Source organism: Dermacentor variabilis, chromosome 1 (assembly GCF_050947875.1).
Source record: "Dermacentor variabilis isolate Ectoservices chromosome 1, ASM5094787v1, whole genome shotgun sequence".
Taxonomy (NCBI): Eukaryota; Metazoa; Arthropoda; class Arachnida; order Ixodida; family Ixodidae; genus Dermacentor; species Dermacentor variabilis.
This window is the reverse complement of record NC_134568.1, coordinates 283,560,859-283,705,037: the sequence shown is the minus strand read 5'-3', so window position 1 is coordinate 283,705,037 and position 144,179 is coordinate 283,560,859. Positions and strand designations below refer to the sequence as shown.

Sequence of the window (144,179 nt, the reverse complement as noted above, 5' to 3'; positions counted from 1 at the left end):
GATAGGCGCACTCGAAAAGAAAGCACGCAGGGAAACCCTGCCAGGACGCGGCCAGCGCGCGAGGCTCAACGCAGGCCGCGCTCGTTACCTGCGCCCGACGGCCCAGCCGCCGTGGGTTCCCCGGGGAGCTCGTTCCTGGCTCCGGCAACGGGCGGCCGCCGGCGACGCCACGCGGCCCTCGGGCCGCCTGCGGAACAGGGCATCGACGGAGCCGCAGCGCACGGCCGCGCGACCCACGCCGTCCACCAAGTGCGTGGCGATGGCTACGCGACCACGGTGCTGCTGTCGCCGCAGAATGGGCATGACGGGGGGCCGCCGCCCGAAGTCGGCACGCGCGCGCCTCGTCGGCTCGGCCATTGCGTCTTTGTTGATCCCGCAACCGACCGACAGAGCGCAGTTTATTCTTGGGGCCCGCGCGCCGGCCGACCGCAGCCCACGGGCCAGAACGGGGGTGAGCGAAGGTACACGCACTGCGAGGCCGGCGCGCGCGCTTTCTTAAGTCCTTGGTGACCTACGCGGGAAGGCTGCGCCCCTGACTGCATGAAATATCAACGAACGACGCCTTTCCGGTTGCCGCGATGAGAGAGAGAAACCGCCTTCGAAAGACATGCAACTTTGGAGCTAGGCGACTCGGCAGCGAATTCACTGCCGCAATATGGGGGCAACAACAAACAAATAAAGCTCCGAACGCCGACGATCTCGTTATTGACAAAGCGCACGGCAACATAAGAGAAAATACGCGAGGACAGGAAGGGAAGGGGGCAACAAGCGCGAACAACACGGTTTCGCTTTTTAACACGCTTATAACCCGCAGTTTTGGAAAGCAATGCATGCCACTAAACGCGATTACTTCTCCTCGACGACTCGCAGTATATACCCGAAGTGCAGTGAAATAGTGTTCACGTCAGTTGAAGTGTCGCGTATACTTTGCGCACTGCGACCGCGCTCGCCATGCCTGCACCACACTAGCAGGACAGCTCAGCTCCTAAAAGAAGTGTCGTGCCAGTACAGATGTTCACATCCACTGAAGACACGGCCCCCGGACGACACCCAGGCTTAGAGGTTTTAAAAGAGGCAGCTGCAGTGGAAGAATCAAGAGAGGCAGAGACGCGGTTTCAAGGACTCCCAGGCACTCCCACTCAGTTTAGAGCGAGGACCAGGGCCGTAGGCAAAAAAAAGGGGGTGACACGTTACGTATGTAGGTTGCGGCATTGCGTGCATTATGCATGGCTAAGCAGGCGGCTCGAAAGGCGATCCTAGGGGCACGCACTTGCATCACACGCGCGACGGGGCGCCCGCAGCGCACGCGGCATTTAAGATTCATTCTCCAGCGTACTGCCTAATGATGCCTTGCAAGCCATATGCTTCCGCTCTAACGATTGAGAAGCTTGGAGCACACAAAGATGAGTCCATGGCCCATTTAAAACTTCACACACTGATGGAGCATGAACGTACTACTGCACCTAATCACCCGAAGACCGACTATTACATGAGGATTGCTACGTTGCGGCATTTTCTTTTTTTTTCTTTTGCAACCCAGTGGTTGGTGCCGAAAACTCAAAAACATTGTGCGCTTTATGATGCATGTGCTGAAATGCGCCAAACATTCGCCCGTAAAAATGTTACGGGTGCGGATTAATTGCAGAATTTCAGAACTCCGGTGTGCATACAGACCGGCCTGTATGCCTACACTTCACCGGGACCAGATAATCCATAACAGATAATTTGCAGATAATCCACAAAAGCATAAACAATGAAAACAGAGGCAACACCTATTCGCGCCCGTTCATGACATTAACAATGAAACAGAAAAGTGTGGCCGAAGGGTCGGTTTACGTGCGGCTCATCTATTGATATAAATAAGTCTGCGCTGCAATACTAGAAATGCTTGTTTTCGACTAATACAAATACACCCCTTTGCAGGTTATTGCCGCCCCAGTTTGAAACCTGCCAAGGCCGGAATCACCATGACCGTGTTGTCTTCCAAAATTAGAAGCAGCTTTAGATCGATTTTGTCTCTTCAAGGAGTCCTCATGCGTTTTTCCGAGGCAAGATTTACCTAAAGGCTTGTAAAGCTAACGACGACAATGTTCCAAAAAATACTTAACTTCCTTAACTGCTAAAACAGTTCAGAAAAAGACTTTTCTTTTTTTTTCGCGTATAACTTCGAAATGCACTCGCCGATTTAGATGTGAAACAGCGAAAATGTAGAGCCCTAACGCACAACAGATGGTCAGGTACCTGTCACAGCTTTTACCTTATACTGCAATCATTTCACGCGTTGTACTAAAACAAAAACAAAATTCAGTGGAGACCTAGTGGTGTATGCGAGAGAAATGCGTTAGCATTACGTCGCATCTCCGAGATCCCGGGTCCATGATTCAAACCACGTTCACCACATTGCTCAGTGCTGTTCAGGGGCTCGCGATCGACACATGTTCCGACTCTTCGAGGAGTGAAGTGCACCCGGCGGCGGTCCGGAGCTTACCACTGTGAGTTGCACTAACATATATACAGTGTGTCATACGTAACTTTAGCCAAACTTTAAAAAATATGCAAGTGCCACGTAGCTGAACAGAACCAAGGTGATGTTTGCCGTCGCTTGTAGACACTCAGTTCATTTATTTTTTTTCATTCCGCCTAATTACATAATTTGTCTTAATTAATCGTCTTCTCTAATACTATAATTAGATTAAACGTGTCAACGAGAAAATTGTAGAGCAACACGAAAAACTCCCAGTACAGCTTTCTGTTGCCCAATACGTGCTACATAAGAGTGTTTTTCCGAGCGTGAAAGAAGCCCACGAATGCACGCAAAATTGCCATGCGACAGGGTGCCCCAGCTAACTTTAGCCAGAGTTTAAAAATATGCCGGTGCACTCTAAGACGACGCCACCAAATGCATGTTGTCGGCTATTGTGTGGAGTAAGTCATACCATGTTTTGTATTCTGCTTAAGAGGAAGCTTTAGCTCAAGTGCTCCTATCTAAATACATGTAAAAGGAGAATTCGTTTTTCTCGGCAACCACTGCACCAAATTTGACGAGGTTTGTTGCATTTAAAAGACAAACTTAAAATCTAGTGACTGTTGGTTTCGAATTTTTGAGTTAGATTGTCAATTTTTCGTTAAAAATTGGCAAAAATCGAAAAATTTCAAAAAACGAAGCTATCAAGTTTACAACTCTGTAACTCAGCAATGAAAGATGATAGCACAATTCTGTGAATCGCATCTAATATTACATCTAATGCGGACAAAATTGGTATGTTACACATGAACATAAAAAAATTTAATCATAGGGACATACAAGGTTTGCAAAACCGTTGTAACCAACGTAACAAATTCACGTAAGATGTAAACTGACATATTGAATTTCTCCGCTTTCAATGATCTAATGGATTCCGTTTACAGAACCACGATATCAGTTCTTGATGCAGAGCTATGAATTTGTAAACTTCGTGCTTCTATTTTTTTTCAAACGGTCAAATATTTGAAAATCGTGTTAAGAAAATTTAAGCCCTAAATCGAAATTCCGCTTCCAACAGTCACTAGAATTTAACTTTCTCTTTCAAATGCGACAAATTTCATCAAAATCGGTCCAGGGGTTATCTCATAAAAACGTTTTTGCGTTTTACATGTATTTGAATAGGCCACGTCGGAGTTGGGCCCGAGCTAAAGCTTCCTCTTAATAGCATAATTAGTCAAGATTAATTAACCAACTTCGAAAGCAACGAAGGTGGGCAAAAAATTCAAATTAGAAAGTTGTAGAGCACTTTGCAAAACGTCCGGTTAAACAGTTTCCTACTTTCCATCTATTAGGCATTAGTGTTTTTCCGCTTAGTGTAGACGCCCGCGAAATTTTAAAAAATACAACGTGACATGTCCGCTTGCGCGCCGTGATTTCAGAGCTCCCAAACGCTCCGCGTACAAACGAACATAGCATTTAGCCGCGTGTGCTGCCACTGCACCTGCTTATCGCTATTATGAACCGCCGCCAGAGAAGCACATCGGTGGCGTAAATCGCACGGCCAACGCCTGCGTCACTGCCCTGTCGCCTCTCAAGCGGCCAGCACACCCTACTTGAAAAACACTAATACCCAACAGACAGAAAGTTATAAACTGTTTAATCGGACGTTTTGCAAAGCGCTCTACAACTTTATAATTTGAATTTTTTGCTTAACTTCGTTGCTTCAGAAGTTGGTTAATTAATCTTGAATAATTATGCAATTACGCAGAATACAAAAATAGTTTAATAGCCAGCAACATGCATTTGTTCGCGTCGTCTTACTGTGCATCGGCATATTTTTAAACTCTGGCTAAAGTTAGCTGGGACATCCTGTGTGTGTGTGTGTGTGTGTGTGTGTGTGTGTGTGTGTGTGTGTGTGTGTGTGTGTGTGTGTGTGTGTGTGTGTGTGTGTTTGTGTGTGTGTGTTTGTGTGTGTGTGTGTGTGTGTGTGTGTGTGTGTGTGTGTGTGTGTGTGTGTGTGTGTGTGTGTGTGTGTGTGTGTGTGTGTGTGTGTGTGTGTGTGTGTGTGTGTGTGTACACACACACACACATACACACAGAGACCGCGTGACAGGCTTCCCACACTTGACACATGTACTCTTTTTTTTTCACTTTGACACTCCTAATGCTAACGCAGTAACATTAAAAAACAAACACACACACGCGCGCGCAGTTGACCAGCAACGGGGAAACCACACGCGCCGCAGCAAGAGCGGGAAGTATACCCTATAACGAGTGATTTAGGTGGCAAAGTCAGCGCTTCCTCGTACCGCTCTCTCTCTGATCGTCTCGCAAGTGCATGTGACGCTCTTCGCCGGGCTGCCGACTTCCCGGGGCCAAGCTCACATGATTCCCGACCTCCAATTTCGCTCCAGGCCTATCGACTTGCCGGCCGCGGGTTTCCGCCTTTCCAACTGGGTCTATCTCGCGCACACGGCGTCCTCACCCGACAAGCCCAGACGGGCTCTCTTCTTTCTCCCACACGTCTACATCTTCGCGCATTCGCCGCATCCGCGATGTCACAGGCGTGGCGGGAACCCCAACGGCTCGCACATACTTGTGGTCCTGCACTCCTCCCCAACCAAACCCCATCCATACGGACGCTTGGTTGACTCGCAACATAACTGCAGGCTCAGCAGTACCTGATGGCCTTCGTCGCTGAAGCGAAGAAAGGCGGGAACCTGAACTGAGGGACGCTCCCCACGTGGAACTGCTTGTCTTTTATGTCTTTTATGAGATGTCATTATGTCTTTTATAATGTCATCTCATAATCATCATCTTCCTAATCTCGGTACGTCGGGAAAGCACCGCGTAAAATATAGGGGGAAATCCGGGCGCGATCCGTTTTCAAGTGGGGAAAAACAACCCTGACGCAGTGGGGAACATGGGCTGAATGAATCCGCCATGACACCACCGAAACGGCCGTGCACGCTCGCCGCGCAAACGTGGTCAAGCGCTGCATGCACTTTGACGATGATGATTTAGTGGCAACTCCTTCGAAACGGGGCGGCGACAGTCACCTAGCCTGTGTGAGATAATCAATTATTCTATACATTTTTTGATTGCACGGACGCACACAACGCCGCCTACCGAAGTAGACTCAAATGCCTCCTTCATAAATGTGACAAATCATTGCACGGACAGCCGCCGTCATAAATCATCACCGGTAAATGTCAGACATCGTGCGTCCTCTTAACATATGCAGGGAGTCCCACGTAACTTTAGCCAAACATTAAAAATATGCGAATGCCGCGTGGCTGAACAGAACCAAGGTAATGTTTGCCGTCGCTTGGAGATAAACCATATTTTCTTTTTCATTACGCCTAATCGAATAATTAGTGTTAATTAACCAACTTCGCAATTATAATTAGACGAAAAGTGTCAATGAGAAAATTGTACAGCGACATCAAAAACTCCCGATGCAGCTTTCTGTTCCTCAATACGTGCTACATAAAAGTATTTTTCCGAGCGTGAAAGAAGCCCGCGAATACACGCTAAGTGCCCCGAGTGGCCAGTCGCGCGGCAATTTTTTGTGCATTCGCGGGCTCCTTTCACGCTCGGAAAAACACTTATGTAGCACGTATTGAGGAACAGAAGCCTGTATCGGGAGTTTTTCATGTTCTTCTACAATTTTCTCATTGACATTTCATATAATCATAATAGTTGAGAACTTGGTTAATTAAGACTAATTATCTAATTAGGCTGAATTAACAACATAATTTGAGTATCTCCAAGCGACGGCAAACAACATTAACTTTGTTCTGTCCAGGTATACGTGGTATTTGCACGTTTTTAATGTTTGGCTAAAGTTACGTGGGACGCCCTGCATACTTGCTGCTGAAGTCGGCGCGACTATGCGAACACCATGAGGGAAAACATGCAACGCAGTGAATGTGGGCCTTCCTTTGAATGTCGAGCACTCAACGCCGTGCTAGGATAGCTACGGGTCCCGTCAGAAGCGGCGGGCGGCTGACGAGCCTGAGACATTGGGTAGAGGTGAAGGAGTGTGACTCTCGAATGAGTTGGCCTCACTGACGAGAACAGACGATCAAACTATAGGTGCGAGACACACTCCTCTTGGCGCTGTTTTCTTCAGAAGGGCGACAAGCTGGGCTATACCAGAGTCCTTCCAGGACTCTGGCTATACTTAGTCCCGAGTGAGACCGCAATGAAATGCGGACACAGCCAAAAATCTAGCGCGTCGGTTGTGTTTTCTCGTCCACTAACGTTGGTTTGCTATGGTAAAATGTACTACTGCAAGCGAATATTTGGAGACCACTCTCTTCTAGCGCAGCCGTGCAGCCTGGAATCAGGACATGGCCCGATTTGTACCACTCGCGATGCAAAACTTATTCAAACGAAATCGGCCAGAACTTCGAAAAACGATCGATGTTCGAATACCATGAGGATTCATCGTGGTTCATGCTATTCGATCATTGCACGCGGTACATTGAATAGCATTGCTCACGCCATTATTTGCGCACAATTTCACGCGCTTCAGTCTTGAGAATAAATGGAGTGTCTATATTCAAGGAAATGTGACGGCTGCCTACGAAGCACTCATTGTCCGAAGAGAGGCTGATTTGTGCCCTTTCGCTAGCCCTGTGGCATCTGCTTGAATGGACACCCATAGAGAAATATGCATGCGCTTAATATTCAAGCGTGCTACTATTATGACAAAGCAGTTAGGTAGTGACCCTTAGCCGTTCAAGCGCTATTACATTACTGCCCCCTACCCTATCTACCGCACCCTCGGCAGGTGTCGAGTTACGGACTCGTTTGTACGAGCTGCGAAGACCTACACACTTTCCTAGCCCCCCCCCCCCTTTTTTTTTTCTTTCTTTCGTAAAGGCCAGTTCGTGTGAAGGAGTGTAGTATTCTAGCTCTCGCCAGAACGCGCGCTCCGCACGAAGTACGTGTGGTACGTACACAATAACGCGCTTATTAGCGAAAGTATAAAGACCAGAGATTCCGTGACAAAGCCGATTCCAGTCTCCGTCTATGCACGTGATGTGCAATTGAGGACTGCAGTGCGAGCTTGGCATTGCGAACTTTCCAGTGCACTCCTCGATTTCTGTTTGTGCGTCTGAATTACAAATACAGTATTCTATCTTTCGGCAAGCCTGTATACTTTTGCTCACGGGTGTACTACGTACAGTGTTCGGCGACTGAAACGCGATTCTTGAACCGCATGGCGGCCGGCACTTGGCACTTTTTTTTGCGCCACCGGTGAAGGACTTAATGCAGCCACAATGCATCACAAGGCATCACAAGGCTATCGCTTTCATGTGGTACAAAAATGAAACAGCTCGGTGTCCCCAGCACCCACCGTGGTGGTGCAATGATAGCATTCTTCAGGTAGCACGCGAAGAGCATTCTCTTCCCGATTTAACGCCAGAGAATAATTATTTACTTTTGCAACAGCAATAATAACCGTGCATGTACTTATATAAAAATACTCATCAAATATTTATCAAATAAAAATGTATTGTGAGAAAGTGTTGCGCCCTTGAGAGTAATGCTATAAGTGTCGTCTGCTACGACGCCTGCTTGCTGCAAACGCAAGACTTTCTCGCAGACGACAGGCACTTGCGAACTCTCTCGCTCTTTCGAAAGGCTGCGTCGGCTGTCACGATTGCTGAACGTCTTCAAGTACTTTTAAGCACATCTGCTACAGTGCTATCTAGGACGCTAGTGGCCTCCTACGAGTATGCTTCATCATATTTTATATTGACGTACCGCTTCCGAAGCATTATGGCGTGGCTTTGCACTTACCCATTTTGCGACACTAGACTGCAGCCAGGAAGCAGCAACCTTTCCTACCACAAGTGAGTTTGTGTTCTCAAAGTCCTAAAACACGCATTTCAATGAGCACATAAACGAGCAAAAAATAATGGAGCCCTCAATAAAATTTGATTGTCAAGCCACTAGAAGTACAACTGTCTATGTCTTGTATCAGTAGTGCCTTCTTTTTCCTATTCTGTTTCATAAAGCACGTAACGCTACAGCGCCAAACTAACGCACTTAACAAACCAAGGTCCAAACGGTCAAAACATGTTCGTTCAACGTTTACGACGCTGTCGCTTTCTCGTCAGGGCTTCGACACCACACCGCGACACAAACATCGTCCTAGCCGCTGGCCCAGCGCGCTATCGTCACTTCAGCATTCCTCTTGCTTCGGTCTGTGAATACAAATACTTAGGAATATTACTAACCTCTAACCTCAGATGGGATGCTCACGCTAACAAAGTCACGGCAACCGCACTGAAACAGTTATTTTTCATTAATAGACGCCTCAGACTAGCACCACCTGATATAAAGCTACTAGCACACAAAACATTTGTCAGGTCGGTACTAGAGTATGCAAATGTCGTTTGGTTTTCTTTCACTAACAAGCTGATTAAAAAACTTGGTGTTCAGAGAAAGGCGCTCAGATACATTTTTAACAAACATAGGCTAACATACTCACCGATAGAACTACTCAAACAAGCCGGGATGCTAACTCTTCAGAACAGAGCAAAACTAGCACGCCTTAAAACCATTTACCAACTCAAACAATCAATTAAATCTGGATACCTCACGATACACAACGAAATCTCAAACAAGGAAAACACGTCATAACCCCTCCCACACACTCAACGAGTATTCATTCCGTACTGACGCTTTTAGGTATTCTTTCTTTCCACAGACTATACGCGATTGGAACGCTTTAAACGTGAGCTCTGTTAATAGTTCATCACTAACCGCCTTTATCACACTTGTTGAAAACGATCTGCTTACATCTCAGTAATTACTTTTGCTTATTGTCAGTATCACTTTGTTACTACCTTTGTTTTGCATTTTGTGGCACAATTATTTCTGTCGAACCCAAATCCTGCAGCATGAACCTCATTATATATTTTTTTACTCGTGCTGATGTATAAGTTTATTCTATGTATTAATGTGTATTTCTAAACCGTTTTACATTGTCATGTTTGTATGTCAATGTACTTTTTGAATGCCCTTTCTGTTACGATCCCTGACGGGATAGACAGTATTGTATAAATAAATAAATAAATAAACAACAAAGGCAGAGAGCTTTGCGTTTCACTGCCCCACTGCAGGTTATAGCAAGTGCGCTTGGAGCGAAACCAAAACTGCAAAAAAAAAATACTTGTAGACTAGTTCGCCAGTCAACAGAATGCCAATCCAAAGCCTGTACTTCCCATCATTCCCATAATGATGATGATGATGATGATGATTTAATGGCATCCCCTTTGAAACGGGGCGATGACAAATGGTCACCTAGCCTGCTTCATTTAATCAGGTATACTAACACGTTTTTTATCTAGCATTTTTGCTACATCTCCTTAAAGTCTTTTACCCTTAAAAATCTACCTTGTACCACTATGGCTGTCAGAGATCAGGTCGCATCAATCTCTTTGCTTTTTTTTCCACCGATACTTGAACGTCTCTTGCTTATCTCGAACGCTGACCAGTTGACACTTCCGTCCACTTTAAACCCAAACACTTCTGCAATGTGTATGTTACCTACGGTTCTCATTGGGTGAATCCTTTCGCATTCCATTATTAGGATAAGCTGAGTGGTCTCCGGATTTTTGCTGCAGCATACACATGCCTCATCTAGTTCCGAATATTTGCTCCAATATGTTTTGTCCTTAGGCAACTGGCTCGAGCCTCAAATAGCAAAACACTGCTCTTTGCGTTATCGAACAGATTTTTCCTTCTAATTTCTTTCATATTCTTGTCAATATCCATGGTCCTTTTTGGTTCTCTTATTTGCATCCAGTTAACTGTCCCCGTTTCTGTCACTTTCTTTCTAATGACTCCTGGCTGTACAGTTACAGTTTTAATTACCCTGTAGTTGGTTGCCAACTTTCTTGACCGCTCCCTCCATTCTGTGTCCACGCTTTTCAAGTAGATACTTGTACACTTTAGCTGCCCATTTATTTTCATCCATGTTCCTGAGTCTTTCTTCAAAACTAAGTTTGTTCTGTGCTTCTCCGACTTCAAAGGAGGACCAACCCCATGCCACCCTGCACTGCCTCATTTGTGGTTTTACCGTGGGCTCCTAAAGCCAGCCAGCCTACCGATCGTAGGTTAACTTTCAACGCTGACAAGATATCCGATGTTAAGCATGGAATGGCATTTGCAAACGTTTGCGCTGGCACCATCACTCCTTTTCAGATTCCATGTACCACCTGATACCTATTGTGGCCCCACAGTGCTCCGTGTTTTAATATTGCAGCATTCCGCTTCCCCTTTATTTTCAGATTCTCTTGGTGGGTGCTTGAGTAAGTCTTTCCTTCATTTATGTATATGTTGAGGTATTTATATTGCTTAACTATGGGTATGACTTGCTGTTCAATTGACACCACGTATTACTTGCCTCTTCCTTAAAGATCACAATTCCAGATTGCTCTGTGCTAAACTTGAGTCCTAGATTTGTCACTGCACTGCCACAGATATTTGCAAGTGCCTGTAAACCTTTTATTGTCCACTATGTAGTAGCACTATGTCGTCCGCATACATCAGTCCAGGGAGCTTCCGTTGCCCCATTTGGCCATTGCGCAAGTGGGATAAATCAAACCCTAATTCACTGTTTTCTAGTAGTCCTTCTATGCCCTTAACATAAAGCATGAACAACAATGGAGACAGACGACATCCTCGTTTCAGTCCTTGGTGAATTCCCACTACTTCATTACCTTTTTGACACAAGTAATTTTTGTGGCACAGGTAATTAGCGGCATCCATTAGCAGGACGCAAAAGCAACTCCGCTGCCCTCCTGCCCTTCCTCACAACTCATTATTTTTTTCGCAACACTTATCTTATCTTCGCTTATCTTCGCTTTGCTTATCTTATCTTCGCTTTGCTTATCTTATCTTCGCTTTGCTTATCTTCGCAGACGCCCCACCGGCAGGCCGGTGCCTGCTTTTAAGTCGAGAAGTTTCATTTTCTGGCCGTTAATGAAAAGCAGGCGTTGGCCAGTGTGGGCAGACGCGCAATCTTCGCTCACTGTGTACTTTGTGCACAGCAGTCCCCTTGGTTTTGTGTGCGTCCTACTGTGTGGCACGAGATGCAACCGAAGAGAGAAGGAAAGAAACCTTAAATTGGCACAGGCCAGTGTCAATTGTTGCCTGCTTCTGTTCGAAAGAATGTATGGTTTCGACGGTATTTTGCATGTTAATTATCAGCATACCAAGAAAGTGCCGGTTACATTCAACATGCAATGCACGCTGGAAGGGTGAGCCGGCGATATCACACAACCAAAGGCTTTACGCCGGTTCAATGTAGAAATATACTTTTTTTGCAGCCCTTGCTTATGCTACAGGTTAACGAGTGGCCACTGCTTGTCTGAAGAATCCCGATTTTCAAGGAATACAAGGAACACTGCTCTGCTGAAGGAGTCTTGATGAATTGCATTCTTCAAAATCCCAGGTGTTGAAGGTTTTCAAAGGGCTGTACGAACGCTGAAGTCGATACGCAGGCTATTTTCCAGATAGACACACTCGTTTGTGGTGGGAGCCAGTGATAGAGTGCATACAAACCTATCGCCCGCTGTTTTTATACTAAACGGTTCGGATATCTTCCTACCAGCCTGCCTCTGGAAGCACGAGTGTCGTGAAACTGTGGGGCGCACGAGCACCCATGGCAATGGTCAGCCAGGTGGCGCCCCACTACTGGATGCTGGAATATGGAGGAAAGTAAATGGGCTGGGAGAGTATCAGGTATCTGTACAGGCAAAACATTGATTCACAGTGGAGGAAAAGAACTAGGAAGCTTACCAGCAAGTATGCGGCCTGTGGGGTGGGCAACACAGCAACAAAGAAGGTCAAGCGGAAAGTCAGAGAGGCTGAATTAATCTCATGGGTGGCGGCAATGGAAAAGAAACCTGCCATGAGCAACTACTTAAGGGGAAAAAACGAAATTAGGAAAGAAACCATTTATGATAACTCAAAGGGAAGCTCATTACTTTTCGAAGCGAGATCGGGATGCCTTAGAACACGCACCTATAAAGCGAGATATAAGAAGGAAGAAGAAGCATGTGCTTGCTGCGGTAAAGCTAGGGAAACGACGGAGCATATTTTATTAGAATGTGAAGACGTCTATCCAGCGGTCGATTTAGGCACCACTGGCCTCCTTGAAGCCCTTGGGTTCAGCGGGAGCAATGGTAAAGCAAACAGGTCCGCAATAGACATCAGTAAGAGGCGATTGGAGGATTGGTGGAAGAAAAGTAGGGAAACGACAAAAGACGGAGACATACAAAAGCACAGTTCGCAATAGGGTATCAGAAAATTTGGACGTGGTAGTTCATAGTGTCTTTTTTTTGTTTCTCATTGGTTAACCTAGGTAGGATATTAGGCAGCATAGTAGCAAGAGCTTGGTGGCGCAAGCCACCGCCCCGTTCCAAAGGGGACGCTCATAACATCCATCCATCCATCCATCCTGCACGGTAACTCTGTACCTGGCTGATGGTACCCCTCAAGCCATAATTCAAACAATGACCATTTTGACCAATGTGGCACTTGGACAGGGGAATCATGCAAACCATAGCCACATGACGGCAAAGCACATGGCATGATTTTTCAGGCAAGCTTCCATAAAGGCTTCCACCATGTGGCACATCCTTTATAGTTTTTGTGGAACTGAGAATTTTGAAGATACATTGCTGTAGTTCCTGCATGATTAAACATAAAAAATTTGCGATGATTAAGCAGATGAGCAGAGGCTAATTGTGTTGCTAAGTTTAGAAAACTTGGAAAGATTAAATGTAATAACTACACAATAACATCTGAAACAATGAGATTGTAGTGGCGCTACTATTGCCTCTAAAGCAGGCGAAGAAGAAGATGGGCTCGCGTGCAGGTCGCGTGAAAATAGAACACGCTAGTGCACTCGACCTGAGTGTCCGTGGTGTTGGCCGCTCCCGAGATCCCGCTGCACCATGGCTGGCCAGCCTAATTAAATCGTGGCTACGGCGGCTACCTCTTCGTGCCACTTCCCACAAGATTAGACAAATCCATCACTTAAAATCCAAACCACCATTCCCATGGTACTACAATGCCAGAGTTCCTGCTAGTAATTTTTGTAAGAAAAAGTATACCTTAATGTCTTGTGACCTATCCTGGTGCACATACATCACTGACATCATTTGCCATTACATCTGTTGGTTTTTAACCTAGTCACACAAGGCATTTGCAAACTTCTCAATCAAAAGTGCGCTGTGTGATAATGGTATTGTGCACCTCCAAATCCGCTAGCTTAAGCATCAATTATTAGGCCTAAACTAAAACATGCATCTACCTTACCATGCCACAAGATTAAGCCATTTCAAGTATTCATTAGGTGCGAGCAAGTCATCCCTGAAAAAAGAATTGGCCTTCCATTCTGTACGCATTAAAACATTGCAACCCCATGATTTTTCTGCAAGTGTTACCCCACCTCGCTCTGTCCCCCCCCCCACCATACATCCTCCCCACATCATACATTAAACACTATCCAAGTGGGCCATCATCACCAAACACACTTTTTCTGTCTTGTTCTCCTATGTTGCTACAGAGTGGAACAATCTGCCTTGCTATAGAAAGCGTTACTGCTCATTTTTCACAAAGCTTTTTTTTAAGGTACTTATCAGCTCCCCTATTTCTAGTTGATATAATTTGGATTCATGGTAAGGGTTGTAACAGCACACCCAAGACAAGGACAACAGAAGGAATAAAACGACGACACAGCGCCGACCCCCAACTGATTTCTATTGAAAGAATGTCCAACACATATATATATATATATATATATATATATATATATATATATATATATATATATATATATACACATACAGGAGCCATTTGATAACCATGACATGCACAAGATACAGATATGCGCAACTGTGACAAACTGACACATAATCAAAATTGACATAGGTAATGCAGTAATGGTAATGTAATGGTTGAACGATCGCAGCGCCAGATTTCCCTCTAGGTATACTAATACGAAACTGTACGATATATATACCGTGGCCTCCGCGATCAGCTGATCGCGGAGGCCACGATATATACAGACACGCGATCTTCTAAGCTCTCCCATCCCCTCTCTACCACGTGACCAGCTTCCCTCACACTGACACTCCTGAAACGTGCGTCGATCGACGACCATCCACCGGTCAACTAACTACCCGAGCTAAAACACCTCGACTTACAAGGATAAACAGGGCTATAGCTACAACACACAGTTATGCGCTGCAACTTATTTTCCCTCCCGTTCTCGAACAGTGTCTGTTAGCATGAAGCAACTAATCCCACTCGCTTTACCTTAAGTACGCTTTTAGCAACTGCTGGCGTGTTGCCGAGTTTCGGCACAACAAAGCAGAATAAATAGGCACGGGGGTTAAATTACGTGTTTTAATAAGTACTCCCCCCCCCCCCCCACGCCCCGTACCTTATACATTACACTTCCTTACGGGATATTCGGATGGTCGTTCGAGAGTGCCCTGGCCGTGCTAGGAAGGTATTGAAAAACAGCTTTAAATCTCTAGTACGAGAACAAACTATGGAAGCAATGAACCTGCTTTTTTTTTTATTGTCAGTTGAGCACGCCTATGCTACCAGTAATGCTTACTTGTTCTTTTACATGAAGTTGTGTCGCTGAGCGGAATAAGGGCAGAAGGAAACGATGTGGACAGGAAGACGCTGAACGAGACATGATTCACCAACTGGCCCAACAGTCAATGATTATTTTACATGAACTTTGCAGCGCTGCCAGAGCGTCCTGAAACGACTACTCCAATATGCCATCAGAATGAAGCAATTCCCAACAAGTTAGTTTGAGCTAGTAGCTGACCCCTTTTCACTGACCACGATCAGATTACGAGGCACGCCGCAGTGGGTGACTGCAGCGTAATTTTGACCACCTGGGGTTCCTTAACACGGGTGTCACGCGAAGCACTTTCGATTGCGATCGAATTTCTCAGTCGCGATTGGCTCCTTAGAGCAAGCTGCGGGAAATAGCCGATTAGGGTCGAGAATTTCGATCTGTATCGGGCTCCATCGCCATCGAGAGTCGCCGTGTGACACCGGTACTACATGCACCTAATGCAATCACAGTACACGAGTGTTTTTAACCAGTGACCCGTGCTCAGAACGACGGAAAGCTGAGCTAGTTGGTAAGGATTCATAATGCAAAAAAGAGGTGAGGCGTGCAGACAGGACAGAAGAGTAGAGAAGTGGACAACACGAACGCCGGCGTTCGTATTGTCCGGCGTTCGTTGTTCGGCGAACCCGGCGTTCGTGTCCTGTCTGCACGCCTCACCTCTTTTTTGCATTATGACCCGTGCTCATCATGAATGAGCTACCGCAGCGGGTGGCCACTTTTTTAAAGCAGTGTGCAGCGATATTAGTAAAGTTCAGCGGCATGCAATCCGAAATTGATGCAGTCGAAAAGAAAACCAGCTTTGATAAACTACAGGGAATCAAAACGGGACGTGACTACCGAAAATTCATAAACAAATTAATAGCCACAAGCAGCAATAACATTTGCTATGTATGATGAAATGTGCCGTGCTCTACGATCGACAATGAGGAAGCAAACGAAGGACTACCACAGCGATAACACGAGAAGCCAGGCGCACCACGAACGCGCCGCGGATAGTCGACAGCAGACAGATTACAGGAAACTTAAGAAACTGAAAACATGCGCCGCACTTACGCCCGTACACATTAGATGTAATGAGCGCCATCAACACACCGAGTGCAACAACCGCGAGTTCGAAGCACCGTTCGTTGACAGCGTTTCGTACACTCCCGTATCACGAAACAACCTTATGCATACCCACCTCCCAAGGGGCAAGGCCTAGACAGACCTGTATGTCTGCAGGCATTCGAGGACGGAATATACCCACTGAACACGCCACTAGTTCAAGGCAGTATTGCACACAAGTTGGCACTTACCTTTCTTTGGTAGGTGGCGGATTGACGAGCTTTTCCGCGATAATTTGGATATCACAGTCCATATTCTCCTGAAGCGCCATGGCCTACTACCAGCTACTACTCCAACCACGAAATAAAGAGCAAACAAGCAGGCGCAGCAAGCAACTGTCGCGCCATCTACGAGGCCATGCGGAACTTTCCTCACGGCTGCTGCCTTCGGCTTCGGCTCTGCCAGCCCACAACGCGACAGCGGCGGCGTTCTGCCCATAATATCTGGAGTGCTTGCAAAAGGCACCTTTTGTTCGTTTCTTTTTCTCCAAGCTGTCACATCCGCTTATTTGCATGGCGTCTGTTTTTCGGAAACGGTTGCGCTGCGAAGCGGTCCGTGTTCCGTGCCCACTTACAGCCTGAGTAATTCATATTTCCACGCTATATGCGTGTAATAAAAGCTTGGGGCTGTGAGCTGTTTGATGCGTTACCGTTAGGTACCTTGCGCGCATATTTTGCCTCCTGGCCGCGTCAAATTGCAGCCGGCCTGTGGAATGGGTCGTGGCGTGAGCTGCTCATGACAGCGGTATTGCCCCCGTCAGGATCGTCAGTGCGTGCACACAACCATTCAGTAGTCTGGTTCAGGGAAGGATGCGCGAAAGAACGAGGACGTAAGAAAACACTGGTATGTCGAGCTGTTCCGTCAGATCGTGTTGCATCGCGCTTTTTTTCTAAGATCATCTCGCTCGAGCGAGATGGTCTTGGAACAGCGCATTACTACTACTTTTTCACAGCTTTGCTGCAGCTCATTTAATCATCACCTGCATTCTTTTAATTAGACAAATAATACAAAAGAGCCAGTGCCGCCGTGCCTGCTGCATATACGCTTACCATTCCTGACGCAGTTAAGACGCGGCATCAGCTCTGCTACTGCGTGATATAGGATCACTATCATAATAAAATTAAAAAGAACAAACGAAATTGATTCAGTAAGTGTGGTGAAATGTTTCGAAGCGTGATAAACGCACCTGCCTCGCAAGATAGGTTGAATAAATCGGCGTCCTAAAGTCGCAGTAGACTTGTGTGAAGCACACATGTCAAAAGTGAAGACGAGCTACAGTCACGGAACATAGACATGTATATGTACTTTAATGATGTACGCGCGCAACCGCCGTCTCCTGTTACATTACGCGCACCGAGACGCCTAATAAGTGCAGGCCTTCAGAGCTATTTCGGACGTGGCTTTGACGCTTTGAACCGTTGGTTTGTTGACCTCGTAAGCCAATGCCTACACGGTCATCTTTTTCTGAACTGTTGATTTCTTCCATAATAGCTACGTAATTCGTAGTTTCCTGTCCAACTGCTCTAGTCATATGCAAGTCAAAATGTTCTCATTAGCCGAGCGCAGTTTTCGAAAGCGAAACGACACTTTTGTACCAGTTGCCGTCGCCCATTTGCAACACAGTCCATGTCATTTTGTATGTCTCTGTGAGACCACCGAACGCGGGGAACTCACTCGCACGCGTGGAACTGCATAACTAGCCATGAAATCACCGTACCTCTTGAGCAGCTGCTTTGCATCAAAGGCCAGGCACCCTTGCTATGCTTCACCGCAAAACATTTGGCATGTATAACCGCTTAACATACTTGTACTTCGGTGAAGCTAACCTTACGATACCGCATTTCGCAACGCTTTTTAGACTCCTGCATCTCTACCAGCCACTACCAAACGCTTGTCCGTACGTCTCTTGGCAAAGGTCCAGCTAAATCTCCCCTGTTGGGAGTTGGTGAGACTCACATATATGAAAACTGCCATGGAAAGCAGTTGCCCTGATGAAGGCAAGCTCCCCTGTCGAAACATTTGCACCAGCCTGTTCGACCACCGTTATCACCGCAACAAATTTGTCTGTTGCGGTGAAGCATGCCTATATTGGGAAGGATCTATGCGAATCTGGAATGTGGGGTTTCAGTCAGCGACAAACCTAACGTTCTAGTCTCAACAAAGCAGATTTTCGTGGCAGGATGATGTCTTGAGAACTTGCGTTGGCTAAAGCCATACATGCCAGGTTAGCTCTTGTCACTTTCAATACGCTTTACCGCAATACAGAAGAGGCCTCACTGCAGGACATGCCCGCCGTAGTTAGCCAAAACCTTACGTGACTGTTCACTACAAAACACATCCTGTATTGCAGTGAAACATACTAAAGCACATTTGTCAGTTTAAAATGTAAAGACCCTTGCCCTTCACTTTTCTGATATTATGACACTAAGTTTAATGAGAACATGTATTCACTGCTAAAAACATTCACATTGAAATGGAGACATGAACACTGATGGCAGCCTGTGTGATGTTTTATTCCTTTGCTTTGTTGTGTACCTGTCATGTTGCAGTTATTAAATTTTCCTGTACTTTGTAAGGTGCTGATGTACAGAACATTACATCGCAAGGAGCCACTGCGTAATTAGTGTTCAAGGACTAGTGTGATGGCTTTTCTCAAGAAAGGTTGGGGTTATTTTGTTGTGAAGGTTTTTTTTTCTTTTAGAGAAGTAGTTTTATGAGAAGAAATCAGATGTCAGGAAATAGACCTCAGTGGCACAGTAATCTTGGCTGCCTTTTGCACAAGCGTGCCCTGGACATAGTTGAGTGATTTGCATTTGCAACTGGACAGCAGCCTTAGCTTGGGAGACCAGTGGTATAGCACATTTAATAGAACTAGGCAACACATAGTATTACCAGTCTGAGCAGGGACCTGTTTAAATGTGTGTCGCCTTTAACACCTAGATTTTCGACCATGAATTCAGAAAAACGTGTAGCATAATTCGATCCTAGATTTCAAATGCTGTATAAGTTTATTTATTTATTTATTTATTTATTTATTTTCTCAAAGGTCTCTTGTTGAAACATTACGTGAGGGAGTGGGAGTTGTCTTCTTGTTCACTGCAGTTGCACTCTGCTTCTGTCCAAATGGGAGAGCACTTCTGCATAGCTTATTAGGGAGAAACTTTATTTACATACCTTTTTTTTATTTATCTCACCTACAATCAAGATCAAATGTTTATAGCACATGAATGTGCTGTGCATGAACCTAACTTACAATGCCATGTTCAACAGCACAGCGCATGTAGCTGGTGTTGGTTCATCCAAGCTAAGCATTACTACAGCCTTTAACTGTAGGTATCGTGGTATGAGAGCAGAGAAATAGATTTGCAAAGACAGTTGGGCGCATTGAGACAACACCTTTTTTACGTTTGAAAAGGTGACAGATACACAAAAAGGGGAGAACACATGCACTTTCATATTTTCTCAACCACAAAAAAAAGCCGGAGGAATAAGGTTTCTTCACTGTGCCATAGAAACTATATGTTTGCTCTCCAAGGCAATTCTGATTCAGTGGATTCGTTCCTGTGCTGAGTTTATTTTCTTGAGTGTGCTTAAGTTTTTACACGTTAATATTTCAAACTCGTTTTTATTTCCACAGACTGAACATCCCACGTCTTGGTTTGTCTTCCTGGTACAGGATACTTGCACTTAACGTGGAGTGATGAAGCAGAGCAGTGTACTCTTATTAAATGCGCAGATTTTAGAAGTATAACAGCAGTTCATTAAAAAAAATCAAATGTGTGCTGAAAATAAAGTGTTCCACATTCCTCGTTGTCTAATTATACTTGTATTCCTGTATTCTCTTCAGCAAAACCACTTATATGGGGAACTGATCATAAGTCATGCGCATATTAAAGAACAGCCTTGAACCCTACTGGTGCACTAGTAAAATGTATAGATGCAGTGAAATTGAAACAGAAGGCAAAATAGCAAACACCAATGCTTGATGCGGTATTTGTCAGACTTGTATGTCAGCAAATTTCACATAAAACGATAGACAGAGCATACTAGCACTACAAAGCACCCATCTTTAATGTTAGGCATACATTACCACAAGCTCTTTAAAAGTGGTCACAAGAGAAATTCTGGCTTTAATGAGAAACTATGTATGCTAAAGGCAGCCATGAAAATGTATTAAGAAATTATGCAATGAATAGCATTGACTCAGTTCAGAGAGCTTCCAAAGTTGTCATAAGGCCTTGATAGCTGTGGATGAGGGAACAGTTGTAGCCCTGTTTGGAGCATGAGAAATTGACATTAAGATCGAAACATACGTAACAACTCGTAATGCAATTAAAAAATCTTGCTATACCTTTAAAAAAGAGACAGTGAAATGAAATTAGTGTCACAATTTCCTTTTCTTTTTACTTCATTTAGGTTGAATATACTGATTGTAGTAACACAAGAAAGCAGAGGGGGTGAAGCACATTAGAAAAACGCTAGTCTGTTTTTACGTTCTGCCTTCTCTACATTCAAAGTTCAGTAAAGTTAACTTGGAAAGTTACGGTGAAGCCATTGCTTGAGCCTGTATGGTGCATAACAGCGGCAATTGCCAACCTAACTGCTTGGGTTTACAGTGCCTTATTTGTATTGTACACCTTTTAAGTGCTGAGCTATTGGAAGATTGATTAAAGTGGCCAACATGCTGAACCAGTAGTTTACTGAGTAAAATATATGAAGAAGGGTGGAAAGATAGGACAGAGCACAAGGGTGTATTCCATGTCCACCTAGTGGAAATGTCCATTTCATCTGCTGCTGAAGTTCTGATTGGCTGGGCTGGGGTATGCATAAGAAGGGAGACAGGCTCCCTCAGCTAATTAGCACTTCAGCAGAAGACGATATGGACATGTCCACTAGGTGAATACTTACAGAGCTATTTAACAGAGCACTTCTGTAACCAACATGCCTGCTATGCCATCCTTGCTTTTGATGTCTGTCTTAGTAAATGTGTGAAAGAACCAGGTTTGTGCATGAAAAGTTTTCCTAAGGGAGTGTGCCTTGAAGCCCACAGTGGTAATCACAGGAAACGAGGGTGGATCCAGAGCAGGACCAAAGGGCAAGCCTTCATCGAAACAAATATGGAGGGAAGTTACTGCATGCTCAAACTTGTTAGCTCACAAGTTTGCCAAGACCAAGTGACGTAAGAAGTTGATGAAGCCTACATGGTTGATGGGTAACCGCTTTGGCCAAAATTATTTAGGTACTGTTGATGAGGACTACATATTTACTGGAAATCTCAAAATAATTATGTTAGTGCAGAATGCCTTCCACTAGTTGTGACGTCCTTGAAAGAATGAAAATGTTCTAGTTGTACTTGCGTGCTGCATGAAGCTACTTTTAAAAAAAATTCAGCAATGGAAACAAAATGCAAAGAGTAGTACTCCAAATATATTGCCACCTCTTTAGGGCTAGATGAATTCAAATAATAATAATAATAATAATAAGCAGATGAAGATTGGACGCAAATAAAAAAAAATAGATGTTTCAGCTCCCACATGAGAGCCTTGTTCACAACCATTGTGAACAAAGCTCCAGTTGAATCGGCTCTTACTTTTCATTTTTGTGGTTGGCTTCCAATTTTAAACTACTTATTGCACCTCTTTTGACCAGACCAGACGGGCTGCTGTCAAACTCTTCTCTACTTCAATGCAAATAATTGGCAGTTGGCAAATATCACATTTTTCTAATAGGAATAGTAGGTATCGAATAGTCGAACACTGATGCATACAGTTACAGCAGGCATATTTATCTTAGAATTAAGCACCATGCTTGTATTGACTAATAAAAGAAAGCAAACTATTAGGAAAGATTAGTATTATTTTTAAATACCGTATTTACACGATTGTAAGTCGACCCCTTTTTTAAAATTTGAAAGTCTGAAGTTGGGGGGGGGGGGTCGACTTACAATCGAAACCAAAACATGGCCCGGCCAAAAAAAGCCATACCAACGAGAGCTACAACGTAGTTACAATTTTATGTTTGCTCTATGGCCCTACCCGTATCTTTTCGCTATCCCGCGTGTTTGTTCGCTTTCCGGAAGGGTTTTTCAACATTTTTGAGAGTCTTACAGTGCATGCAATACTCATGGGGGGGGTGTCGATAGTTGATAAAAGCGCCGCTGTTCCCATTTGCGGCGGCACCCTCAGAACGGCGGCGCTTGCGGGGAGTATCGGTAGTTCATGGAAGAGCAGACACCGCTCGCGGGAACCGAACCCACAACCTTCGGTTCGGTTCCCACCTGCGGCAAGTTGTTTTTTCATCCACTTTAATTTCCATTAGTTTATCGTTTCTTTATTTCATTTATTAAGCACAAGTAATTTCCCCTATGTTGTCCTTGGTGTCAGTGTTTGTTGGCTTCTTATGATATCACTAATAAAAATCGGGACTCTCGGTTAACCCCCTCTCTTCTCGTTTATCCAGAATATGGTAATATAGCTATCTGCTGCTTATAATTAGTAACAAAGTCTTTTTCTTTTTTGCACACAAATAATGCACTGATACTTGCAAAAGAGCATCGTGCAGTTACTTAATTGTTCTTGGTTAAATAGAGCACAAAAATGCTTCACGCAAACCTACATACTGCAATTGTTTATATGAATGATTAGTTGTCGAACTTCTCGATGAGGACTTTATTGTTGCAGCAAAATACTGGTAATATTACATGACTTAGATGTTGCAATCTCACTCAGTATGTACACAGTCCCTTTGTACATGAATTACGGTACACTGTCAATAAATGTGTAGAAGTCAAATAAGTTTACTCCACAGAGTTGGAGACCCTCTTGAAAGGATGCAGAGACCACAGGAATATCCTTTCCGCATTGTTTAGTGAGTTCTTATTAATACAGAGTAATAAAGTTTTGACTTGATGTACAATCAGTATAATATGCTACATTGTTTTATAAAAGGGTTTAAATCACCGGCCCAAACCACATGAACAATTGAATTACTAGGTGCAGGTATAACGCAGATTAAAGGGACACTAAAGTGAAAAACGATTTCTTCTGCATCAGTAAATTACCATTCTACAACACCAAAAACACCACTCTTACAATGATAAGACATTTGGTAAGCGAGAAAAAGCGCAAGAACGAAATACGGGTGGCAACGCCTTCTTAAGTTCCTGCACCTGGGGGCTGTGACATCTTCGATTTTGATGGCATCTTCTAGGGCCTAATAATTATATATAGCGGTACAGACTAAGTACCTTGTGTTCTAAAGGAACCAAATATTAAACATTCGGGAACCTTTATTCAGCCAACGCGGCCCAAATTCGAAAACATACTTTGGAATCTCTGACGTCACGCTGACGTACCGGCGCTTGGGTTTTGGCGCGAAATTCAAATACTGATACTTGGACCTTCATTTTCTCATCTAATAATCAAACTATCTTTTTGAAATGACTGCCTGCAGGGTTCTCAGACAATGCTTCATTAGTCTAAACTGATTTATTGTTTTGCTTTAGTGTCCCTTTAAAAAAAGAACTACTACACCGCTGCTGACAGAAAAAAACATTGAACATGTGCTGAAAATTGCCTTTGCATGGTCCCTTTAGTAAAGCTGTCATTTGTAGCAGCACTCTGCAGTCTGATTGAGTGAACTGGAGTAACATTTGGTAAGTGGCATCAATTGATTCGAGTTCAGTTTCTGTGGTTCTTTCCTGCTGCTATATATATAATGGACAAAATAGGCAAAAAGAATTCGCACCTATGAGCGACGTGGAAACCATCACTCAAGGAGCTACACAACAAGGTATACACATTCAAACTCTATACAGTTAAACCTCAATATAACGAACTTCAATATAACGAAATTCTCGATATAATGAAGTATTTAACTTTTCATAACCTCTTCTCCATAGAATACCATGCATTTAAAACCTCAATATAACGAAGTGTGTTTGTGTGTGATTTCAATAAAACGAAATTTCGATTCCGCCGCAAAGGAATGCCAAGACAATCAATGGTAACTTCCGCGGACGCAGATAGTCAAATGATTGGATTACAAGCGGCTGCTTGCAAACGCACCTCTCAAACTGTGTGCAGCGCGACAAGAACGACCTCCTGGAGCCGCATCATGTTCCGTATAAATTAAGTCCAAGTGCAATAAGATCCTATCGCGCCCCGCGCACTTGTGCTTTAGGTGCGAGTGAAAGTGTGCGACAGTGAGACAAGAAAGATGGTGGCTTCATAAGTGCCGCCTTCCCACGCGAGCAATGGCAAAGTGGGGGAGGGAAACGAGCTCGCGGTAACGCGATCAAGCGCGCGCGAGGGGGCGGAGTGGGGGGTAAGTTGGCGCGCGTCTCGGCCATGACTGCGCGTGGTTGTAAGCGCGGCTGAGCGCACATATACGCAGCCGCGCACCCTGCTTTAGAGGTAATCTGCTGCGTGAGGAAAGAGTGGGCATGCCGAGATGGCGTGGCATCATGTAAGCTGTCTTCCCGCACGTTTAGTATTGGAGGTTGCGCAATCTCGAGTTTCGGTGACCCTTTGGAACGAGCTCTATAAGCAGACGAAGCATTCGCTGCCGGCGCTTTTCATGATAGCGTCGTCGCAGTGCGGCCGGGTGACGCTGTGGGGGCGGAGTGCACGCGAAAGCATGGCTTCGCTTAATTCGTACCGCTGATATGAAGATATCGACGTGGCATGAAACCGTATCATTCATCGCTGGCTCCTATATTCGTCAAAATAAACTGTTTTCTCATTCAAACTTGCTTTCTTTTTTTCGATTGCCCGATAATTCGGAAAATTGTGTGGCCCTTTCCGTGCAACAAAAATCGATCGGCGACTGTACTTATTTGCATTAGAGATCGCATTTCGATACAACGAAATTTCTATATAACGAAGCGAATTGCCGATTTTACCTACTTTGTTATATCAAGGTTTAAGTGTATAACGAAATTTCCTGTTCTCTACAAGGGTGGCAATGTGGGCTTGTTCGTTGATCATCATGGAACGGCATGTATAGTGTAGCGCAGCAAAAACAAGAGCACAAGAAGAAATGAAACACAGACACAGGCGCCTAATTATGTCTGTGTTTTGTTTCTTCTTGTGTCCTTTTGTTGCACTACACTACATGCCATTCAATACTTTCACTGTCACATTCATGCGCACTGACAACCTAGAATCAACTAATATCTTGCCTGATTTGCCATAATTAAAAAGAAAAATGTGGGTATTGTAGGTCTAATTGAGTTCTGGTGATTTTAGTATCACTGACATATAGGTTTTAAGAATGTTTAATCGTTTCTCCCGTTAAGGCAGAGTACATGTTCAACCGCTACATTAAGTGTGGACGTAGGCAAAAACGACATTTTTGGTTCTTGCATCAATTTTATGGCATGTTGCATGATCTAATCAAGTGGTAATTCAATTTGACGAAGTTCTCGATTTAACAAAATAAAACCTCACATCCCTATAAAATTTATAAACTAGACTTACTGTACTTTATAACCAAAGTACTGTATAACTATGAGCAGATACAGCCGCCACGAGTGGCGAGCAGAATTGAAATGATATTGCTTTAGTCGAAACACGCCGAGCGCTGCTGCTAAAGTATGCACAACGTGCATTGGGCAAGAAAAAATTTGCAGGAACCGCGGTACCGCACGCAGTTATTCAAAGCAGCACATAAAAGTGCCGCGGACTCAAATTGGTTAGTAAATGCATTCGGAAGCAGTCTATACTTTTAATTACTTAATTGTTACTATCAGACACACGCTCGCATAGCATGGCCACGTGGCGAACGCGGCCGTCCGGACGCTTCGCTATATGCGCGGATCGGCTGGTTGCAATATTGGGGCACTCTATGGGTGCATGTTTAAAGCACAGCGTTTTTCGCCTATCGCCTGATCTTTGCGGGTGCTCCATGGCTGAGTGTCTTGCATGATACAGAATTGGCCCCAGTACCAAAAGTACTCAGGTAGGGCGGTCCGTGCAGACGAAGCGTGAACGCGAGCTCAACATAACCACGTCGTCGTTGTTATTCTGTAGCGATTATTTATGCGAAAGCATCAAATGGCCCATTGAGAAGGAGGAACCGGAGCACATCGAAGGCCGTGTTTGATTGCCAATATAACTCCGCTTCTGCGCGGAACGCATTGAAGTACTTTTTATTTCTGAAATAGCCGATTTTCACTTCATGTGCTTTTCTCCATTTCGATAAAAAGTGCTTCAGGACTATTATAAATGCGTACGCATTTCTTTGCAAAGCATTGCTTACCTAACGAGGAAACCTGACCGTCCGTCCGTCACGTACGTAAGCCGATCGCTTTCAAGATAGGGCCCGCAGCAGCGAGATGGCAAACACTCGGCGCTCTCTGTCCCCATCGCAGATCGCTTTCAAGACGTATGGCGCCGCCGGAAGGAAGGAAGGAAAACTTTATTTGGTCCTGCAAGTAGTGATAATTAACCACTAAGCGGGCCGCTCCCACTTCGGGACCGGAAGGCCAAGCCTCACGGCCACGTCGTGAGCCTGCTGGACAGCCCAGAATTGTTCATCCAGGTCCGGGCTGCGAAGTGCAGCCTCCCACCTGGACGCATCCTTGATCGCCGAGTCTTCAATTATTTCGCAAGACCAGAGCATGTGTTCGAGCGTGGCTATAAGCACCACAATCTCGGCAATAAGGCTCTAGCTGTATACGTCTCCGGATAAAACATGTTCAGTCTCCGTGGGCAAGGATAAATACCAGACTGTAGTAAGCATAAAGTAAGTGCTGTTTAGTTTAGGATGCGGCAAACTGTAAACCCTGTGATTAAGAAGGTAATACTTCGTGATTTCATTGTATGTGGAAGGGGAGTCTCTGTTCTAGGGGAGTACCGCCACGCCGTTGCGCGGGGCAGAGCGGAGGGTAAGATCTCGCGCTGCCTCATGAGCGGACTCATTGAGATTCGGAGGGGCTCCCTCGATCATCCCAAGGTGAGCAGGGAACCAACATAAGTAGTGTTGAGAGATCTCACATGTCTGCATAATTTTAAAAGTAACCTTAGCCACCGAGCCCTTCTCAAAGGCCCTAACGGCCGACTTTGAATCGCTATATACAAAAGGCCTGCGCCTGTCAGCCAGGGCGAGCGCAATAGCCGCTTGCTCCGCGACCTCTGGCCTATCAGTCCGAACGGTAGCAACGTTAACGACACTACGCCGGAGTGCCGTTTATAATAGTTAAACGCGGACAGATGAGACACTGAAGAGCGATAACGGCCTATGATGATCAGAACGCCATCAGCGCACCTGGCGTCGCCGTCCGCAGCAGTTCGTAGCGCTGTCGTTTAGTAACAATGATAATGACACCAGGCTGTGTGGAGATGGGCAAGTGGCACAATGCTTACGTATGCTTAGAAAACTCTGGGGAATTTCTGCATATCTTATTTTTCACCTCCTGAGATAAACGTTACTCCTGGTGCCATGTTCTACGCCATTTTATAGAACTTCATGAAAACATGCCGATGTTTTTCATGCCTGTTTGCACCAGCAGGTACTGGAAAGCTCCTACAAACGGCGCACATAATTCCTCAAGCCATCAAATTTGCGCTATTACTTTAGAAGTGAAAAAGAATCATTTCCTGCGCGGATAAAGGTATGAGGGGAATCAATTGTAAAACTTTTGATGTACAGTTCCAGGAAGGTGACATAATCAAGTCACATGTGGCATGTCATAGCGCCCAGTGAGCGCGGTGCATGCATAGTATGCATAAAGAAGTGTGCAGTTACTTGCTTGTTTCCAAACGTACCATTTTGGTGTTGCTCCCACCAAAAAAATCGAAGGTCGACAAGATAAAGGGAACTTTAATTATGGGGTTTTACGTGCCAAAATAAAGATAAATTATGTGGTTTTATGTGCCAAAACCACAATCTCATTATGAGGCACGCTGTAGTGGGGGACTCCAGAAATTCGTACCACCTGGGGTTCTTCAACGTGCACCTAAATCTAATTGCACAAGTGTTTTCGCATTTTGCCCCCATCGAAATGCGGCTGCCATGACCAGGATTCGATCCCGCGACCTGTTGTGCTTAGCAGCCCAACACCATAGCCACTAAGCAACCATGGCAGGTCCGTGCAAAAACCACGATCTGATTATGAGGCACGCTGTAGTGAGGGATTCCGGAAATTTGCACCACCTGGGATTCTTTAACGTGCACCTAAATCTAAGTACATGGGTGTTTTCGCATTCTGCCCCCATCAAAATGCGGCCGCCGTAGCCAGGATTCGATCTCGCGACCTCGTGCCTGTAACTACCCAACACAAAGAGAACTTTCGCATGAGGAAGTAGTAGAATCATGTTGCAGCATGTGCGGAAAATCTTCGCAACAGCCAGCCCTTCTTTCGGACGTACGCTTCAAAGAAAGAAAACTGGGCAGCATGAGTGCTGCACTCAGGCTTCCCCAAAATTCAAGGTCGGAGATCTAACATGTATGCACTTTTTGCACGAATAAAATACCATAAAAATGACCATGCAATCAAACTCGGGAATGAAACTTTGATACATACTTGGAGAGAAACGCCGACTGCTGTGTGCTCGTGACGAGCACTTTGTTTTAAGAGGAAGCTTTAGCGCAGGCCCAACTGCGACGGGGCCTATTCAAACAATGTAAAATGCAGAAATGCTTTTCCGCGAGAACACTTGCACCAATTTTAATGAAGTTTGTTTCATTTGCGAGAGAAAGTTAAATTCTAGTGACTATGGGGGCGGTATTTCAATTTAGGGCCTGAATTTCGTTAAAAGAATTTAAAAAATTTTGAAAGGTGGAAAAAAATAGAAGCACAATGTTTACAAATAACTCTGCATCAAGCACAGATATTGTGGGTCTGTGAACAGCATCTATTAGATAACTAAAAGCGGACAAATTCGATTTTTCAATTTACATCATACATGAATTCATTACGTTGTGTACATGGGTTCTGCAAAGGCTGTATTTCCACATTACTACATCTTTTAGATTAATGTGTACCATATCAATTTTGTCCGCTTTAGGTGTACTATTAGATGCAATTCACAGAAATGTTATATATCATTTTTCATTGCAGAGTTGTAAACTTCATTGTTTCGTTTTCTGAAAATTTGACATTTTTGCCAACTTTTAATAAAAAATTTACGACCTAAATAAAGAAATGTCGAAACCAAGAGCCACTATATTTTAAGTTTTTCTTTTAAATGCAACAATCCTCGTCAAATTTGGTGCAGTGATTGCCGAGAAAAACGAATGCTCCTTTCATGTGTATTTAGATAGGAGCACCCGAGCTAAAGCTTCCTCTAAATATGTACAGGTTTTTTTTCCATTCTGAGTACTTTTCTTAGCTTATGCAGGAATGGTAAAAGTGGGATGCTTTTTTTTTTATAGTGTGATCTTTGGAATACTGTTGAATAGCTGGCGCTCAAAGAGTATCTACGTGAAATTCAAAACATATGAAGCACATTCCAATCGTGGGGATAGATTTTACAGTGTTTTACGATAGGCAAGTGCACCAAGGAGATCTGGCACACGTACCAGCCTTCAAATATTAACAATGAAAAAACTTTCCCTGCTCAGACGTCATACGAGCAGGGCAACAGTTCGGCCCCGCGAGTGGGCATTCCTTTCGTGTGGGCCCGTCGTTTCTAATTGTTTTCTAATTTTCTAATTTGGCATCCAGTATCCTGTTTACACGAGCAAGGTAAAGGTCACTTAATATTGGCGCAATACAGGAACCAATGCAAATCCCTTGTTATTATTAGAAACTCAAATGTAAAAAAGGTGTATAGGTACGTTGACGACTACCTTGTTCTTCTCGATCCAAGCCCTAGCGGGGAGGTTTGTCTTGATGTCACGCAAGTGCTAGATCTTTTCAGCAAGTGTTTACAACCGCTCACTGTCACGCATGAAATGCCACAGGATGATACTTTGCGATTTCTCGATCTAAGAATGTTTTTTGGGGGACACCAGCTGTGCTGGGCATATGAACCAAGGGCGAAAAAACCGCTACTGCCATTTACATCAGGCCACTCTAAGTTGGTTAAGAGGGGGATTGCAAAGTCAACCCTAATGAATGCTCTTCGCCGCTCGTGTCCTCACAAGTGTTTGTCCAGTTTTATGGCGCAAGTAGATCGCCTGAAACAGGCCGGTTTCCCGCAGCACATCATCACAGCTGTGGCCGAAGGTCTCCTTAAGACGACAAAACGCGGACGACAGGATGAGGAGTCTACTTCACCGGAAAATGCGAGAGTGAAGCAGAAACGCGCAATCATACCGTACATCCACAATATCTCGCACAGATTGAAGAAGATTGGCAGTAACGCAAACGTAAGCGTCATCTTTTCAGCGCCAATCAAGCTGTCCAACTTGTGCAAGCCCAGCTACTGTGGTTCTGAGAAGCCCAGTTGCTGGACAAATCACAAGGAACGCTACGTTCATTGCGAGAACAATATCGTGTATGAACTACCCCTGTCGTGTAGCAAAAAATACATCGGCCAAACGGGAAGGTGCCTAAATGACAGGTTGCGTGAACACGCAAATAATGTGCGAAGTGGAGGAGTGGGGCATCTGGCTTTTCACTGCAGAAAGCATGGGTGCACTCCCATTTATAAACAGTGCACGGTGATAGGAAGAAGCCCAGCGCAACCAACACGCGAGATTATTGAAGCGGCGAAGATTGCTAGTTTAGGGAGCGCTTGTGTTAGCGCGCCTTCAATAGATCTTTCAAGTAAAGAATTCGCTTTTTTAAACGTGACACAGAGGGTGGCCTGATGGAGATTACATTTTAATCTTGCAATTACAAAAATTTTTTTGGCTATGCATGGTCGTTCTTTCATCTTTGATAAGATCTTAACTTTCCATAACACATGTCTCGTTGCAGTCTCATTTGACTAGAAATCAGTACATATGCGCATGCGTACGGTTGTGTGTGTTACCTATATATATGTGTGTACCGCTTTGTGGAATAAAACCATTGTTGGAAGTTAGCGCTGTGTCCTCGTCTCATCACTGTCTTTCGTCCCTTCTCGTGCGCTAAAAAACCTCAGTTATGGAATACCAACACGCCCTAAACTACGCTCTTTCAAACAACCATAACCATGCTAGGCTATAGCAGACGACACTCGCTCGCTTGGCGCGAAGGTTGACCACAGCACTATAGTGGCGAGAACAACAGCTCTTCGCCTGCTACTTGCGAGGAGTTCGTTGGGCTGTACGTCGCTTACTTTTCATTCTTTCTGGTAGGTAGCACGTCTACATTGCTTTCAACAGGAAACCAACAGATTTACTAACACTGATTTATTGTTCCTCAAACAATAAATTCACAAGTGTATTTGCCTTGTCACATTCAAATGCACTACGCACTATGTGCAAAAGGAATAAATACAGCACGCAACAAACTGCACAAAACCAAGAGATATGGCTATTTAAATATGCACATTATAACATGATGCACTATTTCTTAGATTATCTGATTATATCAGTCTGCTAAAAGTGGCTCCAGGACCTGAAGTGAAGGATATAACATCGTATTAAATAAAAGTACAACAGCAATAAATTTCGCCCTTTAAATCTACGGCTATTTTGTGCAAGACAAAAACATCCAGTAAAAGCACTTGACAGCCATGTAGATGCCATCACTGGCAAAACATGTATCACCACATTAAATACCTATGTACTATTGCATGAATTGAGACGCTGAAAAATATATATTTATATGTACACTGCGATTAACATCAATTGCAGCATAATGATAAAAATAATCTTTCTATTACTCAAGGTTTATAGAACACAATGGCAACTCTGTGCCACCAGAGTATTGCAAAGACGAGAAAAGCTCTACAAAGACTACAAAAATACAAGTGCCAAAAACTCACTCGTACAAAGTTACTCCATACAAGCTAATTTCATGCATGCTGGAGTTTTAGCCAGACTCCTTGTGAAAACTTATTCGAGGCATCACAACGTTCAACTAGTTCAACGTTCTGGTTATGCATCAGCAATATACCAAAAGGGTTATCTGTGCTGAAACAGATACACAAAATTTGTCTGCAATCAGCAGAACTTATTAATAGCAAAGTGCAACAAAATCCTGACATGGCTGAGCAGTTATAAACAACACATCAGAGCTTAAATCACATAATGCCATAAAGAATGTTGCATAAATGGTATCTAAATGGTGCACAAAATTTTGTTCCATGAATTAAAAAAAAATCGTCTCTCTAACACACACACCCACATTCAAATGATTTGCCATTATTCTGTACCGGTACTTACTGTGAGTGTGGTGCATACGTTTTAAAAAAAGTAAATGTTATTAAAAGAAAATCATCTTTAGACAAAGTATATTCCTTTCCATATATTTGCAGGTTAACCACATGACTGCCTTATTTAATTACAAGACTTCCACAAGGTGTAGTTACTTTGTATAGTTTAAACAATACTCCTAGGTTGTGAATGTGTTGTGATGGTTCCGGGGTTACATCAATATATTTTGAATATTGTAATGCACTCAACAAAAATGACTTCCCACATGTACAAGTGAGCATGATGCAGCCCATGGACATGAGAAGCTACTAATTCTCATGGCAAGAGTACACTCAACAGTGGATACCTGGCCACACACACAAAACTTCCATGTAACATATGCAAAAGAAGCTTTTGCATTGATGACATGACAAGTGTATGACAAACATTTCCTTCAGCCTTAGTTTAGCCAGAATGGCAAAGTGCAAGACAGGAAACTAGTACACATGGGCATGGCAGTCAAAGGGTAATAATAGAAGGCATAGTAGCATCCTGTGCAGCAGCTAATATGCTTGCTTACAATGTGAAGATCACAGCTAAGTGCCCATTAAAAACAAATGTCAAACAGGCACCCAAAAGTTTCTACACTTAGATGCATGAGAGAATACACTCCTGGAGAAAGACACCTATAAACTTACTATTGTGATAAAGACAAAATAGTGTTGGACTTCCAATATGCTAAATATTCCATAGGTATTATCTTAGACTTGGCACCAGAGTATCAGAAGTGCTCAAGCCAATGTTGAACTACACTTGGAGTCATCATGCACCTATCTATATACAAAATCACTGATACTATTTGTCTATGTTCTACCTACAAAACAGCATAAAGAATGACCGTAGTTGGCATGTAATCTGTGTCACTAAGACAATGCCTAATTTGTCAGATGTCTTATGGGCACTTTCATGTAACAAGACCAAGAATGCATGCAATTACACCCACATAACTGCATTTTTCTTGCATTGAGGCCAGGTAATCTGAGCAACAATGCCTCCCTTCCAATAATTAAGCAGGTCTTACCACACTAAAGTGTTCAAATGCCATGCTTTGGTAAACATGTCAGCACCTAGTAAAACACAATAATGTATACAACCATTATCTAGTACATAGAATATTAAGAATTATACAGTGAAATACTATGTGAATTCTCATTAGACATAAAATCTTCGCACACACATGCACACACTCAGATAAGGAGGATTAGGAAGCTAGAAAAGGCAGCAGAGAGGCTGTATAGCCAAAGTACAAGCAATTCAACTAGGACTGTTGGCCCTGGCTATCACATGATATTGACACACTTGTGGTGCACCACAGCTACTTCTGACAGACGACTGCTGCTATTGCGGATAGCCAAATCTGGACAGCTCGATAGACTTCCACACAGAAACCCAACCAAGAAAGCTGAATTCTGCAAATGATCTATCACAGCACACACAATGCATTGGCAGCACACAAATTTACACCACAAATTCCATGTAAAGCAATACCCAGTAAACAACTACAACCATTGTTTAAAAGCTGGCATAGGTACTAATTCCCTCAAAAGCAAGGTACATCAATCTAATAGCAGCCTGATCACAAACTCAGCTTTTACTTAATAATAGAGAGGTTTCCGCAAAGGAGAAAGGAAAGAAGGAAGGGGCTAGCCGGAACTATTACGTAAGCAGTTTGATTCATCTGTGCTCTTTTGTGCACTTGTCAGCCCAATTAGAGTTAATGGGACTTAAGGAATAACATTGCCAACACTAGTAAAACACTTCCTTTTCAGTAACTACCGGAGGCAATGGGTTGAGTCTACTGTGGCAAAGATTGGCCATATTTATAACTTAAGAATACAGGTCTGCATTTATTTTAGTGTTACACCATACAAGTGCATCTTGTGCACAGAAGAAAAATAACAAGCTGAAATGATCGACATCAGCTGCAAATTATACAGTACAGGCAGCGTCCAAACAACCTAAATAATTAGTACATAATTAATCAGTACTCTACTAGAAAAGCTCTGATCAAAACTGAGGATAAGGTATTTATGTTTCTACATGTAACTGGGGGCATTTGATGAATGGAGTACAGTGGCATTAAATCAATCCCTTGCTTTCCCCCAAACATTCTAAGAGACGGTATTTTGTTCAATAAAGTTACTCACAGTATAACTTCAGCACCATGGTAAGAGCTCTCTTAAAACATTTTAAATTAGGAGAAAACTCCACTTGTCAGTATAGTGCTGTTTTGATAAGCAATAATATTTTCAGTGTATAGAAAAGATATCAACAAAAGAACTTGGGAAAAACCAGACAGCATTTATGACAAAAAACTCAAAAACAAAACAAACACTGAATTCATTTTCAAGTATCCAATATTAGCTAACAAGGTCACCAAAAAGTAAAACACAGATAAAAGAAAACACACATTAATAGTCTCCAATATTGAAATTACTACATACAAAAGCTTTACGCACTAGTTGCACACAGAATCATCACTCAGTAATAAATGAGATTAAACAAAAGCAATTTGAGGTTTTTGCCATTAAAGATTAGTAGTAATCAGGATCAGAAGTAAAAATTATGCAGATCCAATACATACCATAGAATCTATGTGAAGCGAAGCTTTCATGAAGCGGTTAAATCAAATTCTATAAATTTGCCCATTCCATCCCTGCAGCTTTGGTGTAAAGGAAACTGGTGCATGTAGTGTGCTCTCGTGCACGCGTGCTATGCAATGTGACACATCATATGCGGCGATTATCTCCAAGAGCTAGTTGGCATTCGCATGACGGAAGTATATCCATAATTATGGCCTAATGATTAGAGCATCACGCTGTTGTACTGGGAAACCGAGGTTCAATCTCACCGTCAGGTGCGTAATTCAATTTTATTTTCTTACAAGTATGAGCTATGGGGCAAGACAGCACCAGCATCCACAGCCACAGACAGGAAAGTCCGGAAGGCTTCGCAAAGAGAGCATCACTTTAAAAGCCAGAGGGTTCACGTGGCAAGACGTAAGCACCATAGTCAATATCTCATTAAATTTTTTTCCCTCCACAATATTAAGAAACTCATTATGACAATTACCTGTGCTCACTGCTTTAGCCAAGCCAATCAAAATTATATTTGCAATTTGCTTAAGTTAATTGCAAGGTTAATATATATTGCACTTGTATGCCCACCACCTCAACACTATCTGCAAGTCTGCTAGTTACAAGTACAGTAACATTATGCTGACTTGAGGTACTGCACAAGAAAAAGATGAAGGCAAATTCTACGTGTGAATGTTATCTCCAAAAGACTGGTAAGCTTGCATGTTTGAGACACCTCCCCGCCCTCCACCCCACCCCAAAACAAAACGAACGATTTGGGAACTTATTTTCAAACAAAAGCAGAAATAAAATGCACCGAACTACATGTCAAGAAAAAATTAAAATGCCGAGTCCAATTTATAGGTGGTATAATATTTTTGAAAGAAGAAGTTTCCAGAGAGTCTTAAAAACATTCACAACTGGTTAACTGCATAAAATCGTAAAAACCTATATTTTTTTCAATTAACAATATCATAAAAAGCTCATCATACATTAACTACCAAGTGAAAAACCAGCCCGAGATGAAACATTCAAAACAGAGATATGCTGATAAGTTTATAAAAATAGGCTATGCAATAGGAAAATAAATAGCTGGAACGTTTCTGAAAAGAATAAACCCACATGTATCCCATAAAGCAATTTTCATGGCAGTCCACTCCCAACCTTAGTAAACTTCTCCTATAATGGGCAAAAGAGATGAAATTTAATCACTGAAGATAATTGATTACTGAATACATCCGTTGCACATTAAAATTAAATGTGGACATATGGTACGGTTACTATTTCGATTAACTTTGTGCCACCAGAAATTGCGGAAAATTCCAGTTAAATTAAAGGAGCAAGTACACTGTTGATGATAAGAGATGCAACTCTGGTACTTCAAACATAAGTACACTCCTCGTCAAAAGTTACCCAGCCACTGTGACCGTGGTTGGAACGTTTCCATCCACTACTGCGATGCTCCCTGTCATAGGCATGGTGGCTGCAAGAATGAAAGTGAGCCAGATAGGTCCTTGCCCTTTTAGTGTGAAAGCACTACTTGGCTCATAGGGAGTTTTGCCGGTGTCCGGTGGTGGTGGTACATTTAATGGTAGGAATGCTAAAATGTAAGTATAGTATGCATGAAATCGATGTATACTATAAAAAAAGGTAATAATGTGTGGCTAGTGGTTATGCAGACATATCCAGGTATAATAAACTAAGATAGTTGAAACGAAAATTTGGAATGCATTTGCCCATAGGCAGATTCGAACCCAGGCCACCCCGAGGTAGCTTTGCAACGAGAGCCTCAGCCATTACCTATACTCCACACCAGCAGCCGTTATTGGTGAGATGAAAGTGCACCCAGTTCGCGCGGCGTGCCTAGCGGTTCGTGATGTCGCAGGAGAGGGCTTGCCACTTATATATAAAAGTATGCATGCGTTGGTTTGTCTCCATTCCGTGTTGCAAGAATTGGGGAACCCACAACACTTCCAGGGGCTACTGCAAAAGCACTAAAGAGAACACATTGGGTGACTACACGGAGGACTACTTGGGGAAACTACATTGGGAAACAAAAGTGAATCATAAGTTTCCCAATGTAGTCCCCCAGTGTGTTCCCTTTAGTGCTTTCACAGTAGCCCTCAGAAGTGTTGTGGGCTTCCCAATTTTTTCTCAAGCATCCTTGATAGCAGTGCTGAGAAGCAGAGTATGTAACATTCCATTTGCCAGCTTGCTTATCTTATATTAGCTTGCAAGACCATTTGGTGCATTTGGTGCAGGGAAATGTGGAAGCTGCAGTAACAGTAAACAGCCTCCATCTAACTCAAGAACAGAGTTTTACAAGCAAGCAGTGCAGCCTTGCACATTCTTTGCGTGGTTTCTTTATTTTTCATTTTTTCACTCTGGCTTGGGTGAAAACTATATATCGTGCTAGCAGCGCATTACATACTGACTACCGTCAGTTCAGAAAAAAAGCCAGCTTAGTATTTACCGTACATACTATATGCAGGCTGTGCATTTAGTCATTTATCTTGTTATTTATTATGTTTGGTTCAAAATAATTTAAAAAAATGTCTGACAAGTTTTCCTTCACTGCATGTAAGCAAGCAGGTATCCGTATAATTCTTCATACTTGAAACCACACACTAATGGTTGCACTATTAGTACGTGGTGCTTTAGCACATGCATCAAAAGAGGTCAAACAATGAAGTAATATGCAAAAGGCACAGCCCTTGATTCATTTGAATGTGCCCAGTTTTAGCGGAAAGCATGCAATGTAACTACATACAATATCTTGCTGTGAGATAATGCCAAGTGTAGTAGTAGGAACCTAAAGAACCACAAAAGAACTTGTGAAAACCATGATAGTGCTTTGAAAGGCATAATAGTTCTCTGTTGCTCAGTCTATCTGCAGTCACACAGTTCTTATATTTCCCAGAATCAAATGTCTTCAAGCAGTAACAAGGAATGGAGGCACGCAAATCAAGTCCCACTATTTTCCAGTACTGTTCAAAGCAGAGGGGCTCAAGACTTAGGCAAGGATCTGCCTTACCCTTTTTGATCTTTTAGCCAGAATGTGCCAGCACTAGCAGCGTAATGATGCTTGAAAACAGCCAATGGGTGCCATTAGTTACAAGAGCCAGGAAACATTTGACCAAGACTGTGCAGGTGTTTGGAATAATTAGCACGTCTGGAGTGTATAGAATGTTCAATACATCATTCACTAAATATAGGTCAGACAAGGCAATACATCTAAATAACACTAATAAATTTTCCTGCATACCTTACTATAAAAGCACATGCACACCCACAGCAGAAGAGTATTGACCAAGGGCATAAAGTCAAGACTTAATTTTTGTGCAGCCTAGATCTACAGCCTGAAATGGACGAGTACAGCAATGTCTGTACAACCATGAGCTGTAGCAGCAATGCTCATTTTGAGGCTGTATGCCTAAGGCTGGGAAACAGATGCTTCTTTTTGCAACATCCGTGGTCCCTATTCTTGTGCTCTAGGGTGTACATGCATACACAGATATGCAATACAACTAACATGTATGTACACATACAGACGTGCAAAAACATACAGATCCCGCAACTCCATGCAAGTAGGACCAGGCTTTAGAAAAAACTGGGCCTTCATGGTATGATAAAGAAAATAAAGTTGCCAGTCAGCTTCTACCATAAAGAACATTTGTTATGTGTTGATTAATATGCCTAACTTACTGAAAATTTGAGCTTGAAAAATACCTGAAAATATGCATGTCCAAGATGATAGACTAAGTTTCTCAATATACAACTATAACAGCAACACATGTGCGCATGCGACCCCCCTACCTCCCCCCCTCCACCACCCCCAACACAAGAACAAAAAAAGAGAAGCAAAGCAGGGCCAGTATAACGTAACAATTCCTTTCCCTTGATTCTATTCCATTTTTATCATCCACCACTCATGATCGGTCATGGCGACAACATATGCGGAGCACCACTCAAACCACTTACAAAGTGCAAAAAGGAAAAGATATGAAGTAGCATTGTTACATTACCCTGAGCTGGTTTTGATGATACAATGTACAGGTGTTTACAGATAAAAATTTCAGGTCCCCATTTTGAGGTGACCAGTTTTGCCAGGCTTAAAGTGCAGCACAACAAAGCTGATGAATTACATTAATGCAGTGCAAGGCATTCTCTTAAATTAGCATATCTCTGTTAATACTTTCCAATAAATGCTTGGGTATCTAGATGTGAATGTCTCAAGGCATCACTGTGTGCTTGCGACAACAATCTGAACATTGCATACACCCACAGGGTTAATATATAACTTTTTACTCGTGGATAAAAAGCAACATAATCAACAATAGGGAAGCACTGGGATTAAGAAATTACAAGAAAAAGAAACACCTAGTGATCTGGTTCACTAGGCTAGTTGAATTTCAAGGCTTATTCTTTGTGCTGTAGTGAAACAACACAGCAAAAAAGAAAGAAAGAGGGCAATACAGTTAAATCTGCCCCCCACCCCCCTAAAAAACCATGCACTTTAACTCATAGCCGCCATTCAGTTTAGAAATGAGTGCCACCACTATTGATAACCTTTGTGGAAACAGTAGTTAGGTGAAACAAGACAAAACGAATGTATCAAAACCAATGTATTAAGGGGGTATGGTAGGGTAAATCTTAAAAAAAAAAAAATGTTTTGATTTCATTACTAAAAAATAATACACTACAAGGAGCAAAACCGTGCAGTGGCGAGTGCGCAGAAGTGCACGAAGCCATTTAAAAATGGCGCCCAAACAGCGTATCCTGGTATTTAAAGGTTTGTTCACATGTTGTTTCCCATGATTTTTTTCTGCGCCTATGTATTTTTTATAATAAATATGGCTAGATTGGTTAAAGATATTCAATTTATGCATTTTCATAAGTTGTGATTGTAAATTTTCCCGCCAGCACATTGAAGTGTAGTCATTGGTTTTCTAAGCAAACCTAAAATTGCATTTTTTTCAAAATCATTTTGACATTTTTCGAACCTTGATGTACCTTTTCTGGAAATCCATCTGACCGATTATGCTGAAATTTTCTCAGATAGTACTGAAATCCCTTGCAAATAGTCTGAAACTAAAACATTGAAAGAACTGTGCGAGTTAAAATTCTAGAAAAAAAATAATTGGAAAGTTTCTCTTATGGAATGTGACAAGTGAGGGCAATTTTTTTTTTCTTGTGAGATGAATGTGTGAGCTTATTTCTTTCAGGTTCAGATTAAAGCCACTATAATGTCGAATTAGTGTGCAAAATGTCACGGTCATACTATTTTTTTGCTTCTGGGTAAAGGTACATTTAATTTTACACCCCAGCCTAAAACTTGGTTCTCAAACACACACACAAAAAAAAGGCTGCAGTGAAAAAATTACACCAAGTGAAGGCCAAAAGCATTCTTCTTCGACACACAAAATTTCACAACAAAATATGGAACAGTTGTTAAGATATAAAGCTGAAACCAAGATGTCCCATTTACCCTACCATATCGCCTTAAAGGTACTAGGACATGTAAAAATGGCTACCCACAAAACTGTCTCAGTTTCATCTTTCTATGGTGCACCAGTTTCTTTTTTTGCTTTTCAAGCTTGGTTTTACTTACATAGAACATCCTGCACACTGAAGGTGTTAAAAGTAATTTGTTATAAACATTCACAAACGTAGACTGAGGCCAAAACAATACTACAATATTGTGGTCATTAAAGAATTAAAGAAAAAGCATGCAATGAAAATTTTAATACTTTATGGCACCACGCTAATACTTTATGACAACGCACGAGTGCTCAGAGACTCAATACTTGCAAACTGGTTTCTTACTGCTGCTCTTTCCCACGTCATCGAAACAATTATGGTCTTAGTATGATTCGTGTCAATTGCTTCACAGCACATTAAGTTTTCTGTGGTTCTTGTGATCTGAAAATAACGAGCCAGAATGATAGCAGTACTGGTGATTTTAAACAGGCCAGTCAACTGCTACAGTTCATCATCCAACTAAGCCATGGCAGCTATATACAATGAATAATCTGTTTTTTTAGAAAAGTTATACTGCTGTTTGGCAACTGTGAACATTTTACACATGTGCCAGTGCTGTTTTGTAGCATTCTAGAGTTGCAGGCCTTCCAAAACAAAGTTGGCACATACGTAACTCAGCTTTGTGTGGTCCATAATGTAGGCAGAAAAAGAAAAGATGCAGGGTTAAAACTGAAGACCATTAAATTACTTGTCCTCTTTAGTCTGCAGTTTTTTAGCCCTATTATTTTTTTTTAATCAAGAAAGACTGATTAGCTGAGCAGTCATAAACACACAGGTGCATATTAGCAGTCTGTGCAAGTGCACAAAACAATCTCCCTGGTCAACTTGCAACAGGCACACCTAGCATAAATTGAGTAATAAGACTAAAGGTGCATATGTGCAAATTAAGTTATGCTTAGCTGCACTTTTAAAAACCATCCTTAATTGCTATATTTTCCTATCTTCATAGCAAGCTAGGAACAAATCCAAATGTAAGTAAAATATATCTGCATTCTTCACCATTCAGCACCGTGAAATGTTAGTCGAACTAGCTAGCTGCCTATCACAAAGGTGACGCTCTTGTACATTGCACAAGTATTGCACACAGTGATGAAACTAATAAAGAGTAAAATTAGACATCCACCCAAACGTAGCTAATTGCTACAAAAGAAACCCGTATGGGTTCCTCGAAAGAAAAGCATCGTAGTTGAAGAAAAATTCGTCCTGGTCCGGGACGCAAACCCAGGATCATTGCCTTTCTGGGGCAGCCACTCTACCATCTGAGCTAACCAAGTGGCTAGCAGATAACAGGGCGAAGCCGAATTTATGAACAACTCGAAGCAAAGGCAAGAGTTTGATGTAATAGTTGTGCGGAAACCCGCAAGGTGGAGAGAGGTAATTAATCAAGGGAAAATGAGACATCCACCCAGACATATCTAATTGCGACAAAGGAAACCCATACGGGTTCCTCAAAAGAAAAGCATCGCAGTTGAGGAAAAATTCGTCCTGGTCCGGGACTCGAACCCGGGACCACCGCCTATCCGGGGCAGCCGCCCTACCATCTGAGCTAACCAGGTGGCTAGCAGGTGGCAGGGCGAAACTGTGATGCTTTTCTTTTGAGGAACCCGTATGGGTTTCCTTTGTAGCAATTACCTACGTTTGGGTGGATGTCTCATTTTCTGTTTTATTAATTACTTCTTTCCACTTTGTGGGTTTCCGCAGAACTATTACATCAAACTCTTGCCTTTGCTTCGAGTTGTTGATAAATTCGACTTTGCCCTGCCATCTGCTAGCCGCCTGGTTAGCTCAGATGGTAGAGTGGCTGCCCCAGAAAGGCAATGGTCCCGGGTGCGAGTCCCGGACCAAGACGAATTTTTCTTCAACTGCGATGCTTCTCTTTCGAGGAACCTGTATGGGTTTTCTTTGTAGCAATTCGCTACGTTTGGGTGGATGTCTCATTTTCCCTTTATTAATTACTTCTCTCCACCTTGCGGGTTTCCGCAGAAATATTACGTCAGACAGTGATGAAACAATGAGTGCATCGCTGGAAGAACAAAAAATATGTAGGAGTGGAAAGTTACATAGTAAGACTTGCTTCTGCTGCTGCCACCACAATGAAAGGCCCAAATGAAGAAGAAAGTCTAGTGACTCACCCTAGTTTCGTCTAGGTATGTGCAAAAAAGAAAGTTCTGTCAGGCAGGTTACACTGCCACAACACCACACATGTTGTATAGCTGAAGTATTAAAAGCTATGGCCTCTTTTTTCTTCCGCAGCAATTGACAGTAGGAAAAAACTAAAACAAGCAACTTATATGCCTCAGCAGCTCTTATGTAACTTTCTGAAAGACACCAGGGCTCATACCTTAACAGCAAACCAATGCACTAGCCAGATGAAAGGATGCTGCTGAACATGATCCTCAACTATGTCTAGAAGACATTTCTGAGTGAAACGAAAGTGCCTTTTACATAGGAATCCACAAATATGCAAGCCCGAATCAAGCAGCTCAGCAGAAACAAACGACATCAGCTCTCAGAGACCAGCTGTGAGATTAACGCAGCACAACAAAAGAAGGACACAAGCAGTCGTCTAACTAAGGCTGTGTACGAATGCCAGCTTTCTCAAGTCGTTCTCGCCGCCTCAGTCGTGGTGGGTCAGTGACCAAAAGACCAGCTAGGTCACCAGGATGCAGCAAGCTATAGAGGATGAGGGCTCCCTGGATGGATAACACACGGTCCTGGTGCTTCATGTCGTCAAACAGGTCCCAGTACATAGAGTGTTCCCATATGTGCTTGGTAAAGCACACTTTGCTCTTGTACAGCTTCCCTGGAAAAGTGAACAAAAGCATTTGACACTGCAGAGAAGTGTGCACTGCTCATGAGATTCATCATGCTCAAGGTCAGCTGTGAATCAATACTGAAGAGATATCTGCACACTATTTAAGGTGTGGCTTTAAAGAGCCCTTCACCAGAATGCCCTAAAAATTTTTGTTATACAGTGCGAAATTGTGAAGCACTGTCCAGGAAGTGCTCTACCACAGTTCTTTGCTTTTTCAAAAGGGCTCAGTAGCAGCTCTGATAGAAGCAAACTAAATGCTGCAACATTATGGTGCAAGGAAGTGAGCTACCTCCCTGAAGCAAAGATCCTCTCCCACTACTTCGACCTTCTTTTTCCCCATTCCTTTACATTATAATGCTATTAGAATTCTTTGGGAACTTCAGTTTACAGTACGTCTGTCTCTTTGTCCGTACCTAAACTTTTTCACACCTTTCATTAACCATCGAGAACAACTCATTTTACCATACTGCATGTATTTCTGCTTTTGCAAGAACGCTAAGGTTTTAATCAGAAGCTCAAAGAAGCACAAGTGTTGCTTTGCCTTACAACCAAGAAGTATGCCTACTATCGACAGATGAAATGCAGTCAACTTCCGTTAATTGCAAACTGACGGGATCGAGGAAACTGATAGAGTTATCCTGCTGGTCGAATTAAATAAGATGCAAAAAAAAAAAAAAAAAAACACCAGATCAAACCAATGATTCATCTGGCAGTATTTGCTAGATTCATGCCCCTGAACTAAACTGTACCCGCTTTCAATGCGTATAAAGTAGAAAACTAACATATAAATTACATTAAAGCTCTGAAACAAAGTAGAAATGTAATGTACACATAATTTTTAGCAAGAAAAAAAAAAATGGGCAAGGGTCTAATGTTTGTTGCATAATGGTGGCCGGTTTTCTAAAGCCAGCTTCGCCACACTATTTTTGATGCGAAAGCGTCAAATGGCCGATTGAGTGAAAAAGCCGGCATCTGTCATCTGTAGCAGCAAAACGGCAGGTAAATTCCCATTGGCTGTGACGCCACATCACTAGTGCGCCTCGACGGAGCAGAGCGGGTGAAAGGGCACACCTGTTGCTGCACTATTGCACAAAGTGTGGCATGAGGCAAGGGGAGAAGACATCGCCACGATGCCACATTACCCTCACGTTCGCTCTCGGAAGCCTGGGTTATCTGCACATTCCTTGTCTGTGCAAGCTCTGGCCTGCATTCTAACTGCAGCTTAATAAGGCCAAAACAAAATGCACCAAGCATCTCAACGTGCTCGCTTGCCTGCGAGGAGTTCATATCTGGAAGGACTGCTTAGTGGCATTCAAGTGAACATTAATTTTTAAAAAAGCCGGATATTAGAATCGGGTAAATAACATAATCAGACATTGTGAGCTACATTTATTGCTGCAAAGTCTTCCTAGGGCAGGCCGAGAATAGCCGTTTCCAGCAGGAGGTGATGTGTGTTCAATGCATTCGCTGTCTTGTAAGCTCCGCTGAGACGGATGCTGCCATTAAAGGGGCCACTATTAAGGTCACCACAGGGGTCAGACGCGTGCATGCTGACTTGTCAAGTTCAAATTATTCGGTGAAGGTCAATTTTAGGATCGAAATAATGAAAGTTTGGGCTGATAGAAATGCATGGGTGCCAGCCTGGAACTTAGGCCAGGAATGAATTAACCGGAGTCGAATTAACAGATGTCTACTGCACTGTTACAAAACTAGAACATGCATTTAGATGTTTTGCATCAACTTCTCCTGGTGCAGAGCTGGTTGTAATGAAGCTACATAGGCAGAAGTTTAAGTAATTAATGTATTATTAGCATGTTTAAATTTCACAGAATCCAATAACTAATAAGCAAAGGTGTTTGAATAGTGATATTCTTAAATCAAAATAAACACAAATATTCAAGGAAAGCTGTCTTCATATATTAAGCCAAAACCCAATGTGAGTGATTTTGTATGCAAAAGTGACAAGCGACAGCTTCAAGCAACGAAAGGGGCCGTTGCATGAACAGATTGCTCGTTCTTGTTGCTCGATTGCTCAGTTCTGGAAATCTATAATTCGTCCTCACTCATTGCCTGGAAGTGCTATGAGCGACTAGACAATAGAATGAAACCGGAAGAGGATGTACGTCATGTACATACTGTCAGTTGTCACATGGAACGAGCAAACGATTGAATTTTGATATGTGCAAGGATAAAAAACCTACTGAAAGACTATCAGAAATATTTTATGCTGCTCTGTAAAGCAAAACAAGTCAAGTTATTAAAGCATAAGGCACGCCAGTTTTGGTACGTATTTGCTGTTTTTATGCCAGCAACACTGGGAAGACATTGCTCAAAGTTGTAGTTGTCGTTCACGTGGGGTTCTACTCGTAGGCGACGAGCGGATGTGACAGCCATCTCTATCGAACCGCTTGTTGCCGTAACCCTTAAAAAAATAAGCCCTATTATGTTTAGGCCTCTGCCATTTATTGCAACTTAGTGTCATTGCTAGGTGGATGTCAATAGCAAGCAAATTTTTCATGTAATTTCGCTAACTGCCTAAAGTGTGCTAAATACTTTTAAATTACTTATTTTAGGGAACACGTTGTAATCACAAAATTGAAGTCGAGCTGTGGTGAAGTCATATCTGGTTAGCAGAAATTCCAAGGCTGGCATCACGTTCAAGATGGTATGGTTTGGTACGAAAAACTTAATTCAGATCCTTCAGGTCGCGCTGGTTTCCTAGGCCGAAGTGTGCCGCTCCCACATCGGGACTGAAAGGCCTAGCCTCTCGGCCACATCACAGGCCTGATGGACTGCCCATGTCTGTTCTTCTAGTTCGGGGCTATGGAGAGCTGCATCCCAACGCTGTTTGGTGTTGTCCTTGTCACTGCGTAACATGGAGCACCGCCACAGCATATGTTCTAAGTTTGCTACGATACTGCATCACGGGCAAGCCTATGAAGCCAAGGCTTTGGGAAATATTTTGCTTATTAATAGGGGATTGGGATAGGTCCCTGCCTGCAAGAGCCTCAAGGTGAGAGCTTGGGGTCTGTTCAGCTTTATGTGCAGAGGCAGATATGATCTGCATGCCAAGTAAAAGTGTTTCGCGAGTTCATTGTATGAGAGAAGATGGTCCCTGCAGTATGTAACCTCCAAGTCTGGCTGCCCTGGCTACATGCGGTCTGTAAGCCCTTGCGCAGCGTCGTAAGCCGACTCGTTGAGATTAGTCGGGGCTCTGTCAATTTCTCCCATGTGTGCAGGAAATCAAATGATTGTGTGCGGCTTAACGTCCTTGCCACGGAGGATCGCCAGGGCCTGTCTGGAAACGGTGCTCTTGGCAAAGGCTCTCACATTCAACATGTCTGTCCAAAATTCATAACTGCTTCTTGGCCTAGCTGAGATTTCCTGAAAGACGTATTTACCACTAATTGGACCCACACAAAAAGGAAGACACATTATCGCCAGTATGTCATCAATGTTTCTTCCATTTTGTAAGAGTCCTCTTAGCAGCAAAATATGTCTCTCAGGAAATACATTGGCATTCCAGTCAGTTCCCCAAAAGCGTCCCCCTAGCCATTCTGAGACGATATAAAACTGGACCCTGGAATGTCAATGCATTTTTTAGCAGACTTTGGGGACAGATATCTCAAAAGTGCATGTATGTGTGCTGCATTGCTTCAGCAATGCAAACATGGGGACCATGGAATTAGAACAATACTTCTCATGAAGTGATGTATCAAATCTGCTGGCAGGAAACATCCTATAATAAGGATGGAAACATCCTAATAGATCACTAATAAGGAAAGGATTCTAATAAGGATCCTAATAAGGAAACATCCTATACTAGATCACAGCAAGACATCGGCAAAAATAACTGACTGATCTAGACATCAGCTTAGAAGCTGGTGCTTCTGCGCACAAATATTTTTTGGCAGAGCTTCTTGTTGGGCTAGTCGGTTTCGATGTTGAGCCAAGGTTTTTTAGCATCACAATTCAAAGGAAAAGAAGAGACCTCTTTATTTGTTGTGTGTTCTTTCTTTTTCCTTTAATGGTGGTGCTAAAGATCATGCCTCAATATTTTCTGGCAACGACTGCAACCACAGGTGCAGGAATTAATATGGGCATTAACAGTTCAGTTGGAATAATAATGACTATATTCAGCAGCCTCAGATTCTCCCAATAGTCTGATAACCACACTCGTTTATTCAGCAAGAAGCGAAGACTAAAATCCATGTAATCGTACACCCTACTAATAAGCTTTGCTAACACACACTGCAGTGCTCTGGCTGTAGCACATTTTGTTTCCATGGTAAATTTGCTCCATGATGCCAACTAGCTGAGTTCACCACAAAACTCCATGGTTAATTTTGACCATGCACAGCTAGAGATTGAAATTTATTTAGCATTACAATTTACAAGAATGTAAGGTCTTTGAGTATACAGTGACGGAATGACAAAATTTTGATCAGCTTTCAGAAAATCACACTTACTTAAGTCAGAAAAACAGAGGTAGATAAAGAGTACTATACTCTAGTTTCTGCTAATGCCCTTCAACAGCATACATATCGGAAAATTTTTCACTGACACATGAAATAAAATTACGCCACACAAGTTAGAAGTTATGTGGAGCGCTTCAACTCAACGAAATTGTTGCAATAATGTTTTTCTGGATGGAAGCTGCAGCAGCTTCGTTCCGACGTACCACTGGGCAGATACAAAGCAGGTTACCTGGTGGCATGTTTACGTGCACGCAGCAGGCATACACTTCAAGCCGCGCATAGTGCAGAAAATGGGGAGATTCGCAGTCAGCACTATACTTACTCCGCACTTATCCTACTCACACCCGTGACAGCAAACATGAGACGTGCCAGCGTAAGTGCACCGAACAGGAAGATTGCCATAATTTTCCTTAAAAATTCCAGGTTTTGATGCAGTAGCTGCAGAACAACTGCAGCTATACAGAAAATGCGGTTGCACTGCGTACTTGCCAATCCTTTCATATGACATTTTTATGAGCACAACAAGCAAAATATAGGTAACTCGGGCGAATGCCAGTTAATCGCTTACGGCTTTAATAGTAGCTGGCATCAAAACACAGATTGCGTCACAGAATGGCACAACACGAATGACAGCAGTGTAGTTATGAACTGCCAAATGCTTACCACAGATGCTACAGTTTATGCCTCCTACAGACTTGTTACACGTATCTTCTTTCAGCATTGTCACAATTCCTTGAAGGTTGAGGCTCCGGTCAACGACGGTGCCATCACTCGAAAATTTGGAACGTTGCGAGTCATTTTTCAAACGTCTCGACCTCAGTTCTTGATCTTGCTGAAATGTAGCCGTCCTCATTTTGATACAGCGCAAGGCGGCATGCGTCTTCACCGAAACAGCAAAAACGTCCGTCAGCGACGATTCTCGCCGCGTCGCTGATGCAGGTATACTCAAGAGGCCATACTTGTCACACAGTCCACCCAGACCTATCGCCAAAACAAAACGAAGTTAATACACTCCGCGAAAGCGAAACTACAATCTTCGGAACTGGCCGACAACACTGTCAACATACGCGCATCACTACCAAGATAATTTGATCTGTGGCATAAAAAAATAACACCCGTGATTTTAAAAGCAAGTGCCACTAGCAATTAAACGAAAGAACTGTAGTAACGTTCATCACTGATGACAGCAAACAAAATGTCAAAAGCTTGAGGCACTCTTCCGGTTCTTTATTCTATGCTCTTCCTTGCAACTCGGTGCGCGTGCCTTCGCGTTGAAAAAGTTTTGCGCTCACCGCTGCACTGTTCTTGCTCAAATTTTGCAGAACGATCACATTTTGGCATCGACTTCGTTTAGTAACACTTGGTACAGTTAATTGCCTGGTGTTTAAGGAAAAATGTCAAATTTACCTGCACTTATGAGGACGCAAGCTGCTGCCGCGACGGCGCAAGCGTAAATGTGTGTCGCCGCCTGCCGTCAGCTGCAAAAAGCAGCGTTTCAGGGGGGAGTCGCCTGTTCCCAGGCATTCCAGAAGCGGGCAACACGCGTCTGCCTTCCCTAATACGCTGCGTTTTAGAGCTGACGGCAGGCGGCGAAACAAGTGTATGCTTGCGCCGTCGAGGCAGCAGCTCGGGCTTTCATAAGCGCAGGCAAATTTGCATTTTTTTTCTTAAAAACTAGGCAATTAACTGTGCCAAGTTTTATACTAAACGAAGTCGACGCCGAAATGTGATCGTTCTGCAAAATTTGAGCAAGAACAGTGCAGCGGTGAGCGCAAAACCTTTCTTCGAATAAAGTTTATTTCCTTCCTTCCAACACGCGCAGCGAAATGTTCCGGACCCTGCATGTTATGTTGCGCTAAGCTGTCCCACAAGATAAGAAACGGCTGGGCTACATTTGTTACTACAAGGTTATGACTAGTCATTACGCAAATTGATCATTTTTTGATCATTTACAGAGTCCATGTATAGCTTGTGCAATGAAACAAAACGTTGAATTCAATATACCCTGCACCAACGGCGTAACAAATACTCACACAAACTAAGAATATTAGAATTAACAAGAGTTTACCCCAGTCGCGAACAAGTTTCGATCATGTTTCGATCCCTGCGAAGTGTTTTTACACATCGCAAAGTGCTAGACAGTAAAAAAATGTTGATCTTGATCTAACTTCTTGTTTTGTAAAACGTTAAAAATAGCAATTATTATTATTTATTTATTTTTGCTTATTTACTAAGTTAGTTTTTAGCTCTACTTTGAACTAGATTTTGCGGCGAAGAGCTAAAAAGGACGCAGCCTCATCAGCATCAGCATCACCTTGCGCATCTGTGCGCGTGGCGCTTCCGAGTAGCAGAAATCTGTCAAACTCTCGTGTTTTCGTAGCTTGTTAGTTGAGTTTATATAAAAGTGCAATTGACTGGGCCACCTGAGCTATGGGGGACTCCAATAACTTAGAAGCACTGGTGATGACGCTCAAGGCCGAAATTGAACGTTTGAAGAAAGGGGAAGCGATTAATCCACGCGAAAAAATTTCCCAGATGAGCTCGGAGGTCGTAGACTCGAACCCCTACAGGCAAGTTTCGGTTCTAGATATTGAGAAGCTATTCATTCACTGTCTGCCTAGTAAATTGCGTGTCGTTCGTGATTTGTGAAAATTAATCTCGGCACTTTCGGTCATAAGAGCTGCCCATTAGCCGAGCACATACGGTAGTGTGCAGCAATACCTTACATGTTGAAATGGTAGAAGCAATTACCAATCTAACCGGGTAGTAAATGTTGTGTTACGTAGATAGGAATATTGTGATCATTATTTTCCTGAAACCGCTCGCTTTATTGACTGTAGTCGGCCGTAAATAAACTTTTGTTGTTGCACGCGCTAGTCGAAGTAGCAAACTTCGTGTTTTTGTTCTGCGTTCTAGCTGTTTTGTGTTTGTGTCTTTTCCAGCATTTCCGCGTTAATATACCGGAGTCACAATCTTTGTTAAAACTGTGCAGATGTTCCTCATTTAATATCCAACTTCTTAAACTTGTGTTTCCTTTCAGCCGTTTGATGGCTCTAAAGCGCATGGGCATCGTCGATAATTATGAGGCAAGTCGTTGACATCATAATTTTTAATAGATGATCAATTTCTCTATTTCATTTCGCTGCATGCTCACTCACTGTGTCTTTGCCCACAGGCCATTAGAACTTACACGGTAGCTGTTGTCGGTGTTGGTGGTGTTGGGAGCGTGACTGCCGAAATGCTTACGAGGTGTGGAATAGGCAAGGTGAGCTTTCTGTTTGCAGACGTCACCATTGATTGATTAACCGATTGGTGGGTTTTGACTTCTCTGAGCAACACATGGCTTTGAGAGATACCATAGTAACGGGCTCAGGGTTAATTTTGACCACCATGTGCACACAAAGCACATGCTACACAAACGTTAACTCGATTGTGGTCAACTGCAAGCCACTGAGCCACCATGGTAGCTACACAGCAGTTATAATTTCAGCTTGGAAAGAACATGTTGAGCTATTTCTGCCATGATCAGTGCAACTTAGCATGGTACATTGATTCCCTCTCCTTTTTCCCAGTCATCAGAGTGCTACTGGACCACAACTGTTTAGGGTTAATTATTTGATATATTAACTTATTTCTCAGTTATTATTTGAGCTTATGTAGGCACTTGGGTTGTGTTGTGATTCCCACTGACACAGAGTCAGCTGAGTGCTCTCACTTTGAATTTGCAGGGCCAGATGTGGCATTCCAAATGTGACATGCCAGTGATTCAGGGTGGTTTAAGCAAAACTGCATGAATATGGGGCACATTTATATACTGCCTTCCTTTGGTCGGTCAGTCGGTTGGGCTGTTGAGTAGGAAGAGAGTCCTTGTCTCCAGACAGAGTTGCCAGGTGTTCTAATCTTTGCATGGCTGCAGTTATACTGAAGTGACGGAATAGTAGGTGCATGTTATGTAGCTAGACTCGTGTGCAATGAAGTAGTTACCTGTCTGAGTTTGTCCGTCCTTCATGGAGGACTAGAGCCTGGTGTTGCAAGCATTGCAACACAATAAAGGACAGATTTCTTTGTGTGTGCAACCAGATCGCTTATGTGATGAGTAATAAATTTCAAACACTTGTCCCAAAAAATGTGAGCAGTCTCCTACATTGTACTATGTTTCAGCACATTGCAAATGACAAAAACATGTTGTGATATGCTCTTTTAAATCATATATTGGAAAAAAATGTTGGTTCTCCTTTGTTATCGCCCTTTACGTCTTGTTTGCTCTCAAAAGCAAAGAGTTTCAAAGTGGTTTTTGTGTGTGTTTAACATGAAATATTATTGAATAAGTGCCTCATTTCTTTGAACCTAATGATTCTCTCATAAAAGTTCTATAGGCTAATATATTCATTGAGATTGTATTGTTATTAATAGAGCTCCATTCACAATTTACCATGAACTTCAACGCTATTGGATTATTCAAGGTATATTTGAACGTGTACCATCAGCAGAAATTGAAATGCAGACAGGAAGAAGAAAACCAAACATTTCTTACGCAGGAGTTCATGAATTTGGGATGTGGTACTGCTTCATAGCCTACTGCTAAATGCTGTACGGTCATTTAACGACCGTCCATAAAACAAATTTCTAATGTGTTGTACGCACCAGTGAACGCAGAAAAAAAAAAAATTACTGTTCAACCTGTTCAGAGCTGTTGATGTCTGAATATGTTTCTTTTTCTTTTTTTTTTTGGTGAAGAATTATTTTGGTTTAAGAATTTTATATAAGTGTTCTGATTTTTCATTGCAGCTCATTTTATTCGACTATGATAAAGTTGAGCTTGCCAACATGAATAGGCTGTTCTTTCAGCCACACCAAGCAGGTATGAGCAAGGTGGAGGCAGCTGCCAAGACACTGCAGTATGTTCATTTCACCTTTGGAGATCTGACACACATGGTGCTGCATTAACTGAACTCCCAAGTGTTTAACTTGATCTTTGCTATTTAATTCATTTTTGTAGGTTCATCAACCCTGATGTAGAATTTGATACGTATAACTACAATATTACCACTGTTGACAACTTCCAGCACTTCATGGACACCATCAAGTAAGACAATTTTGCTGACATCAGAGACAGAACAACTATAGTATATGGCAACTTTGGACTTTGAATGAAAGGTTTTTAGTAGCAAAAGGTGAAAGTTATGTATATTCAGTTTGCACTGAATACGCTGTTGTGGCTGCAATGTTGGGAGTACTTCTAGCATAGGTGCAGACTATGGGGGAAGGGGGGGAGGGGGTGCTGAGCCCTCCCCGGACGACGCCGATGCCCCCTCCCACCCACCCCCACATACACCTAAAGTGCCATTACCAGAGCTTTGTCCCCCACATCATTTTAAATTCCTTTTGACTTTCCTCAACCTTTTTACTTCTCACTTTTTTTTTCAAATTTTACTGGGGCTAATAGCTTACTGCGTCATTGTTGGCCCGGACATCTATGACTTTTAATTCATACTATCGCTTTACTGCTGCAAATCCTGACAATATGGGGGCATGCGCATTAGAAGCACGAGCACCGGCTGCCTCATCCATATTTTCTAATTTCTACATCGCTTTAAATTTCCACTAAAACACCATGCACATATACAATATATTTAAGTATACACACAGGACAAAGTTTATTATATTTTTGAAAGAGATGGAGATAGCCAATTAAAACTTATTTCTAAAGGTATGGATATATAGCCTATGCCTAGAGAAGGAATATATGTTGCTGTACATTCATCACGCTTCAAATTGCTTTGCGTGCTTTGTTGACCATGAAAAACTATAGACTTCAGTGACCCCTTCGGCAGAGTCTTTTATTAATGCCGTGTGAAATGCACGTGAATGTTGTGTGTCTCAGTATTGCTTCTCTTTCCAGTAAGCAATGCTAACGACTCATGAAAAAATTTTTTTTAATAATTTACAATATTTATTAGGGATGGAAACATAGTTAGTTGCATGCAAAGGACACAAATATATACAGGGTATCCCAATTAACTATCATGCACCAAGATTTAAAAAAAAGTGCAATGCATTACCTGAAAAAACCTAATGCATAACAGTACGATGGAGTAGCTGCCAGTAATTTTTTCGTCACTGAAATTTAATTAGGTAACTGTATTTAATTATTGAACTTGAGACATACTATCCTAATTATCAAAGCATCAATGAGGCATTTGTTGGCACAGCCAAGGGACATCCAACTGCGGTTTTTTCAGTGACTTACAAATTACGTACTAATTTTCCCGACTGATAAATGAACCCCGCGAAATATGGAGAATACCATGTGACTGCGCTCCCACCCGGATCATAAAGCAGCACCCTCGAACAGGCTCCCTCTGAGTTATCCAGAATGAAATAAAGGAAATAAAGAAAAACTTAATGATCGAGCTAGTGCCTTATCTACGCGCCCGGGCCGAAGTAACACGTCGCGTTGGGTGTTAGTTGGAAGCAAGCTGTGATAGGTGATGTCTTAGCGCAGATAAAGTGCACGGATCTTTTTTTTTTTTTTTTTTTTGTCACAAACACAAAACCTATCACCACAAAAGCGAATTGACAACGTCAGTGCGAAGGTTTGAAGGTGCGTTTTGTTTTGTCCCAGTCGCCACGTCTTTCTCTAATGACCAGAAGGTAAACATGATCCTTGCTTTGGGATCTGCAAATGACATCAAGCGGAAGGCCGCATATATATATATATATCAGTCATGGAAATGTGGTGGTATACCAAACGCATCAACTATCATCAGAATTTATGAAAACCTGAGACAAACCAGCAGCTTCAAGAAACAGCGGCGGAGGACTCCATCTTTGAGTCCTAGCCTATGCACGGATGTTCTAGCATTTATGGCCTCAAACCCTCATGCTAGCGTGCGGGATGTGGCCGCCCATGTACCAATTTCCGTCATCAGTTTGATTCTAAATTACGGCCCTTCGCCCGTACCACCTTAACCAGCACCAATGCTTAGAAAATAGAGACCTGTAAAATTGTCTAGATTTCTCAAATTGGGTCCTCACAAATGCTGATGAGTCACCGGGTTTTTTTGAGCGACATCATGTGCGCAGATGAAGCCAATTTTCGCAGAAACGCCTAGGTAAATTTGCATAATGCACACTATTGGAGGGACTCCAATCTAAACTAGGTAAAGCAGAATCGGCACCAGTACAAATGGTCGCTCAATGTGTGGTTCGGTATTTACGCCGGTACTATAATCGGTCTCATCTTCGATCACACACTGACTGGACAGCGTTACGTGAAAGAAATCCTTGAAGGAGTAATGCGAGGCGTAAGTTTCTCAGTGAAGTCCTGCTGTCACGTTTTCTACTTCTGTGGCATCAGCAAGATGGGGCACCTGCACACAGCAGCAGCCAAGCACGAAACTGGCTGGATGCAACTTTTCATGCACAATAGATTGCAAGGCACAGGCCTGTAAATTGACCGGTTAGGTCGCCTGACCTCTCTCCACTCTATTTCTTTCTTTGGGGTTATGTGAAAGATCGTGCTTACAGGATCGAGATGGATGTCAGATTAGTTCAAGGCAAGGATAACGGATGTCTGCCATAGAATTCCAGGGTTGGTCATCAAGAAAGCCAGTAAAGATGTGTTAAAACGGACACAGTACTGCATAGCTGCAAATGGAAACCTCTTCGAACTCGTCCTCTAGGCTGGTGTTCACCGGAGCTGACCAATTCATAGATGATAAGGGCACACTGAAATCTGATGTTTTTTTTCTTTTTTGTGCAGACATCGTGATTGCCAATTCGGCTCATTTAGAAGTGGTATATTTACTTTCTTGAACGCACCGGTTTTGCGTTTTCTCTACACGTTGGTCGCTTCCCAGTCTCATTAATTCGCTTTTATTTTTTGACACGAATCTGTTTTTGTAGCTCATATAGACTTTCATGAAAAATAAAACGGCCACTTTAATTTCGCTTTGGTCTGAAGCAAGTTTCTGGCGCGAAATATAGTTTCACGCTCTCTGTCGATGCGGTGCAAGTGAAGCCGGGATTTTGAAACATTTTATGCCTATTACATTGCTCTTCGCCTTTCGTGCGTGGTCAGAGCAGCGCTTCGGCCGCGTTATGAAGGGGCTTTGGTTATCCATGTGACCAGTCCGCCTTGAAAGATGGATAATAAGTGTAACGTAGAAATGAGAGGAAGGAATAGCTGCGAAGCCACGAAACCTGCTGTTGGTGCTCCTTCCGTACCATTATCAAGGTGACGCGCTGTCTCTTCAGGTTTGCTACAGGCAATGCAGTTGCTTTCAATCAACTTATTTGAGAGTGCTGCTTTATGATGCGGGTACAGGAGCACACTCACGTGGTATTTGTAATACTTAGTGAGGTTTCCTTGCCAGTCAGAAAAAATTTGTGCGCAATTATTACGTCACTGAAAACACTGCAGTTAGATGTCATTTCGGGGTGCCTACAGATGCCTCATTGACACTTTGAAAATTAGGACAGTACTTCTCAAGTTAGATAATTAATTGCAATTACCAAATTAAATCTCAGTAACAAAAGAATTACTGGTGGCTACTCTACTGTACTGGAAAGATTATGTACTAGGTTTTGTTCGAATTATGCAATTGCTCTTTTTTAAGTCTTGGTGCATGATTGTTGGGGAACACTGTATAATTCATTCAGTGACCAAAATGAGGCCAAGCCGGATTCGCTTGAAATCAGTATCAACAGCAGTCATATGCAGCAGCGCTTATACTCGGACTCACAGAAAAGAGAGAGAGAGGCTGCAGTTTAGCCGTAAAGGCGAAGCAGCATTAGTGATAGCAAAGTATGCTACAATCACACGAAGGAAGATTACACCACTGAGAGTACTCAGGCTAGGAAATTGAACTGTCTCCAACTATGAGGTCTTGTATATACTCATACAATGCCGTCACTTCAGCGCTCAATTCTTTGATGTCACACACAGTTTCAAGTGCAAGAAATATATATATATATATATATATATATATATATATGTGGGGTTCGGAAAGCTGGTCCCCCCCTCCCCCCCCGGATATATGAAAACTCTCCGCCGCTGACTTCTAGCATAGGTAGGAGCTGTGCCCTAATCTGATTCGTTCACCTCCAGCTTATTTTTGCCTGTGCTGCAGAATTTATGAATAGTACTCCAATATAAAAGCATTGCATGAGATGTTCTTATCACTGCAGTACCGAAAAGCAAATTATGCTGAGCATATGATGCTTCTTTGTTGTTTCTGTATCCATGAGTGCATGCCTTGTCATTGCTTTAAAATCTTGATATTTCCTGCTGCTCATTATTCGAGTGTGTATCTGCTATGAGCATTAATTTTTTTCTTGCTGATGGAATTTCCTCTCTTTGGCATTTTGCATAGAGGCTTTTTTACGCACAGATTTAACAGATATATTGATTTTGCACAGTTCTCTGTACCTGTAGAGATGCTGATATTTATTTATTGTTGCTGCAAGTATAATGGTCATGGATTTATTCCAGGTATAACTTTCATTCATGCATCCTTTGCCTCATGCATTGAAATTGAGATTCTGTTACATGTCACTGAAACTGCTCTGAGGATTCATTCTGAAATACAAGCTGGCTGAATGTGTTTAAATTGCTGTAGTCTCTATGTGTGTCGATTATTTAAAAGAAACAAATAGACTGTGGTAACATCATATGGCTACCTTGACTCAGTTTTAGTTTCAGCAAATGGTAAGCAGTTCTCTGTGATAACTAGTACTTACCTTCTCTGAACAGTGGACTGTTCACAGAAGGCAGTAGATGGCAAGAGTTCATATAAATAATCAAAGGAACATGCAATTTGTTGTTCACTGCTATATGTTATAATGGCTGCAAATATCTGTTCACCTAGGACTGGCAGCCTGCAGGGTGGTCCAGTAGATCTTGTTCTCAGCTGTGTCGACAACTTTGAAGCACGCATGGCAATTAACACGGTAAGCATAAAATATGAAACGCAACTACAAATGTATTTTGCCAGTTTGCACTTGTATACTGTAGCAAATGGGATTTGCATTGTGTATGCTTAGAGTAAATAATCTCATTTCAACATATCTTCTATTAATACCCTTAAATGCAGTTTTACGGGTGTGAAAGCATTTTGTGGTTATGATATGAAAAAAAAAATTTTGTCTGGTTTCACTGCAGTCAATTATTATCAAGCAGACTCATAATCTAATGCATGATGCTGTACCTACTCTTTTGTTATAGGCCTGCAATGAACTCAACCAAGTTTGGATAGAGTCTGGTGTTAGTGAAAATGCAGTCTCTGGCCATATACAGCTTATAGTCCCTGGTGAAACTGCGTGCTTTGCTGTAAGTAGTTTGAGCGACATGATTAAGGTGCTTATGCTCATTGTATGGTACTAGGCTTGTGCCAAGAAAAACTGCAGTGCGAAGTAAGTTATTGTTGCATGCAGTTTTGTGTTATCCATGGATAAAGAGCGGAAATATGATGAGTAGAAATGGTGGGGCCATGTTGTGCATGCCTATTTCAGAAAGTGCATGTTTGCCATTGCCATATTAGTGAGTTGTAGTGGATGCTTATGGAATTCTTGACATGCACTGTCCACTTGCGAGGCACCGTTCTATATGTGCTGCTCAGTGCACTATGTGCAGGTGGACTAGTGCACAGCATGCTGGTGCAAGTGTAAAAGTGGAAGATGCTGAAAAGCAAAGCGAAATGTCCTAAGGCTAATTTACAGCTGTTGTGTGCAATATGCCAGATGGAAATACAACAAGATGCGTGCATAAATCTGTTATAATGCACACTAGCCCTTTCCACTACTTGTTTTTTTTTAAAACATTTCCTAGGAGGAAAGTGAGGAAAGTGTGTAACAAAGTCTGTTTACATTGCAGTGTGCACCTCCTTTAGTTGTTGCTTCCAACATAGATGAAAAGACATTGAAACGGGAAGGAGTTTGTGCTGCGAGCTTGCCTACTACAATGGGCATTGTTGCAGGATTTCTTGTGCAAAATACTCTCAAGTGAGTACATTATGTGACTAATAATATTTCTAATCACCTCATACTTTAAGGTGATTGGTTGATTGATTGATTGGTTAGTTGACTGATTGATTGTGCCATGGCAAAGTACTCCAGATTAATCTTGACTACTTGAAATTCTTTACAATGCACCCTAATGCTTGGTAAATGAGCATTTTTGCAATGTACCTCCACCCAAATGTGGCTGTGGTGGCTGAGGATCGACCCTATGACTTCATGCTGAGTAGCTGATTAGCAGCAGAATGCCATAGCCACTAACACACAGATCTTCGCAGCTTTTTTGCAATGTTTAATGCTTTATGATGATAACATGGTAGACATGGCAAAGTGAAATATTGTGAGTGAATTATATCCTATCCTTTGCTGGTTTTACATTTATTAAGTTTGTTGGGTGTGTGCTTAATTTAGCAGGCTAACTGGTTACGCAGGTTTCCTGGAATGCTATCAACTATCATGCAGAGTTAAATGGTGTATCATAATTGTACTTTTACTTTAAAACCTAACCTGGTGACAAACTATACTCCATCTCACAAGCTGGTTGCAGCAATGCCAAAGGTATGAGGCATACACAGGCAATATCCTTGCACAGTAGTATATATTTCCGGGCGTAACTGGCTGATTATTGGCTACACTAGAGAGCTTTATTTTTGCCCGCTACACGTTACGGTAAAGCGATACGTGACATGTTGGGTCCTTTGCGCATGCACATTGTATACCTAGAATTACTGTGGCAGTCACTGACGGTAACCATAATAGCCACCCTAACTGTGGTGACATGGCAGTGGCCATACATCGCCAACCACCTGCTTCGATCCGAATTCACGCTTGTTACTGACTCTCCACCCTGTCGGCAAGACACAAGTGGCAAAATCCGTCATCGCCAAGTCTCATCTCAAGCTGAGGTCAAGTCATGGTTTGTCGTAATTATTGATATCGGCTGTTTGTTTTCATGCTGCTAGGACTATAAACACGGCAATGAGCTGGAAAACTTGCTTGATTTCTAGTTAGCAGATGGTGCCACAGCATTAGCATTGTTAATGCATTGATGGTGCGGAGTGCTATAAAAGCCTAATTGTTCACTGCATCATTAATTTCATACTTGCCAACTCTTCCGAATTTTTCGTAAAATGTACGAATTTCGAGCAGTCTTACGATTTTACTAATCTTGCTTAAAATTTTACGGAAAACATATTATTTGCGAAAAAGAAACATGAAAATGTAGTAAAACTACACCCTGGTACCTTGTGCTGCCATGAGAGGGCAATACGTATGCTTGGTATGATCATCAGCAGCTGCAAGGTTGTAGTGACTTCTGTCGTCTACTAGGGGGTCACGAATCCATATCCAAAGCTCGATAGTGCTGATAGCGCCTCTAGCGTCTCCGCAAACCAGTTGCCATGCTGTTGCCTTTGTTTGCGCAGGTGTGCGTGTTTGGACTTCAGTCAGCTTCAGTCACTGCAGTATTGGCCTTGCCTTTTGCGTGACTAGCTGCCGCATCAGACGCAGTGCGACTCCGGCCTGTAGCGGCTTTGCAGTGCAGTGGCGAGCTTGAAGCCCCGACAGTACTTCCAAGTGTTTTTGAAATCGTACACAAAGAATTTCCGTGCTTCGTGCCATCAAAGAAAGGGGAGAAATTAGAATTCTGCACCACGTGTGCCTGTGATGTGAACACCTTGCATGGCGGCAAGTCTGACATCAAGGTCCACATTGCTTCGAAAAAGCATCAGGGATATGTGCGAGCCGTGGACAGCCAGCCAAGCCTAGCAAGTTTTGTACGCAGCGACAACGACCTCAGTGTGATTAATGCAGAATGCCCCTTCACAGTGTTTTTAGTTGACCACAACACACTGCTGAGTGTCAGCGATTATGCCAGACTGCTTTTCTGTAAGATGTTCCCCAAGTGCGAAGAAGTGAAATGCTACGCCTGTGGACGAAACAAAGACGACGTCAATTGTTCTGGAAATGGCCTCCAACGTGCAGACTCCTTTGCTGGATACCCTAAAACAGCAAGTACTTTCGATTGCTATGGATGGCAGTAACAATAGGGATACACAGCTTTACCCTATTATTGCGACATATTTCGTTAAAGAAACGAGTAGAGTCGAAAGCCGCCTTCTTCGCCTCTGGACAATCCAAGGGGAAGCAACGGGTCACAAGATTGCAAATTCGGTTCTGGACTACATGAAGTCTCGGAATTTGCCTGTTGGAAACCTGTTGGCTATGTGTTTGGACAATGCCAATGTCATGATCGGCAAGAAAAACAGTGTTTCTACTGTATTGAGAGAGGCTCAACCAGGTTTTATAGGGGTTGGTTGCTCGTGCCATCTCATCAAATTGGCCACCCAAAAAGGAGCTTCATGTCTTCCTGTGAAGGTTGATGAGGGTTTGGTTGACATCTTTTTCACCTAAAGAAAAGCTCGAAACGGACAGGTCAACTTAAAGAGTTCCAAAAAATGCATGACGCTGAGGTCAGAAAGATGTTGAAGCATTCGCCGACACGTTGGCTGTAGTTGGGAAAGTGTTTAAAGGGGCTGCTCAACCAGTGGAAGCCACTACTCAGCTTTTTTATCTGAAACAAAGCAGTGTAACAAGCAGAGCTTGTTTTTGAAGTCATACCAAATTTCGAAGACTTCCTTACAAACCCCCAAGAACCCTGCACTGGTCCCAAAGTCTGCTACACATCTTCACAAGACTCCTGCAGACCTCGGGGGGAAAAAAAGGCACCGACGGCGATGAACTCTCGCTAAAGAGGAAAGGCGCTCTTTTTGGACCTCAAGCAAAAAAACTGAAACTTCATACCAAGGATTCTGAGGAAGCCAGCCACTTGACCCGTGAAGAGCGCCTGTTTTATTTTTTGTCATGGGAGCTAAACAGGGCATGCTGTCTTTCTTCCCAAACTGTTATACCGCTTTTTGAGAAGGCAAACTGCCTTCTTCAGGCACAGGCTCCTCAGATTCATGTTCTGAGGGGCCTCTTGAACTGCCTTTTCGAGGATATCCTGACTAGATTTGTGCGTCCAGGTGTTGTCAAAGCATGTCATTCATTGCTGGAAGTTGACTATGGAGCTGCAGAGAACCAGAAAAGTGATGAAGACAGTCATTGGCAGCACAACCTACTCTGTAGTTGAGACACCGAGCTGCATTTAGAGAGAGCAGTTATTCTCTGTTGTATGTCTGTATATAACGGCAGCGATTATATTCACCATTAATTTCTGCTAGAAGATGTCAATCTCAAGATAGCTGAAGTTGCTCGAGTACAAGCTCTGGAAACTGCTTCATTCAACAGTGTACGCCATTTTATTATGGCATTCCCTCCTATCCTACCCCAGCAGAGTGGCGAATCAAAAGAAGAAGCAATCGGCGCACTTGAAGTCGAGTTTGCCAACTTGCAAGCATATCAGGTTCCAGCCGACATACTGAAGGAGCGAAGGTGCGATGTGCAGTAGTCGCAATTAGGAAGAATTCGAAGTGTCGACGAATCGCTCAGGTTCCACAGAATTTCACTGGTTATGCTGGGTATTCTCTCCATTCCCCACAGCAATGCTGAATGTAAGAGAATATTCAGCACTGTGAACAAAACTCGGAGTTTCGCTCATCCGTGTGTGAGAAAACACTCGAAAGTCTGCGGATGGTCAAGGGGTACCGGAGTGGTACTTGCTTTGAGCAAACCTACATGGAGAAGTTTCTGAAGCAGGCAAAGTCGTCAACAGCAAAATCATTGCAAAAATAAATTGTGCCCCAGTGGAGTTTTCGCTCTTTACTCTCCAAGACATGGATTTCACTTGAGGTTGTGAAAACGTGAGTAAGCTTGTTGCAAAAGGTAAATCCCTTAAAGAAACAAAAGTGCTGCCGCATTCCCCCTCCCCCGCCGCGATAGTTTTATGAATTTCCAAATCTTCAGGTTGGCAGGTATGTTAATTTACTAGCCCGCTCTAGCATGGTACATGATGACGGTAGTGAGCAAATGCCAAGTAGATGCCGAGGAGATGCTGTGGCACAGGTGAACGTTTGTAAGGGCATTCACCTGTATTACTTGCCAAAGAGGCTGCAAGGTAACTACAGGCAAAGCGTGCAGGTAAAGTGAAGCCATGCTGTCGCATGCATGTAAATGCAGCTTATGGTTTGGTGTCAAAACATTTTTTGCATCAATCCACCAACCATGGAGCATGTAACAGGATGGCAAGCAGACTCTGAGCAGACGACACTGTGCGGATGAGCACATCTAGAGGGGCATTTGGCCTTCCTATTGGCTAAGAATTCACAGTGCTGCAACCAGCTTGTGAGATCAAGTATAGACAAAGGTGTATTTTAATATGGTGGCCAACATGAACATTTTCTAGCTTTGCTTCTTTCGAGATCTCACTGCTTGTGTTTAATCAGTGGGCAGTATGACGTGCATACAGTTTCTACCTAGAAATTGCTAATGTATAGTTTAGGTAGGCCTATTGTTAACTTTCATCCGAATGCAGCAGATAAGTTGTGGAAAGGTCATGTACAGTTTCCGTTTGCAGCATACCTCCTAACTCTCCAGAATTTATCGTAAAGTTAATGAATTTAGCATCTTTACGATTTTACTAATGTTACGGGAAGTTTTTACGAAAAATACATTCTTTCTGCAAAAAGTTTTTGCTCGTCGGTGCCTGAACCTTTCATTAAAAGTCGTCTGATGGTGAAAGGAAGCAAGAGGGGGACTTGCTTCAAGCAAGTTTGTACAGACAAATTCCTAGAACAAACTGAAAAAGTCATTGCTATTTGCTGTGCCACGTTTGTTGCTGGCTGTTTATTGTACCTAGTTAAATGATTATTAATAAAGTGCAAATGCATCCTTTGAAAGGCATGTGCTCAGGGCAAGCTTCTACAAAAATTCTTGCCATCCCCCCCTTTCTGTGTCATGTCACAAGTATTTTACAAATTCTAAAGTTCACTGGTTGGCAGGTATGTTGCAGCTGCGCAAGCAGTTTTGAGAACCATACTCATAGTAGTAGGCATTGTTTACTTTAGGTGCCATGGACATAGAGTGTATATAAAATGCTTATCTAATGATGTACACTGAAAATCTGTCCAGGTATCTCCTAAAGTTTGGCACAGTGTCCCACTACCTTGGCTACAATGCTCTCCAGGACTTTTTCCCAACAATGCAAATGAAACCAAACAGCCAGTGTGATGACAGTTTCTGCAGACAGCGTCAAAAGGAGTACCAGGTGACACTGCATTAAAAATTAGTAATATAGTCCACCCACTTGTCAGGTCATGTTGTAATCCAAACCAGATACTATACCTCCATACTGTAGAGTGTGTAGAATGTCTCAAAGTGTGGCTCATCCATTCCTGTGGCTGCTACTAGTATCCTGCCTGTGACTGGTCTATATAAACCTGTAAGAAATGACTGTCGGCTATATTGCCTCAAATTTCACAGTTGAGCAAGGCAGCTGAGAAGGCAAACAACAAAGAAAAAAAAAACGGAAATGTGTGAAAATGAACAGAAAAACTGCAGTTGGAGCCAGTTAGAGCATGCAACAAATTTTAAAAAGCACCATTGCAATGTTGTGACATTCACTTTTTCCCTCACCACTGAAGAGGTGCAACTTCTAACATGCTAGGAACAACAAAAATAAATGGGAAGCCACTTTTCATTCTTAACCCTTTGGGTGCCAGGTGCTTTTCTGAAGTGCAACAAATTCAGTTACTTTCTTAGTAACCTAGTAGCAGGTTCTGAATTTAAATCATATTTGTTGGTGATATGTTGTTGAATGTTTTACAGATTTTCTATCTGAAAATTGAAACAGCAATTAAGACATATGTAAATTAATTATTCTAATTAGAGTAGCTATTGTTCTTCAGGCATCATGGCTCCTTTGTCACTGTCGTCCCTTAATTGAGGACACCTCATAATAAACATCAAAGTCCTCTGAATCAACATTCATAAGAAGTGTTTGAATTTCTGCATCATTAAAAAATATGCTGGTATTATGCATCGCAGCTCGCCTTGTCGGAAAATGAGAGGTGTGAGCAACACCGACAGTTGATAAGCTTTGTCGCACAATCTGTCATAGAAAAACAAAACTTACCATAACATTTCATTTCTGTTTAACTACTGAGAAGATGGCACAACCAATCTACAGATGTTTCACATTCACCAATTATTTCGAGCACTGAGCCAGTGGTGGCCAGATGAGTATGCACGGGCACAGCAGGGTTATTAACTTCATAGAAGTCCTTCAAAAAATTCCTGCAGGAGTAAATTCATGACACAGTGCCTTCTCATAAACTTTGTCACAAAAGCAACGTAGATCCCCTTAATGTTATTTTCCACTACATTAGCTACACTAGCAACTGTGGGAGCACTGTTTCTGGGTGGAGGCATACCCTCTCAGAGCAGCTGCAAAGACGAAATGCAAGTTTTGGCCATTAGCTACCAGCTTGTCCCCAATACATTGTGGTTTGATGTTGAACATTATCTTTATCTGCCATCAGTATTGAAGTTTATGATTTATTCTGTCATTATCTACCAGTACATCTTAGCATGTGTGGTAGTTTCATCACTACCTTGACAGTGCTACCTGAGGATAGTTGGCTGGTTGGGAAACATGCATCACACCAAAATCTCAAGAAACAGGAAGAATGGAGTCTGAACTCATATTCATTTTAGACTCTGTGAGGAGAGTGCTAAATGCCATAGACACTGACAGACAATAAAATGTTTCATTTCGGATATGAATCAGTGCACATAGAAAGCCAGAACAGTTAGAACGACACACACTACCAGTGCTTAAGTTTTATTGTCATATTCACACTTAACAAGCAAGCACAAAAATACATGTGACACGAGTTGCTGCATCCATCTGAGTCAGTTAAGAAAATACCTTTCGACCATTTCTAGGGAAGTGTAGTATTTATGTCTGAATGTTATTTGTTCTCTCTGGCCATCCTGATTTTTTTATGCACACTGTTTTGTATCTAGAGTGAAGCATTACCAACTCACCCAAGTCTCACTTTCATTGCGACAAGAGCCCTGAAGAACTTCATGGGTAGATATGATGCACCTTTTAGGCAAACTAATACAACAAATTTCTCAGTGTAATTTTATTGATTTTTCTACTTTACGCTGTCTAATGAATCTCTCATTCAGCTCTAAAGCTATAATGTTGACTGGAAGCAGAGAAAATCTGCTTATATTAAAGCACTCAGTATAGTAGACAATTTACTAATTTCTGACTTGCTGTCTATAAGGGGGCTTTGCTGTATAATTAGCTTGTTTTTGCAGCGCAGATTTTTATGGTTGGAAAGGTAGCATGGTCATAATTGACATAATTTACAAGAGAATGAGATTTTGAATGATTCTTGGCAGTTTTGGTTTAATCAATTACTACTTTTTTGTCTCATAGCACCCACTTCAAATGTCTGTTGCAGTTGAAGCAGTTCAGTTCATTTTGCCACAGTTATACCACAGAAATGCTGCATTTATTGGAGGAATTTCACAAGAATTAAAGTCTTAGTCATGGACCATCGTCCCACTAATGGTCACAGGAAGAAGGACTTGTGTTTTAATGCTTTACGACTTTACATGTGTAGTGCTAGTTAAATGCGACTTTCTTGATGCCTTGTTCTGACACTTGTTTTATGTTGAACGACCTGACATTGCAGGCGATGGCAAACTCGTGCTTCATTTTTTGGTTTCATGGAATGCAGGTTCGGGAGGCATCTAAGCCACCTCCAAAACCCGTGGCAGAACAAAACGAAGAGGTGGTCCATGAAGACAATGAATGGGGTAAAAAATTCTGTTTTAGCCACTTCGAATACCGTAACATGCTTGAAGGCACTAATGGGTAACTTTTGATTGTAATTCTACTGATACAATAAAAAGCCATTGATAAAGGTCTAGTTTGGGGGAAGTGGCATGCCGGTGATACCCTTCCATGCTCTAGACATTTTGCAGCTTGGCTAAAGATCATATTACATCCCATCATAATTGTTTATGATTTGTTTTAGACAGCCTACATATAATTCATTGGAACAAACAAACAACAAACATCAAGGTTATACTATTGATAAAATTGCATCACTACACAAAATGCTCAGTACCTGTGCGAGAAGAGTACCACATCTATGGCACAGTTACCAGTTTCTTTATGATCTATTACTATGGTTCTGTTTTTGTGAAATTATTTTGGGGCAGTATCACTGGTCATTTTTCATCGTTCATTTTTTCACATGAACTAGAGTTATCAGAGATTTCTTTTATGGTGCAATAAAATTAGAAGTTTTTCAGCCTTCTTAGCATTCATGATTATATTGCGCTTAGTGTTACACTGAAGATTTTAAGTGAAGGACAGGATGTGGACGTACGTAGCGCAAGCTACCAACTGTTTAATACTGTTAAAGGGACACTAAAGGTTACCAGAAAGTCAAGTTAAAGTGGTAGAGCAATGTTCTAGAATGTCTAAGGCGTCAATATAATCGCAAACAGAGCTTTAGTAAACGAGAAATTGAGGTAAATGCATGACACGATTTGAGACCCCCCAGCGACATTCCGGTACTAGCCCGATGACGAAAGCACTCCTCATAATTTGTGTTACTAATACTCAACTGCTCGTATTGAAAATATCATTTCATTCGATTATAAGACGGAAGAAAATGCTACTTGTCTACGTCTATTCGATTCTACGAAAAAAATAACATTTTGACGTTACCCTTCAGTAATATGGGTGGTCGAAAGGTTTCGTTTTCGCTCGACTCTGCGCCGCGCACGCTTTGGAGTTTTAGTAGTTTCGTTATCGCGTCGTGCTGTGCGGGTTCTGCTGGCTCGCGAAACTTTCACTTGGAACAAGCAGCGAGAATGCCACGTCCATGTGATGTCGTGGGAAGCCCTCGTTGCTTTCCCGCTCCGGAGAGCCGGTTTTGAGGCCGCCGTCGTAGTACGCAGCGACGCCGGCAGCGCGAGCCCTCAGAAGCAGGTCGCGCTCGTCAGTGCTCAAATCGCTGAAGTTGAGCCCAGCATCGCGAGCCAATCTGTCGTTGTCAGGGTCCATTGTGACGAGCGTCGAAGTTTGCGTCATAGAATGAAGTCATAGAATGAAGTACTAGCTTATGGTCGCGCGTTTCTCCTTCCGCTAGCCACCATACTCCCGCTTTCGCTCTGCTGTCGGCTCTGTCTTGGCTCTGTTTCTGGCCGCGCGTTTGCGTTTTGAGCAGAGAAGCCATAGCGCCGTCTGCGGACGCCGTTCTACTCACCGATGGCGCAACGTCACTATGAGACCATGTTGTCAGTACTCCTCGATCGGAGGGCGGGCGATTTGAACTGCGCTAGAGGTACGCGGACGCTTCAGAACGCATTTTCTCTTAAAATAAGTGTCTCCTTGGCACGAAACAAGCTTTTCGAGGTTTCTGGGATGGTATTTCAACAGTCCACGTTGACTTAATAGTAACCTTTAGTGTCCCTTTAAAGAATGCACTTATATACAAGGAGACATGGTACGGGGGGAAGGGGAGGGGGAGAGATATAAACAGGTATGACAAGGTGACGACATGTGATCATACTTTGGGCCAGGCATACATCGTTCACTTGCACCCGTTCGTCCTGGCAAACTCGACCTCAGCTTCGATAAGCGCGATGGACGGAGTGCTTATGCACATCTCTTTTTCTTTAGCTATCGCAAGTGCCTTCCATATTTCTCGCTCCGTTTTTGTTTTTGATGTGTCAATGACTGTGGTGCTTTCTAGTAGCGGAGAGCATTTGCATTGTTTGCAGTGTACAGCCAAGTTGCTAGGTGCTGTCAGAAGCTGGCACTTGTATTTGTGCTCCCGTAACCTATCATTTAGACAACGTCCAGTTTGCCCAATGTACACTTTCCCGCAATCTAGTGGGAAAAAGAGATGTGCGTAAGCACTCCTTCCATCGCACTTATTGAAGCTGAGGTTGAGTTTGCCAGGGCGAATGGGTGCAAGTGAACGATGTATGCCTGGCCCAAAGTATGATCACATGTCGTCACCTTGTCATATCTTTTTATATCACCCCCTCGCCCCCCCCCCCCCGTGCCTTATCTCCTTCTATATAAGTGCATTCTTTAACAGTATTAAACAGTTGGTAGTTTGCGCTACGTACGTCCACAACCTGTCCTTCACTTGAAATCATCAGTGTAACACTAAGCGCAATATAATCATGAACGTCCGCCAACTAGCCCCCTTCATTGCTTTACTAAAGCCTTAGCATTATGCACATTTCAGTTCAACCCACATGCCAAAAACATCCTACTTCGCATAGAAAAGGGCAGTACAGTCTTAAAGAACAATTATTTACAGCCATTATTAACAGTAGCAAAAGGGTTTAACCCAGTGCAATTTACTGTAATATATCTCGTATACCAATGTTAGAATTAGTCATTACAGCATGCTCTTCCCAATTTATAGAATGAAACATATTGAGAATACCCTTTTATCATTCGCACTGGATGCAGTAAAAGCCAGTAGATCCAGTGCAGTCTGTGAAAATTGGATGGGCTAGTATTGGGGATGCGTCCTCCAAAAAATTAGGGTCTCAACGATTTCTTCAACAGTGTACGTCCGATGACACTACCTTGGCAGCATGGTAGTGTCATGCTTCAGTAGTAAAACAGCAGAAAACAAGCGCCTATAGGTGTCGAACACTGCTGGTGCTTCTGTCAGTTTTATTGCTTTTAAAATATGGTTAATTTGGTTAGTGGTACATAAAATTGACATTTATGACTGGTTTTAGTAAGGAACTTGGCCAATGTGATCTCATCGCTCTGTTTGCACCCTCTTCTGCTTTCTATAATCAACTGGAGAGAACGGATTGATTAAGGCTTTGTGTTTTGATTATTTTACAAAGCATTTTGTGAGCAATATATCATAGAAAAGTTTATATCTAATTTCTATCTGTATCAGCCACAAAGAGACTGAGACAATTACTGAGGAATCCGAGAGCAGCAAATGTGGCTGTGGGATTTATTGTGACCGCTTATATAGGCCATCATCGGTTGATGCGCAACAGAGTGCGCATCACATGGCACGGTTGGCATGACCCAGCACGATACACCTTCCCGTATTTTTTTTTAAACAAGGCATCAGTGAAAGAACAAATGCAACAAGCAGTATACCAGTAATTTTGTAGACGCGTAGGATGCAGCTAAAGTCATTCATTCGCACCACAATTTGTGTGAAGTGTCCCATATTAAGAGAACTATGGACGATTACAAGTTACCTATTTCCGGTTCTCTAGGAGCGAGCGCACCAAGCCTCTCCAACCTCTCCGCCAGCATTTACACCAGCTGCTTGGCAGCCGACCCCAAGCGACAGCTATTGAAGCAGCATGCATTGCAAGCATTCTGTCGCAGCGCTGAACGTGTCTGGTATTCCGGTAACCACAGGCGAGCTGGGCGCTTTGACGAAACGGTGGAGGCATAAACTCAAGCTGATGAAGGAACTTTAGCGTAGACATACATGAGCTGCCTGATCGGTCTCCATGGTCCAGCCACCCGTTGGCACAGAGCTTAACTAGCCAAACAAAGAGCTAATATTGCTCTAACCAAGTGTAAAAAATTTTAAACATTTACAAGAAGAACGTGTTAATGATTACGCTCCTGCGAAAAATTTACACCAGCAGCAAAGAAGAATACGCTTCGTTACAGTACTGTGTTTGGTTGAGCTCTGTGCCGCCAGGTGGCTGCACCGTGCAGATCATTCTAGACCATTTATGTTTGCGCTTCTGCTCATCCCGTGAAACGGCATGGTCAAACGGCCAGGCCCTGTGCCCTGGCTCTTGCGTTTACCCGAATACCAGACTCGCGAAACGCTGTTGTGGTAGTAATCTTCCGGTGTAAAGAGACGGCCGTAAACGCGCAAATCCTGTCACCGATCGGACAGATGGATCAGCAAAATGAAGCATGTTGTAACACAAGGAGACGACGTTTGCTTTGTGCCGGAAGTGCTTAAAGGGACCCTGAAACGCTTTTGACGATTTTCTACAAACGTACTGAGTCGTTAGAGTAGGTCCTTCTGATCATTAATTGACACATCTAAGTGCTCTGCGTAAAGCGTGTAATTTATTATAAGGGTTTAAAAATGCACATCGCTGCCGATCGCAGCGCACTGCTCGGCGGAATTTTAAGCCGCCCCTACCCATATGACCAAAATCACCCATATGACGTCAGTGGGGCGAGCTATCCGATTGGCTGACCAGGGCGCGTGATCGATGTTTTTTCCAACTTTATGGTAAACAAATGATCTTCGTAATAGTTGGAATGTTAGTTAATTTGTTTTTATGAAAAGAAAGCATAAAGAGAATGCACAAGAACAATTTTTCAGTACATTAAGCACTTCCGGCACACAGCAAGTGTCGTCTGCTTGTGTTTCAACGTACTCCATTTTGACGAGAGCTCCGCGGTCACAGTTGGTCTCAATCTTTTTGCGAGCACTACGATTCGACTTTGTTGCCTTGTGGACTGCAAACGTAGCGACTGGCAATATGTCAAGCTGCGACATCGTGTCCCTCTGCAAGGCAGCGTACGAGCGAACTGGCTGCTGCGCATCGGACTACCGCTATCCGATCGGCGCCAGGATTTGCGCGTTTGTGGCCGTCACTTTACACCGGAAGATTACTAACACAACAGCGTTTCGCGAGTCCCGTATTAGGGCAAACGTAAGCGCAAGGGGACAGGGTCTGGCCGCTTGACTGTGCCGTAACGGGATGAGCCGAGATGAGCAGAAGGGCAAATGTGAATGGTCTGCACGGTGCAGCCACCTGGTGGCATAGAGCGCAACCATACACTGTAGCAGCAACGAAGCGTATTCTTCTTTGCTGCTGGTGCGTATTTTTCGCAGGAGTGTAATCATCGACACGTTGTTTTTATAAATGTTTAAAATGTTTTACACTTGGTTAGAGCAATATTAGCGCTTTGTTTGGCTGGTTAAGCGCTGCGCCAACAAGTGTATGGACCGTGTAGACCGATCAGGCCGCTCACGTACGTCTACGCCAAAGTTCCTTCATCAGCTTGAGTTTATGCCTCCAGTGATTTGCCGAAATGACCAGCTTGCCTGTGGTTAACGGAATACCAGACACATTCGGCGCTACGACAGAATGCTCGCAACGCACGCTGCTTCAATAGCTCTCGCTTGGGATCGACAGCCAAGCGGCTAGCGGAGAGGTCTCGCGCGGGTGGGGGCGGGCTCCAAAACAAACGGAAGTGGACAATGTGACGTCGCATCGTGACGCAGGACCAGTGAAGGCGGAGCGTGGCCCCGCTCGCTCGGCGAACGAGTTGAGGAGGAAAAGCGTGGATGGGGAGGAGGGTAACTTCTAATCGCTTGTAGCTCCATTAATACGTAACGCTTCACTCAAATTGTGGTGCGAATGTTCTACTTAAGCTGTACCCTACGCGTCTACAAAATTTGTCCGAACCGTTTCAGGGGCCCTTTAAGTGTAGTGAGAAACTGTTCTTGTGCATTCTCTTTCTGTTGCTTTTTTTTTATATAAACAAATTAAGTAACATTCTAACTATTACAAAACAACATTTGTTCAGCATAAAGTTGGAAAAATTATTGATGAGGCGCCCTGGGCAGCCAATTGGATAGCTCGCCCTACTAATGTCATTAGGGAAAATGACATCAAATGGGTAGGGGCGGCTTAAAGTTCAGCTGAGCGATGTGCTGCGATCGGCAGTGATGTACATTTTTAAAACCTTATAATAAATTACATGCTTTATGCGGAGCACTTAGAGGTGTCAATTAATGATCAGAAACACCTACTCTAACGACTCAGTACGTTTGTACAAAATGGTCAAAATCGTTTCAGGGTGTTGAAGCTGCTTGGTAATCTGAACCCCCTTTTCCGCGAGCCCATTAGAACGTGGAAACTTTGGGCTCAAAGTCACATGTTTGAAATCGTTCTGTCTGGCACAGGTGCAAATCCTGGTGCGGATTGGTGGATTGAAAACCGGGGGCCGTTGTCCGTGCAGACTTCCTTCGGGATTTCGTACCTTGCAAAGATGGCTGCCAACTTGTCGATGACCGCAGTTGCAGATGCGTCCAAGTTTTTTTACTGCTGGAAAATTCGAGTAAGCGTCAAAGATTGCAAGGTACATGGATCCAGCATAATAGAACAGATCTACGCCGACTCTGTACCAGGGTTGGTCAGGCGGAGGTCGTAGCAAGAGAGGCGCGTTTGGCTGTTTGTATGCATAGGTTTTGCGGACTGCACATTTCTGTACAATGCCTGCAATGTCCGAGTTCAAACCAGGCCAGAAGACTAAACGCCTTGCCCTAGCTTTGCACTTATTTATACCCGCATGGCCCTTGTGAATGCGCCTGAGCGTTTATGGTTGCAGCTTCTTTAGAATAACTACTTCGTTTCCTTTCAGCAGAATTCCGTCAACCACTGAAGGTTACAAGGCAAATGGTTTGAGTGTTCCTTCGGCGTCTTTGTTTGAGGACAGGCTTTCTGCAGCTGCACGCAGCCCAGAGTCGTTACAGGTCTCCTGTGCCAAGAGCTCTCCGTTCTTTCGCTTACTAAGGATGACAGAATGGCAACTGCAAGAACTTGAATGTGGCTGAAATCAGTAGTGGCTCCACACTTTGCCGGTGTGGCTCTTGAAAGCATCTCCACAAGCACCAATTCTTTGCCTGCCACAAACTGTAGAACATACTTGTATATTAGCAGACGAAGAAAGAAACGTTGAAGCCTTGGGGGCATGTTCCCGATGTCTTTGGACGCAATGGCTATCAATGGCTTGTGATTGGCGTCTATTGCAATTTTCCTGCCATAGACAAACTAGTGGAACTTCTCGCAGCTGTATATAATTCCCATCGCCTCTTTCTCGATCTGAGAATAACATTTTTCGACCTCGGTCATTGCTCGTTACGCGTAGGCAACAGAATATCAGCCACTGGTGTGTCACTGAAGCAGTGCAGCGCCTACGCCATCCTTAGAAGCGTCTGACGTTACCTTAGTTTCTTTCACAGGGTTGAATATAGCAAGCAGCGGGGCAAGGCGCAGTGCTTCGCAGATTGTATCCCATTCTTGCATGTGCTTTTCTATCCAATCGAACATGGTGTCCTTCCATATCAGGCTTCGAAGAAGCTTTGTTTTGTCAGCTAGTGATCGCAGTTATTTACCAAAATAGTTTATTACGCCTAGCATGCGCTAAACAGCAAGTTTGTCATTAGGTACAGGAATTTGGCTTAGACAGTAGACAGAATGCTGGGTTTGGGTGAATTCCCACTTCACTGATCATATCATCCAAGCAAACTGTTTCGTGTACTCCGAACATGCACTTAGCCAAGTTAATTGTTAGCCCTGTTTGTTGTACTGCACAGAGCTGCTTTAAGGTGATCCGTCATGTTCCTGCTTTGAAGATCCCTACACCAGAATGCCATCAATGTACACCCTTACCCTTAGTAAAGGGTCGAAAATCTTGCTGAGCGTTTTCTGGAAGACTTCGGGTGCAGATGTGATTCCGAATGGAAGTCTAAGGAAGCGGTAGCGACCAAAAGGCGTGGCGAACGGGCGTATCTTTGAAGTGGTCTCGTCGAGTGGAATTTGGTGAGAACCCGTGTTCGCGTGTAGGCGACTAAAATATTTTACGCCTGTCAGCTCCGTCTCGGTATCTTCACGTTGTGGCATCTGGTAGTGCTTGCGTTTCAAGCATGCGTTTACGTTTCTTGGATCCATGAACACCCTGAGGCTACTGTTTTTTTTTCCTCACAATAACAACTAAACTTACCCAACCAGTTGGTTCGTTCACTTTGCAGATGATGTTCGCCTTTTCCATGCGCAGGAGTTCTTTCCGCAGGGGTTCCTGTAACGCCAATGGGACGCAACACGCTGCATGGATCACCCGAACTGCATCGTCACAAAGCACCATCCAGTACTCTCGCTTTATACAAACAATGCCTTCGAAGGGGTGGCAAAATTCCTGTATGGCCAGAGCAACCTTGTCTGTAGTCACAGAATCAACAGCGCGGGACAGTAGTGCCAGGGATTCAGCCAGTTCCAGACCTAAGATGGGCTGGCTACGCTTCACAACGAAGAAGTCTGCGAGGCACCTACGATCATTGATTGAGACCACTTGAGTTGTCAATCCGCAGTACTGATCGCATTTCCACTATAGAACCGTAAAACTGAATTACTTGGCCTCAGGCATGGCTTCGTTCGGAATCTGTTGTACACCGCCAATGGTAACAGATTGGCTTGGGAACCAGTGTCCACTTTGAACGCAACTTGTTGTTTTCCAACTTGGGGCTTAACGATCCAGTCCATTTTCTGGATTCCGCATATGGTGACGTCCAAGATTTCGAAATACTCACTTTCATGTTATAAATGAGAAGAAAGGGGGTTAACCGAGGGGCCCGATTTTTATTAGTCATATCATAAGAAGCCAACAAACACTGACACCAAGGACAACATCGGGGAAATTACTTGTGCTTAATAAATGAAATAAAGAAACGATAAATTAATGGAAATGATAGTGGATGAAAAAAGAACTTGCCGCAGGTGGGGAACGATCCCACAACCTTCGCATTTCGCGTGCGATGTTCTACCAATTAAGCTACTACGGCACTGTTTCCCCATCCACTTATGTTGTCCTTGGTGTCAGTGTTTGTTGGCTTCTTATGATATCACTTTGATGTTGCACTTGCCAACCTCCGCAAGCATGGCAGATTTTGCCATAGGTGGGACACTTCCTTGGCTCATGTCTTCTATTGCACTCGGAGCACTGGAACATGTTTGTCAGGCTTTGGCTCCGGTGCAGGTAGCCTTTTTTGACAGCATCCACTTTTGCTCTGTTACTTTGCCCTGCTTCATTTTGTTTTCTCACAACCTCTGTGGCCTTGCAGATTTGGTCTACCTTTTGGAGCGTCAAATCTTTCTCTTTCAGCATTTTCTCCCATAGTTTACTGTTCCTGGTACCAAACGTGATTTGGTCGCGAATCATCGAGTCAAAAAGCAGACCAAAGTTGCAGAACCTTGCTTGCTTTCGTAGGTCTCTTATGAAGTGCTCCACCGGTTCACCTTCATCTTGCGTTCTTATTCTGAAGAAGTATCTTTCATAGACTTCGTTTTGCTGCTACGCGCAGTATTTTTCGAATTTTCTTACCACAGCCTTGTAGTCTTGCTTGTTTTCGTCTTCAGCGAACGTAAAGTTATTGAAGACTTCCAGTGTATCATCCCCGGTAGCAGTCAGGAGCCAGGCAGCTTTAGCAGCTTCTGTCAGCGGTTTTACTGGCTCTGATGCTTGTACATACAGTTCGAACTTTTGCTTGAATAGCTCCCTGTTCTTCTGAACATTTTCTGTTAAACGAAGATGATCCGGTGGCTTCAGCAGTTCCATAATTCTCGGTATGGGATGAAGCGTCATAGCCGCCACTGTGGGCCTCACTTCTGACACTATGTATTAGCCGCTGACAGGCTGATAAGGGACTGAGACAGTCACCGAGAAATCCGAGAGCAGCAAATGTGGCTGCGAGATTTTTGGTCATCACTTTTATAGGCCATCATAGGTCAATGCGCAACATAGTGTGCATCACGTGGCATGGTCAGCTTGACCGATCACGTTACACTATCCATAGAATATGAATGTGTATGAATCTATTTACTTAAATCTTGTACTTGCCTATGTCTAGTCTTGTAGTTAACTATGTCTGCCTGTCCTGCAAGGACCACAATGTGGTCTGTAGTATGTACTAAATAAATAAATAAATAAATAAATAAATAAATAAATAAATAAATATATAAATAAATAAATAAATAAATAAATAAATAAAATAAATAAATAAATCCATTGCACATAAGAAGATGGAGAAAACACCGCCTAAGCAGCAATAGTTTTTCTTAAGGCATTGCTGCCTCGCATACTAGTTCTATTATCGATGAATCATCACATGGTCATACTTTCAGCTAAACGACATTATCTGCCCACCTCACGAGCAGCACCATCCACAGCTAAAGTGTATACACCTTGCACTGTGTACAGTTGGCCACATTAGCTTGTGTATAAAGCACATGTGCTTTATGCTCACATTCTTTAATTCTCACATATTTTTCCACTGTTTTCATATAGCACTCATTGCCCAGCCAATTCGACCTTTGCATAATATTCTTAAATAACAAATTTTCTTTGTATCAATGTAACCCATGGATTCACTTATGTTTTTTTTTTTTCAAAGGTATCTGCTTAGTGTCAGAAACACCAGATGAAGCAGCTGAAGGAAGCAGTGCCGAGTGTACAGTGTCCGATCTTGCACCTGGAATTCAGCTAGCTTACACTGTTCCCAAGCCACAAAAGGTATGAAACACCTTCTGTGCCCAGTTTTTTTATGATGAAGTGGGGGGGGGGGGCATTTTTGTTTGGTTTCTGTGCTTGTATAAATAAGGATAAGCATTGGCTGCTTCTGTAGCACATCTTCACCACCAAGTGATTTCAGAGGAACTTGTTTTGGACCCTCAGCGAGGCTAGAAATCCAATCTGGGCTATCATAAATTAAATACTTTTGTGAATAACTTGGTAACTTGCAAATACTTATGTGAGTTAGTAACTGATGGTAGTGTAAACTTCTAGCGGTAACTTTTATATGTTACGCAAGTTACTCATGGGATCATAGCAAATGATCTGTGTTTGCAGCTCAACCAGTGCCTTTGGTTGTGCAGCTTGCTTTCTCACCGAAAGCTATGAACTGTGAATACACAACTGGCAGTGTTCAAATTGCAGCCTAGCTGCAGAAGCTGTGCACATCATTCCTTGCACTGCAGTGGTAATTCAAGTCTTCCTCATAGTGTCCAAATTTCTGCCATTATGGAATGTTCAGTTTCCTTACCTGTAAAAGTTGTTAATGAAACAAAATTTTTCACACCATGTGGTGCCTTTAGTTCAGACTCGGGGATCATCTGATCCATTTTGTAGAATTTTCACAGTGTCTGCTTCAAAACATCAGGCATCATATTTGGATTTAAATATACTCCATTACAAAGCCATGCTGCAAACCCCTTCTTGATTTAATAGATGGACGAACCACTGTTTTGGTCTAGCCTTGTAACTCTGAACCAGCTCCAGTATGTTGCAAGACATGGCACAGTGCTACTGGTCGTACTGCCACCAGTGACATCATTTTGCATTGTGCAGGGACAGGATAACATAAAACGATTCCAAATCTGCCATTAGGCCTGCGCGATAGGTCAATATGGCTCGGGTCCTGTCCATGTTGGTCTATCATGGGGGGAGTCAGTTTGAGAGTGTAGAAGTTAGGGCATTTGCTACAGTTCGCCATGGTTTTCTTAGCTCTCTTCTTCGTACTGGATGCAGCTGCAGTGCGCCGAGCATGCAGCAATGCACACAGGGGCCGTCAGGGAAATTATGTTGAAAGCTGTGACGGCGTCCTGAGCCAGTGTGGAGAGAGATGACAAAGCATGTGTGGCAAGTGTGTTTCATAGAACTGAGCCATGGTGGCAGGTCCCTAATTTAGGTAGGAATGGAATCCCACTGGATGTGGCTTTTTTAACCCATGTTGCAACAGGGGGCCACCAACCGGTAACCGTTTGCTCAAGTGGGCATAACGGGAGGGCAATTAATTGGCAGCAAGTGACTGAAAACGCTTGTGGGATTTGACGAGATGAGTGTTACTCATGTAGGGGTGGGGGGAAAGCAGAGAAAGTCAGAAGATGTATGCATTTTTATTGCGGTTGTTTGTCCTAACAAGACTGAGCCCTTAAAAATGAGTGCTCAGGATGAGACGAGAAGAGGTTGTCTGGGCGCAGCCCGACCGGAGGCTTTGCTGCAGAAATAAACGCTGTCCTCCACCAGACCCTAGCTCTTCCTTCGTGTTGCCAGCATGCACTTAGGCCATTGACCAGCGCCATCTCAGACCACCACCACTAACCACGAACGTGCATTCCCAGCTGAGGGCTAATGGTGAATTTGGAATAAAAACAGATTGAAATATTTTTCTGTAATTTTTGCCCTGCTTACATTATGGCTTTGCCAACCTACCACATATGCTGATGCCCAGTATTTCCATATGTGTGTTATTTCCAAAAATAATTTCATACACATGTTCACAAAGAAAGTGCTAGATAATGGGTGGGACTGTGACGACATTCAACTTGTAGTGTCGTTGAGCGGAAATAGGGGCGGGAAGAAACGGAGTGAACAGAACAGACGCTCACTTACAACTGAAGTTTAATGAAAGGTTTTCCAGGGAGCGGAGGGCCGCACATGCACAGGCTGGCCAGATATATGCACAATCTGCCACGTGTGTCAGTGTCCCATCAGTTGCCTTGATGGATAAAGAAATTAGGTGTCTCCTTGGGTGGTAGCATTTTTTACAATTTTTGCATGTGATTATGCATGAGCTTTGTATCTGTCTTCTGACTGCACACGTGCGGACCTCTGCTCCCTGGAAAACCTTTCATTAAACTTCAGTTGTAAGTGAGTGAGTGTCCTGTCCACCCCGTTTCTTCCCACCCGTATTTCCATTCAATGACACTACATGATGCACCAGCTGGCCCAACAGCCTACGCTTCCGACATTCAACTTGATTAAGGATCAGATTGTTTGAACAGTCATATTCATGTTTATTAAATGACAAAGCATGTATAAATATTTTTGTAATCATAAGGAACCTGCAAAATACTGAAAGTGGGCTTTTCCTATTAGGTTGCCATACCCGAGATGGGCAACCTCCCGCTCATGGCACCATTGAGCCAAGAGTAGGCTAGCAGACAGCGATGATCTAATAAGGAAGAGACAGTGGGAAGGCTAGTGTCACCAAGTCATGTGGTCGTGCCTTATTTCTACTTCTACGGCAGCGTCTGCCACCTTATGTGGGTCAAACAAGATTTGTGCAAAAGCGCACTTTCAGCATTTCACATATCTCCTATAACAGCCTTAAGCAATGACACCTGTCTTTGACCTACCAACCTTTTAAAACAATGTGTATATACACTTCTTACAAATTTACTTCAAAATTGAAGGAAAGAACCAGTCACAAAAGACAAAGGACAAGAAGAGATGTTCACACTACAATGACACACTCGTGTTCACACCACAGTCGTTGTGGTGTGAACATCTCTTTAGTCCTGTGTCTTTTGTGACTGATTTTTTCCTTAAACTATGTACCAACTCGCCCAGATGTCAACCCTTTTACTTTAAAAATGTGATGTTAGTGCTACTCGCAGAACTGCCAATAGAATGGGTCAAAAGATGTGCATGCACATGTACAGTGTTCACGGAATGAAACGCGTCAATTCAGGCCTAACTAATGCGCATACTCATACTTTCATTTCCATCGGCTGCGGTTCGTGACACATTGACATAATTTTGGCGCGTACACTTAGATCAGAGTCCGCGTCGCCTTTGGTGACCAGTTTCCTAGCGACATGACATGGTACTCTTGAGTACTTTGCACATATGCAGGGTTCTACTAAATGCTCCCTGTCGTGTTTCATTCCGTGAGCACTGTACTCTTGCACACATTAAGTTTTTAACTGCAGTCTAAGCAAGCTCACTGGAGATGCCAGGGTGCACATTGTGGTGTAAAATCAAAGTGACAAATGTAGGCAGTCCAATAACAGAGTTGCTGGACACCTGCTAGTGCTCTGTTGGCACTAGTGTTAGGGTGAGTTTTATATACCATATTGTTACTACAGTCAAACCTCGATTTAAGTAAGTTGTGTTCACATGCATTGTGGCAAATTTCCAAGAGGGAAGCCTGCAACGGTTTGGCCACATAATGTGGAAAAATGTAAGGATGACCAAATGTGGTAGTACAAGGAAATGAGGTCCACCTAGGAGGAGGTGGCAGGGCAATATCGGGAAGATTTTCATGCTGTGAAACTGAAGAAGAAACGTTGAGTGACTGTGTGATGTGATGAAAACTCGTCGAAAACAGCAACTCCATATGGAAATAGCATGTGTTTGAAGAAACTGAGGAGAGGAACCTATGAAGATTGTGTACCTGGAGGAAGGCATGCAGTCTCTCTGTCATCTTCATTTTCCTTTTGTGGCTATCCACCGTAGCCTTCTGCCGACGTCTCGACTATGCTGTATAAATATGACAAAATCTCACATAGGTATACTATTTCGCTCTCTTTTTAGTGACTGCATTTCTGCAACTTTACTGTTGGACAGCGTATGTGAATGCATAAATGCTGAGAATAAGAGACAGAAATGAATATGGCCAGGTCGTGTGATGTGTAGAGCAGAAAACCAATAGTCTGTGAGAGTAACAAATTGGGTGCCAAAGGAAGGGAAGTGCGGCAGAGAATTAGGTTTGTTGAGATTATGAAAAATGCAGTTATCGGGTAGGTTTGGTTGAGGCAAGACAGGGGTAATCTGAGATCCCTGGGAGTGGCCTTTGTCTTGCATTGAATAGGCTGACAACAGTGATGATGTATGTGAAGTCACGAGGGAAAGGCTTCCTGGTCTGTTAAGTGCAACTCTTGTAGTTAACTACATTCCTGCAAAGTATAACATGTATCCCAGTCACCACTTTGATGTTGGGGGTTATAATTGAGCATGAACATATGCAAATGTATTTAAAGTACTAGTACATGTATGACAAAAAGTGGTTTAGTACTGAAGCTTGTGCATAGTTTTGTATTCTGACATACAGATACATTTTGCATTGTCTCACTGCTTCACTTTGTGTGTGTGGCAAGCTTTATAGCTCACAGGCATTATTGTGCACTGGTGCAGTGCACACTACACATAGCGAAATTTGCATTCCTCATGTCAAGCACCTTACTCAAGCTTTTAATAAGTTTTGTTTTTCTTTATCAGAATGAAGACACAGAAGTTGCAGCTGACAGTGAACAGACACTGGAAGAACTTATGGCACAAATGAAATCGTTGTAAGAGAAGCTATGCTTCAAATAAAGGCCCTACTACCAGCTTCACATCTTAAGGTATCCGTAACACTCAGATATCAGGAAATGCAGTGCAAAACTGACGTACTTATTCACCATAAATAAAAAAGGTAAGCTCAATTAAATGTCAGTTCATACCCATAACAATAAAATGTGCTGACTATGGCACTTGAAATTTTTCTGCATCATAGTTATTAAAAGTGCTAAACACTGGGGTGATTTTTTCACTGCAAGCAGAGAGGTACACTGCACATTCCACTATTGTGCTTCTTCTTCAGTAAATTTTGGCAAGCTCAGCTAAGGTTGAAATAAATCATTCAGGCAAGCAACAAAAAATTCATATGTATTTTAATGACATATTTGTACATAACATCAACTTGAGGAAAGTGAATAAGGAATGAACAAAGTTAAGTCTAATCATTTGTCAGTTCGTATCTCACTCTTTCTTGACACCTCTTTTCATCAGAAGGCTTGGTAAAAGCGCAACGCCTGCAATGGCTGCCATCTTGGCCATTGTAGTCCATGTGAGTATGTCATTCATAGACTTCAACTCTGAGAGTATGCAGCCTGTCTGCACACATATAAAGTTGTAAGGCATCAAGCCTGCAAGAAAGAAATGCCTGGGTTTAGAAAAGTGTTAACAATAAAACATTACTTAGTAGTTAAGGTTTCACTGAAAAATAATTCAAAGGCTGTGGAACATTGAAGAAAATTTTGTTGTTGTTGAATCATTGTAAATAGTGATGAAAAATCTAAGGCTCTAGCACATTTTGGTTCACAGGAAACTTAAACCCCACAGTAAAAAGTAGCATGTATTCATCAACTGGGGTGATTTTTTTCACTGCAAGCAGAAAGGTACACTGCACATTCCACTATTATGCTTCATCAGTAAATTTTGGCAAGCTCAGCTAAGGTTGAAATAAATCAGTCAGGCAAGCAACAAAAAATTCATATGCATTTTAATGACATATTTGTACATAACATCAACTTGAGGAAAGTGAATTAGGAATGAACAAAGTTAAGTCTAATCATTTGTCGATTCATATCATATCAACTCTAACAAATTGCAGGTAATTAGTTCAATTATAAAGCCCTTACTACCTACCCTTCAGTCTTGTGTAAAAGCTTTGCTAGCATCAGTTTCATGAAAATTAAGCTGAATTGTACATGAAAACTGTCATACACATAGCTGTTTAGCAATATTTTGTTGGTAGCACCATCTCTGGTGCTTTCACAGATGGTGCTTCACAGATGGTAGCACCATCTGTAAAATGCAGAGCATTTCTAGAATTTCCTTGTGCATAACCATTTGAGAGCATCAAATAGAGCATGCTGAAGTGTACATTGCAATGCTGTGTGCATTGGCATGTATAAGCAAACTAAGTGTGCATTGCAAACTACACGCAATCACTGTACAGTGGTGCAATTGAAGGGCAACTGCACCTACGCCATTGGCACTTGTTTCTTATCGGTATCTCGCACCCTTGACACTTCCTGTTCTAGGCTCTCTCTGCCTCTTCACAAGCATCCCCCTCTAATGCCTTTTCCGTTATGCATCTCTTGGTGTATGATGGGTTTTCACATTCTGCCTAATCTTCTTCCCCCTTGCTGATGCCCTTTGTTTTTGCTAGTTGTCAATGACACAATAGATAAAAGGTGGACTGACCCAAGAGGTAAAGGCATGTAAAAGTTGCATGTGGATTTGAAATCAAACTTGTAAGCTATAAACAGGTTTCCGATATCTTAAGTGCTTCAAATGAGCTTGGCATGTATTTTGGTACTTGTAGGTAGAATTTGCCCCAAAAAAGACATCAGTGCAGTGGAACTGTGGTCATCAGCTCAAACAATAGTGCCAGACTTTCACTCCACAGCGTCTTGATAGTGCTTGGGTGTTCCCTCTTTATTGCTTCAGGAGATGCCGATTGTAACAGCAGCAGAATGTACTTCCACGGTATGTTTTATGCAACCTGTGATGCATATTTCAGTACCACAGTAACTTTCTTCAATGCCTGAAGTTGCTCAAATTCGTGGATGCATGTACTGCATTTGTCTACATATTTATCCTTACTTTTATTTTTACTACCTATAAGTTGTGCAAATACTGAAGCAATGCTTCTAACGCAAAATCCAGCAAACACACATCCTGAATGGCTACATAAGAGTTGAGTATATTACTCTGGCACTTGCACGAACAAACAGGAAACAGTGTGCTGTAATAAAAATCGTCCTAAAGTGTATGTAATGAGCTCACTGCTGTGTGATGGATATGCATTGTGTACTTAACCATTTCTGGTCCAAATTTAACACTTTTATATTATCTGTATCTGAATGAGAAATGAAGGACAAGGAAAGAAGTGTGGTTATTCACAATATACCAAAGCCTCCTGTCATGAATTCAGGAGATCACACTGAGCACAGGGCACACTGCACCTCTGAATTTGCAATCTTAAATGCAAAGAATAGGCAAAAGGCATTCTGTTTAGATTATGCATAAGGCATGCAGCATAGCTTAAGTGGCAGGCTCTAAAAATGTGTAATAGAGGCCTTATGAAAGATGTGGGCATTTTTGAAATTTTAAAATGAACCAATGATCTCTGACAGCTGGTCTACATAAATTATGTGATTGCCTGCACAATGATTACAGTATTCCTTCTAATCGTTTACAATATTCCTCCTGGAGCCATTAAACAAGAGAGGTTTTAATTATCACAGGCCTTTGCAAGTGTACAGCACTCGTTTTATTAATACCATTCAAAGGTAAAGGAAAGCAGACCTTATATTGACAATAAATCTTCGTTAAAAAATGTCATTGGTGAGAAATCACTGGATCTTGGGCTATCTGTAATTCCTGCATGTAGCTTTAACATGTGCATGCATGCAGACTCCACTAGTTGAGACCATGCTTGAGAGTACCTTAATCCTACTGCACAAGCTTTTACTTTTCTCTCTCCCTCTCTCTGCGTGTGTATGTGTGTGTGGCATATTTAACACACTGATATCACCTCCTTCATACCTAAAGGCCAGAAAACATGTAAGATATAACCTGATGAAAATTTCACTTGAATTCTAAATAGAATTCATAATTTTTCATTAAGTATTTGTGCCCCTTAGATGAAGAAATAGGTCTCGGCTAATTAGCTAAATAGGAGCATCGCAAGTACTACAACTTGCTTAAAATGAACCTCGACAGTATTGCCCATCTGTCTTTGACATGCATAATCTACTTAACTTTGCATGTGATATAACTGGTGTGTGTTTCACATATGAACTCACATGCTTGTTTGTAAGCAATCAATGCTGTTGAAAGTAGCACTTATTCAGTCATATTTATCTTGTGTCCTGTTAGTTACTTATTTACTTAACATTCATCTTTTAAATTACACATATAGTGATGTGAAGGGATCAAAAGAGCCACCTCTTAAGAGGAAGCTTCAGCTCAGGAGCTCCTATATAGATACATGGAAACTGAGAAGCCGTTTTTTTCAGCAACCACTGCACCGATTGTATTGAGGTTTGTTGTATTTAAAAGGAGTTAAAAATTTAGTGACTATGGAAGCATATTTTTTCGGGGGCATTTTTTTTTTAAGTTGCGAAACTGAAAAAAGCTCAAGCAACAAATTTTCGACTCTATAACTCGACAATTAAAAGAATATCACAATTATGTAAACAGCACCTAATAATACATTTAAAGTAGGCAAAATTGCGGTATTTTACACCGCTCTGAAATATAGGACTTTTGCAAAACCCTTGCAAACATTGTAACATTTTCACATTTGCTGCAAATTCATATATTAAGTTCGTCCACTTTAGATGCTCTAACAGATGTAGTTTATACAACTGCAATATATATATATTGTTTCTCGTGCTTCAGGTTTTTTTTTAAACTTACTAATTTTTGGGAATTTCTACATAAAAAGGCCCTACATAAAAATTCTGCTTTCTAGAGTTGCTATAATTTAACTTTCTCTGTCAAATGCAACAAATTTCATTTAAATCAGTGCAGTGGTTTCTCACAAAATCATTTCTGTCTGTTACATGTGTTTGAATGGGGTAATTGCAGTTCGCTTCAAGCTAATGCTTCCTTTTTATTGCCAATCATTTGGTCTGGGGGACTACTGCACAATTGAACTTCTCGCGGCTATTAGTAATGCAAAAAATAGTTTTGAGAATAATTGAGAATGTACCAATCCGGCATTCTGCTGTGGAGCTCTTTAGTAAATTTAGAATAATTAGGGCACAAGACACATATGAGTATAAATTGTTGCGTGAATGTTGCCTAAATTGTGACTGTCATAATTATCTCTTCATGGGGTTAGTAAATCTCCATCCGAAGGAAGTATCATATAGCACAAGAACAACAGAAATATGGAATGTTCTGTATTGTCGTACTGGCTATGGTCGGCAAATGTTTCACGACAAACTTCCATGTCTACTAAATGACTATAATGAAAAACAAATTTATATTTGCGAAGTAAAATTGTCTGACTTGTACGCATTGTTTCTAGCCTAACATTGACCTCTACAGCTGTTTATGATTTGTATTATATTGTTTAATGCCACTATTACTATGCGTACATTGTTGCAAAATGTTGTGCTGGCGTTCAATGCTGATGCGAAGTGACATATGGTAACGCATGATTACCTGTGTAGGGTAGTAATTAGTGATATGCTTAATTTTAAGGTTTTGTCAAAGTGTATGACAATGTTGTGTTTAAAATGATGGTTTTGTGAAAGTGTACAACAATGGGAACAAAATGTGTGTGTATCTGCTGCTGTCTTTGCCAGTATTGGGGGCAAAGAACTCCCTCAAGTCGTCCTTGAATGGCTTTTCCCTTCGCCTCCCATCACATGTATATGTGATAAACCAATAAAGAATCACTTCAATTAAGTTGTCCGAGTTGGTACACCCAGTAAATTCCAAGGAAACTGTCAAGTAGAATGGCTCTAGTATAGTACCCTAGCTTTGAGCAGGTTGGTCAGACTGGCTAGAACAAGGAATAGGGCACAAAAAAAGTTTTCTTCATATGGAGCTCTCTCTTTTTTTTAATGCACTTTCTGTACATTTGCAGGTAAAATGGGTCTGTGTTATTGTTTATTTGATAAGTTTGCATCATCATATTTCAGCTACTGCGACAGCATGCTACTGCTACTATAGCCTCAATGAAAAAAGAGGAGGTCCCACACATTTTAAGCACAGAATGAGCATCTGTCAAAGTAAGCTGAAACAGCTAACTAAACAAGGACCAAGCAAACATACACCACAAAACAAGTGCTGTGTAAATATCTACCACATCACTCATAGTGCATATATTGGGTACAAGAATAAATAATTCTCATTATGAACATCACCTTCCTGCAGAGCAATAAGTCCACTCTTTAGCGATTATGATGTGTATTGTTGAATAGATTTCAATCACTTCATTTTCCATGCTTCTGCTCACTCTGTCCCCTTTCATTTGACACATTCAGATGTTGTGGTCAATTGGAAGCATCACTAAATTTTTTTCTTTGTCTTTCATGTCTTGGAATAAGAAGTCAATTTGTGTAGCTGGACTTCAAACCTGTACGTGAACCAATTACTAGCATTTCTGCTCTTGATTTTACATGACAATTGGAGCTTACCAATCAAAACTGATATGAAGAACAGGTGCAGTGGAACACCAACAACTGGCGACGCAATGTTGAGAAACCAGTTTGGTGTCATCGGGAATAAACGCAAAAAGAGAAGCCAATACAGGAGGCGATCTCTGTTTTCCTTGACCTGAATGGACAGCATCAAAAGGAACATTGTTTGTATGCACAGCAAGTTCAAAGATATATGCTAATGGCTATGCACAGGTTGCAAGTGAAGAGAGGAATTTTGCAACCTCATTGACCTAGTAAAGGACACAAGTTTGCTTTCCACAAGAATGCATTAAACAGTTTCTACCTTCTTGATAATGGCTACATGTGAGTAAATTTAAAAGCAGCAGAGTGCCATGAATACTGCATTACCACTGTATAAAAAATTATTTGCACATCTTGTCCTAAATTATACGCATTAGACAAAACCAAAACTATGAGGAGCAGGTGGTTCCAGTGCCACCTTTGTTTTGCACTTAAACTTGTAAACAGTAAAATTGTAAACAGGGTTGTCACCTGGCCATGTTTCCCCTGGCACAGCCAGTTTTTCGCTCTCAATGCCACTGTGGGGGCTGAAGTGGCAGCCAGTGCCAGGTGCGGGTTTAGCCCCCACACTGGCACATCATTTTCCAATTTTCTAGTTCTTTCCAAATTGGCGCATTATAAACTGCATCGCAAACACAGTCTGTCGTTCCTACATATCAGAAAACTTGTCACAAGCACGTTCATTCCAAATTCCTTACACTTTTCAACGTCATGGTACGAGACTGAACTGTCCATCCCTTTGTTTTTTTTCTTCTGGGCCTTTTCCTAAACGTCCAAGTGTATCCTCTGCTACTCTCTGATACATCATACCCACTGTTTGTGCTTACTGCATCACCTGGCATAGCCAGTTTGGACTACACACATGAGCGAAATGGACACACATTTGCCCTCTGCACAACCCAGGACTATGTGACTATTAAGTCTTCAAAATTTTATATAAAGCCTTCCAATAAATTTCAATAATGCAATGTCTTGGTGTATCTCTACTTTATGTTGTTCTCAATTTGTTTGTAAGTTTTGATTACAGTACCCCTCACAAAAATCATGACGTTGACAAAGTTAGCGACCCTACCTGTAAATGCTTACATGGGTTTCATTTACCGTGTTGGTGAAGTACATATAGCTCACACATATGCAAAATATTCCGCCAACATACATCAAAGCAGTTATAGATCTTAATAAAAGCAATATTGTCTTGGTTGCATTTAATTGAAACACTATGTTTAGTGCAGCGAGATCAGATATGAGTTAGTACATACCTTGTCTTGGAAAAGCTTTACTTTATCAGGAAAGTAACTCGCAACGTACTTTTGGCCACAAAATTTGGAGAGCAAATAGCACTGTGATGCGCCTATTCCAGAAAGCAGGCACGTCAACAAAAAACTTTTCCAGATGCCGAACAGTGCACCAGCCAGAACATTCTAAAGAAACCAAGACAGCATGTTAACTTTCACACACAAACATGACGAACAACTGCCTTGAGCATATAATGAAAATTATTCACCAGAAAAACGGATCCCGGAATGGCAAACGTTTGCTTATACAAGTATGCCGATGAAAACAGCACCAAAACATAAGCTGCGTGTTGCTCTTTGTAGGAATTCAGTAGCTCCGCTAATTCTTTCAATTCTTGATGACTGCTAGGAAACTTCAGGCGACTCCTGAAACACAATACTTACATATTAGACGCTACGACGAATGATGTGATCTGTTTTGTAAGAGCGGCAGTAACATATTTTTCGCTTACGCATCATCATCGTGGCCGACGCTCGGAAGTAGCGTAGTGAGGAGATATAACCATCCTGTGCCAATAGCCACACAGGCTGGAAGTAGCAGAATATGCATCATTTAAGCGTGTTTCATAGTAACTGCTGCGAACCTACAACAGTCGACGGTGCACCAATTCATACACGTAGCGAAATCAATTATCACTAAGGCATATCATAGTATACCGAAACAGTGGTGCGACCAATTTCTCGTTTGCGCAAGTGTAATCACCTGAAGTACAGAACCAAAAGTATACCGTAACGCACGATAAGCTTAGTCGTCTGCACCGAGTAATCTTACGATACCAAGGTGACCGCCCGCCTTCGAGCTACAAATACTGCCCTTTTATAAGGCTAGCAGCGACTTTCTTTGCTGCGAATGTGCAATGCCATTTAAAATAAACGGTGCCAAAGCCAGATTTTCGGCGACGAAACACGACGAGGTAAGAGGAAGTAGCGGCGCAGTCTGCTTGGGCTGTGTCCACGCCACCAGCGCCTCCTACGCTCCTACTGGCGTTTACGCGGACATGTGAGAATACGAATCAAACTTAACAATTAAGTTCTGGCTAAATAACGTTTGAGATGTGCTAATTTGGTTAAAAGCGAGCTTACCTTATAAGTTTATTTTATACCGTTGCAGGGCCGTCGAGCGAATTGCATAATTTTGGTGACGTAAAGTTTGCCTACTGATAACCTTGGGAGTTCCGATTGCTTCCGTTATTGTAAGGCAAGGTCTTTCCGGTTTCGTCGGCCGTGTCGCAACAGCAGTGGTGCTGTGGCTGGACAATATCGCGCAGGTGGAGTGTACCTCAGCAGCGAGGTGGCTCATTGAAACACCGGTCGTTGCGCTGTCGAGGACTGAGGAGTTCGTACATCACGATGGGGTCGCAGATGGTGCTAACCACGTTCTTCCGTCTAGGAGGACTCGGTGTGAGACAAATAGGCTACCGGGCTGCCGATGCTCATCGCGACCAGCTATGTCAACGGTTGGCCAACCAGGCTGCTTTACGGCGTCATTTCTCCGCTCGTCATTCGTCTCTGCGAAAAGACGACGCAGTGGACTCAAAACTGGAAAGCAGTCAATCTTCCAAGAAGCCCTTGATTGAACCAGATGACGAAACGCGCTCAATTTTGAATGACATTTGGCGCGACTTCGAGTGCGTGCCGCCAAAGCCGAGCCCTGCCGAAGGCGGTAGCAGCGGCAGCAGTCCAGCGCCCGCTGCCGCAACGAAAGGAGACCTGCCAAAAGAAAAAGGGACGGATGGCCCTCGAATCCGCAGCATGCTGCATTCTGCCAGGGCTAACGCCAAGAAGCTCTTTGCAGACGAAGACTCGTCGATAATCCTGGACTCGGCTGAGGAGCAAAGCGCATTGCCTGATGCTGATGTGGATTACATTCCTCAAAACATCAAAGTTGATCCACTTGAAGGCTTCAACTTAAAACGTGAGTATCACGCCCGATGATGCAGTTAAGTCTACTCAAACTAATGTTTCACTACTCGCCGACGCATTTAGGGCTTGGTAGCCGCTAGCGATTATCGCTTTCAAGGTAACCGGCTTCATTGAGAAGACACAGATTATACCAGATATGTAAGCTTTGGTTCTTAGACACTTCGAGACACTTGTAACTGCTGAATTGAAGCCATACAGTGCTCGAGTCATGTCCACTTAGATTGAATCCCGAGACTTGCACCAGTTTCGAGATACTTGCCCTAAAGTTTTGCCACACTATGCATTATTTGGACCTGTATTGCGCGAGGGAACCTTCTCGGGAAAATATTAGCTTGAATGCTGTTGCATTTCTTCGCAAGATTGGAGAGTCATATTGCAGCTATTGCTAGTCTCAGGGATCCGAACTTCCTACACATGGACTGCCTTCAACTACCACATGTGCTCTAGAGTAAGCATTTATGAAGTTTGGTCGATTATTTATTTAAACAATGATTATCATACGTTTACTGATGCATGCCGCTGCTAGTAATCCATTGGCACAACTAAGACAGTATCTCCAGAGCACTGTCTTTGGCTGTTCCCACCTGAAGCAGGTGGTACATTTCTTGACATGCAACAAGATAACAAAATATACCTTCTCATTATACAACATGAAGCATAGAGTTTCTCACTATATTACCTAGGCACTGCTGAGCTGTTGTATGCATGGGAATGCTGGTATGTGGCAACTTCGGATTGGCATCGTTCTCGGAGAGCCAGGACACCTTGAAACATGGAGAAAGGAAAAAAGAGGAGGAAGCATACCGCAACGCGATTGAAGCCAAAATCTGCTGGGCCAGTGGTGGCCCAACACGCCGTCAAAGTGTGCAGTTGGTTTTAGTGTTCCTGCTCTGCAGGCAGAGCCATGGCAGGGCAGCTAAACAAGCGCACACCTAATAAAAACTACTGGCATACCTACTGGGAAGCAAATGTCTCAGCAAATCTCGATTCTTGCTCCATGATCTTGGCTCAAGAGGTCACGTGTTGGGCCACCACTGTGGCTTCACGGAGCGTTCGCTTGCCAAGGCTGGCTGCGTGACGTAATGCCCCCTTCTATAATAATAATAATAATAATAATAATAATAATAATAATAATAATGTTTATTTACCATCAAGAAAGATGGAGAAGGTTGCAGGTAAAAGTTTCCCTTCCTCCATGCCTTGAAGACTCTCCTGGCTAGCACCATTCAGTCTGTTGCAATGATTCATTTCCTACTAAAACAGCATGTATAGAGCTGTTTTAGTGCTGTTATTACACAAGATTGTGTTTTGTTTTAACTATGAGGACTTGTGATTCGGTGTACAATTATATAAAACGTAAGAAGTATCAGCTGGCTGCTAAAGTTGGAGGACAGACAACAAGACAACAGTTTGTCGTTGCTTTTCTTCAGAAATACATGTTGCTAGGCTAGTTGGTTGATATTGCTCAGTAGACCATAAAAAATTATGGTCACTTAGTGCAAACAAGGAGAGACAGGAGTGGACAAGGGGAGCGCCAACATTCAACTGCTTGTTTTATTTTGTATTATTATCCAATATATAAACGCAAGCAAATGCACAAAATACCAAAAGCTTCACACGTGCCACTCCCAAATCACAGCCTGCTATAAAAAAAAAGAAACTCTTTATTTGCTAGATTATGCATGGTCGGTGAGCAAACTTTTTTGAAAAACGTAATATTGGTGAATTAAAACCTTTTATGAAGTTTTTATTCCAAGAACTCATTATTTGTGTAGCCATATTCATGTTTTAGACGAAGCCTCGTACGACACCAGCCAACACAAGCCTCGCACACCCATATGTCATCATTCCCATGACGGCACAGCGCTCGTTAGAAAACTCCCATAGACAGGGGTGCCAGATTTCCCTCTAGGTAATATAGTGAGAAACTCTATGACTTGAAGGAAAGCATGGTGTTAGGCAACGTTGGGAAAAATAAAGCATGATAATCACATGTACTACCAAGTCTGGTGGCTACACAATTGCAGTGTATACTTATGTGATCACTAAATCATGTGAAAGGGTAGTTTACACATTTATCGCAGTGATAAAGAAATATGAAAGGGTCAGTGATCACTAAATTTTGTTACAACACCCGGGCATTGCTGGATATCAGTGCTGGATGAGAACAGAAATAGCTTTATAAGCCTTGCTTATGCCTTCTCAATTCTTCCTATCATATGCTGGCTAACATTTAACATTAACATTTATTTAAGTCACTTTTCAAGGCAAAACATGCAAGCATTCCTTGCAACACGTCTGCTGTTGCTGCCATCCACTGTCATTGCTTTACATCTTTCAAGACTGCACATTTTCAACAGTTTGGTCAGTGAATAAAATATTGAACCCTTTTTGCCACTGTTATGATAGTATGAATAAGCATGAAATTGCACCAGGTTTCTTATTACCTTGTTCCACTGCCACTGGTCTTTTCGTTTGTCTGCTCTGTGCCTTTTCACACACTGCATTATTGTGACCAAGATATCCTGCAGCCAAGAAGTTTGATTGCTATTCATGAACTTAGCTGAATCAAGTCTGTATTATTATTTAACTCCTTGGGAAAAAAGGGAGTGACAGAAAAGTGGTTGTTTTGCAGATTCACAATCCGTGGTGCCGTAGATAAAAAGTTCAGCAACCTTATTAGCTAGGAAACAGTCAAATGAGGCAGGGAAGAAAAAAAATGTTTAGTGCAGAAACGTTAGGAGGCTTTGTTCTGAATGAACAAGCTTCCTTGCGGTGGCCATAATGTCATGAGTTCAAATGTCAACGAATGGGCAAAAGCTGCAATCGTATAATGGTCACATGAGTAAAAAAAGCACACGCATGCACGCAATTTCATTTTTGACATCTTTAGACAGGCTTCGAACAAAATTAAGCCCCTATTTCGCAGCCATTAGATGCCAGTTCCTAAGAATGTGGTGCTAATTGCTAATAGGAGGTTGGAAAAACCATTGCAGTTTCTGGTTAAATTTTTCTTTAGTTAACAGCAGACAGAGGTCTTCTTGACTTTTGGCCATGTTCTGATGTAAACCATATAAGTTTTGATGCTTTGGTTTTACAGAGATGAAGGTGCATATGTTCACTGTATTTGCTGTAACATTTAGGTGGGTGCCAGTGTCCGGCTATCGTTTCCTTTCCTTCATTTCACTCTTTCCAACTGTATGCCACTTGTCATAAGGACAGCCTGCCTATTGTATGCATCACTAAAAAGTACCTGGTGTGAGTGACATGGACACAAAATCTGCCGACAGTTTGTCATTGTTGGGCTGAGATTTGAGCATAAGCAACCTTTTCTTCCCCTCTTGTTTAGCTATGTGACTGCCATAAATATTCCTCTCTCATTTTCCCCACAGGTGGTGAAACTGGTGTCTTTGAAGTTGAAGAGCTGGTTAACATTCTACGAGAAGAAAAGCTGTCTGACATTGCTGTTATCACAGTTCCAAAGGAGATGACATATGCAGACTACTTGGTTTTAGCAACAGCAATCTCACCACGTCAATCTCGAGGAGTGACAGAATTTTTGCGAAAATTGGTATGGCAAGTTATGTCCATTTTGATACCATACTCATAGTAAAGACAGTTTATGTAGACTGTCTCATGTATTTTCTGTGTGTTAGCTGGGAAACACAGGTTAAATTTTCCATTCACACAGAACATGAAGAATGGTAGCTTCGAACAGTAGTGGAAAATAGCAATGGCTAGTGTTTTTATGTGCAGTACATTGAATGTGGTGAAGAAAAGTTCTGCGGTCTATCCTTTTTGTATTTTGTGATAAGCAGTCAAGCTTTGGTAGAAAGCAGGCATAAAAACTAAAGATAGAAAAGAAAGAGAGAAACGATAAAGCATCAGTGGACATAAAATAGGCTCATCATGAGCCCATTTTATGTCCACTGCAGGACGGAGGCCTCTGCCTGCTATCTCCAATTACCCCTGTCTTGCGCCGATCGAATCCAACTAGCGCCCACGAATTTGCTAATTTCATCGCCCCACCTAGTCTTCTGCTGTCCTCGACTGCGCTTCCCTTCTCTTGGTACCCATTCTGTAACTCTAATGGTCCAACGGTTATCTAACCTGCGCGTTAAATGACCTGCCCAGCTCAATTTTTTTCTCCTAACGTCAATTAGAATATCGGCTATCCCCGTTTGCTCTCTGATCCACAATGCTCTCTTTCTGTCTCCTAACATTATGCCTAACATTCTTTGTCCCATCGCTCTTTGCGCGGTCCTTAACTTGTTCTCAAGCTTCTTTGTCAATCTCCAAGTTTATGCCCCATATGTTAGCACCGGTAAAATGTGCTAATTGTACATCTTTCTCTTCAATGATAATGTTAAGCTTCCAGTCAGGAGCTGACAATGTCTGCCATATGCACTCCAACACATTTTTATTCTTCTGTAAATTTCCTTCTCATGATAAGGGTGCCCTGTGAGTAATTGATTTAGGTAAACGGTCAATTACTCACAGAGGACCCTGATCATGAGAAGGAAATTTACATTTGCAATCAAGAAGTGAAGCTAGGGTTGAAAACGTAAAAAAATAAATATAGAAAGAGATAAAAACATGAATAGAAAATTTTAGCTCAATGGCTATCCATACTGGCCGAGTCTTTTTTTTATGAATTTTTTTCTCCAGGTAAATATTTCTAGCAAAGAGCGCTCATGCTATGCTTTCAGAAGCAGCGTATGTCAGAATTATTTGAAAAGCTGTGGGATGTTTTTGCTAATAACAGGTGCAACACCTGTTAGCTGCACAGTAAAATTCTACATAGTGGATTATTATATTGCAGTAGATAGCAGCAGATATTAAGCATGTAATTCATCTCATGGTGCACAACTTGGACAGGGAATCAACATTCCAATACAAGCCTATATAAATCAAAAGAGATCAGTGGGAACCCAATGCAGGAGATCTTTCATCACCATGCATCATTGATAATAATGTTCAGTTGTCTATTCTCCACTGAGCAATGAATTATGAAAGGCATAGTTATACTATAAAGTTACTGGTCATTTGTTGTAAGAATTAAACTATAAATAAATTGTATAAGCCACTCGCAGAACTCAGATGTACGCATGTGAATAGGTAGAATTGCTTTTATTATTATGTAGTTTAGCACGTGAAGCAAATTGAATGGAATGCAGTATCTTTCAGCTCTTATTTTCATGCAAGCCATTAAATGCATCATCCCAGCCTAAATTGTCTTCAGTTGTGTTCTCATTTTTTCAATTCTGAGAAAAGAAACTAAAGGCCAAGTTTTCTTGCTTACTCATTCCTGGACAAGCACATTCATCAGTGCCAGCTGCATTAGGCTGGTGCTGACTGTCTCTGTGTGACATAGTGGTTATGAACTTAAAAAGGTGTCCACAGTTTCATTAATAGAATTTATTGATTGCTCAGAGCTGCTTTAGGTATTTTGCTGCCTAATTATTTATCAAACCTTGCCAAAATTCAGTGTCCATTTATGTCCAGTCTGATTGACTTGCTAAAAGGCTGCAAATACCGTCTACTTATGTGTCTGCCACACTAGGCAGCGCCTATGTGACATGTGGATTGTGTTGCCGTCTATATTGTTGCATAAGTTGCTGTCAACAATGAAATTTTGTGCTGCAACATTTTTCATCAATGCTTGTTGAATGTGCTCGTACATATCCTTAGTGACGTTATATTCTCTGTCTTTTGTCCTTGCAGTACAAGCGCAAGAAGGCTAGCACCGACCCAACCCTATTCATTGAGGGAGAAGAAAGTGCTGACTGGAAAGTGCTGGACATGGGGAATGTGGTGTTGCATGTATTTTTGGCAGAAGCACGCAGACATTATGATGTAGAGACCTTGTGGACTGTAGGAAGCCGCTATGATGACCTTACACATGCAAAGGATGATCCAGTGTACAACCTGTTGCAGCAGCAGATCCAACTGATGCAGGAGATGCAACCCAAAGATCTTGTTGATCGATGTGCTTTGCAGTCTTGATTTACCCTGCAACATGCTTACATGCATTTGTTATGTCTGTTCACCTTGTTATAAGTGCAACCGGTTAATGTCAGTGTGTGTGCGTCGCCCCACAGAGTGTGGGTGTCTAGTGAAGAATGCAGTTTGTGCTGTATAAATGTCAGGAAGAGCGAACAAAGCTGCTGGGTGGATACTGGACTGCGATATGAATGGATAAGTGCTATTTAAGTTGAACAGCAAAGTATATTGTTCTCACTTACGACTGAACCTGTAAGACTTGTTCACATTTTCGTTTGTGCCTGATGGTAATTTGCCCACTGTGCAGTTGGTAGCAGTATTGCCCATCTCTAGCGCTTGTGATGTTGCAGGCTACACCAGGCTGCAACTTAATAAGTGTTAATAAGAAGCAACTGCTGACAGTTTCATATCAGCCACTTTATTGGCCATATCAACTGTGCAGGCCTACTTACCATGCTGTATTTGGGACTTGGGCTTTCTTAATCAAACTTGTAGCTTGCATATTTAACTGGTAACAGCATGCTTTCAAGAGAAAGCACTTTTGTTGAAATCAGGTTGATTTTGAACCTCTCAAGATATCTTTGTCATATTTGTCATATTGTTGATGTTATGCCCCAGGACAAGTGAATTTAGAGCAGCAGTCCTAGTACTCAAGTGTGTCATTTCAAGTTGGCAGCTGAGACTAATCAGCACAACCCATACTTATATTGTGGAGCATTTGAAGTAACATGAAATTAATGGGTATGGTTGGAAGTGACTGTGCATGCTTAGGTGCCGATACATATGTGCAGTCTAATAGGGGATCTGTCACAAGCAGCTGTGTTTGGTTATGTACTAGTACTTTGTTAAACACAGGGTGATGCCACATGGAAGCAGGAACTTCAGGTGACAAAATATCGCAGCTTTTTAAATAGAGAAGCCTAGCAGCAATCCTGCTAAGTGCACACCATTACACGTTGTTGGCAGTAAACTCTATTTTTTGTTTCCTGCATACAGTATTTTGAATATCTGTTATTAATGTGCTGCAGTAAAACCTCGTAATGAAACTCATTAGTCGCAGTGCTTTCACTGTGATGGTTGTGAACATCTGCTGCATACATACTGCAACACTCATTCTGAGCAATTACTACCTGAAACTTGCGTGAATACAGCATGCGTTTTGTCTACTGAAACTACACAAGCACTCCCTAGTAATGTGTTAACTGACGTATTGAACATTAGCAGGATGCGTTGTTGGGGAATTTGGTTCATTGTATTTGGAAAGATTGGATGCGCTTTGTTGGATCGATTGTGATAGCGAATTAGTAGACAGCTATATAAAGTAATTAATTAATATTTGGGGTTTTACGTGCCAAAACCACTTTCTGATTATGAGGCACGCCGTAGTGGAGGACTCCGGAAATTTTGACCACCTGGGGTTCTTTAACGTGCACCTAAATCTAAGCACACGGGTGTTTTCGCATTTCGCCCCCATTATATAAAGTAAGAACAGTAGGTTTATCGGTCATATGAACTTGTAAACATTTGCTTACTAACTAACAAGCATGGTGTCACGCTCACACATGAACACATCTCACTCGATGACCGCACACACTCCCTGTCAAAACGCTGGAGTGAGAAAGCGCGGCAGCAGCAGCGAGCTGCTGTCTGGCTTCAAGGCCAACTAACGGCGAGAACGGAGTGCACACGAAGCTATCAGCACTCGGCGCACTCTGCCCCCATCGAACATCGCTTTCAAGATAAGGCCCGCGTCATACGCAGCCGCCGCCGGCGTAGAACCCCCCTCCCCCACCCCGGTGCCTTGCGCGCGACGGTAGACGGCGCGCTTCCTCTGCGCACGCGAGATTCAGCCAACAGCGTCGGTACACCCTCGCACGCTTTCACTAGCACACACAACGTACGGCGCGCGGTGACGGTGTTATCGCCTTTGGACTTTTTAAGGAACGGCACGGCGACGCCGACGGCTGGAATGCGCCTGAAGTGTCCATATAATTGCTATCGCAACAAACATTATTTTGCCAGTGCTTCCTCAAAACACGCAGAGGTGTGTAAAACTGGATGGAAGCTTGGACTAGTAGGCAAGACAAGCCAGACAACGTGAAAAAACATGGACAGAAAGATGTGCGTACTTGTGCAAGGTGTTGTGTGTGTTATTACAGTACAATGCGGTGTATTAAATACATGCTGAATTGTTGAAGACGCTCGCGTTTCCTGTTTTAAAAGGCATCTCACCAGGCCCCGTCGGAAATTGTTATATACTGAGTTGGAAACGCCGTAGCATTTCATTGCAAGATTTTAATTATTTCAATATTAGAGCAGGTAGGATAAATTGCAATACTACGTAGCCTTGCTGCCAGCAGGCTGAGCTTCACTGGCAACTTGGACTGACGCAGCGTAGCTTCCACGTGCGGTGGTTTCGCATTCTCTCAAATGCGGAAGAAAAAGTAGAAAAATGAACAAAATTTAGCGCCCAGCGTAGTATTTTCTCTTATTTCGCTGTTGCAAACAAGGCGTGTGTATTGGTGAAGACGCAGGACTTCTTTCAGAACCGTTCTTGTGCGCGCTTTGCCTCCGTAGTTTTTTTTTTCTTCCTTGTCAGAGAAAGTTAATTGTGATCCGTGACCAGTTTTTTTTTTTTTTTTTTTTTTGTAGTGTCGGCCATAATCCGCTCAGCGAAAGAGAACTTGGGTGGAGAGGGCGCCCAGGGGCCGCCACTCGGAGGCCAATCGTGTTCGAACATTGTGTCTTTTTCCGCATCTGCTGAGGTGTTTGCTTAAGAGGTGCTCTTGCCGCATCTGCTAAGCGGGATGCGCAACGGTTATTCGTCCTAGCTGCACTGTCTGTGGCACTGTGCCGTCGTTGGCTGCACCAACAACTGGCGAGCGAGGAAGCTGCTCATGCGAGATCCCTGCGATTAACGTTCACGGAGAAACAAGAAGTTTGTGTGGAGTGCATTCGGCTGTGCACGCAATTAAGGCTCCTGCAGCGCCTGAGAAACGCCTCCATATGGTAGTGACTTTAAAAGAAAATAATTCGTAGCAAGCTTACTCGGGCGCGTATTCGATTTGCTGTAGTGAACTACGCGATAGTGTGCGTCTTGCCTTCCCACGCTGCGGGCCTACGATAACAGCATAACATAACATAACATAACATAACCCTTGCGACCTTTCGGTGCCTTGATTCATTTATCTGCACGGTTCGCTTTCCGGACGGAAAGCCCGCGGAGGTTAACCCGTTACCCCAAACTGCGTTTTTGATACGAAAGAAAGGTAAGCAGAGAGCGCACAGGCGCGCTCGCATGTCGACTTCGTAACTTGCGCAACGATTTTCCCGTTACTACAAATAAGACTGCACGGAACTTGACGATTTCTGTGTCCTCCGTTTTTCATGCGCATGAACGAGCCACATTCGGGTACTGGTGACCGCAAAAAGAGAGAGCAGCATATAACTCTCGTAAGACGATCGCTTTCAAAATAGGGCCCGCAGCAGCGAGCGAATTCGCCTTCGTGCTGCCTCTCGCTTCAACGCGATCTATGCGGTGGGAACACAGCGCTCACGAATGTATCAGCATTTGCCGCACTCTGCCCCGATCGGATATCGATTTAAACACAGGGCCTGCGGTTCATCACAGTTGATAATGGTTCGATGCGGATGGATAAGGAGCTAAAAAGCGATAACAGCTTATAATGCCCGGAACGTCATCACCGAATCTGGCGCTGCCACCTGCAGTAGTTCGCTCGCGTCATCAATTCACCTTACGCCGCCGTCCGCAGCAGTTCGTGTCCCGCAGCGCTGTCGGTTATACTGGTCGGATCAAGTTTTATAACATTGATAATGACAGCGGGCTGCGTGAAGATGAGCAAGTGGCGCAATGCTTACGCATACAGTAAGTTGAATTCCAATGGCAGATCCAGATCAAGTTTTTCTGCTCTGTATGGAGCAATCCTATTCCAATGGCAGCATGGGAGCGTGAGCTGTGTGTTCCAATGGCAGATTGAGACCAGCCGCTGATCCCGGATTGCTCCGTGGAGCAAAAATATTTGCTCCGCCGAAATCGGCAGATTTGACCACAAGTCCTCGTGACCTATTTCCTTCACCCGCCTCTGCTTCCTGTCACGGTCGCCTGTTTCCGGTCGCGGGCAGGTATGGACATGGGGAAACGTGGACGCCGCTTCGCGCCGTGCGATTTTGTTCGCGCTCCTAGACAGCTCCGACTCAGACAGTACGATTTCCAAGTCGAGTGATGATTCTACTGACACGGACAGTGAAATGGGGTAGTGGGTTGCGCTTCAAAGCGCTTGTTCGGATGGATGGATGGATGTTATGAGCGTCCCCTTTGGAACGGGGCGGTGGCTTGCGCCACCAAGCTCTTGCTACTATGCTGCCTAATATCCTACCTAGATTAACCAATGAAAAAAAAAAACACTATGAACTACCACGTCCAAATTTTCTGATACCCTATTGCGAACTGTGCTTTTGTACGTCTCCGTCTTTTGTCGTTTCCCTACTTTTCTTCCACCAATCCTCCAATCGCCTCTTACTGATGTCTATTGCGGACCTGTTTGCTTTACCACTGCTCCCGCTGAACCCAAGGGCTTCAAGGAGGCCAGTGGTGCCTAAATCGACCGCTGGATAGACGTCTTCACACTCTAATAAAATATGCTCCGTCGTTTCCCTAGCTTTACCGCAGCAAGCACATGCTTCTTCTTCCCTCTTATATCTCGCTTTATAGGTGCGTGTTCTAAGGCATCCCGATCTCGCTTCGAAAAGTAATGAGCTTCCCTTTGAGTTATCATAAATGGTTTCTTTCCTAATTTCGTTTTTTCCCCTTAAGTAGTTACTCATGGCAGGTTTCTTTTCCATTTCCGCCACCCATGAGATTAATTCAGCCTCTCTGACTTTCCGCTTGACCTTCTTTGTTGCTGTGTTGCCCACCCCACAGGCCGCATACTTGCTGGTAAGCTTCCTAGTTCTTTTCCTCCACTGTGAATCAATGTTTTGCCTGTACAGATACCTGAACACTCTCCCAGCCCATTTACTTTCCTCCATATTCCTCAGCCGTTCTTCATACTCAATTTTACTGCGAGCTTCCCTCACTTCAAAACTAGTCCAGCCCATATCCCCTTGCACAGCTTCATTTGTAGTCTTCCCGTGAGCGCCCAATGCGAGGCGACCCACTGACCTTTGGTTCCCGTCGAGTCCTGATTGTACCCCTGATTTAAAGCAAACAACCGCATTTCCAAAAGTAAGTCCTGGAACCATTACCCCTTTCCACATACCTCGGAGGACCTCGTACCTATTGTATCCCCATAGCGCTCTGTGCTTCATTATGGCTGCATTTCTCTTCCCCTTGACTGTTATGGTTTTTTCCTGTGTTTCCATATATCTGTTGCCTTCGTTTATCCATATACCAAGGTATTTATATTCTGTTACCCGAGGTATTTCTTGGCGCTGTATCTCCACTGTCTGTTCACTGTTTTCATTGAATACAATAACACCTGATTTTCTAACACTAAATTTCAAACCTAAATTGTTGCCTTCCTGTCCACAGATATTAGCCAGACGTTGCAAATCACTTTGCTTGTTTGCGAGCAACACAATGTCGTCCGCATAAAATAAACCTGGGAGTTGCTGCTCTATTACTGTACCTGCCTGTTTGTATGAGAGATTAAACCCGATATTACTTCCTTCTAGCGCCCTCTCCATCCTCACCATGTACATCATAAACAGCAGCGGGGATAAAGGGCACCCCTGCCTCAGTCCCTTGTTGATATGAACTTTCTCCGCGCTCCTCATCCCTTCCCATTCAACGCAAACAGTATTTTCTAGGTAAATCTCTCTCAAAAGCTGTATACAATCGTTACCTAAGCCTTCCCCTTCCAGAATATCCCACAAAATGCTGCGGTCTACGTTGTCGTATGCTCCTGTAATGTCCAAAAAGGCCACATACAACGATCTGCTTTCTGCTTTTGATATTTCAATACACTGAGTAAGAACAAACAAGTTATCATCCAAACGCCTACCTATTCTAAAGCCATTCTGAAGCTCTCCCAAAATGCCATTATTTTCTGCCCATGCTTGAAGCTTTAATTTGATTGCCTGCATTGCTAGCCTGTATATTACCGATGTAATGGTCAACGGTCTATACGAGTGAATTCTGTCTTTCTCCCCCTTACCTTTATAAATTAAATTCATTCTACTTTGTCGCCAACTGTCTGGTATTCGTCTATCTTTTTAAGTTTTTTTCAACTGCTTTCACGAGAGCTTCCTTACTTTTTGGTCCCAGTTCATTTATCAGCCTAACGGGAACCTCGTCTAGCCCTGTGGTTGTGCGCTTAGGAATTTTCTCTTCCGCTTTCTTCCAGTTTAAATTTGTAAGCACTAGCTCCTTTCCCCCTTGGGTCTCTTTCATGCTCTTTTTTTCTTCAAGTACAACCTCGTCCTTGCCTTGGAAGGATTCGGCTGTTACTTTTTGGATGTAATTTATTGCTGCTTCTCCTTCCAGTCTGTTTTCATCTTCGTCTAGGATATGTTGTTGTATTGTTGTTGACTTCCTGCCTAATAATTTTATGTGATTCCAAAATATTCTAGGTGCGGCCTTCTTTTTCTCACGTATTTCTGACAACCAACGTTCACTTTCACCTTTTAATTTTGCTTGCACCAGTATTTGTACCATAGACTTTTTCTCCCGGTATATTTCCCATTTACTGGTTACTTCATCCTGTGGCAACTGCGCCTTCTTTGCCTGCCTGTGCTCTCGAGATGCTTTCTGTCGTTCGGCGATCGCTTCTCGTATCTCCTTGTTCCACCAGCTTTTCGGTTTCTTTTTTCCTTTCCAATGAACATGTTGTTTCTCTTTCCGTATTTCTGTCGTTACTACACTTAGAAGCTCACCATATTCCCACCCCTTACTTGGCGACTTGCCAATTTCTTCCTCCACTCTAGTGACTATATTTGCTATTTGTTCAGCGTTCAAATTTGGACTGGCCATTTTGCTTTCGTTGCTCTCTTTCCCAACTACATATCCCATTTTCAAAATGATGCGTTTATGGTCACTCCCTATGCTGCTAAAACCTTCCTCATCGATGACCATTTCTCTCAACTTATCATGAATTCCTTCTGTCATCAGACAGTAATCAATGGTCGATTGCCGGTTGCCCACTTCCCACGTGATCTGTCCTTCACACTTAGGCCCTGTATTCACGATTACGAGGTTATGTTGCTCGCAAAGGTCTAGCATTGACTTCCCGTTATTGTCGGTATAGCCATCTAAATCCTGTATGTGGGCATTCATGTCACCTAATAGGACTATCTCAGCACCATTCCCGAAACCCCTAATATCAGCGCTTATGCATTCCACTAACTCTTTATTCTTCTCTGTGCAATTTATTCCGGTCCACAAATACGTAACTCCAAGCCAAGTTTCTTTCCCACTCATTGTACCTGATAACCAAAGATGCTCTTGACATTGTGAATTTACTCTTTTCCATTTGGCTCCCTGATGGATGATTCCGACTCCCCCTCCCTTTCTTTCCGACTTAGTTCTGTTGCACCCTTCCCATACATAATTCTCAATAACTGGCGGCTCTTCTGACTCTCTAATAAATGTTCCTCTCTCTATTCTAGCGCCCTCTCACTTGATTTTCCTGTACTAAGTGCCCCCGCGGGAGCGCACGCATTCCCTTCGCAGATATGGTGTGAGCAGATGAGAGCGATCTCAGTCGGAGTGACGAGCTCCGTTCGTGATCCGGCCGAGCGCTCGCGATCTACCATTGGAATTCAACATTGGGGTCGGGCACGTCAAAAGGGGAGGCTGGCCCATGCCGTCGTCTGACTCATCCACACTGAGGACGTTGTTGAAGGGAGGAACAGGTTCTAATCGAGAACGAAGAGTGCTGGTTTTATTTGCAAGCCGAGGATGAAGAAGTATGCGTGGTAGCTGCTGCAGAAACGAACAGTAAATGGCCGTTCGCTTTGAACTGACTGCTTGCCTTTTAGAAAGTGGAGAATGTTACATCTCAACAGTCTAGCATGACTGCATTGAAGCTCAGTGTCTGAGGAGCCGAAAAAATCCACTTAAATGCCCTCTACCCTCCCCAGATCTCTAGTCCTGGGAAATATGCCGTCACACCTTCGTCCAATCGGAGCATCCAAAGTCGACGAGGGATCCGACTTGAGGGCAAGGGTGCGCACAATCACTCCGGCACTTTTGTTCACTGAACACAAGCGGAGAAATACCCCCAGTGCACCCGGGTCACTGCCCCAGAGAAAGGAGAAAAAGGGGGGCGCTCGTGGAGGGGTTGTCATAAAATCCCTTGATAATTTGAAAGTAGCGACACTCTTTGAACTCTGCCGCCGCCGCGCGACCTCGTCGCCTTCCCCTCGCCCCTTAATTGTGCATTCCCCCGCGGCAAGCAGTTTTGCCCCCGTTTTTTTTTTTTTTTTTGCACGACGATTGGTCTCTCTGCCGTTTTCCTTGGAAACGCGCGGATCTTGAGTTTTGCTTGTGTTTTTCTGTTTCGATCGCACCATTTTCCTCCTGAGCACGGTTGGCTCGGCGCATAGCTCGGCGTAGCGAACGTTGTACGCTGTGTGTTTCCTGCTCTATGTGCTAGCGCTATGCCGGGCTGTTCCGCATATAACTGCAGCAAGAAGCCTGACGATGGTTATGCCGTTTTTATGATACCACATGGAAAGCGTGACGGCTTTCGCAGGAAGCAGGGGCTGCATGACATTGGCCGAAAGAACTTTGTTCCGACAAAGAACAGCGTTGTTTGCGAGCTGAGGCGTCTTTCTTATAGCAAAGCATCCCGTAATGCTGCATTTTTATTTCTTTCTTCCGGCCTGCTCACCAGCGTTTTTGTTGCGGTTGTCCTAAGTATGCTTAATATTCTGGGGCGGCTCCATCACCTCACACGTCGCTAACTGTTGTTATTCAGTCGGTAGTGCAGCATTATAGATTCTGCTTTGCTCCCTGAAAAAATTAGTTGGAAGTATACCCGTGGTATTGCAGGTGATGAGCGTTAGCTAGTCAACATTGAGTTTTTTTTAAGCTTTAAGGCGAAAGCCTTTAGATCTCTATGTTTCAAGGTCGCGTTGTAAACTGGAAGTATCACGTGACCCAAGGAAGGCCAGAGGTGACCCAAAGCATGTCCACCCCTGTATAAGAGAATGATTACCCAAGTTAATTAATGAATCATTAGTGATTGACATAATGTGGATTAGGGAGGATTAAGGTTGATTAGAGTGTATTAAAGAAGAATAAGGTGGATTAGAGTGCATTAAGAAGGCTTAAGATGCATGAATAAGATTAAGGTGGGTGGAGGAGGATTAAGGCGAATTATGGTGGATTAAGGTGAAGGGTTGATAAAAGACCGATTAGGGTAAATTAGGGTGCATGAACGAGGGTTAGGGAGGATTGAGGTGGATAAAGGAAGATTAAGGTCGATTGATGTGGATTAAGGTGAATTAGGGTTGATAAAGGAGCATTACGACCGATTAGGATGGATTAGGGTAGATTAAGATGGATTAGGGACCATGAAGCTGGATTAGGTCTGATACAGGTGGATTAGGTTGTATTAAGGTAGATTGGGACTATTAAGTTGGATTAAGGTGCATGACTAAGGATTAAGGTGGATAGAGCATTAAGGTGGATTATGATGGATTAGGGTTGATAAAGGAGGGTTAAGACCGTATAGGGTAGGCTAAGGTGCATTAGGGGCGATGTAGGTTGATTAGGTTGTATTAAGGTGGATTGGGAGTATCAAGCTGAATTAAGGTGGATGAAGGAGCATTAAGGTGGATTAAGGTGGACTAAGGTGAATTAGGGTTCATTGAGTATTAAGACCGATAAGTCTACCATAATCCTCCTAATGCACATTAATCCACCGAATCCACATTCATCGACCTTAATCCTCCTCCATTCACTTTAATCCACCATAATCCATGAAAGTCCTCCTTAATGCACCCTAATCCACCTTCATCGACCTTAATCTACTCTAACCCTCCTTAATGCACTTTAATCCTCCTTAATCAACACTAATGCTTCCTCATTCACTTTAATCCACCGTAATCCACTATAATCGTCCTTAATTCACCTTAATCCACCCGAATCCACATTCATCTACCTTAGACCACCCCACGGAGCAAGAAATATTTAGGAGTGGAAACTCCGCTGTTTGCGGCGACCAGAAAAGGTCACAAGCCCGCGGAGCCGTTATCGTGCTGGCTGCCTGGAAAGAAATTACCGCCGTTGAGAGTTGAGAGCGCGCTGGAGCCGCCTGCCCGGGCGCTGCATTTTCTTTTTTTCGCTGCGGCTTCTACGACGCGCCAAATGGCGCCGCCACTGTATACGGCCCCGTCGGCGCATACAATTGTGACCTTATCTGGTCGCCCGCGCTCGCTCGCGCTGACGGGAGTTTCACCTTCTAAATGTCTTACTCCGTGGTCCACCCTAATCCTCCTTCATTCACTTTAATTCACCCTAGCCCACCATAATCCTCCTTAATGCACCTTAATCCTTCTTAACCCACCCTTATCCTTCATCATGCACTTTAATATACCCTAATCCACTATAATCGTCCTTAATGCACCTTCATCCACCCTAACCCACCTTCATCGACCTTAATCCAACCTAGTGCTCCTTTATGCACCTTCATTCACCCTAATGCACCTTCATCGACTTTAATCCACCTTAATCCTCCTTAATACACCCGAATTAATCTTAATCCAATCACTAATCAATCATTACTTTGCTAATCATTAATCATCTCTTATACGCGGCTGCACATGCTTTGGTTCGCTTCGCGCCTTCCTTAGGTCACGTGATATTTTCTGTTGCTCACAACGGGGACCTTGAAACAGAGGTCTAAGGCTTTTGCTTAATAAGCCCCACACAAAGGGATGTGTCACAAGCAATGCTAGATCAGACGCACAAAGTAAAGCATCTAATCATGTGGCAGAAAATTTGTCTGAGTATACTCGCCTCAAAGCTCCCTTTACATCGGTATACCCCGTTCATACGGCTTTGAGAAAAAACCAACCTCCTCACAAACGTCGCCTCCAGCATTATCGATGGTGTTATTAGCATTTCTTGAAATTTTCAACCCCATTGGGGCGCGCAACTGGCCCAAAATAACACGCCTCCATAGAATCCTGTGGCCCGTCCGCGGGAGCCCAGGAGGAAAAGCGCGCCGTGCGCATCCGGCGGGCGAGGAGAATCCAGGAGGAAAGCACCGTGAGGAGGAGAGTGTCGCTACTTTCAAATTATCAAGGGGCTTTAGGTTGTCACGCTTGATTCATTTGGCGCATCTAGGTTCCTGGGACGGCATGTCATACGGCCTTGGTGGCTATAGCAGTGGCCGTGAGGAAGCGGCGTAGAACGCCCTTTTCCAGGAGTTTCTTGCTCCCAGCGTCGGGGTCAGCGGCAGTGTGGCATCCATCAACACTCTATTTGCCAAATTTGTCTCGCCCTGGTGTCGCCGAGGGGACGAATTGTTAGCTTCACGAAGCGATTCGTCGCAGTGGAGCAGGAGATACTGGAAGGTCACTTTCTCACGCTGGCCGATCGTAATACTTATACAACTTCCTGAAGAGTTTCTGCGTGAATTTTATTGCGATAGAAATTATATGGACACTCCAGGCGCATTTTTTCCCGTCGGTGTCGTCGTGATCTTCTGTACAAAGTCCAAGGGCGATGCCGCGCGTCGTATGCTGTGTGTACGAATGAAAGCGTGCGAGGGTGAGCCGACGATCGCGGCTTAAGCAGGAGACACACGACATGAGTCGGGGTCCGATCCGACGTGCGGCACTGCATGCTCCGGCATGCGGCATACGACGATTCGGGCCACACGGTATACGTCCATCCGAACGAGCGAGCGGCGCGTAAGCTCCGCCCAGATCCAGCGCCCCAGCTTGTATGCTCGGAAGACTTCATAGATTCCACGTAGAGAAACGCAATATAAACGACTCTGCACAACACTGCTTCACTTTACGCGAACACTGTCAATAAACTTATGCCCCTGCGAGCGACAGAACACAACGGCGCGTCCACTGACGGCTTCGCTCACAGCCAGCGATAGCGCCGGTAGGCCTAGAGGCGGACACCGCGGCCGACAGCGCTTGCGGTGCAGCCTAGACTCCCTAGAGTACTGCACGGGCCTGATTTTTCGGCCCGGGCCCGCTTTATGAAGCCCGAGCCCAACCCAGGCCCGTGATTGTAACCAAGCCCGGGCCCGGCCCGGGCCCGTGGTTCCAAGCCCAGGCCTGGCCCGGGCGTTCATTACTACGCTTAGCCAGGGCGCGCGTGTTCATGACCAGGCCCGGCCCGGGCCCGCTAGACGATATTTGTTGTTGATGATGATGATCATTGATGCCTTGAGCTTTGTAGCGGGCGATTAGACGGAAAATCCGGCGTGTACGTGCATCGATATGCATCGAAAAGCTCAGCGATTAAGCTGTTGAGCTGTTAAGCCCTAGGACGGGGGTGCGATTCCCGCGGCCACGGCGGTCGCATTTCGATATTGGCGAAATGCAAGAATACCCATGTACTTATATTTACGTGCACGCTAAAGAACTCCAGGTGGTCGAAATTAATCCGGTCCCCATTATGGCGTGCCTCGTAATCATATTGTGGTTTTGGCACGTAATACCAAGGAATATAAATGATATGTGGTACATGTACATGTGGTACATCAAAAGTCATTACAATAAAAGTATAGTGACAATAAAACATAGCAACAAAATTTATTTAAAAGGAGTGTACAACTAAAATGGAAAAGCGGATAGAAGAAAACCCGGGACACTTTCTTTTATGCTCTTTTCTACACTCGCGTTGGAAACATTATTTACACAATTTTTTAAAAGAGGCTATTGAATAATAATTTGTTGCAGCAAGATAAAAAAAGCTTTTTCATATACTATATATTTTATTAACAAGGGCATCTGAAATATAAATCATTCAAATTCTAACGTCGACACGGAAACGTAGTCGCCACGTACAATATAATTATATAATCAACCTGTCCTGCACCATACTTGATGCTATTCCAAATAAAAGGTTTCCCCCTTTGTAATGCACTAAAGATAGAAAATACGCTTAAAATAACACCCAGTGACACAAAAAGATCGCACCCGAAAACGATGCGACAGGAACAGGAGTCTGAATATGCCAGCAAAAGCCAAAATTTACATGTTCTTTTGCAAAAACAGCAGGTTGTCCAGGCTCTCCATCTTCAAGCAGGTCTTCCTCTCTTGGAGTACGCACCCAGCTGCACTAAAATTGCGTTCGCTGCTGGCGCTCGTGGATGGGATGCAAAGTACTTTTTTTGCAAGAAATGAAAGCCCTCGGTATTTCCTACACTGGGCTTCCCACCATTCAAGCAGTTTATCAATGCCGTCACACGAGTCACTGTCCCGAAGATAACTGTCAAGCTCACTGTCTGAGTCACTGGCTGAGTTTCCGCAGCATCGTGCCACTCCTTAAATTCGTCTGCGAAAGTACGCTTCGCTGGGGGTCAATTATCCAGCCGGTCTGTGCTCGTTTCTCCTTGTGGGAAACGCAGATGTACATCAATCAACAATTCGCTACTCTGTCGTGAAAAGTTTTCTTCTCCTGCTCATCAAGCACGCGGAGATGGCGGAAAGGCGGCCACAAGAAAGTTGCGATTTTGTGAAGCTGTCCTATGGGCATTTTTATTTGAAGAAATTCTAGCGTCCTCGACTTGAGCTTGCACACTTCTGGTGAGTCTGTCGAAGCAGCAGTAAGGTGCTTCTTCAGTTTTGTGTAGTACATCAATACGAGGGGCAGCATATTACAACTTTGTCGTGCTCAAGCTTTTCGCTGGCCTCCTTGAAGGGCTCCGAGAATTCGACGACCTACGTCAACAAGGCCTTATTGACGTCTTCCAAGAGTAGATTGCCCCTTGAATCCAAGCGGTTCTCTACCGCATCGTACTGAGCTATCACGGACTTGATCATGGCGAGCTTCGAATTCCACCGCGTGCATATCTCCTGGCACACACCGTGTGGTAGCTGGCTGGTTAGCCCGGTCTGTTTTTGAAAAGTCACGACAGCCTTCACTTTTTTCAGTTGTTCCAAAAGGTCGGGCAGTTCCTGAGCGAGGTACCCGTCATCAAACGCGTTCTGAAGAACGGTGTTCAAGAAGTGAGCACAGCAGTTCATTCTGGCATGCGGACGCAGCGCGCTAATTATGTTGGCACCCTGGTCTGTCACGAACACCACATTGCTTAACATGCCTTCATCAATCCCCAACTTAGCGCTGCCTCGTACAACCATTTTACGGATGTTCTCTCCCGTTTTTCTTTCGGGTGGAAAGTTAGTGAACAAAACAAGCCTCCTCAGTTGCCATTTTCCTCTCACGTAATGCGCTGTCGCAGTGCTTTCGGCTACTTTCTTGTAGTCGTCGGTCCACATGTCAAGGGTCATCGAGCAGCGACCTTCCTTCATCGCTGACTGGATCTCAGGCATCACCGCTTCTCGGAGTTCGTTTGCAACTTCGGACACCCTGCGAGACACTGACGCAGGATGTGGAATCACGGTCTTCGCGGATATGCTCCCCTACTTGGCATTGACAGCAATCAGTTCGTCGTCAACCTTTAGGAATCCGTCGTCCCAAACAACGTCAAATGGCCGCATATCTTTTGCGCACCACTTGACGCAAGCAGTTGTCAGATTACCCTTAACGGTAGATGAAACCTGTGGTTGCTTCTCAGTGAAGAACTAAGTAATGGCAGCCGTGTCATCTGCAGCCTTGCACTTGTGGCGGTTCAGGTGCGACGTTCCTTCCTGTCTGCCCGCCATCATATGAGAAGAAAGCTCTGCAGCTTTCGCACTGCACATGCCCTATACTGGTGATAGGGTGTGCACCTCAACAACTTCCAGGAAATGTTTCCAAACCTGGCTTTTCTTAACATGCTTGTAGACAAGCTTTAGCTTCCCGGCAGCGAGCTTATCTCTTAATACAGCTGCATTCTTCATGGTGCCACGTGCACAGGAGACAAATTAGGAACTATATAACGCCGGTAACCAACACATTAAAAGCATCAGCGCGCTCTGACGAGCTAGGCCAGAACAGCCAAAGCCTTTTTTCCCTCTCCTTTTAAGTAGGTAGTGACGTCTGAACCCGCCTTGGTCCCACGTTACGCACGAAGCAGTTCCTTATGGGTGGGCCTCGCTCTGCGCATGCTCCGCCTAGCCGGCTGTTGCCCAGCACCGGAGGCCGTCTCTTGACGCTTCTTTCTTCGCGCGCCCCTTATTTCTGTTCACGCGTGAGGAGTAAGCAAAATCTCGCAGTGGTCGCTGCAAGGCGGCAAGGCCTTCATTTTCCGGATGGTACGAATTGCACGCGCTTGCGCCTTGGGATGGTTAAGTTGTGTGCCTCGAGCAAGACAGTTCCGAACTTACGATGTCTGTGACAAAGAATGTCCCTTTAATTGCCTCACTGCCCAAGCAAAAAATAATATGACGCGTTGATGGAGATTTAAAGCTTACACACACCTTACCATCAGCCCTTCGACCAGAAGGATATTCATATAGAGGGTGTTAATTTGGGCCAAACTTTAAAAATATGCAGATGCTTCGTAGCTCGAGAGAACCAGGGTAATGTTCTTTGCCGTCGCTTGTAGATAGGTTATTTTTCGCAGTCCGCCTAATGAGATATGTCCTAATTAATTAATCAACTTCTCAATTATTATAATTAGATGAAAAGTATCGGTACTAGGGTCATCCTTCTCCTTGGTGGTACCGTTAACGACTCCGCTCCGCTCCACGTACGTCTTCATCAAATTGCAGTGGTATATCCTCACCTCCTACCTGCGGCCGGGCACTTTCAGAGCATAGTTAGTATCGGAAAGCTTGTGCAACACGTTAATGGGTCCGTCCCAGTGAACTTCAAGCTTGTTCTTTCTTTAAGGTTTGAGGATCATTACCTGGTCTCGGGCGTTAAACATGCGAAGCCTCGCATTCTTGTCGTAATAGAACTTGACGTTCTCTTGAGGTACTCCCATGTTTTTTTTTCAACTAGTTCTTGGGTTGCACTTAGCCGTTCCAGCAGGTTTAGCACGTACTCTACCACTGTTGGACTCTCTTCTCTTTCCTGCCACGTCTCTCTTAACATTCTCAGTGGAAAACGGAGTGTCCTCCCATACACTATAGTTCTGCTGGCGAGAACCCTGTAGCCTAATGAGGAACCGTTCGCAAAGCAAACAAAGTGGCCGGAAGACAATTCTCCCAGTGCTCCTTCTGCTCGTAACAGAGCGCCCACAAAACTCGCTTAAGCACTGAGTGCCACCTCTCTACACTATTTGACTGAAGGTGATAGACGGAACTGTGTACCAACTTTACCCCGCACTTTTGTAAGAATGTGGAAGTCAGTGCGCTGGTGAATACAGATCCTTGATCCGCCTGAATTTCGGCTGGAAACCCAACTCGTGCGAATACTGACAAAAGCGCGTCTACTACTTCGGTGGAGCTGAGCTCTTTCAGAGGGATTGCTTCCGGAAACATTGTACCGGACACAGCATGGTAAACAGGCACCTGTAACCCTACTTTGTCTTTGGTAGAGGCCCTACCGTGTCTATCACAAGTCATCTGAAAGGTTCTGAAATTAAGGGCACTACCTTTAGTGGAGCTTTCCAGGTTTCTCCTGGTTTACCCGAGCGCTGGCAGGCGTCGCATGATCTTACAAAGTTTTTTACGTCTTTGAAACAGCCAGGCCAGTAGTATTCCATACGTATTCTTTCCTTCGATTTGTTTATGCCTAGGTGGCCAGACCACGCATTTCCATGACAGAGACTCAAAAGGTCCTCCCTGTACTTAGTAGGTACGACTAACTGATCTAGAATCCTGCCCTTTCGGTCTCTGTAGTGCCGATACAACAATATTCCTCTTTCTTGTATCGTCACGTTGCGCCTAGCAATGCCTTCTTTAGCTGTGCGATGCAATTTAGCTAAGCAGTCATCATGCTTTTGCTCGGCTGCAGTGACTCTCTGTCCACACGTGAGAGCCGATCAAAGTTCTTTGGGGCCAGTGATAGTAACGACCCTGTCTCGCTTGCGAGTGCGTCAGCTGGCTCGTCCTGCAGGCGTGAACTTTGACACGCTAGTGATACGCTCTCACCAGTAACTCTGGTCAGCTGGAAGGGTTTCCTCAACCGTTTTTTCATCCCTCGAGCCTAGCTCGGATTCGGTTACTTAAGTTACCTTTTTTGCTACTTCCGCTGGAGCAGCTTTTGCATTTTCAGCCGAAAGCGACGCGATTTTACGAGCTTGGCCTTGCGTCAACGCCTGTACTACGCCCTCTACCAGTTTAAGCCATTTGTCATGCAGTAACTGATTCAACCGATTCGAAAAAAATTTGAGGGTACTGCAGCGACAAGAATTTGGAAACTGCAGCCTCGGTCACGAGCTCCCCGAACGGCTCCACTGATTTTGACTTGAAGGGGTTTTAACGAATGCTAGAGCTACTGTATATGCTGCCTTTGGTAGCATATACAGTAACTCTAACAGATGGATGGATAGATGCTAGAAGCGTCCCTTTGGAACGGGGCGGTGGGTTGCCCCACCAAGTTCTTATTATTATATTGCCTAATGTCCTAGAAATATGTTAAACATTAAAAAGAAAAGAAAAGAAAAAAAAACACAATGAATTCGCATAACCAAACTTTCTCAACCGCTATTGTGAACTTTGTTTTTGCACGCCTCCGTAGTTTGTCGTTTCCCTAGTTTTCTTCCACCAATCTTTCAGTCGCCGCCTACTAATCTGCACTGCGGACGTGTTTACTTTCCTCCTGCTTTCGCTGAGCCCAAGGACTTCAAGGAGGCCAGAGATGCTTAAATCGACCGCTGGGCAGATATCTTCACATTATAATAAAACACGCTCCATCGTTTCCCTTAGTTTCCCTATAGCTGAGCTGCGCCCCGCGCGGTCGCGTCGCGTCGCCGTGTTGTGTACGCGGGCTGAAAGCTTGCGTCTCCCGTGAATTTGTTTGCACAAGCCTAACGTTCAGTGCTACAACAGCCTCAATAACACGAAGGGCCGACACCCGCCCGTAAAATTTACATATTTCCGGGCCGGTAATGCAAAAGAGAGAGGAAACAAGCGCGCACCACTTGTCAAATAAGTTGCGCGTCGCTTTCGCATGCCGAATCTTTATCCCTGTCGTGCAGTCAGTGAAGGGGGCTCTCGCCTGTAACTGGGGTGAAGTATTAGAGGGACACTGGAGCTCGTAGCCGCAGCTGGAAGCCACCGTTGAGCGGCAGCAGCAGTGGCAGCTTCGTGCAGCGGGTGTCCTGATGTGATACGATCATCATGTTAAAAATGAAGATAGAGACAAAGGATTCGTCAAAGACTACAAAAAGTGTGTATGAAGAAACTCACGGGGTAGGCCGCCCTGAAGTCTCGAAACGCGTGCATGAAGAATTAATATCACACAGGCACTTTGGATCGCGACCAAGTCCGATCCGGATCCAGCCGATCGCGATTGCCGGCTGTCGCCTGCACCGTCATGCGGAGTGAGCTCAACCAACTCGATCCGAATTGTTGGACCTTGCAGCAGCGACCATTCTTGATCGCGATCGAAAAATTTGATCCGGATTTGGCTTTATTATGATCGAAAGTGTTCGTGTTGCCCCGGTACTAAAGAACGACCGAACGGCAAAGTGATTCAAACCGCGGCTGCCCTCCTCTCGCAACACAACTCGCGGAGTTGTGTTGCGGCGACTCGTTTGAAGTAAAAAAAAAAATTATCAGGTTCTACGTGCCAAATCCACGATCTGATTATGAGGCACGGCGTAGCGGAGGACTCCAGAATAAATTTTAACCACCTGGGATTCTTTAATGAACGTGCATCTAAATATAAGTACACGGGTGTTTTCGCATTTCGCCCCCATCGAAATGCGGCCACCGCGGCCGGGATTCGATCTCGCAACCTTGTGCTTAGCAGCTCAACACCATAGCCATTAAGCAATCACGGCGGTTGGTTTGAAGTCAGAGAAGCGCAAAGCAAAATTCGTTTTGAAGAAAGACTCGGGTTGGACATGGATCAAAATAAATGGGCGGCTAAAGTGCACAAGTATCTGTACCTGAAAAGCGTGAACACAGAATAGAGGAAGAGGTCAGGAAAGTTGGCAACCAACTAATCAAAAAGAAAATTAGAAGGGAAAATCTGTACGATAACACGAAGGCCTTGCTATTTGAGGCTCGAGCTGGTTGCCTATAATGACAAAAACATACAGGAGCGAATACTAGCAACAAGATGAGGCATGCGTATGCTGCAGCGAAAATCCGGAGACCACTTAGCACATCCTCATGGAATGCGAAGGGATTCACCTAGTGAGATCCGTAGGTAAGTTAAACCTTTCAGAAGCACTTGGATGACGGTATCATCAACCAGGCAACACTCGAGATAAGCAAGAGACGTTTAGAGTATAAGTTAAACCTTTCAGAAGCGCTTGGATGACGGAATCATCAACCAGGCAACACTCGAGATAAGCAACAGACGTTTAGAGTATTGGTAACAAAAAAAAAAGAAAAATAAAACAGGGAAGCGATTGATACGACCGGATCCGTTACAGGCATAGGTATATAGCGGTACAAGGGAGACAAAGACGTTTTGAGGAACAGAAAAAAGATTAAAGAGATATATACAAAAATGTTAGAATGAAAAACACGTGTATGGCATACGTGCGGAATTCAAGCAGGCTAGGTGACTATTTGTCACCGTCCCATTTCAAAAGGGATGCCACTAAATCATCATCATCATCATCAGAATCAAACTTGGGGTTGGGAGTCCCATTCACGAATTTGATTCTTGCACGCAGGGGCCCTCGCGTGCTACCGTATGTAGTCATTCTGGACTTCTTCAAGACAGCGCTTTTATTTTTATCTCGGGAACAGCGTCTTTACGTACGTACACGAGAATTTCCGTGTACTTAAAAAGCGCGTGACACGTACCGCGCCTTGTGGCCGCATTCTGTAAACCGTTCGTGCACAGTACAAAAACTTGAATTTGCATGACTTCCAGTTATGCTCAACCAGATAGGAACAATTCGAGAGTTTGCACAGCAGCTAGCGGCCAGATATATCTGGAGCCGCCCTCGGGGCCCAAGTCAGAGCCTGCAAAGTACCCCGTGCAGCCGAACGATCGTCATTTTTCCGCACGCCTTTTCAAGTAGGATTTCCGCGGGAACGAACGATGATCCATGACTTCGGCAAGCACTGGGCCGCATCGCCACCATAAAGCATACCCGTGGAGGTTGTTGAGAGAGAGAGAGAGAGAGAAAGAGAGAGAGAGAGAGTCTCACAGTGCGCTCTCACAGCGCATTGTGAGAGCGCATTGTCGAGGTGGAGAAGGACCCCCTTCACGCCTAGGAATCTCACCATATCCTTCTTCCTGCTGAAGGAATAAACCGGGCTGTCTGTCGAGCTGGAAAAGAAGGGTGTTTTCGCTGTTTTAACTGCGATAAGATCTCAGGCTGGAAACGGTACCCCAACCTTTCATCAGCGGTCACGTGCTGTGCAAGGAATTTGCAGAAGCTGCCCCAAACAGCTAAGCGTGTTGTCTGGACGTTGATAAGCACACGTGTTTTACTCATGAATGAGCAATCGTGGGGTGGCTCGCGTTCTAAAGAACGCGCATATCGTGTTTTTCGTCAGGACGCACTGAAATATGGTTTTCGGTAATCCTGTCAGCTCAAAGCTTGTCCCATCAAGTGGTCTTGCACACGACTGGTGTGCTCAAACAGTGGGCGTCCTCTCCCAAAGTCTGCGCCATGTATTTATAAATGTATCTCAGCCGTGGCATGCCTTGAGTTCAATTGGAGACACGCCAATACATTTGCGAATTAGCAAAATAATTAGAATTCGTCAGTTGCATGACTATACACAGGGTGTCCCAGCTAAGTTAAGCCAGAGTTTAAAGTTTAAAGATATGCGAATGAGAACCAAGGTAACGTTGTTTGCCGTCGCTTGGAGATATTTGAAGAGGATGACGACGCTGTTCGATCTGTTGTCACCTCAGCTCTGTAATTTTTGCATAGGTTTTGCTATTCATTAAGTAAGTTATTTATATCCTTGGAAGACGGCCGCATCTTTAAGGCGGTACTGTCCCTATGGGAAGGGTACGGCTGCTCCGGCGCCGGCATCTTTAAAGGGACAACGCCATCCGAAGGAAGCCAGCGTGGCGGAGGCGGCCATGGCCTCGCAAGGCGTGGAGCTGCCAGACATCAGGGACGATCAGCAGTCCAGTGCGTCGTCATCGATCAGTGGGGACGACACAACTATCGTCGACCCTGACGAGGAAGTGGCTGATATGGCAGAAGTGGACAGCGACGGCTTCAAGGTGGTGAGTCATCGGAAGCAAAGAACGGTCGGAATCCCAGTGGTAGTTTTGCCAACAGAGAAAGGTGTTGATTTGAGAGAGCGGAACCCTATCAGGCTCTTCGAAGCCATTAAAGTACTGCTGGAATCTGCTCCGAATCGCAGTCGCTTCACAACGCAAGGTGCTCTTTATCTAGATATCGCAACGGAAGAGCAAGTTGCCATTCTTCTCCGGTGCTCTCAGATTGGTGACATAAGAGTTAAAGCCCGGCTGCCCCACTCCTACATGACTAACACATGCGTTATTAGGGGAGTACCAGTGTGGTATTCGGAAAGCGACCTTCTTGACTACTTGAAACCGCAAGGTGTTCTGCACGTGAGACGTCTGTTGCGCAGGGTGGAGACTCAAGAAAAGGAATGGGCAGCGAAACCTACCAATTCTGTTGTGCTAACGTTTGCTCCCAACACCGGGCGCCGCGAGAGCATTGACCTCGGTTTTACCAAGCATGCAGTCAAAGAATTCGTTGAAACTCCTCCACGATGCTTTAGGTGCCAACGCTTTGGGCATGTAGCCAAAGTTTGCATCAAAGATCAACGTTGCAAACGATGCGGTGGCGCCCACGATTACAAAGCCTGCAAGGCAGATTTTGCTTGCGCTAATTGTGGGGGTGACCATCCAGCGAGTTTCGGTGGCTGCCCCTTCCGTGTAAGCGCCTTACACCATCGAGTGGCCTTCATTAGTGGTCCCAAACCACAACCTACTGAGAAGCCTGTACCTGGAAGTGACGAGTTCCCTGCGTTAGAGTCGGAAGTTGAGTTCCCTGCGTTGGAGTCGGAAGTTCGTGGCGTGGTAACAAGCAACGTCAGTGAGCGACCTGACCCTAGCAAGACGGCAAAGTCCTCTGTGGGTGAGTCGGTTGTTTGATCTGCTTCAGCAGAAAGTGTTCAAGTTCCTCAGCGACCAGATCACAGCCAGACTCGACGACATGGAGGACATTCCCTTGCCTCAAAAGAGATGAAGAAACCAGTTGCAGTGGCCAAGAGTGGGTCCCAGTCCGCACCTTTTGTTGAAGTTGTGAGGCAGTGCGTACAGCAAAATAAGGTGCTCAAAAATCAGGATCTGTCCGACCTTCTACGAGTTTTGTTTGAAGTCCTGCGTTCATATGTTCAAGCGATGCAGAGTGGCACCCTGAAGAACTTTCTACAGCTCGCTCTTTCCCTTCAGTCCATGATTACCGCCTTCGCAGCGAACTTTACCTTATAATATGGCTAGTTTTCTTCAACCTCGTGCAACTAGAAATCACCGAAAAGTGCCGTTTATTATGCAATGAACCTGCGCTGGGATTATAAATCGAATAGCAGAACTGAAATTATTTTTGAAAGAAACTTGTGTTCCAGTATTGACCCTCTCGGAGGCTGGCCTACCAATCGGGAGATCTTTGACTGGATATGTCGCCCACAAGAATTGCAGCATAAATTCATTTCCAGCAGGAAGTGCCGCCGTTTACATACGAAGAGAGATTCTTCATGTGGCTTTGAACGTCACCGATTTTTGCGCCTATATTATTGAGGTAGCGGCTGTGAGGATATACGGCTCGGCTTCCGAACTCTTTCTGTTGCATCCGTATACGTGTCTCCGCGGAAGAAGGTATAGTAATGGATCTGTTTCTCCAGCAGCTATGTGACCGTTGCGCAGCACCCCGAATTATCTGCGGTGACTTCAACGCGCATCACTCAATCTGGGGTGACAGGAACACAGATTCCCGCGGATGCAAACTTGTAGAAGTTATCGACAGTTTGGACCTGTGCGTGGCCAATGACGGAAGTCCCACTTTCTTCCGGCCTCCAGCCTCAGCCACATCTAGACCTAACCTTGCATTCACCTGGCGTCCGTGTGAAGTGGTCAACTGCACCTGATCGCATGGGAAGTGATCACTATCCAATTTTAGTGTTTACTGCCGACTTCCATATGCGCGGCTCTAAATTTAACCATGTTGTTAATTGGGACAAATACAGGGAGCAACTTGCATGTGTTTTTGGTGATGTGATAGACAAAATGATTTCTGGTAAGATGGCTGCTACCATGGAGGTCAAGTTGCCTAATCATTTTCCGACTCCGGATTTAAAACTCAGGTACCTTTGCGCAGCGCGCAGTAGGGCGGAGCGACAACTTATGCGGAAGAAAGACGACAGATCCTTGAAGACGACCTTCAATAGGCTTAACTCTGCCATTCGACGACATACAAACACGCTCTGTAGGTCGCAGTGGGCGTCGTCCTGCGCTAGCTTGACTGTTTTCTCACCGATGACGATAATTTGGCGAGCCATTGGTAGTCTTGCTGGTGATTCTCGTCCTAGTAAGCCTTTCGAAGCGCTTGCACTGCGCAAGCAGAAACCTCTCGCGTGCTTGGCAGATGAATATGCAGATGGATTTGTACGTGCAAATTTAGGAATTCATCTCTGCGCTTTGCCTGCAACATCACGTCTGTTATGGACGCCCCGTTCACACTTCGAGAGCTACAGACAGCACTCAGCAGCCTGCGGCGTCGATGTGCACCAGGTCCTCACGGCATTACCAACCAGATGATGCAGAACCTACCTTCGGAACACTGGAAGATGCTCCTAAGCTATCAATCGAGTGTGGGAGACTGGCGACGTTCCTCCTTCGTGGAAGGTGGCTTGTGTTGTCCCAGTGCTGAAGCCCGGCAAAGAAATGACAGACTTGGCCTCGTATCGTCATGTATCACTGATGTGTGTGGCTAAGCTCATGGAGAAGCTGGCAAGTAAGCGTTTATCTTGGTGGCTCGAAGACAGAAGGGCTCTGCCAACATGCATGACTGGATTCCGCACAGGTTTAAGCGCGCAAGATAGCGTCTTGGACTTGATAAGCCACATTGAACATCATAGAGCTTTCGGCCTTTCAACACTAGCTGTTCTCCTAGACGTATCAAAGGCTTATGATAGCGTCCTTCAGAGCTCAATACTAAATAGTTTGCAGGTCATAGGCGTACAGGGCTATCTTCTGCGATTCATTCACTCATTCATCAGTGATCGTAAAATCCAAGTGCGATTAGAAAGTACCATAAGCACCGAAAGGGCGGTATTGCGAGGTGTACCTCAGGGAAGTGTTCTTTCCCCAACGGTCTTTAATGTTGTAATGGCTGGTCTTCCCGCTGAAGTGCAAAAACATTGCAGGCATGCCCATATGTCGATATATGCGGACGACATTTGTCTTTGGTTAACTGGATATCAACACAAGCGTTAGCTCTGATAGCTTGACAGGCATTACTTTCAGTTCAAAATTACCTTCAATTACCTTCAAGGTGTTGGGTTGACTCTCTCGGTGGAAAAATCTGGCTTCATCATATTTCCAGGTAGAGGAAGACGGTATGAGCCGCTGAAGATAGACCTTGATCAATCTTAGCTTCGTCAATTGAAGCACAAGCGCCTTTTGGGCGTCATTATTGACTACCGTCTACAGTGGCGAAGAGCTGTGGACTCGATTGTGACATCACTATCTTCGCGTCTCAATGTGATCCATAGAGTTGCAAGTGAGCAATGGGGAAATCACCCTTCTTCAATGGTCAGGCTGCACGATGCACTGTAGCCGAGTCGAATAATGTACCAGCTCCCTTTAATTTCCCCCTCGCTATCACAGCTCGAACGACTTCAGGTTTTGCACAGAAAGGGCCTAAGGAGGGCTCTTGGCGTTCCGCAGACTGCTCCTAACAATGAAGTACTTTATGAGTCTATATCGAGACCTCTTAGCCTAGTCGCTTCACAAAGGTTATTGATGCAAATTGGCCGCCTCAAACAGATGGTAGCCGGGCGAGCCCTTCTACAGCGCCTTCGAAAGAGATCTGAGTCCCGAGCGTACTTGGCCCTTAATACTCTTGGGTGCCTGGGTCTTGACGCTAGAGTTCGAACTAAGAGGTTGAAACCATTTTGGTCATTCGCGAGCCTCGATTGTTCGTTGACAATTCCTCACGTTCGAGCTAAGCGGAGTTCTCCTTTGGCGGCAACGCGTTCGCTCGTACTGGAACATCTTGAGACTGAGTATGCACGTCATCTTCACATTTTTACTGATAGCTCTGTGGACAAGGTCAGAGGATCTAGTGCAGCTACTCTTCACATTCCCTCTTTGAAGCATGATTGGTCTGTTCGCTTCACTGCAGTCGCGTCCTCCACAACGGCCGAAAGCGTTGCCATTGAGGCAGCTCTAAAGAAGCTATACGTTTTGTACGCCTCAACCTGTTGTCATTCTTACAGATTCAAAATCTGCCCTTCAAAGGTTAGAGCACGGGTTCCCTACTGATGCCTTATGGCTTAGCTTCCTACGCTCGGTGCCCAATCTCCATATCAAAGGCTTCTCCATACGTTTCCAATGGGTGCCCTCGCACATAGGTATCATAGGCAACGAGATGGCGTACAGCCTCGCCTATAGAGCGCTGTCTGGGAATCCATTGACAAAAGTGCCTCAAGAGGACAAGAGACTCTTCAGAAAAGCGGTGTTGTGCCACTTCAGTTCTTTGTGGCGCTCACCTCACAAGTCATGTGTGACCAAGGGGCTCAAAAGAAACCAAGCCACTTTACTGCTCCGCATTCGCACGGGCTCTGCTCGTACCTGCGTGGATGTATAAGACTCCATGGCCTGGCGTTGTCTGCATTATGTTCAACGTGTAATGTGTGCGGTGACATAGAACATTACCTTATGTGCTGTACTCTGTATAACGCGGAAAGGAGTGTTATTCGGTTCCCTCAAGAAGACAGGAGTTCCTCACAGTTCTCTTCAGGACGTTGTTTTCCCGCGCGGGAACCAGTTGTGTAGGAAGGAGGTTTCTCGCCTTCTTTTAAATTACCTGCAGGACACAGATTTTGCCTCCACATGGTGACCTTAGGAGTTACTATTTGTAATTGTGAGGTCTGTGTCTGATTTATGTTATTTATTTATTTTAAGTGCCGCTACGCTGGAGCAATTGCTGGCAGCAACTGCAAAGCTAATCCCACCAGTAGCCTACAACCACTGAACTCAACTCGCTTGGAGATACTCAAATTGCTTTTTTTATTCCGACTAATTAAATAATTAGTCAATTTATTAATCAACTTCTCAAAAATTATGTTTAGATAAATAGTGTAAATGAGAAAATGGTAGAGCGACATGAAAAACTCCCGATACAGCTTTCTGCAGCTCAATACGTGCTACATAAAAGTGTTTTTCCGAGCGTGAAAGAAGCCCGCGAGTACATGCAAAGTGCCTCGACCGGCCAGTCACGCGGCAATTTTGCGTGCATGTGTGTATGGCGACATACTCGCTGGCTGGAGGAAGTCCAGAAATACTTCGCTTCTGAGTGCGAACGGGGTGTAATGCCGATAAGCCAGGGAAACCCACGTTTCCTCAGATAAATGTGTTTGCGCGGTCGCGTCGCAAATCGTTTGTGCCATGTACGATGTGTTGGCACCCCATTGCGATGCGCAGAGTAAACTCGGACAAGGAAGAGACGACCGCCTGTACCACACGGCATCGCTCGCAATTTGTTAACTGCATAGAGAATGCTGCTTATTTAACACCCTTGTGGCGCGAACGTGCGTACATCGGTCAGACAGGCCGCTGTATTAATAATATGTGTTAAAAGTGCATCATTATAATGCCACGAAAGTTATTTCAGGCCATTTAGGCATACATTGCCGGGGGTGCGGCTGCGTCTCGGTCTTTAAAAATACTATATTGAATCGGACCCAGAGCGGCATGACAACTGAAATTCTTTAGGCTTATGAAATTGAAAAAAAAAAATGAAGAAAAGTGTGTGAGCACGCCTTCGGTCCATGGTGTTATCGAAAAAAAAAACCAGAGATGCGGTTTCTCGAGTTGCGAAGATTACCTAGCAAGTTGCGATTAAAACTGTTTGACACGGGTCGGTTCCGTAATGGTGTGTGCTTCTCAGTGTTGACATTCTTGTTCTCGTTTTGGATCGCCCGGTTTTTCTAATATATATATATATATATATATATATATATATATATATATATATATATATATATATATATATATATATATATATATATATATATGTTTCATACGCGCGTCTACTTCACCGCGTATATATATCGTGCGCATGAGGAGGAGGAGAGAACTTTATTACGTGTCCTGCGAGTTGGTGGGGAGGGCCAAAGGCCCCGCCTAGGTGACGGCCAGGAGTTCGTGGGTACTGGCGGCATCGTCGGCCCGCTGGACGGCCCATAGTTAATCCTCGAGGACGGGGCTTCCCAGCGCAGCTTCCCAGCGCGTGCGAAGGCTGTTGCTAGAGGCCGCGTTCTCGTTATTGTTATGTATCCCTCGGCATTCCCATAATATATGCTCCAGAGTGGCTCTGGATTCATGTGTTGAATTTGTCCGTTAGATATATATCCCGATATATGATGCGCAAGAGCGCAGGATTCGGATACGTCCTAGTTTGTAACTTTGTCAATTTTGGGTGAGGTCGCCTGAATGTGCCCCTCTGTAGCCTATAGTATTTCGTGATGTCATTATACGTTGTCATTCTGTCCTCCCACTCCCACTCATTTACTGCACCGTCACGTCCGGAGGGTGCCGGGGCGTCACTTGCGACTGCGGCTCTGTCCGTAAGCCCTCGAGCCGCGTCGTGTGCCGCCTCGTTGTTGCCGTCCTCCGCGAGGATGTGAGCGGGTGTCCATGTGATGTGCACCTTTCTTTTGCAATTTTGACCTGCAGGAAGAATGCGTAGTGCCTCCGGGGAGATTCGGCCGTTGGCAAAGTTTCTTATTGCCGTCTGAGAGTCGCTGACTTTGCTGAATTTGTAGTTGAAAGTTAACGCTGTGTGTGTGTCAAAATTCTCTGTCCTCGTCCTGTCGCGCTGCACTGTGCTATCATGAAAAAAACTTGATGTACTACATAGTAATGATTTGCAACATATAATATAATAAATGATAATTCACAATAAATATTTTAAGATTCAATAATGGCATCAGTGCAATCGGAACCTTTTAGAAAAGTTGACATGTATCCATTAAAAACGAAATAAGCCATATTTCGAAATATCCGTAAGATGAAGACTTTTTAATTCTGAATGGAATGTTATTGCAGGAGGCAAGAGCCGCAAATGACGTTTGTTTGCTGTATAGTTAATCTGTATTATTGGCAAAAGGAAGTTACTACGGGCGCGAATACAATATTATATATATATATATATATATATATATATATATATATATATATATATATATATATATATATACGATTCCTAAGACCTTGAGGTATTTCAACAGCGCCTTCGTGGCTTTCTGCGCCATCGACGCGTACGGACACGGTCCAAGGATCTCCATTACCGAAAATGGTCTAGAGCTGGTTCAATGCTGTCCGGAGAGCTGCACGCTCGACGTCGTATTGGGGACACTTACATAGGATGTGTTCAATGTGACCAGGGTCCAAGGATCTCCATTAAAGAAAATGGTCTAGAGTCCAGCTGGTTTAATGCTGTCCGGAGAGCTTCACGCTCGACGTCGTATTGGGGGCAGACACATAGGATGTGTTCAATAATTTCTGTGGTTCCACAAGAGTCGCACATGGGCGTATCCCCCATTCCAATGCGGAACGAGTAGGCCTTCGTAAATGCCACCCCGAGCCAGAGGCGGCGCAATACTGTCGCCTCAGAGCGGGAAATTTTTGATGGCACTTGTAGCTTCAAGGATGGATCCAGCCTATGGAGATGACACTTCGGGAGGTCGGGAGAAGACCAGTATTTCTGTGTCATAGCTTTAGCCACAATATCAAGCTTTCTTGCAGCGTCGGTTCTGGATAAAGGGATTGGAACTGGTCGGGCTTCCAGATAGGCAGACCGGGCGGCTTCGTCGGCGAGGTCATTACCAGCAATGCCGCTACGTCCAGATAGCCACTGGAATATAATTTCATGCCCTTTAGCGATAGCTTGATGGTGATCTTCTCTTATTTCATATGTTAGCTGTTCATGAGTCCTATGATACAGGGCAAAATGCTGACTCGCAAAAATGTCGCAAAAAAATGACCCATTTCTGAGGTGTCTCTTGCAGGAGATATTTGACAGCAGCATGCAGGGCAGTAAGCTCTGCCGCTGTTGATGTCATGTGGGACAGTTTGAATTTGATTGCGGGTTTCGTAGCCGGAATGACAACGGCACCTGAAGATCTGGTACGTGAGACTGAACCATCGGTATAGATGTGTATTCAGTCCCCGAATGTCTCAATGAATAATACCAGCGTCATCTGTTTCAGAGCTATTGTTGGGCGATTGGCTTTCTTCTTTACACCCGGAACATATAGGCGCACCCGAGGCTGTTGGAGACACTACAAGGGCAATGAAGGCCTTGCTGCTGGTACGTATCCTAATGGAAGACAATCTGTATGGGTGATTATAAATTCAGAAAACGTTGCACGAGGTCTCTGCGATGGCAAGAATGCCAAGTGATGATCAGGGACGCGGGAAAGATGACGGATATGCGTCCTGAGACAATCCACAGCAACGTATGTTTCGATGGAATGATCTTTGGCGTGCACGATTGTTGCAGCTGTTGATGCACAGTGAGGAAGTCCCAAACATGTGCGCAATGCTTGGCCCTGCAAGCTCTCCAATGAACGAATATTTCACTTGCACGTACTGGACAACACTGCAAGGCTGTAGCGTAAATAGCCTAGGAATAGAGCTCTGTACAACTGAAGCATAGAACGCACATATGTGCCCCATGTTTTCCCGCACGTGAATCTCAGTATCTGGGCAATCGACAACAATTTTTTTCTTCAGGTACGTACGATGAGGGCTCCAGGAAAGATTTCGATCGATTATTACACCCAAGAATCGATGGGTCTTTCCATAGGTGATAGTGCGTCCATTAATGGAGACTGGGTATGTTTTCATAGGTTTACGTGTGAATGCAATCAATGCACATTTCTCGGTCGATACAATCAAGCCTTGTGTTTGAAGGTATGCTAATGTCAAGGTTGCTGCCCACTGCAATCGCGCGCGAACCTGAAGGCGAGTTACCGCAGACGTCGAACGGCAGATGTCATCTGCGTATATCGAGAGGTAGGTTCTTTTAGATAAAACACATTGAACAACGTGGGACTCAATACTCCTCCTTGAGGCACGCCGCAGTAAGTGTAATATTCAGTTGTGGGGTCATCTTCTGTTTGTACGAAAAACGACCGGCGAGTTATGTAGTCGGATAACCAGCGAAGCATGCGGCCGCCAATTCCAATAGTCTCCAGGGTGTTGATGACGGCGTCATGTGCAACGTTGTCATACGCGTAGTTCACGTCGAGAAAGAGCGCAACTCTTCACCGCGCAACGTTCCTATGCGCCTATACGCGCTGCCTCCCGCGGCCTCCCGATAAGCGAGGCAGTTGCGCCAAGCTACGCTCCGTTTGCGGCGGCTGGTGCCAAATGTTCCGCTCGAGACGCATTGTCCGAGGCTCACAGACGGTTTATAATATAATCCGTCTGCCTATATAAATAGTTTATTCTCAGCCAGTCCTTTCTGAACCATGAGCGAGGCAACCGGTGGAAGTCCTTCGTCTGCCGCTGCTGCTAAACGAGCTGCCCGAGCAGAGACCCAGCGCCGTCGCCGCCAGAATCCAGAGGTGTGCGACGCCGAACCAGGCATTGGTGCAGCAAATCCATCTATTTCTCTGACCACAAAGCTTCCTTCATGACAATAAAGAACTGAGGGTGGAGTGTTTCCTGAAAAAGGAATATGTGTGAAGAATAAAAAGTTTAACTGTACATACATGTCTTGCTCGAATTCTTCGCCTCAATACATCGAAAAGCCGAAACAGCTGAAGAGCTACGCTCAAATTTCGCATTAGGAAGTAACGTAATCGTCGGCAATTTTTTTTTTCATACAGCAACACCAACACCAACATGAGTGAGGCAATACAAGCTTCGCTTTAAAAAGAAATGTGTGTGCGTACCTTTCATCACGATGACCACCGATCAAGACAATAAATGTGTTCTTACCTTTGTTCAAAATTCTGTGTCACCTCTTTGTCGTGTGCTACGCAGCTTCGCTGGTCATTCACCTTCACAGAGTCGTATGGCTCACGATTCTCTATCATTACTTTGCTTCGAATATTTTTCCATGCTAACCAAAACCGTTATGAACCACCACGGATTTTTTTTTTTTTTTCGGTACGGAGCAGAGCCGGAGCGGAACGTTTTTCAGTGAAACGAAACTAACACCAGAACGAAAGAAATTTAGTTCCGACACCCTGGGCAAGATGTTTACTTCCCGCTGACTGAGCTCCGTAGAGAACGCTATAATATTATCGCTGCGCGTGGGCGCGTAGTGAGTTGGCATTTATTTCGCGGGCTTTCTTCAACACGCGGAAAGAATAGCCGCGCCAAACATATCGTGTCGCAAACAATCGAAATCGATGTTTCCGAAGTCGCTCTAATACCTAATGTTGACGTGTCTGCCATAAATATAGCAACCATAAAGTTAGTCAATTAATATTAGAAATGAATGAGGAACACAAAAAATACGATACGCTTCTCCATATTGCTGCTAGCGACATGCAATTGGCTTCATCCGCATAGAAGGCTTCCATTTTTCTTTAACCTTGCGCGCGATAGCTGGGTCGCCCTGTATAACATATTCGTAAAACGTTTGAAACTGCTACGACTTTCAGTTAATGTTGGGAGTCTAGTTATATTTCAACGTTAACTGAACGTTTCCGTAACGTTTAGGACTGTTCAGTACACTGAATTCTGGTCAACATGTTCCACAGTTCATTCTTTGTGCAGAAGACAATTAACAAACTTGCCTGTTTATCTTCTAAACTGCACGCAGCTATATACAGAACAACATCAACAACCTCAATATTTAGTGAAAATTCACGTCATGCGCTGTTCTTCACTGAAACTTACGCGATGCTTTTCCCTGTTGGTTAAAAAAAAAAAGAGGTTTGAAACAGTGTTGAACCAGGTGAGTGAATAGTGGTATTTCCGCTTTATTTGTGATGCGTTACGCTTGCATTGACTGAACGCTGTTTCTGAACATTGTGTGCACTTGCTAACCATGCACTAGTAACGTGACGTTTGTAGAATTGTTTGAACTATTGAATTAAGTTTGGGAAAATGTACGTTTAATTGTAATATTACAGCAGCGTTAAAAATGACGTTCCTTTCAATTTTCGGCAGAAAAAAAAATCCAGAGAACGTGGCTTCAGCACAGCTAGACAAGGTTCTCAAGAAACATCTAAATAACCCTTGAACTGAAATTTCCCTTAGACCCGTTTCGATTTTCCTATAAATGTTTTACAGACGTTCTTCAACTACAACTTGATTTGAGCGAGTTGGTTCATCTTGAGTGAAACTCAAAGTAGCGCGAAGAAGACGAGGGCAGTAATCGAAAACAGACACAACAGGACGAACGGTATACTGGCGAATCAAGAATTTATTGAAAGATCAACCAGCTTTTATACTATGTCAAAAAAAAAAATGCCAGCAATAACCAAAACGTTTAAAAGGTATAGCGTACTGCCTACAAGTAGAGGTGCTTACCTAGAAAATATTTCTCAAGTTTTGTTAGGCTGAGTGACGCTGTGGTAACAATTTATCTCCTGCTTTGGTAATGTAGTAAGTTTCTACAATTTCTCTTTCTTTGTTTTTTTTTTTTTTGCTCTGCCTGCATCAGAAACCTGGTGTCACTGAACATTGGAGTACATGAGCATTTGTTGCAATGCACAGCTAAACGACTACCGCACCGGTTTTTTACGTTGTTTTTATGCTACCTAGCTCTATCATTAAAACATTGCCCGGTTTGTCCGATGTACGCTCGGCGACAAAGGTTCACGAACGACGGAATCTCGGAAAACGTTCAATTCCCGAGCAGCCTGCAGCAGTAAAACTGTATACTACGATGTTGTTAGCATATTCTAGACGAGGCCCGAAATGCAAATACCAGACGTCGTTGTGAAGGTGCGGAGATATTCAGCTCTTACTCAGACCTCGTGCCCCGCAATATTTTGTCGCCGTGTGTGCGCTTGTCCGCAATCTAAAGGTATCTCGTAAACGACGTCAGGCGTAATAGTTCTGTGGAAACCCGTAAGGTGGAGAGAAGTACTTGATAAAGGGAAAATCAGACATCCACCCGTTCGTAGCAATTGCTACAAGGGAAACCCATACGGGTTCCTCGAAAGAAAAGCCTCGCAGTTGAAGAAAAATTCGTCCTGATCAGGGATTCGAACCAGGGACCACCGCCTTTCCGGGGCAGCCGCTCTACCATCTGAGCTAACCAGGCGGCTAGCAGGTGGCAGGGCGAACTGCGAGGTTTTTCTTTCGGGGAACCCGTATGGGTTTCCTTTGTAGCAATTGCTGCGAACGGGTGGATGTCTGATTTTCCCTTTATTAAACGACGTGAGAGGTGCGCTTGGTAAATTTTCTTTTTCTTCTCGTGATTCGTGGCGTATTGCTGGCGTTTCCAATTTTTCACAGCATTGCATAGTTTCGAAAGTTTAAAAGGGAGCGGAAAACACTAGGTTGAGAACAATAGGCTCCACTATGGCGTCTCTCACATCCGCTGTGTTCTGGGACGTTAAACCATTTGCACATGATAACGTGCGCTTCTCTGAAACTGTCCTAATGTGCACCTGACCAAAGACGTGGAGTGAGGCGTTCAAGTTTCCCGTTAATGTGCAATCCACCAATTGATGCTCCCCTAGCGTTAGGAACTGCGGCGATCTACGAAGTAGGGCTATACAATAGGCTGCCGTTAAGACGAACTTGAAGTGACCATGAAAATTTGGTCCAGAAGTAATATGGAAAACGCAGAATATTCCTGGGGCACAGAAGAGCCCGCGAATAAAAGCTTAAACGGAATTACAACGAAAAGGCAGGCGTAAAGTGTATTCGGATTTGCATGATATTAAGTATTGCTCTATGCAACCCTTACGAAAATAATTATTACACTTTTTCAAAAAGCTGACATCTCACCTAGCTTGCTCAGAAATTTAGTGCATTCATGCTGAAAGAAAAAGTGCACAGTTTGCAGGGCATCTTTAGCTGTGAACACGGCCGCACATCGAGGACCCGCAAGTCACCGTCGACGCTGGCCTAGCTGTTTAAGTCCACATAAACGCCGCTTGCTTCTCGCGTAGCCAGCAGGATCGCCTCCATCCACTTTGCCGTCAGTGATGGCTGCGGAAGTTCGGCTTAACCGAACCAGCGATTCGTGTTAACGGGTCTGTACTGTACTAGCTAAACATTATAGGCGCAGCATACATGTGTGCGCCTGGTAAGAGATGAATCTGTTCCCCCGTCACACGGCGTCAGCAGGAGTATGGAGTTCAATCATAAAGGGCGCTGAAACGTTATCCTCCGCGGCTGCCAGCAGCTGCCTGCTTGACCTCGAGATAGCAAGCGTGGCGCGAAAATTTGGAGGCTGGAACTTCATGACACATGTCGGCGCTAATCTTCAAGATACCGTGCCAAGGGCGACTTACCTTTTAATCTCCAAACTAGCAGTTCGTCCGGTGCACAAGCCAGCCGGCGAGCACGCGGCATCTGCTGCGCACGAACTCGCAAACAGGAACCTAGCTGGACAGCACCTCTGTACAGAATTTATTCACGCCTAAGTGACAGAGCTTTTGCACAATGCGCCGGAAGGCGATGCCTTCAGTAGTTTAACCTCAGCGTAATACAGCGAAGCTGGTTATGCGGACCCTGTGCCGTCGTTGCCGAACTTAGCTAAAAAGGGGCCACGTGACCTAGCGGGATAAGAAAAGAATAGCTCCACAGGGGGAAAGGGGTTGCGGTGAGCCCTTTCCCCCTGTGAGAATACTGTCTTATACGCGAATCTTATACGGTTGTCACACGGTGCATTTTCGGCGATCAAGTCAGATCGGCATCGAATTTACCGACGATTGATTCCGCTAGTAGCGTAGGCAGAAATTTCTGGGAGGGGGGGAGGGGTTCCCGCCGACAACTACCACTCGTTCACCTCTCTCTCTTTCTAACACACACACACACACACACACACACACACACAAACACACACACACACACACACACACACACACATATATATATATATATGTGTATATATATATATATATATATATATATATATATATATATATATATATATATATATATATATATATATGGGTGTATGGAGGTTGTACACCACGCAAAGACAAACTCTCCGGACAAGAATGCTTTATGCTTTAACAACGAGGATATACGTTTTGCAGCCCGTTCGCATCATCCTTATGCTATATTGAAAAATGATATTAAAAAAATTGAATTATCGTTTAAGAATTGATGCATTTATATAATGTATGTTGATGACCTAGCTGGTACATGACTTGGAAAAACGAACACCGCTACAAACGGGGCCATAAAACAAGGCAGCGCACTATCGTGTGTCTTCTCGTTTGTAGGCCACACTTGTTGCAGCACAGGTAACAGTGGAGATGAGCGTTGTTTTCCAGCCAGATCTCCTAGCAAGTGGTGCGGCCACGGCTACGTACGGGAGAGGGCGAGTACTATTCCGCAAGTTTCCTGTCACTCAATCGCGCTTTTGGCGTTCTGGGCATGCTATATTATTCTAGATTAAAAAATGGCTGTGGCTTAGCTAAGGTTAAGCCCAGGATGCGAAGCATACTAGCCTTTATTTTAGTTGTTGAACCACTGTTTAACCTGGTGAACTGCTGTTGCTTGGCTATATTTGGTTCGGCTAGACGAAGAAACAACTCATGCAGGCGAGCGCACGAGTTGAGCTTCTGCTTTTGCAGCTGTTATGACGTCATATGGTAGCTACACGGCCGCGCGCGGCGCAGCAAGGAAGAGCGTGGTTGTGCGGCTAGTATGCTTCGCATAATATACAGGAACGAAGCTTTGCCCTAGAACTTTGATAGTATCATATGATGCAAGTTTCACCCACTTTCGGTGACCTACTGTCCGACTTGTTTGAAGAGATGTTTGGAAGTAATTTGCGATCATGGTATTGTACTCACCACGCGACGCATATTATTTGGTCACACTCGGGAACTGATGAGGCAGACAGTCCGAAGCAGGGCTGCTTCCTGTTTAGAAGCTTGCCTTTGTGAAAACGGGTATAGCCGATATTCCAATTGACGTTAAGAAAAATGAAGCTGGGCAGGTCATGTAATGCGCAGGTTAGATAACCGTTGGACCATTAGAGTTACAGAATGGGTACCAAGAGAAGGGAAGCGCAGTCGAGGACAGCAGAAGACTAGGTGGGGCGATGAAATTAGCAAATTCGTGGGCGCTAGGTGGATTCAATCGGCGCAAGACAGGGGTAATTGGAGATCGCAGGGAGAGGCCTCCGTCCTGCAGTGGACATAAAATGGGCTGATGATGATGATGGGAAAATTACGCCATCCATTGTTCGCAGTAGCTCCGCTCCGAGAGATTTGAAAGCATCGTGTCTCGCGACAACCGTCTATTCTGAAAATTGCCGAGACGTTTAGTTGCGATGGGCTCTCTGCAGTAAGCAGCATGTGCTACCACGCGGTAGGAGAGCCTCAGCTAGGCGACTGGCCACGGCCGTCTGGTGTTGAGCGATCGGGCAGTGACGAGACGCTCTCCCTATGTCCATAATTATCCGCCAACTTCGCTCTTCACGCCTTTTATGCGCGTGCCCCCTCCTTGTATTTGTAACCCGACTCCCCTTTTTAACATTATTTTCCATTAATCACAGTCACACTCAACATTCGCCGATTTGTTGAACGGCGCGGCGGCCCCTAACATTCGTATATTTCTGTTTCTGCGTGAACTTCGAGGCCGTTTTCCTACCTGCCCTCCCACCTGTTTGTTGTGGAAGTTTCTTAGCTTCCCTGGCCCAACACCCCCGTCACTGATATATTTTGCCGTCCGCAAATCGCCGTTTTAAAGCGAAGCTGTTTTTTTTCCTCGAAAGTTTTCCGGCGTCGGGGGTGGTTCAGAGCGTGTATATACATGGAAGGAGCGTGGCAGAGAGAAAAGACGCGAGAAACTCGTTTGGTCCTTTTCACCTCGCCGAATTTGCACAATGCCCTCTGGAGCTCCCTGGGCATTGATCGCCACATTACCCTCTTGACAGCTGTAATTATCCGTGACCCCCCACAAAACCACTGCAGAAATTGCAACGCTTACATTTCTACTACACCCAAGTACAGAAGGGGGAGAGGAGGCAGAGAATGGGTAGAACCGACGCAGTCGCGAAACGAGTGATGAACTCCTTCGTTACACACGCCTATTCAAATCGATCACCGGTGATCGATGCTCTAGATCACCGATTTCGCCATGTTGGAGCAGTTTCTTATCCACGTAAGGCCGTCGAGTAGCTCGTACAGCCAGTGAACGTTTAGAATCGGCTTAAATTTTCGCGCTCCGGCGATGTTGTGATTTTTGACGAACCTTTTTTTGAGAACTAATGTGCGTATGTTGAGCGCAAGAGGCGTGGCTGTCACCTCCTCCCGCGCTCGAGAAGAAAGCATGCCGCTCACGATTACGCTGCACTAGCATCAAAATAATGTTATTAAATGACTCCCGGCAAGTCAACAATTACATTATATCGCCGGCTTTGCCGTCCGACAGTGCTGAGCGGTGATAATTAACCGAAAATGACGGCAGCTGTTCACTAGTGAGCTTTGGAGTCCGAGTCGTCTTATTCCGCCTAAGTGTATTTCTGAAGGTCCGCCGCATGTCCAACATTGTAAGAGCTGGAGGACGATCTCGCCGCTGCCACCAGTTGAAGGGGTTGTAGGTCGTAGAGAGGGACTTGGGAGGAACTAGGCGTACAGGGTTTATTTACAGCTATTTACATTTTAAACAAGAGATACATTCGACAGACAAGCGAGGCTCCCAAATGGAGCACGCAAGACGAGCATACAGCACACAGCTTACGAGCACACACCTCACGAGCACGATCACGAGCACTCTCTAGCAGCCGACGACAGCTGCTTATAAACACTCCATTGGTTCTTAGTTCCCTAGGTGAGAGAACCGTTCGACCAGTCATCGATCCGAGCCGCCTTTGAGCGGGAGGGCTTGCACACACACGTACGCACTGATTTCCCCGAACCCGAGTTGAGCGCGTCCCCGTAGCCAGATGGTAACACCTGACCCCAGCCGGCGCCTCTATAAATTCCAGAGCTGCCTTTCTCCTGTAGTCGCCACTAGTGTCAGCAGACTGTGACGAATCCTGGGGCCCACGCAACGCAAAGCACACTTTTTGGGGGAGGGGGGAGCTCTTCTTGCTGCTGAGACCATGAAGACCCGGCAAATCAACCAACAATACGTTGGGCGCCAAACGTGGCCCGCCCTGCTGCCGTCACCGATTCTCCGAACGAGGCGCCTGGTGGATTGACGCTGCCGTAGTCCGCAGTTCTCTGAAGTAAGTTCATGGTTGGTTAGCGCTGTCCTCGCTGGTTCTCTGAAGGGCGCCACCACCGCGGGTCGATCGAAGCACGTGCAGCGGGCTGAAATAGCTTTGCAGAGCAGTACCTCGGCAGGGCATTCCTAAGAGCTCCTCCATGGCCCGGAAGAGAATGGCTGGCGAGCAAGAAGATGGCTTTGCTCTCTGCAACCCCTGCGCACCTGGAATGCCTGCGGCCATCTCACAACAACCGGCACAGAAGAGTCGATCCCGGCAACACAATACCACTCAGCGTGCAAACGACCGGAATCAGCTGTTAACCCACCAGTGTTACGTTTCGCCTACGACGCGCGGTATAGCCGGCGCGGATGCAACGGACGCCGGGGCTTCATTCAAAGCGGCGGACATTTTGGCCCGTTCAGCGCTGCCGTAACGCTTCCTGCCAAGCGCGTCCAGGCATGTTTCAATGCCACGTGTCTTCGTGTGTGCGTGTGTGTGTGCATGTTGGTACCCACGCTTGTCAAAGCGCGGCAGCCGGGGAGAGGAGCTCCCCAACTGTGAAGCGAGGTCTGACCGGCTCCGGTTCGGCGGATGCGTCACCTTCTAGTCTCAACGTGCCGAGCGGCGCCGTCACGTGCGCCCCATCCAGAGCCGTTCCTTCTTGCCCTCAACTCCGAGAGTATAAAAGCAGCTGCCCCCGGACGCCAAGAGAGAGGCTTCGAATTCTTCCGTCGAGTAACGTGCTCTCCCGTCTCTCCACTTCGGTCGACCTGACCGGCCGCTCTTTTGCGATGCTAGAATAAACAAGTTGTTCTGTTAGCAGTCGACTCATGCTTTGCCAGGACCTTCGGATGCTTCCAGTTGTGCCCCAGGCCGCCAGGCCAACGCTACCCTTGGGGCTTGCGACCCAGATGCAACACCAGGCTTCCTATCAAAATTTCCATGCAAGCCGCTGAAGTGGGAATCCCAAATTTTGCCCCCAAAATTTTGTGCCGCCAAAGCGAGCGTTCACGTTCCCCTTGAGTTCGACCAAACCTGACCGTCGCGCTGCACGAGTAAATGTTTACGCAGAACTAAACCCAAGGCTCTCAACCTCCCATACCCGAACATAACTGAAGCAGCCTAACTTCACGGACGGTCTGTTCTTACCCTATCGCAGTGGCGTATTTATCTCAGGTACTGTTGCCACTGAACCGTCTGGCCAACTCCACAGGTACGTAATCACAATCGCGCCAGCTTTGTGGTCTCTATTCAGGAGAGGGTACTTGCGTCGTACACAAAGTTTTCATCACGCTTACTCACATTTGTTTCTTTAATCCACACAGGACACGTTCCTTAAACGAACAACTAAACTCGCGTAACTTACGCACTCCGCAGAACCCTTAAAAAAATTCGTTTGCTAATAACTCGTTCTACGCACGCTCACAAAAGAAGTCAGAATGCGGCCGCCCTCAACACACACGAGCAACCCAGTCATAAACCATCTGCTTCCTTCCGTCCACACAGGAGACACGCTAATGGACCTAAGAGCTCTTCTCAGTGCAAATTGTGCACTAACTGAAAAACTACGCGCTTAACCTTAGCAAAATTCAAAACACTTAAAAAAGAAAGAAGGTTAACTAATACACACGCGCGTTACCATAGGCCTCTCAAAGAAAACCTTGACACTTCAGGTTAATCACACACAAAAAAAACGAAAGCCTATCTACTCATTAACACTCGTTAAACAAAAGTTTTACCTAAAACGCATCTTTCAAATCTCGGAGCTTCTCAAACAAAACATAAACAAAGCTCATACCTTACATACAGAAAGAAACTCTAATCTTCAATCGCGAAATTTTCAAATGCCAAAAAAAAGAAAAGAAAATACAACACGTTTCACTTCTACGGAAGCTCTCTTGGCCTCCCATTCCAAAAGTTTACGACTGACTCATACTTTTGAGCCGTACTCGAGGTGGTCGCGGTTCGAAAGCTATTCTGGCTACCCAGGAACAACAAAAGGGCTGACACACTATCAGCTCCTTCAACACGTTACAGTTTCTGGCCAATTTGCGTCCTGGCGCCACGCTTTCATTGCTGACTCGATTGACCGCGTCGCTACTCCTTATCACCTCGTCTCGTCTTGCCACCTTGCGCTCCTTCGCACTACATGCTGCACCTCGGAAAGAACGACGGAACGAAGAGGAACGTAACTGCCCCGTGCCCTTTGTCCGCGTTCGTGCAGAACATGCTTCTCAGTCTCTCTCTGACCGGCGGCTCGAACGTGTTTGATGCGCACACATCGTCAACGACGACCGCATCTTTCTTTTCCTCGCGCCCTGACTTTTTGCCTCTGTCGCCGTTTGGCTGCGCTACCTTATTCGCCGCCTTGCGATCTTTACGGCGTTTTTTTCTGCGGCGCTTTCTCTTCGAACTCGCTTTCATGCCGCTCTCTCGCGCCTCGTGCTGGCCGGTACACATCTCTTCGGCCCCGATCGGTCTCCTACCCGCACAGTCTGAGTGATTATCCTTTAAATCTACTCTCTCTCTCTCTGCCTCGACTGGCGGGCAGCTCAACCGACTCTGGAACAATGCAGCAGTCTTTACTCGAGCTATGCAACTCGCACTCTTGCGAACTGCCCTCTACTGCATTGCCCAGCTCACGCTGTGCATCGACACACAGCTCGTCGGTCTCGATCGCTGTCTCACCCGCAAAGTCCGAATGATTCCTAACTACATCATCCCTCTTTTGGCTACCTAGACTGGCGGAGAGCTGCACCGATCCCTGAACAATGCAGTTTTCTCTTGAGCTACGCAGCTCGCAATCCTGCGACCTGCCCTCAACTGCATCGTCCAGCTGGCAGTTCTCTTCGGCACGCAGATCTGACTCGACATGGGTGCTCGCGTCTGTCGGGTCAACAGTACTCTGTACCTCGCTAACGTTACAAGCGACGCACACGCGCGGTGACTGTGCCAATTCATTTACAGCTGGCCTATAGCTGTCTCTACAGTGCTGTTGGCACAGCACCTCGTCGCTCTCACTCTGGCCTTTAACGGCCTCTGCTGCCACTAAAGCATCGTTAGCTGCTAGCATTTCGAGTTCACCTATGAACGCGCTGCTACTCTCACAGGTACTACATTCTTCGGCTTTCGACCAAAATCTGCTACCGACTTCCTCCAACTTTCGCTGCGTCCAGCGTACAGATTCCTCAAGGCGCTGTTGACTTCGTGCGTTTAACTCCTGTAAATCTTGTATCTGTTTGTTCACTGCTGCCATTTCTTTTTCAACCTCTTGCCGTTTTCGCTCGCGCTCTTGCCTAATTGATTCCTGTTCCTTTCTTTTATTTAGAATTCGGTTACCCAGTTTTTCGATGAGTTTCAAATCACTGCCACTTTGCAAAATGGTTTTACGAATTTCTGCTTCCGTCAAGTCCTTCTCTACGTCTACCTCGAGCTCTTCACACAACCACAACAGGTCAGCTCCCGTCAAACACAATAGGACCATGGTCGCTACATTAACCTTTGGCTCTGCTGTCACACAATACTTGCTGCGATACTCACACAAATCAGAATACAAGTAAAAGATCCCAGCGAATCAAATCAACAAACACAGCGAAATTGAAGCCTGGTAAATCTTACAGCCAAAACCAAACGCTAACCTACTGAAGCAGCACCGTATCACCAGTCCTTCTCTGCCGTATCCAGTAAGCTGCAACAGGTGGTCAATCCCAAGTCACCTCCAACTTGATCGGGATACCGGTCGGTCACCATGTGCCAAAGTCCGTGAGCTGCCGTTGCTGTCTCCCGAGTCGTAGGCCGATCTACGAGCCGTAGGCCGATCTCACCGCTGCAATCCAGATGTAAGGGTTGAAGGTCGTTCTCGCCGCTGCCACCAGTTGAAGGGGTTGTAGGCCGATCTACGAGCCGTAGGCCGATCTCACCGCTGCAATCCAGATGTAAGGGTTGAAGGTCGTTCTTGCCGCTGCCACCAGTTGAAGGGGTTGTAGGTCGTAGAGAGGGACTTGGGAGGAACTAGGCGTACAGGGTTTATTTACAGCTATTTACATGTTAAACAAGAGATACAGTCGGCAGTCAAGCATGGCTCCCAAATGGAGCACGCAAGACGAGCATACAGCACATAGCTTACGAGCACGATCACGAGCACTCTCTAGCAGCCGACAGCAGCTGCTTGTAAACACTCCATTGGTTCCTAGTTCCCTAGGTGAGAGAACCGTTCGACCAGTCATCGATCCGAGCCGCCTTTGAGCGGGAGGGCTTGCACACACACGTACGCACTGATTTCCCCGAACCCGAGTTGAGCGCGTCCCCGTAGCCAGATGGTTACGCCTGACCCCAGCCGGCGCCTCTAAATTCCAGAGCTGCCTTTCTCCTGTAGTCGCCACTAGTGTCAGCAGACTGACGAATCCTGGGGCCCACGCACCGCAAAGCACCCTTTTGGGGGGGAAGCTCTTCTTGCTGCCGAGAAAGACCATGAAGACGCGGCAAATCAACCAACAATACGTTGGGCGCCAAACGTGGCCCGCCCTGCTGCCGTCACCGATTCTCCGAACGAGGCGCCTGGTGGATTGACGCTGCCGTAGTCCGCAGTTCTCTGAAGTAAGTTCATGGTTGGTTAGCGCTGTCCTCGCTGGTTCTCTGAAGGGCGCCACCACCGCGGGTCGATCGAAGCACGTGCAGCGGTCTGAAATAGCTTTGCAGAGCAGTACCTAGGCAGGCCATTCCTAACAACATGCAGACCTGGCATTTTCAACCAGTTTTCAAGAGTTTCGGTTTCGCTTGTCTCGTAAAATCTAGGCAAGGGGCGCTGCTTATGCTGCCGGTGTCACTGCGCAGTTATCGAAAGTCGCTCCCATGGCGTCGTCCCGCGTGGTTGCGTCGCGAGAAAAGCGTCGTGCTCGACACTGTTGCACCCGCACTTCAATTTAGTGATGAGGACTCGAGTTATGATTCCGAAGATGACAGCAAAGCAGATTCAAGCTATGACGGCGACGATGTTTTGAGTCGGCATGAGACATCCGCGGCTGTTCACCGGCGAGTTTCCTGTATACGGCCTTGTGCGGTCTCCTTCCCTGTGCGCGCTTATCTGCCGACATTTTTGCACAACCCGAGAGCTCTCCTGATTATCTTAAGGGCACATGCTTCGCTTGGTTATAATGTGCTGCCATTAAACAAACTTCTGTTCACGCACAGAAGGCCGCCCGAAGCACATCTCGGCCCAGCACTTCTGATCAGCGCAAGACAGTTTACAACGGCGCGAGATTTGTTTCTACTCTTCTTCTCTGCAGACGTGTTAAAGACAATCTGCAAAATTGCAGGCAGATATGTTTGGATGCATAATCTTGTAGTTGCCCAGCTACACTGAGAGCGATCGGTGCTGCAAGAGGTGCATGACTAAACGAACTGGTGAAGTACGTTCCTGGGATTTCTCATCGGACCATCGTCAGAAGATGCCGAGAAGGCAGAACTGCAAAATGTGTTACGAAGACCGCAAAGTTGAACAAAAGCCAGACGTGTTGTGAGAAATGTGCGGTATGCACCGATGCTTAACAAAATCCAGGAACTGCTTCGCCACAAGGCATGAGCGATGAACTGGTCTGTTTGTTTTTTGTACCCGAAGCACGGCGGTGTACTGAACATTTTTTTCAGGCACTATTCAGGGGTTTTCAAAATGTATATCCTGAGAGAGAGACTTTATTTATCCCATCTTAAAGGGAAAGGGGCTGCGGGAACAAGGCGAGGGAGGTTATCCTACTCGCGGTAGGCCTCCTCTACCACCTCAGCCCAACTAAGGATCTGAAGTTCGGGGTTGTAGCTGCGCATGGCAGCTGCCACACTTGAAACTCTACAAAGGTTAGGTGGAGGGGAGTGGTTCTTGCATTGCCACATAATGTGGTTAAGGTCCGCTCTGCTAGCAGGACAGAACTTGCAGGCTGAAGTAAGGTATATTCCCGGGTGAATTTTGTGACGTAAGGCAGGAGATAGAAAAGTGCGGGTCTGTAGTTTACGCCATAGTACCTCGTGTATGCGTGACGACAGACTCATTAAAGGAGGGAGGGTTAGGCGGTAATGCCCGCAAATGTCGTGGCATGCAAGTAATCCGTCTTTGGAGGTGAATGCTGGAGGGAGATTATTGGCATCTGAACCGTCCCCTAGTCTAGCCTGTGCTCGGTTCGTGAAAGCTGAAGTTCCTTTGATATTAATGTTTCTGTAGACATTTTTTTACTGTTTTTATGAAATGGCAGCAAAAATGACGATTTCTAGAATTTTCGTTTACCTAACGAATTTTGTTTGGCAACGCATATTTTTGGAAAGAACATTTCATTATGCACGATATGCTATGCTGCAATGTGTGCTGGAATATTATTTGTAGTCGTAAATAACTTTTTCCGAAACCTATAGAAAACGACCATTTTCTCGCGGTAACGAAAGAGTTAACAGGCTTGCCACTCTTCGCTCGCAGTTACCATACAACGAGGGGACGGGATGGGATACGGAAAAGGTGACGTGAGAAGGCAAGGAAACGGTACTATTATAGACACGACAGCGGTTGTGGGCAAACTGGATAAAGTTACGTTCTAGGTACGATGACATGACAACTCCCTCCTCGCCCTTCGGATTTTCCCTTTAATCTCTTTCGGAGCCCACCTGCTGAAAGTTTGTTCCGTGCAAAACGGGTGGGGGACCTTCGAACCCCCCCCCCCCCCCCCCTTCCCCGGCTACGTCAATGGATTCCACCCTGCCGCGAAAGAAACTAATGTTATGCTGGCGGTTTGCGGCCGATGCCCAGCGATTGAAGAGATACTAGGAGCGCATGGCTGTCGGCACTTGGGGCAGCAAGAATTGCCGGCAACCACGTTAAACCAATCCAAACAATAGTCAAAAAGATTGCAGTGCCCGCATCTCCAGCGGTGGGTCTCGCGCCGAATATACGGAGCTTTGTATTAGTGGTTCTGCACATTCCACCCCAGCTACAGCTATGGGAACACCACGAGTAGTGCGTGCTCCCGAGTAGTGGTGGGAATGCCCTTCAGCGTTTTGGAACAGTCATTGGAGCAGGGAATAATTTTGGAGCACCCACTGCTGCGTTTAGAGCAGGTGCAAGCCCTCAACGAAAGCGTACAAAGAAATACCAAATATAGCACAGTGTTCTATTTAGTTCAGATAGCCATTTACTCATAATAACGAGGAGCAAAATAAGTGATTCACCGCAGCAAGTTACGACGGCAGTGGTGATCATGCATGCATTAACAGCGGCATGTTACCGGCGGCGCTGTGCAAAACCACGCAATAAACATCAAAGGGACACCATAAAGAGAAACTCTTCAATTTTGTGGTATTAGATTATTACAACATCAAATGAAGGTCACAAACCTCAATAAATTTTGCGCCGCAATACCAGCGCTAGCTTGACTTCACAGATTTCAAAGTGCTTTTTCGTGCTTGGCCCGTTGTGGACCAGTAAAGGCTCTTGAAATTTTATAATAGTCTTCCGCTCTTCTAGGATGAAATGTAGTGAAACTACACCGAAGAAAAGTTATGTGGGGCTGAGCAGTCGCAATCAGAATCTGTGACGTCGCAGCGAGCCGGGGCGCAAAATCCAAGGCGCGGTCGCCAATCTTTCGTTCCAGCATCTTTTCTGGCTTACGAAGCCTGTTCTCACGTTAAGAGGGGTTATTTAAAGTCATTTACTAGTGCAGCTGAAATTAGTTTTCTTCACCCATTAAGGAAGGTCCACTTCGTAGGTTTGATATTCCGCTCATTTTGTTTCATGAACCGTATCCGCGCGGTGAGGGCACGTATTCTTTTCGTTCCGCCACTGATGCACACTCGCAGGAAAGGCGGCTGGAGTACTTGCTCGTTTGCGCTCATCTTTACACCACGAGCTTCACCAACGCGGTGACAAAGAGAATACTTAACACCGTGCGTTTGGTTCTAATGCCGAATGCTAAATTCAACCTCAAATTATTTTGAAAAAAAGAAAAAGGAACTAATAAAGTTGCAAGCAAGCAACACAAGTCCAGTGTACACTCGCCTTTTTGTCTATAAACGAACCATTGGGAATCAACCCTTAATGCGTAAAACTACTGCGTTGGTCTTGCCATCGCTAAGTAGCATGACCACCAACTCATTGTATCATGCACACCTCACGGTTGGCGTATAAAAATAGCACTCAATTCAATTCTGTCACTTCTCACAGTGCTGTTATCGCTGGCCGTAACACCCTGAACGAATGCTGCCAATGAAGGCAATGGCCATACAGTTTTTGTATTGCGTGGTTGCTTCCCACTTTTCACACCGCCGATACTACTGTGGTACAGCAGTGGCGAAATTTAGGTGAAAAGGACTTTTAGAGCAGTACGGAGCTGCAAATTCCAGTCTGCGCAGGTAGGCGCAGCATTCCCACCACTGCCTCAGGAAGAAGCTGCCTACCGCGAGCGTCAGCGGGAGTTCGCTCGTGAACGGGCTTGTCGTCGCAGGCCCGACCCCGAGCTGCGCGCCAGAGACGCGGAAACACATAGGCAGCGCCGCGAGATGAATGAATGTTGAAACAAAAGATTTACAATACAGACTAACCTGCATGGTGTAGCACTCGGTGCAACTAACAGAGCTTCGCTGTTCGACCATCTCCATGGACTGGAATGGGGCGGCGATATTTTATTTATCGCGCGTAATACGGGGGTTATGCTCGGCTCACGGTATGTTTACGCACGTCAGCCATCAGGACCGCGCGAA

At 44.3% G+C, this 144,179-nt stretch overlaps 5 protein-coding genes across 6 annotated transcripts in view; 2 read left to right on the top strand and 3 right to left on the bottom strand.

Moving 5' to 3' along the window:
* Positions 1-16,603, bottom strand: part of LOC142566249 (dnaJ homolog subfamily C member 7-like) — a 134,389-nt gene extending 117,786 nt beyond the window's left edge. Inside the window, exon 1 of one of the 2 annotated variants that reach the window (XM_075677108.1) lies at positions 16,451-16,603. In XM_075677108.1, coding sequence (XP_075533223.1) covers positions 16,451-16,530 — 80 coding nt within the window. In that variant the 5' untranslated portion in view covers positions 16,531-16,603. Of the gene's footprint in view, positions 1-88; positions 373-16,450 lie in introns of those variants that run through there. The other variant, XM_075677092.1, reaches the window with a different exon arrangement.
* A 25,962-nt stretch (positions 16,604-42,565) lies between these two features.
* LOC142566242 (uncharacterized) lies at positions 42,566-49,423 on the bottom strand. The gene is made up of 3 exons (XM_075677085.1): positions 49,370-49,423; positions 48,626-48,943; positions 42,566-43,472 (listed from the first exon to the last, which is right to left on the bottom strand). The coding sequence occupies exons 2-3, from the start codon at positions 48,813-48,815 to the stop codon at positions 43,240-43,242; spliced, it is 423 nt and encodes a 140-aa protein (XP_075533200.1). The 5' UTR covers positions 48,816-48,943; positions 49,370-49,423; the 3' UTR covers positions 42,566-43,239.
* Positions 49,424-50,276: 853 nt separating this feature from the next.
* Uba5 (Ubiquitin-like activating enzyme 5) lies at positions 50,277-81,883 on the top strand. The gene is made up of 12 exons (XM_075677060.1): positions 50,277-50,532; positions 51,003-51,048; positions 51,138-51,227; positions 52,751-52,860; positions 52,962-53,048; positions 57,835-57,916; positions 58,191-58,295; positions 58,839-58,966; positions 64,049-64,184; positions 66,673-66,751; positions 77,161-77,279; positions 81,768-81,883. Exons 1-12 carry the CDS (start codon positions 50,393-50,395, stop codon positions 81,840-81,842), a joined length of 1,197 nt encoding a protein of 398 aa, XP_075533175.1. The 5' UTR covers positions 50,277-50,392; the 3' UTR covers positions 81,843-81,883.
* A 301-nt stretch (positions 81,884-82,184) lies between these two features.
* Positions 82,185-89,784, bottom strand: LOC142566233 (transmembrane protein 41A-like). Its single transcript, XM_075677075.1, has 5 exons — positions 89,268-89,784; positions 89,025-89,181; positions 88,780-88,941; positions 87,476-87,614; positions 82,185-82,456 (listed from the first exon to the last, which is right to left on the bottom strand). Exons 1-5 carry the CDS (start codon positions 89,366-89,368, stop codon positions 82,290-82,292), a joined length of 726 nt encoding a protein of 241 aa, XP_075533190.1. The 5' UTR covers positions 89,369-89,784; the 3' UTR covers positions 82,185-82,289.
* A 221-nt stretch (positions 89,785-90,005) lies between these two features.
* On the top strand, positions 90,006-97,794 carry RsfS312 (ribosomal silencing factor RsfS-like protein, 312). Its single transcript, XM_075677066.1, has 3 exons — positions 90,006-90,730; positions 94,131-94,309; positions 96,463-97,794. Exons 1-3 carry the CDS (start codon positions 90,166-90,168, stop codon positions 96,742-96,744), a joined length of 1,026 nt encoding a protein of 341 aa, XP_075533181.1. The 5' UTR covers positions 90,006-90,165; the 3' UTR covers positions 96,745-97,794.
* The last annotated feature ends 46,385 nt before the right edge of the window (positions 97,795-144,179 follow it).

Coding starts and splice junctions, on each gene's coding strand:
- LOC142566242 (XM_075677085.1), bottom strand. CDS start 48,815: ATGAGGACGGCTACATTTCAGCAAGATCAAGAACTGAGGTCGAGACGT. Junction 43,473..48,625: donor CATAAACTGTAGCATCTGTG/GTAAGCATTTGG, acceptor TCACTTTTCCAG/GGAAGCTGTACAAGAGCAAA.
- Uba5 (XM_075677060.1), top strand. CDS start 50,393: ATGGGGGACTCCAATAACTTAGAAGCACTGGTGATGACGCTCAAGGCC. Junction 50,533..51,002: donor GTAGACTCGAACCCCTACAG/GCAAGTTTCGGT, acceptor GTTTCCTTTCAG/CCGTTTGATGGCTCTAAAGC. Junction 58,967..64,048: donor CTTGTGCAAAATACTCTCAA/GTGAGTACATTA, acceptor AAATCTGTCCAG/GTATCTCCTAAAGTTTGGCA.
- LOC142566233 (XM_075677075.1), bottom strand. CDS start 89,368: ATGATGCATATTCTGCTACTTCCAGCCTGTGTGGCTATTGGCACAGGA. Junction 88,942..89,024: donor TTCCGGGATCCGTTTTTCTG/GTGAATAATTTT, acceptor TGGTTTCTTTAG/AATGTTCTGGCTGGTGCACT. Junction 82,457..87,475: donor CTTCATATCAGTTTTGATTG/GTAAGCTCCAAT, acceptor TCTTTCTTGCAG/GCTTGATGCCTTACAACTTT.
- RsfS312 (XM_075677066.1), top strand. CDS start 90,166: ATGGGGTCGCAGATGGTGCTAACCACGTTCTTCCGTCTAGGAGGACTC. Junction 90,731..94,130: donor TGAAGGCTTCAACTTAAAAC/GTGAGTATCACG, acceptor TTTTCCCCACAG/GTGGTGAAACTGGTGTCTTT. Junction 94,310..96,462: donor CAGAATTTTTGCGAAAATTG/GTATGGCAAGTT, acceptor TTGTCCTTGCAG/TACAAGCGCAAGAAGGCTAG.